Source organism: Oncorhynchus keta, chromosome 32 (genome assembly GCF_023373465.1).
Source record: "Oncorhynchus keta strain PuntledgeMale-10-30-2019 chromosome 32, Oket_V2, whole genome shotgun sequence".
NCBI lineage: Eukaryota > Metazoa > Chordata > Actinopteri > Salmoniformes > Salmonidae > Oncorhynchus > Oncorhynchus keta.
The window spans coordinates 32,755,340-32,899,518 of NC_068452.1; the positions used below are offsets into that span (position 1 = coordinate 32,755,340).

The following is a 144,179-nucleotide window of genomic DNA, read 5'->3' on the forward strand; positions in this document are numbered from 1 at the left end:
GTCACGGACACTGACGTCTTGCTCCCGGACAAACTAAACACCTATGTCGTCCGCTTTGAGGATAACACAGTGCCACCGACGTGGCCCGCTACCAAGGACTGTACTCTCTCGTTCTCCATGGCTGATGTGAGTAAGACATTTAAGCGTGGTAACCCTCGCAAAAATGTCAGCCCAGACGGCATCCCTAGAAGCGTCCTCAGAGCATGTGCAGACCAGCTGTCTGGAGTGTTTACAGACATATTCCATCTCTCCCTATCCCAGTCTGCTGACCCCACTTCCTTAAAGATGTCCACCATTGTTCCTGTACCCAAGAAAGCAAAGGTAACTGAACTAAATGACTATTTCCCCATAAAGCACCTCACTTCTGTCATCATGAAGAATGCTTTTGAGAGGCTAGTTAAGGATAATATCACCTCTACCTTACAAACCTAGACACACTTTAATGTGCATACCACCCCAATAGATCCCCAGATGTTGCAATCGCCATCGCACTGCCCTATCCCATGTGGACAAGAGGAATACCTACGGAAGAATGCTTTCAACACCATAGTACCCTCAAGTTCCTCGGCGTACACATCACTGACAATCTGAAATGATCCATCCACACAGTGTGGTGAAGAAGGAGCAACAACTACTCTTGGCCCCTAAGACACTCAAACTTTTACAGATGGACAATTGAGAGCATCCTGTCGGGCTGTTTCACCCCCCTGGTATTGGCAACTTCTCCGCCCGCAACCGCAGGGCTCTTCAGAGGGTGGTGCGGTCTGCACAACGCATCACAGGGGGCACACTGCCTGCCCTCCAGGACACCTACAGCACCCGATGTCACATGAAGGCCAAAAAGGACATCAACCACCCGAGCCACAGCCTGTTCACCCCGCTATCATCCAGAAGGCGAGGTCAGTACAGGTGCATCAAAGCTGGGACTGAGAGACTGAAAAACAGCTTCTAGCTCAAGACCATCAGACTTAAATAGCCATCACTAGCCAGCTACCACTCGGGTTACTCAACCCTGCACCTTAGAGGCTGCTGCCCTATATACATAGACATGGAATCACTGGCCACTTTAATAATGGAACACTAGTCACTTTAATAATGTTTACATACTGCTTTACTCATCTCATATGTATAATGTATTCTATGGTATTTTAGTCAATGCCACTCAGACATTACTCGTCCTAATATTGATATATTTCTTCATTCCCTTCTTTTACTTTTATATTTGTGTGTATTGTTGTGTATTGTTAGATACTACTTGCACTGTTGGATTATATATTAAGTATTCCACTACACCCGCAATAACATCTGATAAATATGTGTATTTGTACCAATAAAATTTGATTTGAAAAGGCTAAACTGATCCTAGATCTGCACCTACTCTTAGATGTTCTATGAATGCACATACAGGCCCTGGACTCTATGCTCACTGCATTACCGTTGAGATGAGCAGCTCAAGGTCTTTGGCCTCAAAGGTGTTCTGATTGTGTGATCCAGGTGTTCAAACTGCTTCAACAGAGAGGCATGGTCCATCTGTAAACCTTGGGGATAAACAGAGAGGGGTTTTAACAAGTGACTGAGAAAACATATATAATCTTGGTCTTCCAGGCCTTTAAAGAACCCTCACTCTGTGTGTTGGTGCTGTCCAGTTTGGCTTTGAGCAGCATCCTGAGGCGAGACACCTCCTGTCTCTTCAGCTCATCCAGACGAGTTCTAAATGGTGCCCTGCAAGGTCCAGCTCTTACTGAGACGACCATTCTGAAGAAGATGGCCAGTCAGTCAGACACATAGATTCACCTTTATTCGCCAGGACATTTACTTTACATGTACCAGGAACTTGACCCAGTGACTTGATGCTGCCACAATAAACAGAACATAGACAGAATACAGACAGAATGTATAGACAAAGAATTTACACATACTCGACATACAGTATATACACTATAGATTAGGGATGGGCATCTGAAATTATTGCACTATTCAAATATTATATTTTTTCAGATATCTGGATTGTCGAAGTACATGTTTTAAAGAAAACGGTACCCTACGCGTTTCAGCAGAAGGGTAAGTGAGGTGTGAGAGAGGAGCAGGGGCCAGTGTGTGTGGCACAGAGGGTGAGAGAAAAAGTAGACAAACCGACTCGTGCTAGTTAGAAAACCTATGGCAGCAACAAGTTATCTATCATACCATCTGGTAGTACCGGTCTTGACTGAACCAAATCATTGTAAAGAAGCTAGCTGGCTACAGTAGCCAGCTAAGTTAGTCAGCTAGCTAGCTAAAGTAGAAAGGCTAATTGAGGCTATTTTGCGGCACACCTCGTAATTGTCTACGACAACTCCATTCATATGAAACAACAGCCTACCTGTTGGTTGATCATTGTAGCCTACTCCTTCTCATTTAGCCAACTTATTTCCATAATTTTTATTCTAATTTGCATCGATTAGAAATCTCCCACTTCCTTTGCTACACATTGAGCCTCCGACTGTAACACCACTTTGATTGACCATCAATAACAACAAGCTACACGTGTGAAGGCTACCGGAGCATATTTTTTATGGGCATTAAAACGGTCATAAAACTGTTGTGTTATTAAAATGTTTAATGTAATGGTCTATCCTTGTAGGCTATGTAGCAATGTCACATAGATACTTTTGACATTTTAGACCAAGCATTTTCATTGTTAAAATAGACCATTAAGTAATCGAATACTAACGTCCATTCAGATATTCGAATAACCCGTGCCAATCCCTACTATAGATGACTTGTGTAACATCATAGGTACTACACAAGGAGGTGAGGGGGTACTTAGTGAGTTAATACTTTCAAAAACTAATAAAAAACTAAGGTCAGAAAATATAAGACAAGGGGAAAAACAACAGAGAGAGAGAGAGACCTTGATGTCCTCTGTATTGGCAGTCTGGAGTTTCTCTCTGAAGTGGGGATCTGTCTCCAGCACTTCAATCACCTCTCTCAGATACCGGTCATAGTATAGGCCTGTGTCCTGCAATGGACAGGCAACCACACACACACACAAACATCACACATGGATACAGATACCGGTCATAGTATAGGCCTGTGTCCTGCAATGGACAGGCAACCACACACACACATCACACATGGATGGATACAGACAGACAGGCAACCACACACACAAACATCACACATGGATGGATACAGACAGAAGGGCAACCACACACACAAACATCACACATGGATGGATACAGACGGACGGACGGACAGATAACCAAACAACCACACAAACGGATGGATGGACGACAGACAGAACAAAGGAGTACCACATTATCCTCCTGTTTGTCCTCCTGGGGAGAATGTGCTTCCTGGGGGGTTGCATTGCGGTCGAGGGGCACTGACCAAACCTCCAGAGACATGGATAGGAGCAGCAGCCAGCCAGGATCCAGGTTCATCCTCCTGCAAGAGAAGTATGAACATATAAGATCTGTCTATGTCAATTGTGTATTCAGACATTATTCAGCTGTCTGTCATTTGGTACTGAACACCAACGGAATGATGTTTGACGGCTGACATCTGACAGACAGAGGCACATCACAGGAGGCGGTATCCTGTTGCATGGACATTATGGGAACTGCAGACTGACCATCAGATACTGTGGGCTTGTGACGTGACTATGGGCTAACGCGAAACCTCACTGAATGAAAGGTCTACGTCTGGAGTTCGTGTGACAATATACAGCTTTTCAGTAGAAAGCGCAACAACACGCAACAGCAAAGACACTACCGCACTCTGAACAACAGGAAGCTAGCTAGCCAACTAGCTACGGACGAGAGAGAGAGGCTTACATCCATCTTGCATCCCCCATTCATATTAAAATGCGCGAAACCCACTAGAAAACATATGGCAACGCCAACAGGCCAAATTTAGTATTACGTACACTCGTTGTGACATGGGGGATTCTCGCTTACCGTTACTTGTTAATCGGTGGCTAATTCTTTGCCAGTTGTATTAGCCAGCTGACGTTACTTCCTTTACCGAAAGTCTTCCGAAATTTTTTTTTTTTTGCTTGGCAGCCGAAAATTACGTCAAAAGAAGCGACTGTGTTGACCGATCGTATGGGTCCCGTCCGTTTTTATAACGCGTTCAACTACTATTCGGAACTAGGAAATTACATTTCCGAGTTTGCTAGTTTCGAGTTTCATAGTTCCGACTATTACATGAACGCGGCATTATTATTCCTCAGCGTCTCCATCCCGTCGGTTCTTATTAATAAACTGTAGTTCAGTGGTCTCGTCAGAGAGGAAGAGGCGAAGCGAGAGGATTTACTGCGCCCAAAATATGTCCGCGTGAGATAAGCCCTTTTTTGCATGGAGGGCTATGAGAGGGTGTCGAAATCGAATAGAAGTTTTGTAATGTTTAGGCTGTTACAAATGTACTTATATAAGTGGATTCATGTGGCATTCCGGCAACTTTGAGAAAAACAACTTAGTTTTGCCTGTTGGTCACACGCTTATCTACCCTCTCATTGGCTAAAATGGTCTCACCTGATTTCTCCTGCCTTTCATCATTGATGACATGTTTCCGTTGTTAGAATGGTCAGTCTTGTCAATATAATAGATCATCTTTGGTCTCGTTCCAATACAAAAACCGTACATTTCCTTTTTACGTCTTCCTTATCGTATGAAAAACACCCACACATGCGAAGTACAGTTATTGTTTTGAAGTTAAATTTTGAAGTAATTGTATTTCATTTACATTGTAAAGGATGTTTTATTTCCATAAGGGTGTTTGTCCATCACACACATCACATATAAAGAGAAAATAAATAAAAGATCAAATTCCAACAGGTAAAAAGTATGTATTTATTTCATTAAAATAGATAGCTATGTATATTATTTCATCAATTACCTTGTCACTTCACATACAAACACAAACAATGGTGAATTTAAATAAATTAACATTACATAATTGCACATAATAAATAAATGGATAAATAATAGATTAAGGACATACTATCAACAACATAATGACAAAGAATCACAGATAATAAATATGGCACAAGAAACACAATGAATAAATAAACAATATTAAATTAAAGTAATTTCAAAATATGATAATAAATTGTAGCATTTGAGTTCATAAAGAGTTTATATCAGTTTCACTGATGAGCTACATGCAGGACTCTGATTGATTTGCACTTTGTCTCACACAATTTAGTGTTTAGAAATCAATCTCTCTCATATCAGTAGGAGTGCCTGCTCTTTCATCCTCTATTTCTCCATCCTTCTCCATGGCACTGTCTTGGAGTCCACCTCTGAGCCGTTGTTTGAGGGCAGCTTCTATCAATTCACTGTAACACTGCAACACCATCTGTGATCAAAGAAGAAAGATAAACACAGATTAGGATTAAAACCAGTACCTTCCAGTCACACTAAATCCACATCACAACCAATCTGTAACTCAAACACTTAGTTCTGGGTGGTCCTTTTTCTTTCCAGTCAAATTTTTTACCTCTAAATCAGTCTTTCATTCAGCATTGCTACTGAATAGAGTTGAACTGCAGCTCCTGGCTGTAATACAAACAATATGTTGAGATATTTTCTGTAGAGATATTAGAGATACTGCTAGGCACTCACCAGGTCAGTCTGACACAGTTCTGCCAGTGTAGCACTCATATGACCCAGATGACCTGACCCTTGTTGCCCAAACCCCCGAAGGGGCAGAGTTCTAGAGCTGCCGCAGCAACCAGGGATGGAGGGGGCTCCCAGGAAACGGTAGTCACAGACACACATGGCAACCAGGGTGTCACTATGCTGACGCAGTGTGAGAATAACTCCTCTGTGTCTGTCTTTCCATCCTTCCCTCTCCCTACAGGGGGAAGGAAATGTGGAATGAAGTCCTGAGCGGGTTACCACAGCAACGTCCCATCGAAGAGTTGCAAGGATGACACGTTCCATCTCCTTATGATGAAAGGGCAAGAACATCAATATACATGTGTTTCTGTGTAAAAACATTTTCATTTAGTGTATATATAGCCCACTGAATACAATGCATATAATAATACAGAGATGGTTTGCATTCACAAGGTCCCCATATTGTCACATACATAGTTTTGAAAGTGTCTCTCCTCTATATCAAAATGGTGACCTACCCGTATGTTGAGGGCAGGAAGCTGTACTCAGCTGCAGCACAAAGAGAGTCAGCAGAGATTGTGTCACACTCTGTTAGTTTGGAGGCGATGAGGATGCAGGCTGCAGCCAGGCAGTAGGGGTGAAACAGGAGAGACAGGGATGCAGACAGGAAGCAGTCCAACATAGAGACAGACAGGGGAAACACTGTTTCGTCACAGCCACGCTCACAGCATACCTAGTAGAAGACCAACAGGTGATAATCAATTAGTGCCTCATCACAGTACACCAAAGACATTAATGTGGGGGAAAAAAAGAGATGAAAATGGAATCCAGAGAATGAAAAGTTCATACTTCCATAACCCACTTGGCGAGCTCCCTCTCTGCGCTCCGGCTCTCTGAATGAGGGCGGCGACGTAGAGGGCGGAGGGCAGATATCTCTCCTCCACCTGTAGCAGCCTCTGGATGATCCGCTGCCCAGACACACTGGGGTCCCAGGGGCCCGGAGCTGTGAATGGCCCCCCTGGCCTGGCCCTGCTGGGCTCCCTGGCCTTGCTGGCCTCGGTTCTCCTCACACCACAGAGACACAGACACAGACATCCCTCAGCTCAGCCCACACACACAACTACCTAGGTGGGTTTGTGTTCCCTCTCGGTCCAGAAAGTGGGATACAACATGTCAATGTTACTCTGTCAGGGGTAAGGAGAGAAAATGTAGGACCAATATGTGTGCTGAAAATCTGCAACTAATCCAACTCAGTAAACCCTCTTGTCACTGCTATGTTGGATGTCCTTTTATTTCTCGCCCTTCTGTATGTGTGTGTTCCTGTGTGGCGCTGGTGTGAATCTTAGCCCGAACCTCCTCTGGCTGGGTTTATACCCCTCGGAGAAAGAAAATGACAGAGAGAGGTGTGGTGAAGAGGGAATGAAAGAGAAAGAGGGTGGTAACATAGTGACTGACATAAAATAATAAAAAGACAACAAATGCTGTCTGTACAACAATGGCATCAACAGGTGGAGAGAGGGGAGAAAATAGAGGAAGGAGAGAGAGAGGAGGGGAGGAGAGAGGGTGCAGACAAGAGGGAGGGGCCGCAGGGACAGGGGCAACAGCTTGCCCCAACAGTGAAAAAGAGAAGGGAGAAAGGAGGAGAGAAAAGGTCATCTCCAAACTTTCTGACAATGGGAATGGATAACATGAGTAGGTTGTTTGTTGACAATATTAAAGGGAAAAGAGAAAAGATGGAAATATATTTCCTCAAACTGAAAGTTCCAAATTCTTTCCCATTAAATAATAGAAACTGTATAGAGAAATTAGAGATTATAATTGCGGTTAATTGGAAAAGCAACGTGAGGGTTTATGCTTTGTTGAATGGTTGCATTTTTATTTTTGTAAATCTTTTTGCCCTGTCCTGTTTGTAGCTATACAGTACTTATTGTGCAAATAACTAATATATATGTACAAAGATTTCCTCCTAAATGTCTAACTTCTGGCATGAAACTCTCTCTAGTGCCCAGAACTCTCTGAGGAATCTCATTGTCAAAGCAACCTGTGTCCAGTCACTCTACTCCCATAACCCCCCCCAGCCTGTGGCAACTGCTCCCTGTTTAAAGAGCAGTGAATCCACTGGGGAGGACAGGGTGAGGTATGAGCAACAGACAGTAGAGCAGGCAGGTCAATGAGCTGTATTGTCTCCTTTACAAATCAGTGTCAGACACCAGCCCCTGGCCTTCTGCTGGGTCCTCTCTCTGACACACACACACACCCCCTTCACACATTCACTGGACAGCAGACACACTCTCGCATGCTCCTCGGGGACTCCCTGACGGTCACAATGGGGTCACACTTACGAGTAGTGAATTCAGATTCTATTTGACACAGTGAGTCAGTCACTACAGGTGGTTTAAGGGACACACGGGCGTATGTTTCACAGAGACATTTGGGAAGCACTGAAAATGGGAAACAATTACACACCTCTTGAATCAGCCTTAAAATATCATAAGACAAAAGCATAAATTAAAGTTAGCTTGCATTTTTACTGATTAAAGGGGAAATCTGCACATCAGGAACCAAAATACTAGCTTGTTTTATCCCAATGGTTGTTAACATACATGTTAAATGCAAACAAACATGGTTAAAACTATCACATATCATGGATGGTCAGTCCTTGCATACATAGCTCTCTTTAAATTTGAGAGTTGTTACATTTCTACAGCCCCATCCCTTAGCTTTTCCCAAAACAGGGGCGGGGAGTCATATTGTTTCAACTGCTGATTGCTGCTTTAAATCAATCACTAATCAGACCTTCAAATAGATATGTTGTAATACAGTTTTTTCCTTTAAAAATAGTATCTGTTTTATGCAAATGTTTAGATGGAATGTATTTTGTGTTTCTCACTAACATTCACTGTGGAAAGTTACAGCATCATTTCTGAGTCCTTTTGTTGAATCTCTTCAAAGTCAAGAGATTTCATTGCTGAAATATTCCTCTATTACCCTTAATCATTAGTCATCTGTGTGTGTGTGTTATTCATGGCTGCACATTTGCACAGAAAACCCCCAAGAAGAATGCAAAAGGCATTCTTCTTTAGTAAGAGCACACTTATCTGGGACTTGAGATTTAAACCACAGACTTTATCTCCTCTGAGGTCTCAACACTCTAGATAAACCCCTTCCAAGCAGTAACAATCACAACAAGAGAGATTATCACCCCAACACACTGGGACCATTGTAGAATTAGAGGGGATGTTGGCTGTTGAGAGAGACATCATCCATAAACAGGGATTGGATTAGCACTGAAAACAGATTGTTTGAATGAGAGCCAGAGTGAGTTTGGCTATGGGAGTCAGAAGAGGTCAGGTCAGAAGAGAGAGAGGGCAGAGAGGGGCGTGGGGAAGAGAAACAGAGTGACAGATCGCCCGCCTGTTTAAGTACCCTGCTAAATTCATACATTGCAGCTGTATTCAAACAGACAGGGAGGGAAGGAGGGAGAGAGGGGGACGGAGAGACATGGACGACCCAGTCGGTCTTGAGGGGAGTGCGTTTCTCCGCCCCTCATTTTCCACCTCATTGCCCGGGACAGTGGAGGACAGAGATCCCTTTTCACCTCACAGACACCTGCTGACAGGGAGGGGAAGGGGGTCTGCTCACTCAGTTAACACACTGCATAAACCATCCTACAGAACTGATAAACACTTTATCACTCAGAACTAAGTCAACCAACTAAGTGCTTTTGACACATTTCTGGCAAATGAGTGGTGTTTTACACTTAATTTGATTAGTTTACAACAATAACTATGGTGTAAACAGCAAGAGCATCAAAACTCACAGACCATCTGACAAGACAATATTTTAATGAACCTTTATTTCAACAGGAAGTCATTAAGATCCAGTCCTTTTTTTCCCAAATGAGCGCTGCAGAACATAAAACACCATTAGTAAAATACAAAATGCAATCAATAAATAGTAATACAAATCAAAGAGTTACCCCACTTCAAATACATACTTGTATTTTAGGTTTCCAGTAAATCGTTCATTGTTCGCAATTCGATCTCCCTCTTATACGTACTAGCATTTCCATGTCAAAAACTTCATATGGAACTGAGATGAGGGAGAGGGCATGGACGAGTCACACATTAAGATTCATGGGAGTGTTAGGATGAATAGTTTGGGAGGGTAGTGGAGGGTTAACAGAATTGGGGGGGGTCACACTGTCTGGTGGGAACATATGACTAGTAAACATCTGAAAAAGAGAGTCAATTTCACCAGTAATTGATTGTTTTTGTACCCTTTATTTGGTAAGATTCAGCAATTTCAGACAAGTGAAAATATTGTTATGACATAATACCAGTAGTTAAAAACCTTAAACATTATAGTACAACACTCTATAGGAAGGCATTTTATAGTACTTGTAATACTCTGTCAGTAAGATTATTCTTCATTTTATATTTAGTATTACTTAAGAGTGAGAAGGACAGCAATAGAGAGGAGAGCATGGATAGAAGGAACAACAGGGTGGAAATAATGCAGACCACAATGATACACCATTAAAAAAAAGGGACAAATGGGCTGAGATAGAGACAGGGATAAAACAATTTAACAGACTATTTTAAAATGGAAGCATTTCACAAAGAAGAATTTGGAAGAAAAAAAAAGAAAAAATTCTCACGAGACAGGTACACAAATGGAAATATAAATGACTGGACATGACTTGGATTCACACAAAATACTTAGGGGAAACAAAATAAATGTATTGCGGTATTTATATAAAGACAAAGCACTACATATGTAGGTAGACCACTTCAATATTTTGGGATAGTTACATTCATGAAAACAACCTATCACCGTTCACTCTAATGCCCCGTCTGTCAGAGATGGTAACAGTCTGCAACCCTCATCATGTACTACAGTACATTATCAAACACTCTCTCCTATGCCCCATATCATCCAATATACAATAAATGGCCAGTTTATTAGGTACACCACCCCATTCACAAAAATGGTTAGCTCCTACAGGCAGTGAGTGTCATGGCCTATATAAAAGCAGGCAGACAGGCATTCAGTTACTGTTCCATTGAATGTTAGAATGGGCAAAACAAGTGCCCTAAGCGACTTTGAGTGCGGTATGATCGTTGGTGCCAGGCGCCCAGAAACGACCACCCTCCTGGGCTTTTCGCACAGGACAGTGTCTAGGGTTTACAGAGAATGGTGTGACAAACAAAAAACATCCAGGCAGCAGCAGTCCTGTGGGTGAAAACAGCTCATTGATGAAAGGTCGAAGGAGAATGGCAAGAATCATGCAAGCTAACAGGCAAATAACGGCGCAATACAACAGTGGTGTGCAGAACGGCATCTTGAACCGCTGACCTCTGTCCTTTTCATGGATGGGCTATTGCAGCAGACGAACACACCGGGTTCCATTCCTATCAGCTAAAAACAAAGTGGCTCCAGTGGGCACGCAATCACCAACACTGGACAATTGAGAAGTGGAAAAACATTGCCTGGTCCGACAAATCACGATTCCTGTTGCATCATGCTGACGACAGAGTCAGGATTTGGTGTAAGCAGCGTGAGTCCATGGACCCATCCTGCCTGGTGTCAACGGTACAGACTGGTGGCTGGTAAAGTAATGGCATGGGGAATGTTTTCCTTCGGACATGTTGCTCAATTGATATCAAGGGACCTAACGTGTCCACGTCCCAAAGAATTCAAGCTGTTCTGGAGGCAAAAGGGTGTCCGACCCAGTACTAGATGGGTGTACCTAAAAAATAAAAACAAATAACTGGCCATTGAGCGTATATATTCCTATATGGAACACCTCATATCGGTTAATGGCTTTCTCTCCTCATGTCAATCACCCTGTCCTTCAGAGTTACGGGTAGGTAGGGCGAGGGCGTGCTGCTGCAGCAGCAGTGCTGTTACTTGACTGGCTCGTTTCAGTAGCTGCTGCCTGTGATCGGCTGAGAACCTACTGCGTCTCATGTGACTCTGATTCTGGGCTCGTCTCGTCATCAGGGCTGGGGGGAACGTACAGACCAATGACCTCCTGCACCTTCACCGGCAGCTCCTGAGAGACAGAAGGAATGGAGAGAGGAGAAGAGGTTAGATCAGTCAGATGACAATACACAATATGTTAAATATATCATGTCCAAGTGAATGTATCCTCCTCTAACATATTTCCTACTTTGCAGCAGGCCAGCTGCAGGTAGTTAGCTTCTGCTCCTCGTAGGACTGTCTGCAGATCCAGCTTCATGGTCAGTTCATTGATGTGCTGCACATAGACAAACAGTCCTTAGTACTGTACACATAAACAAAAAGACAACATCATTAAGGAAAATAACTTCCAACACATTTCCAACAAACCTTCAAAATAGTGTTGAAGTCGTGGTCAGAGCCGATGAACTCCCCCCTCTGTGATTCCAGAATGGAAGCGGCCATCAGCAGATGGAAGTTTTCACAGGGCAGACGAGTCCAAAGAACCTAGTACAGAACAGTGCGCTCACTGTGTTTACTTACATATATTGTAAAACTAAGGTTTTTTTTCCATATAGTGTGTAGAGCCTAAGCTACATGCGAGTGTTTCTAATGAGTAGTATCCACCCACTCACCTCCCAAAGGGACAGGATGTCCTCGAAGGAGAACTCTCTCTTAAACCAGATCAGTAACCAACGGAAACAGAAGCACAGAGAGCCACTGTCCTGGGAGTCTGAAAGAGAGACAACATAACAATGTGAAGAATTTACTATGTCAACAGATTACGCATCCAGGTAGTTACATAACACAACTTGAGTTAAGGTCAAATATAATCAATTGGCTGATTAGAGAATTGACTGCCTGATGAATGTCTACCTCACTGAGTAATAACACGTTTGAGTTATGGTGAAGTGTGAGAGAAACACAGTAACTGAGTGATAGTCATCGTTTACCCAGGTAGTCAAGGAGCTCAGGGTCCAGAGCCTTCATCAGCAGGCTGAGCTGAAGGAGCTGTTGCTTCATGGCCTCCTGAGACTCCTCAAAGTTCTGGTGCTGAGGGCCCGAGAGAGAGAGAACATTAAAATAGTGTGTAATGCTATGTTTTAACACTCTCATGTGGCAATATATGAGTATTTAACAAGAGAGTAAGGTGCTTACCACCATCTCCATAAAACCTGTCAGACACCAGAAGGACTCCACTTCGTTCTGAGTGACAAAAAGGAGAGGAGCCAAGAGGTCACTCATCCCCTGGACATAGCCTGCAGGGAGAGAAAGAGAGAGACAACAGGAACCACAAGGAGAGAGGAGAGTCAGGTGTGAGATATTGAAATGTGATACAATGGCTTTGAACTTTCAAGTGTAAGGAGAAGGGGAGTGGCTTACCCAGATCAAAGTTGAACATGCAGTATGTCATCAGCACGTCATTGAGAAGAGTCAGGCCTGGGTTGTCATTGCCAGAGAAGAAGGTGTTGTGTCTGTCCGTCCGACTCACGTCCCTTTCTGTCCAATCAAAACATGAACAGATAAGTAACAAATCATAAAATGTGTGTCAACCAATGAGGCGTGAGATCATGTTTAACAGACAGCAACACCAACCTATCAGACTGCGGTATCCTCTGAGGAGAGAGTTCCTCATCTCCTGCTCTTCACTGACTGACTTCCACTGAACCTTCATTCTGAAATACTCATCTCTGAAGACAGAAAAACACAGAGGGGTTGAGGAGATGAATTTACTCACTCCCGTTTAGACAACAGTCCCAGTCTGTGATAAGAGAGCCATAACAAGCGAGGGAGATAAGAGACTAACGTTTTCATCCTCAGAATGTCCTCCCTCTCTTTCAAGGTACTATTCCAGGGATAGAAACCCAGCAGAAACTTCCACACATCCTTCCTCAGGGATGGTGTGATACCCTAGGAGAGGGAAAGGAGGGATGGTTTGAATGACAAGGTGAAAACCCATTTGGATGGAAGATGGTGTCAGAGAGGAATTATACTGTAAGGTCTTACCCCCCTGAAGACCAGCTCTTTGATTTGCTGTGGGTCCTTCACACGCCCCTCTGGGTCCAGGAACTCCTCCCATTTGTCGAGAGGCTGTCCCCTGGTTACGTCTGGTTTAGGGCCAAGCTCCACCCCCTGGTACCACCAAAAAGAAAACTCTCACCATTGATATCGCCATCCGCATGTTACAGCCAACGCCTGGACGACGTCGCCATCCGCATGTTACAGCCAACGCCTGGACGACGTCGCCATCCGCATGTTACAGCCAACGCCTGGACGACGTCGCCATCCGCATGTTACAGCCAACGCCTGGACGACGTCGCCATCCGCATGTTACAGCCAACGCCTGGACGACGTCGCCATCCGCATGTTACAGCCAACGCCTGGACGACGTCGCCATCCGCATGTTACAGCCAACGCCTGGACGACGTCGCCATCCGCATGTTACAGCCAACGCCTGGACGACGTCGCCATCCGCATGTTACAGCCAACGCCTGGACGACGTCGCCATCCGCATGTTACAGCCAACGCCTGGACGACGTCGCCATCCGCATGTTACAGCCAACGCCTGGACGACGTCGCCATCCGCATGTTACAGCCAACGCCTGGACGACGTCGCCATCCGCATGTTACAGCCAACGCCTGGACAACGTCGCCATCCGCATGTTACAGCAAACGCCTGGACGACGTCGCCATCCGCATGTTACAGCAAACGCCTGGACGACATCGCCATCCGCATGTTACAGCCAACGCCTGGACGACATCACCATCCATATGTTACAGCCAACGCCTGGACGACATCGCCATCCATATGTTACAACCAACGCCTGGACGACATCACCATCCATATGTTACAGCCAACGCCTGGACGACATCGCCATCCGTATGTTACAGCCAACGCCTGGACGACGTCGCCATCCATATGTTACAGCCAACGCCTGGACGACGTCGCCATCCGTATGTTACAGCCAACATCTGGATGATATAAAGTGAGGTCCTCTTCTCCATCTACTCCACAGATGTCAGGGCTAGTGATGAGTTTACATCTCCAACCCCATCCCCCCACTTACACAGGTGATGAGCTCAAAGCCTGGTTCGTCATCAGCTGAGGGGGGCCCATGGTGGTCCTGAGTGCCACGAGAGTGGAAGGGGGAATCTGGTGGTCGTAGAGCCCCTCTGAAGAAATTGGTGACCTTGGAGAATCCCCCAAAGGTGGTGGCATAAGGGTCCTGGATAAACCTCTGGAAACAAAGAGATTCATATAATTATAAACACACACATTAAACCTTCTCAGAGAATAGCACACACAAAACACAAGACTTACAGAGACGAGGTCGGAGCTTCCATCGTCAAAGAGGTGCAGCTCATCAAAGGACTGAGAGAGAGCCCCAGAGTCATGGGGATACGCTAGGAAGAGACGACCATCTACAGGTGATCTAAAACAACAGAAAAACAGTCAGGCAGATAGTAAGAGACACAGACAGCGACAGAGAAGATATAGAAGCTCAGAATAGAAGAAAACGCTAGCAAGAAAGAGAGAGAAAGTATGAAAAAGACACTTCAGAATGTATGTAGAAAGGGGGTTGGGTACAACAGCTGCTAAACTCTACTGTTCAGAGTCAAGTTAAATGCCAGTGAAATGCCTTGAATTCCTCTGAGGCATTGATCGGAGAGAGAGAGGGGGAGAGCTGGCTGTCTGCTGCTACTCACGGAGCCAGGATGATGTAACGCTGCATGGCCCTCAACAGCTCCCTGGTGCCCCCCCTGTGGAAGTGCAGAGGAGGGAGGGGGTGGCCACCCCTGCTAGTAAAAACCATGAAGTTACGGCCCAGGGAGAAACGGGACCGTCGCAGAGAGTACAGCTCCGACAGAGGCAGGGAGAACGACCACTGGCCTGGGAACAGAGGGGGAGACATCAACATCAAGAATAGCACTATACACTTGCTGCAAACACACTTGTGAGTATAGCCTAGTATGAGAACTACAAACGCAGAAGGCAAGTTATAAAAGTCTACGTACTTGTCTCTTTGACAGGGGGGTGCTCTCTGACTCGGTCTCTCTTCACTGTGCTGATGACTGCCCAGTCTGGCTCGTAGCCAGGGTCAAAGTTGGTGTCCTCCACCCCTCCTTCTCCATCCTAACAGGAAGACAGGCCGTATATAAAGAACATGAAGAAAACAGAGTGATGTGTGTCACTAGTGTACTAAACAAGCGCTCACCTTTTTAGTGTAGAATACAGCAGCCGTATTGCGGCCCTCGTCCTCTAATGCGCTCCACTCCAAAGCTGGCTCCCCACCCTGTAAACATAGACAAACACCTTAGTCTAGTCCAGAATAACATGTGATAGCCTAACACTAAGAAGAAAGGACATACTGTATATGATCTATAGGCCTATGTGTTTGACTAAAGGAAGCAAAACAAAGTTACTGATGACAAAGACTTCCACCATAGGGATGAGTACACTTTGAATATGACCAGAATTGGTTTTCGATCAACCAATAATCATATTTTTATTTTATTTGTACTTTTTACCCCTTTTCGTGATTATACACTTGGTAGTTACAGTCTTGTCCTGTCGCTGTAACTCTCGTACGGACTTGGGAGAGGCGAAGGTCGAGAGCCATGTGTCCTCCGAAACATGACCCCGCCAAGCCGCACTGCTTCTTGACACACTGCTCGCTTAACCCAGAAGCCAGCCTCACCAACGTGTTGGAGGAAACATCATCCAGCTGGAGACAGATGTCAGCGTGCATGTGCCCGGCCGGTCACAAGGAGTCACTAGAACGCGATAGGACAAGGACATCCCAGCCAGCCAAACCCTCGCCTAACCCAGACGACGCTGGGCCAATTGTGCACCGCCTCATGGGTCTCCCGGTCACAGCTGGCTGCGACACAGCCTGGGATCGAACCCGGGTCTGCAGTGACGCCACTAGCACTGCAGTGCCTTAGATCACTGTGCCACTCGGGGAGGCAATATTTTCATATACCGTGAGCTCCAAAAGTATTGGGGCAGTGACAATTTGCTGTTGTTTTGGCTTTCTACTCCAGCACTTTGGACTTGAAATTATACAATGATGAGTTAGAAAGTTATCATACCCCCAAGACATGCTAACCTCTCACCATTACAGTAACAGGAGATGTTAGCATTTTTGAGGGGATATGACAGTTATGCCTCTAACTTTCTCACAACTCATTAAGGATTATCCTTGATCATAATAGCATCCACAATAATGTGAGGTGTTTAGAAACATATTGTATTCTTATTTTACAATAAAAGTGACTCCAAAATGACAAAATACATTATTTACCATTCATTTCTATTGGGCACAAAATCTGAATCTAATTTGAAACACAACCAAAACAAACAGCAAATGCATCCAATAAATGTGTAGGTTCACACGCTTAATTTAATGATTGCATGCTAAGAATATGGGACCAAATACTAAAATGTTGACTACTTTAATAAACATAAGTGAATTTGTCCCAATACTTTTGATCCCCTAATAAAAAGTGCTGTAACTCCTAAGCGGGTGAAAATACCCTAAAATTAAAGCTGACAGTCTGCACCTTAACCTCATATTCAATGTATCATTTCAAACCCAAAGAGCTGGAGTACAGAGCCAAAACAATAAATGTGTCACTGTCCCAATACTTTTGGATGGGTGGGTATAATTTGTGGAAGGTTCCAACAGGAATCTGTCCCAAAAACATTGTAAATAACAAAGTTGCCAACAAACAATGCATACAAAGTTGTATAGTGGCAGAATAAGATACCGGGTAGGGAGTGGGCTATTTCATTAAGTTTTTCACTTACCACGTTTTTTTACAAAAAATGTCTGCCCTCACTCTGGTAGTCTAGGGACAAGCATTAAGAATAAGCTATGTGGTGAGCTGATGCCTATTCGGCAGATAGTTAGCTAGGTGAATTGATCATGCTACTTTGTATGCATTGTTTGTTGGCAACCTCCTTGTACTTTACTTCGTTTTTGGACAGATTCCTTTTGGAATGTTCCACAAATTATACCCACCCCTTTTGGAGCTCACTGTAAATATGGTGTCTATGGGAGAAGCCCAACTTACCCGTTCCACTATACGGATGAATCCTGGGATTGTGGTGTCCTGGTTGCTCCTCTTGGCATTGGTGTGAAGGTAAACCCCCTCCTTCTCAAACACCAGCTGTGTGGCAAAACAACATATGCTATTAATAGAATATAATTTGCAGTGAAAACTAATGGCAAAATGTCATGTCATGGATTCCAGTGCAATGAATCAGAAAGTGTGATCGAGTGGGAATAGGGTGGTGAATGACAATCATATGACATCCCAAAGAGGATGAGTTAGCTGACTTTACTGTAGCCTACAAAATAGAGTCACATGAACTCTGAGTCACTCGCACAGTGATTCCACCTGTGTGCCTGCCAGGGGGTTCTCCCAGGTAGTGTCTGGTACTGGTACTCCCGGTCTATAGCTCCATTCCTGTGCATTTTATTCCACTTGCGGTACCATTTTTTATTTAACTCGGCATTGTTGGAAGGGCTCGTAAGCAAGCGTTTCACGGTAAAGTCTACACCAATTGTATTCGGCGCATGTGACAAATAACACTTGATTTGTGTCTTAAACTGACTAAACCCAATTGGATAGATTCCATACAAATACAATATACCATCATATCGATCCTGTATATTACCCGAAATGTATAATCAATAATAATATGCCAGCTGCGACATCAATTCAGGTGAAATATTACATAAGCCATCCTCAACCAACGAACTGCTCAAACGTTTAGTTAGTTAGTAGATACCGTAATCACATTCACAGGGAAGTTTACGATGCTAATTCTATGGAATGGGATCCTCGGCCTCGGGACCCTTTCTTCACTGTAAACAGGTCTAACTACTACTAGTAGCTGTTAGAGAACCAGCAGTGCTTATTGCTTTACATATTGAAGTCTGCCGTGGAAAATTGCACAGCTATGATGATATTTCTCGTGACCAATTTATTGAACAAGTAATATATCACAGCAGCAAATACCAATTGAATCTGGAAATAATTATGAAGCTAGCTTGTTTGTTTGTTGTTATAACGTTAGCTAACTGTTACTGTAGTTACGTCAGCGTCCCCAAATATCACACGACTTTGTTGTGAAGGTGATAGTCTAGCTACAATGGCGATAACAGAGTTTGTTTAGTTGGCGGCCTTTAATACAGACCGAATCAACCAGATGAACACGAAATCTAAACTTCAATGTCAATACATTGCGCTTACCTTGTGACTAGTCTCAGCCTTTGGCTCCATTTTTCTTCCACTCGCCTTCTTTTTTTTTTCAAAACAAATGTCGTCAGAAGACTTCCGCTTTCATAGACTGCACCGTCTACGTTATACGTCAGTCAGGAACATCAACCAATCATAGGGTGGTGGCACGTCTAAATTGGAATAGATGCCGCGTTCAAAACAACGTGGTACTCAGAACTGGGAAATCGGAAATCTCCGACTTCCGAGCGTTCAAATCAACAGGGAACTCGGAAAAAACGAGCTCCGACTCGGAAAAATCGATTAGAACAGTTATCCAACTCGGAATTCCAACTCGGGAAGTCGGGCCTCTTTCTAGAGCTCCGACTTTCCGACATGAAGATCACCGATGTCAGGATTTTACGTATTTTCCCAGTTGTTTTTAACGTGGCAAGAGTACCACCGTATGAATCATAATACCCATAAACCCTACTGTTCAAATCGGGAAATTGTTCCAATCTGTTTTTCCACCATTGATAAATCACCTTAAAACAAGGCCTGTATTTCATTTAGGATTACTCTGGTGTGACGTTTTGATAACTGTGTGAATATTTCTAGGACAAGGTGACTTATCAATATTTTCGCCTGTATTTACCCCCCAAAAATGAAACCCTAATGAGGCTATTATAAAGAACTACAAATGCCATGATGATCTGGACGAGACTGCTGAATTGAGGCAAAGGTAAGAATCTCTGGATCTCAATCTAAATGTAGTAATGAATAAATTGGTTAAATGTCTTTAAATTGACAATTCTGTGAACTGCCTTGTGCAAGTTTTAAATTGACACAATACCTGTTAACAAGGGTGTCAGCTAGCGATGATGTTCAGGAGCTTTCAGGGATTTGTAGTTTTGCATGATGTCCACCTTGATGGTAATTAGAATTTTCGAATCCGAGAGTAAATAGAGCCGAATATACTGATAAATCCTTGTCCGAGATTTACATTATTATCAAAACGTCACGCCAGGGTAAGGCTACACGAACAGTCCTTATGTGTTTCTGAAATCCCAAATGGGAAAAATGTATGGTGGAAAAACGATTGGAACCATTTCTCTGTTTGACAACTAGGTTTTATGGGTATTCAAATCAAATTGTATTGGTCACATACATATATTTAACGAGGCAAGTCAGTTCAAAACTAATTATTATTTACAATGTCGGCCAAACGCTTGGCCAATTGTGCACCGCCCTATGGGACTCCCAATCACAGCCGGTTGTGATACAGCCTGGATTTGAACCAGGTGTCTGTAGTGACGGAGATGCAGTGCCTTAAACCGCTGGAATACAGTATATACATATGAAATTAATAAAACAGCATGTAAAAATTATTAAAGTGACCAGGGTTCCATTATTAAAGTGACATGTGATTCCTTGTACATAGAGCAGCAGCCTCTAAAGTGCAGGGTACTGGGTGGAGGCAAGCTATTGATGGCTATTTAACAGTCTTATGGCCTTGAGATAAAAACTGTTTTTCAGTCTCACAGTCCCAGCTTTGATGAACCTGTACTGACCACGCCTTCTGGATGATAGCGGTTGAACAGGCCGTGGCTCGGGTGGTGGATGCCCCTGATGTCCTTTTTGGCCTTCCTGTGCCATCGTGTTCTGTAGGTTTTCTGGAGGGCAGGCAGCGTGCCACTGGTGATGTGTTGGGCAGACCGCAGCACCCACTGGAGAACCCTGTAGTTGCAGGCGGTGCCAGTTGCCATACCAGGCAGTTAGTTATACAGCCGACAAGATGCTCTCAAATGTGCTTCTGTAAAAGTTTGTGAGCGTCTTAGGAGCCTAGACAAATTTCTTCAGCCTCCTGAAGTTGAAGAGCTGCTGTTGCGTCTTCTTGGGTGGACCATTTCAGATTATCAGTGATGTGTACATCAAGTAACTTGAAGCTTTTCACCTTCTCCACTGCGGTCCCGTGTATGCGGGCGTGCTCCCTCTGCTTCTCATGAAGTCCATGATCAACTCCTTTGTTTTGTTGATGTTGAGGGAGAGGTTATTTTCTTGGCACCACTCTGCCAGGGCCCTCACCTCCTCCCTGTAGGCTGTCTCCTTATTGTGGGTAATCAGGCCTACTACTGTTACGACACCTCCACTGTGGGGCTCTATTCTTACAATATTTGTCAGTTTCATGTAATTATGAAAATGGCAGTTTATTAGGCATCAGTGGTGGTAATAAATCCCAATGTGAATAGTGAAACACTTCTAACAAATGTATGAGTGACAGTGAGTATCCTGGTGCTGCCACCAATGTAGCAAAGAACAGCAGGACAGAGACAATTTAGACAGGGAGGCTGATGAAGGCGGCTAGTGGTTGTTGTTGTCTGTCTTCTCAAAGTTGCATCCCAGTTTTAGGACTCCTTAGTGGCACAGGGGGTCTAAGGCACTGCATCTCAGGGCTAGAGGTGTCATTAGACTCTGCTTCGATTCCAGGCTGTATCACAACCGGTCGTGATTGGGAGTCCCATAGGGCGGTGCACAATTGGCCCAGCCTCGTTAGGGTTTGGCCGGGGTAGGCTGTCATTGTAAATAAGAATTTGTTCTTAACTGACTTGCCTAGTTAAATAAAAATGTAACGTTTTACTCTCCTCTCTTTTCCTTCATCTGCACTGCAAAATTAGAAGACCGTTTAGGTGGGAATAATATAGAGATTGAAAAGCCTACCAGAAGCATTTGCTTCCATCATGTCAGATCAGTGAGGATGAAGTAAATTATACCAGTAGAAGAAACCATGACAAGCTATTGAGATGCAGCCTCGTCCAAGTGCGCGTCCAAAACAAGACGAGTACGAGCCCGCCCACAGTCACGTGTAAAACGTGCGTCTCGTCTAGCGTCTCTAAACAGCAACGTCGGAGCCTAGGGAGACCATTCTTGAGAGATAAAGAAACTGTTAGAACTAGAAAAACGCTTGCAACAGACGAAATAAGGAACTGAATGTGTAAGCTGACTTCTGTTCTTGCTGTTTATTTGTGTCTGTGTGTGCTAGTGTCTCTGCAAAGGCGAGAAATGAAATGTGTTCATGTTGGGAGGAGAGTGCACAGGAGACCAGTTGGCTAGCATGTTAGCAAACAAACAAGCACAAACAATCCGCAGTCATGACATTTTCATTGAAGTGCTTTCCTGGTAGTAATAATCACAGGAATTACATTTAGAAACGAGCTGGGTAAGTCTAGAGCAGGCAGTCACCCCACAAAGTTTTGGCAGAGCCAGTTCGTATGCTAACGAATGCATGAGATTGTGGGGGGAGGAAGGGACGACGACCTGAACTGCGACAGTTCGCGAGACGTAACGACAGGTGGACAACGTCTTCCCACGGTTAGCATAGGTCTATTTTGGAACATCCTCAAACTGCCACTGAGATATTATTGACCACTGAGATATTGACCATGAACTCAGACTTCTACAAGGCAGTCTGACGTCAGAAAAGTTATATGGAATTGAAATGTATGTACAGTATTTGGATCATGTGAATTTTACAAATGCCATGCTTGAGTTGAGTGTAGTCTAATTTCATGAAGTTTCATCATGCATAATTTTATGAGATTATTATCTGAATTCTGGTTTAGTGATCATCTAAATAGTACCTAGCTAGTGACAAGCTAATATTGCTATAATGACTAACAATGCAAACTTTTTTTTTGAGCAACTCAAGCTTTCTCCATTTTGTTTTTTCCAGGTAACACCAGCAACATTTTCATTTTCTCTCCCCTAGTTCTCTCAGGCACACTGACATTAATAATATTAAACAATCACCTTGTGCCTCTGAAACCTGCTTTATAACAACTAAGGATAGTTTTATTCTTAGCTTAAACCAAACCAGCAATAGTAAAAGGATACTAACATTTCCTCAGATTAGCCAAAAGCAGATTCCAAAAACACATCAACACTCCAGCCTACAATCCAGTGAGAAAAAAGGTACATTTATCACAAGACTTGTTAACAAAAATATATAGTATTTAATATCAAACAGCTGGCTGAGTCCTACAGGTGCCTGATTACACTAACTTAAACCATTTTAGCTATTGATCAATAAAAACAGTTACAAAGCATCTATACATTCCATAAAAGCTAGCCCTAATAAATTAAACACATCCAACAGTCATTGGCAGTCCTGTTTACCCATCATGGCCTCCATCACCCAATCATCTGACCCCGAGATCCCAGACAACCACAGAGAGAGCTGGCTGGCACTACTTGCCGCGGCAGAGGGATATTGTCAGAAGTCAGGCTGCGACCTGGCTATTCTTACAGCCTGTAAGAAGTTCTGGCCATCTGTAGTGGAGGGAGATGAGAGGAAAAAGGAGAGTGGCTTGCCTGCCGGAGGCCGGAAGTGGGATTTCTCCTATCACGTGTGGGGTCAGGGGGCTTTGGCTGAGTCTTCGCAGCGCTACATGGACGACATTGCGGTGCTGCACTCCACATCTATGCTAACGGCACATAGATATACACGTCTGAGTGCAGGAGACGGAGGAGCTAAACTGGTAGTGGACATACCCTCTGACAGGGCGGTGAGTAGACTGACTGTCAGTCATTTTGTGCCATTCAATGTGGCTGTCATTCATAGTGCTGTGTGTGATCGTAAAGTCCTTAACTTCTCTTCCACAGGGCCTAACAGGTGAGTGTGGTGTGGGAACCATCAGCCCCAGCACCACACTCTATTCGCAAAGCTACCCATCAATCTACCACTCAGGGGCTGTCATTGGCCAAGCTGCTGGGCAGCATGGGAATGGAGAGAGGGAGCGAGAGATGGCTGTGATGATAGAGGAGGCTGGACGAGGGAGAGACATTCCTGGAATTGGGGACTTAGAGGAAGAGTGTGAGGAAGAGGAGGACATGGACGAAAGGAGCCGTAATCTGAATGAGACTGCAGGTGAACACAGCTCTGTGGGACTATTTTTATTTTTTTTATCTCCTGGTCTGAATGACATCGTAAATATTAATCTCTCTCTACTTCAGGGGTGTTTTCCATGGATGAGGACTCGCTGTCTCGTGACTGTGAACCATTCTTTGAGTCCGATGGAGAGGAGGAGAGCACTGATGGTGAGTGTATGTGTTTCGTAATATTAGTTAATGATGATCTAATGCTCTTAATATGTGCCTCCTCTCTGCTCCAGGCTCGTTAAGTGAGGACTGTCCTCCTCCCCCCCGCAGCATGGCCATGGGGCAGTCATTCTCATCCCGACACCCCAACCCCATGAACATGGCCCGCTCCCTCCCCGTGTCTGTTCCTGTGTGGGGCTTCAAGGGCAACAGACCCCACCAGGGAGAAGGCCACAGTGGGGAACGGGTCAGTCAACCTTCGTTTAAAAACATACAGCTCACTTCCTCTCTGTCATTCTGACACACATACCCACTAACTGTCTCTGTGTTGCAGGCTGGTGTAGCTGACCTGGATCATATTGCTGCCAGCATGAAGGCCCTGTTGGCCCCAGGAGCCAACGACGGAACAGAAATGTTTGGAGGACTACCTCGCCCTCGCCTCAACACGGGAGACTTCTCCCTCAAACACTGAGCCAAAGAAAGTGAGGGGATGAAGGAATGAGAGAGAGAGTGTGTGGATGAAAGATATCTAATTGATTGGCTGGCAGGTGGAAAAGTACCCCAGTGTATTAGCTAATCACTAACCCCAAATTTAGTAGTAACAACGGTGAACCCAGAGAGGATTAACTGACATAACATATGCTTGTATACACACTAAGCTCATTTTCAACACATTACATTACACCCATAAACACTTAAACACTACAAGACAACTCGCTACACACAACTTCACTTCAAATGTGCTCATAGTGACCCACTGTACTGACCAACATGGACACTAACATATTGAAATGTTTTTAACTGACACAGGTGTTGACTCTGTTGTGGGGCTTTGCCAAGTAGATTTGTGGAGGATGGGTCACCCTTCTAGAAATGGTTGGCTCTAGGGGGGGGTTTTAACAAGAAGCCTGTAGCTTTTCAAATTGTGAGGGAAGGGCACCATGTCTCCATGAAACATGCCTTTTTATACTTCTACCTTGCCAATGAATGACTGACTGGTAGAATGATAGTACGTGTACAATCTCTGATATTGACACTATTATAATAATTAATGTCCTCCAAATGTGTTGAGAGTGAGAGAAAGCGGAGGAGGCAAACAGACGTATCTATCATCTCCCAACTTTTCAAAAGCAGATAAATGTTTTAATTTGAGTACCTGTATGGTTTAAATTAAGGAGCAACATCTGTGAATCAGGCTGTTGGTTCTGACACTGAATATTATTTGGATGCAGTATAATGGCTGTCCTAGAGAGGGCAGTTCAGATTAAGAAATATCCTGAACAGAAATAAACACAACATGTAAAGTGTTGGTCCCATGTTAATGAGCTGAAATAAAAGGTCCCCAAATGTTCCATATGGCACAAAAAGCTTATTTCTCTCATTTTGTGTACACATTTCTTTACATCCCTGTTAGTGATAATTTCTCCTTTACCAAGATAATCCATCCACAGGTGTGACATAACAAGATAATTAAACAGCAATATCATTTAACAGGTGCACATTGTGCTGGGGACAGTGAAAGGCAACTCTAAAATGTTTAGTTTTGTCACACAACACAATGCCACAGATGTCTCAAGTTGAGGGAGCATGCAATTGGCATGCTGACTGCAGGAATGTCCACCAGAGCTGTTGCCAGAATCGTCATTTCCCTACCATAAGCCGCCGCCAACATAATTTTAGAGAATTTGATACTACGTCCAACCGGCCTCAACTGCAGACCACATGTAACCACGTCAGCCCATGACCTCCACATCTGGCTCCTTCACCTGCGGGATCGTCGGAGACCGGCTACCCAGACAACTGATGAAACTGTGGCTTGCACAGCCAAATAATTTATGTCAGAAACCGTCTCAGGGAAGCTCATCTGCGTGCTTGTCATTCTCACCCGGGTCTTGACCTGACTGACTAAAGTAGGTAAATGCTAACCTTCAACGGCCACTGGCACGCAGGAGAAGTATGCTCTTCACGGATGAATCCCGGTATCAAAGATGGCAGACTGTATGGCGTCGTGTGGATGAGCTGATGGCAACGTTGTGAACAGAGTGCCTCATGGTGGAGTTATTGTATGGGCAGGCATAAGCTATGGACAACGAACACAATTGCATTTTATCTAGGGCAATTTGAAAACATAGAGATACTGTGATGAAACCCTGAGGTCCATTGTCGTGCCATTCATCCACAGCCATGTTTCAGCATGATAATGCATGGCCCCATGTCGCAAGGATCTGTAAACAATTCCTGGAAGCTGAAAATGTCCCAGGTTTTCCATGGTCTGCATACTCACCAGACATGTCACCCATTGATTATGTTTGGGATGCTCTGGATCGTGTACGACAGCGTGTTCCAGTTCCTGCCAATATCCAGCAACTTTGCACAGACATTGGAGAGGATTGGTACAACATTCCACGGGACAACATTCCACAGGCCACAATCACAGCCTGATCAACTCTATGCGAAGGAGATGTGTCGCGATGCATGAGGCATGGTGGTCACACCAGACACCAGATACTGTCTGATACAATCCCCTAACTTTTTTTAATGGTATCTGACTGTTTTCCCAGTCATGTGAAATCCATAGATTAGGGCCTAATGAGTTTATTTTAATTTAATGATTTCCTTATATTAACTGTAACTCAGTAAAATTGTTGCATGTTGCATTTATATATATTTGTCAGTGTAAATAGTTGAACTCTATTGTTTACCCAGTTGTATTTATTCATCACATTCATACATGACCATGGTTCAATCAGATATAAAATGATACAAGCTATGAATTTAAATTACACACCCTACTTTAACACTAACAAACTAGTGCTAACAAAAACGACTGACGGTACAAATAAATAGTAATATTCAATATAATTGTCATTCTAAATATTATAATATAACCTAGCAATTCACCTGTATGTTGTCCTCATGCAACAGTGGGATAACAGCAACACTTAAAACCATAGACATGATGTGAACAGATTATTCTCTTCTTCAATTCTGCATTCTGACACCAGTGCTTGTGCTCCAAATATTAGAAACATATATCTTCTCATTCACTTTACCTCCCTCTCTTACAAATTCCCTGACCTGTTATTCCCTCTCGCCTTTCCTACACCCTTCTTGTTACTGTTCCTCTTTCTTCCGGATCCAACAGAAGGATTTACTGCCAACCCAGAAACAAGGCAGAATCTTCTCTTTGAGGTCAGTTTTGAACTTGTGTATCAGTCGCACTGCCTTCTCCGCCTCCTCTTCTCCTTCCACGATGAAGAACTTGATGATGCCAGCGGGCTGGTCCAGGTATATGCTCATGGTGTTGCACAAAGGGAGCCCGACCTCCACATTCTCCCCGTTGTGCCAGACTTGGTAGCAGGAGCCGGCCCAGCCCGCACCCCATGAGCTTTCGTTCTCCCCCAGCCCACATGGCCCATCCTTCCGGCCCATGCTCTCGTACACTGCCCCAATCACCACCCAGCCGCCATAGTCCACCTCCCAGTACCCTCTCTGCCCCAACAGACCCTCCTTACACAGCACCTGCACAGAGTAGAGAGTGGATAGTAGAAAGGGTAGATTAGAGATGTCTTAGAGCCAGGCATGCACTGATGGCATCTCCAAAACAGTGGGCACACTTTAGTTACACAATGGCACTATGATGTGTGCCCTGTAACTGAGGATGGCAGACCAACCTGTGGCGAATGCTCATATCTCTCCGGTCTCATGGGGTATGGACACACCTCCTCTGACATACGCGACACCTTGAGGTTGCTCTCGGATATCCACAGCAGCTTCTGGGCCGTTTTGTCATCCAGGGAGAGGGGGATCCAGTCTGAGGGGAGAAAAAGAAACAATGAGGTAAAGAGAGAGGAATTGAGTTGAGTGGTTGGATGAATATGGATGAGATGAAAGGGTCGGATAACAGATAAGGTCAGATGAGTACTGTGATATTATTGCGATATGTACAATCTCTTGTGTGTAGGCAGTAAAGTGGATGTACTGTAAGCCAGGTCCTAATTGTGCATTTCAACATTGTATAGGCTGTGGGCAAGCAGGATTTAGCATCACATGCATTACAGAGAGTGAGGCCGAAAGTGATAAAGAGCCAATTACATGGCCTTACATTTCATGAGGTCAGCCCTGGTGGTGGGATCATGAATATTGGGCTCGTACACCGGCGGCACCTCTGTTATGTGGAGAGAGAGAGATAAAGTGTGAAATCCATTAAAGGTATACTGATGAGATAATCCAGTTTGAATTACACCACCGGTCTAATGTAATTCCTGGGATGCCATTGTTAGTCAGGATTTACAAAGGCTTTTCAGTACTTATACATGCAGTATTACAGAAATCATACCTGCAGGAGCTGCCTGGGATTTTCTTCCTACAGAAAAAAAGGAAGAAATTAATTATCTTTCCCAGGTAGAACATTATCTTGTGTCAGATTGTTATGTATTTATTTACTGTGCATTTGCAGAGGTTGTGCTTGTTGCAGTTTGTAGAGGTTGTGCTTGTTGCAGTTTGTAGAGGTTGTGCTTGTTGCAGATTGTAGAGGTTGTGCTATGTGCAGTTTGTAGAGGTTGTGCTAGCTGCAGTTTGTAGAGGTTGTGCTAGCTGCAGTTTGTAGAGGTTGTGCTAGCTGCAGTTTACTGTCCATGATTCCTTCTCTCCCTTCCTTCTCTTCATCTCTCCTTCCCTTGCCTCTATCTCCCTGCTCCTGCCACTCTCTGCCTTCATCCCCCCTCCCTCCCACTATTTGCCTTTATGCCATATATCACTTTGGAGAGTGTGTGCTATTCTGAGTCTTTTTTCTTAGCACTGATTAATGTAGTTTACCCAACCAGCCCAGGTTTGGATTACGACTCTACATCCGCTAAGGACACACATCACAGCCACTGACACCAGGGGTCAGGCCGTTATAAGATTACAAGTTGTGTGTGATGGACGTTAATTTCACGCCACTGACAGCATGATTGTCTCTGCTGCTGAAGTACTCTAGATGTCGTTTCATCTCCAGTTCTCCCTCCTGTCCATTCATTTGTCATCCCACTTTCTCAGAAAACTGGGTGCTATTGCTGTTTCCACTCGGACTGTCACCGTCCGTCAGTCTTCTTTCGTCTATGGGCGACATTAGCTCAAATTACTTGATTTTTCACAGGGTCTTCCATCTCGTTTCAGATCACCCCTATTACTAGCCTGTTCAACCTCTCTTTCGTATCGTCTGAGATTCCCAAAGATTGGAAAGCTGCCGCGGTCATCCCCCTCTTCAAAGGGGGTGACACTCTAGACCCAAACTGCTACAGACCTATATCTATCCTACCCTGTCTTTCTAAGGTCTTCGAAAGCCAAGTTAACAAACAGATTACTGACCATTTTGAATCCCACCATACCTTCTCCGCTATGCAATCTGGTTTCAGAGCTGGTCATGGGTGCACCACTTGTGCACATTTTTTTTTCTAATTTTGTCTGTCATAGTTGAAGTGTACCTATGATGAAAATCACAGGCCTCTCTCATCTTTTTAAGTGGGAGAACTTGCACAATTGGTGGCTGACTAAATACTTTTTTGCCCCACTGTATATAGGGCCTGGATGTCAGGAAGCTTAGCCCCAGTGATGTACTGGGCCGTACGCACTACCTTCTGTAGCACCTTACGGTCAGATGCCGAGCAGTTGTCATACCAGGCGGTGATGCAACCCGTCAGGATGCTCTCGTTGGTGCAGCTGTAGAACCTTTTGAGGATCTGGGGACCCATGACAAATCTTTTCATTCTCCTGAGGGGGAAAAGGTGTTGTCATACCCTCTTCACAACTGCCTTGATGTTTTTAGACCATGACCAGGAACTTGAAACTCTCGACCTGCTCTACTTCAGCTCGTCGATGTTAATGGGGGCCTGTTCGGCCCTCCTTTTCCTATAGTCCATGATCAGCTCCTTTGTCTTGCTCACATTGAGGGAGAGGGTGTTGTCCTGACACCACACTGCCAGGTCTCTGACCTCTTCCCTATAGACTCTCTCATCGTTGGGGGCGGCCCGTCAGGAAGTCCAGGATCCAGTTGCAGTTTATTCCCAGGTTCCTTAGCTTAGTGGTGAGCTTTGTGGGCACTATGGTGTTGAATGCTGAGCTGTTGTCAATGAACAGCATTCTCACATAGGTGTTCCTTTTGTGCAGGTGAGAAAGGGCAGTGTGGAGTGCGATTGAGATTGCGTCATCTGTGAATCTGTTGGGGAGGTATGTGGATTGGAGTGGGTCTAGGGTTTCCGATGGTGTTGATGTGACCCATGACCAGCTTTTCAAAGCACTAGCTACCTACATGAGTGCTACGGGGCGGTAATCATTTAGGCAGGTTACCTTCGCTTTCTTGGGCACAGGGACTATAGTGGTCTGTTTGAAACATGTAGGTATTACAGACTCAGTCAGGGAGAGGTTGAAGATGTCAGTGAAGACACTTGCCAGTTGGTCCGCGCATGCCTTGAGTACATGTCCTGGTAATCCGTCTGGCCACCTGTTTAAAGGTCTTGCTCACATCGGCTACAGAGAGCGTGATCACAGTCGTCTGGAACAGCTGGTGCTCTCATGCATGCTTCAGTGTTGCTTGCCTCGAAGCGAGCATAAAAGTCCTGTATTGACGCTTTGCCTGTTTGATGGGTCGTCTGAGGGCATAGCGGGATTTGTTATGTGGCTTGATTGAACCATTGTTTGTGGTAAAAGTTTTGGGATTGGTAAGAATTTCGAGCCTTCTTTTTGTAGTGTGGTGATTGAACAGTTTTATGCAGTAATATTGCTGTGATTTGACTGTTTTATACAGTAATAGTGTGGTGATTGGTCAAATTTGCAACCCCTCGTATAATATGCAGAATCGCAGAATTCCAAAATCCTGGAGGAACTAATATGGGTATTTTCTCCTTTACATAACACACACATGCACACATAGGATACCGGTACGCACGTGTACGTCTACACACCCACCCACGTGAGAACTAGGTACAGAGTGAGCGTTTCCATTTCTTTTCTACATCCATTGCGATGCCAACATGCTCTCAAATGCCCTAAATGTGTTTTTGAGGATGTCGCTGGATAGCAAGCTTTCAGTGATGAAGGGGATAGCAGAGAGCGTGAGCGATATGTCTTAATGGTTCTTCCTGACAGTCTGCACCATTGCAGGAAGCCAGGGCCTTTGCTAACACTAATGGATTACTTTTTAGAGGACAGGTGATCAACTGCCAACACATTGCTGGAAGGATTGGCCAGTCTGTCCTTTTAGCCCAGCTCTTTTGCGCAGGACAGTCCATGCTGGCACCTGTCTGAGGGAAACCTAACTCTCCAGTTTTTGCGATGTGTCTGCCCATTGGCGGAGAGGGAGCCGACAGGATGATGACCATGAGGAAAAATGTGAGCTTGTTACAACATCAGCGGAGGCCAAGCGAAACTGGGAGGATGAGCAAAGGAAGAATAAGGCTGAGAACCTCACTGTCTTCCTTGCTTGAAGCATGTGTACCAAAGAAGCTGCCACATTACTGTATGCCCAGTTTAGAGGTTATGATGTATTTCAACAATTTCCCATCGTGGTTGGCTGAACTCTGATCCACTGGTCTTTCCAATAAAGCTTCCATGTTTGTGACTTACACTCCACTGTATGTGTCCTGAAGACTGAACAGCTGCACACTGCCCCAAAGAGATTAAAATGACTTTGACAGAAAGGCATGCATATAATGTATACTGTGCTGAACAACAAGTAGAAGTAATGATCAGGGAAGACAGAAAGAGAGAAGGACATCTGATCTCTGGAGTCGGGACGTGGGCAGTAGGAAGGAAAGGGGTTGATGACAGGTCACTTAATCCGTCATCCCTCCCCATACTCTCCCGGAATCCTCCCTTATAGGGACAGAGCGATGGGAGAGGGAGGGACACAGAGAAAGATAGCAAGACTCGGCTAATGGGATAATCAAGGATAGTTAGTAGATGGCAAAAGTAAGACATTGATGGAGGGTGTCACCAAGGGATTCAGGAGAATCATTGCGAGGGTAGAGAGATTTAAATATACATTTTAAAAGCGGGGATGGGCAATTGGCGGCTCCCCCCCAAAATGTAATAAGCCTTACTGTTGCAAGTTAGAATAGTAGAATACACAAGGTGTATTTGGTTGTGCATCAGCAGTTTTTCTCTTGTTATGTCAGACCCTGATAGTCACTCAATTAGCCCATGTCAGCAAAACATTTGTATATTGGCAAATTAGTCTAGCGGTCAGCTAGCTACTTAGTAATCACGGTCGAATTATCGGCTGGGGGGCCCCCATTGATTTTGTTAGTAAGTGATTTTGTTAGTCAGTCTCACTCAGATATCATAAAACCTGCAAACATTTCTCTCCACCCTATGGAAAAATGTATAGAATTGCAGGTAATTAGCTGTCAAACAGCCAATGGTTTCTCTCCGCCATCTTGGCAAAATGAGTAAAATTTGTTTTCCCCTCATCAATCTACACAGAATACCCCATAATGACAAAGCAAAAACAGGTTTTTTGATTTTGTTTTCAAAAAGGGAAAGGTTCTGAAAACTTAATGACATCCAGAAAACATCCAGAGTCACCATGGAGTGAGATATCACCCTGTCTGCTTATTATGAGCGGGGCCCGGCGGGGGTGGGGGGGATATGAGTGGGCTCTGGCTCCCCTGTGGAGGATAAGCCCAGCCAGATACCCTGCTGCTCTCAGTGGGGTCACCAGCAAAGCCCTGGACAGATTGACAGATGGATAAACAGATACTCAGAGAGATTGATGAGTTGACACAGAGAGACATTTAAAGAAAGAGAAAACGGGTGGATGAATGTTCAGGCACATAGAGACAGTGGCAGAAAATGACAAACAAGGGAGGTCAAACATATGGGTCAAATGCATTGGAATCCATTGAACCATACATCTAATTGTGAAATCATAGGATTTAATTGGCAGGGGAAGGATTGGAATGGAAGTCCAACAATATTGGGGACAGCATTTGATTTCTTCTGATCTTAGAAAAGTTTGTCCATTTAACCAACATTTGTCAATTTCTAGAGATGTTTTTGAAGATGAGTATGATTTCTATTCACAGTAACAACGATATTCAGGACATATGATAGGTGTGCTGCGGATGGACAGAAGCTAATCTGAGAATGAAATGCTTATGTTGGATGTGCTCGTCGGTGGTCTGCTCAACCCCCCTGGAAGAGATAGAGCTCTCTGCCCGGATCGGGTTCGGGAACAGCGGGATCTCCACTGATAGGGAGATCACGAGATGTGACGGAGAGAGGTGAAGGGAGCTGGCCAAAGCTCAGAACCATCCCTTTGCCCTCTGTTATGAAGTGTCTAAAAAACCCTTGCTGTGTTCCATGCCGATGATGAAATGGAGATGGATGGAAAAAGCATGGACTGAAAGATGTACAAACCAACAGGACAGCATTCTTGAAAAAGGAGAAAGTCATTGGGAGGTTCTCAACATGAGATGAAATGTGAGGTCTTCACTGGTCCATAAAGTTGGACCAGGACCAGAATGGACCCAAGGAAAACTCGACCTAGACCCAACCCGTATCCTAACTGGTCCGAGTGACAAAAAAAATCTGTTTGTCTGCCAAGTTGTTCTTCTGGTTAACAAATAGGTCTTTACAGTATATTTACATTTACATTTAAGTCATTTAGCAGACGCTCTATATGTTGACTAGGCCTTCTATAAGTCAATAAATTATCCTTATTAGCGTAAAATAAATATGCAAGAGGCTATGCAGAGCCGTGGCTGGGTCCGATCAAACAGGACCCAACCCGGACCTGAGGGACAAGTTAGAATTTCAGACCCGAACCCGATCAGGCTCTGGTGCGAAATCGAGTATATCGTGTCCACCTGGACCCGTGAAGACCTAGCTCCAATTGACTTTGTATTAATCAATGTTTCGCAGTACATTGTCATGAAAAGCAATGCAACTGTCTACATTTAAATCTGGTAATCTGAAGAAATATAATTCTTCATGAGTCAGAACTGAAGCAATCAGATATGTACCTCAGCGGTCAGATTTTCACAGAATCAAACAGCCATGAATAAAACTTTGTGTTTCACAGCCAGGTACTTGAGTTACTGTCCATGACTTCACACTTCATTACCATGGGAGCCAGAGGATGGCAGTGATAGGGAGTGATGGGACATTGAGGCCACACTGGGCTGGATACATGTGAAGGATCCATAGCAGGGTTGGATGGACAGAGGGATATATGGAGAAGCACAGAGTGGAAACTGGAGAGGGAGAAAGAGGATGAGAAATATAGAAAAAAGTGGACGGAATCCTTGGCAGTATTCAGAGAGGTTAGTTTCATGGAGCAAAGTGACAGACAGAGATGAGCAGTATTCAGAGAGGTTAGACCTTTCATGGAGCAATGGCCAACGTGACAGGGCCAGTGAGGCTGTGTGAGAGATGAGGGCCAGTGAGGCTGAGACCTGACATGGCCAACGGGCCAGTGAGGCTGTGTGAGAGCTGACATGGCCAACGGGCCAGTGAGGCTGTGTGAGAGCTGACATGGCCAACGGGCCAGTGAGGCTGTGTGAGAGCTGACATGGCCAACGGGCCAGTGAGGCTGTGTGAGAGCTGACATGGCCAACGGGCCAGTGAGGCTGTGTGAGAGCTGACATGGCCAACGGGCCAGTGAGGCTGTGTGAGAGCTGACATGGCCAACGGGCCAGTGAGGCTGTGTGAGGGCCAGTGAGGCTGACATGGCCAACGGGCCAGTGAGGCTGTGTGAGAGCTGACATGGCCAACGGGCCAGTGAGGCTGTGTGAGAGCTGACATGGCCAACGGGCCAGTGAGGCTGTGTGAGAGCTGACATGGCCAACGGGCCAGTGAGGCTGTGTGAGAGCTGACATGGCCAACGGGCCAGTGAGGCTGTGTGAGAGCTGACATGGCCAACGGGCCAGTGAGGCTGTGTGAGAGCTGACATGGCCAACGGGCCAGTGAGGCTGTGTGAGAGCTGACTGCTGAAAGAATGGATTTGATCCGGTGGAAACATTGTGGTCTGGAGAGGTGATGTCAGAAGAGGGGGAAACAGTTTGATGAGCTGATTGATGAGATGGGGGAGAGATTTGGAAGCAAGACAGGCGAAGAGAGGTACTTGGCAAAGTGGGCCTGTCAAAGGAACAAGATAGAGCTTGTAACTGGTGGTCAATAAACAACATGTTATCAACATCATACATTCATAATAAACACCCAGCGATGAGCACTGTCTGCCTGTCTGTCTGTCTCTCTCTCTCTCTCTGTCTGTCTGCCTGTCTGTCTGTCTCTCTCTCTCTCTGTCTGTAGTTTTTTTGTCTGTCTGTCTCTCTCCTTAGCTAGCCTTATAATAAAGTCCATATGCCAAAACAGTAGTTAACACTTAAGATTCCAAGTAGTTTAACCGTAACTGAACAACACTCTTATAAAAGTGAACCTGCACAGAAATGCTACTGTAAGAAGTAGGGTGTGAATATCAGAGTACACACAGTAGTCTACATATGGAGTCCACTATGCCCCATAGCCTACATATAGACTCCACCATGCCCCATAGCCTACATATAGACTCCACCGTGCCCCATAGCCTACATATAGACTCCACCATGCCCCATAGCCTACATATAGACTCCACCGTGCCCCATAGCCTACATATAGACTCCACCGCCCCATGCCCCTCCATAGCCTACATATAGACTCCACCGCCCCATGCCCCTCCACCGTGCCCCATAGCCTACATATAGACTCCACCGTGCCCCACCGTAGCCCACCATGCCCCACCTATATAGACTCCACCGTGCCCCATAGCCTACATACATAGACTCCACCATGCCCCATCCACCATAGACTCCACCATGCCCCATAGACCCACCGTGCCCCATAGCCTACATATAGACTCCACCGTGCCCCATAGCCTACATATAGAGTCCACCTGCCCCATAGACCCACCATGCCCCACCTATATAGACTCCACCATGCCCCATAGCCTACATATAGAGTCCACCTTGCCCCATAGCCTACATATAGACTCCACCATGCCCCATAGCCTACATATAGACTCCACCGTGCCCCATAGCCTAGCCATGTCCCATAGCCTACATATAGACTCCACCGTGCCCCCCCATAGCCTACATATAGACTCCACCTTGCCCCATAGCCTACATATAGACTCCACTGTGCCCCATAGCCTACATATAGACTCCACCATGCCCCCATAGCCTACATATAGAGTCCACCATGTCCCATAGCCTACATATAGACTCCACCATAGCCCCCACCAGCCTACATATAGACTCCACCATGCCCCATAGCCTACAGACTCCACCGTGCCCCATAGCCTACATATAGACTCCACCATGCCCACCATGCCCCATAGCCTAGCCTACATATAGACTCCACCGTGCCCCATAGCCTACACCATGTCCCATAGCCTACATAGACTCCACCATGCCCCCTACATATAGCCTACATATAGACTCCACCGTGCCCCATAGCCTACTACATGCCCCATAGACCCTCCACCGTGCCCCATAGCCTACATATAGACTCCACCATGCCCCATAGCCTACATATAGACTCCACCGTGCCCCATAGCCTACATATAGACTCCACCGTGCCCCATAGCCTACATATAGACTCCACCGTGCCCCATAGCCTACATATAGACTCCACCGTGCCCCATAGCCTACATATAGACTCCACCGTGCCCCATAGCCTACATATAGACTCCACCGTGCCCCATAGCCTACATATAGACTCCACCGTGCCCCATAGCCTACATATAGACTCCACCATGCCCCATAGCCTATAGCCTACATATAGACTCCACCATGACTCCACCATGCCCCATAGCCTACATATAGACCCACCATGCCCCATAGCCTAGCCTACATATAGACTCCACCATGACCCATAGCCTCCACCATGCCCCATGGCAGGAGGTGCCCAGGCCTACATATTGGGAGATGAGGGTGTCTGACTCCACCATGTAGCCTACATATAGAAGTTTAGCCTTGGATGTGAGGGGTTACCCCATAGCCTACATATAGACTCCAAGCCTACATATAGGTCCTGTCATGTGAAACTTCTGCAAACCTAGTGAACCTTTCTACTCCGCCTGGACTCCACCGTGCCCCATAGCCTACAAAAAATAGCACAAGCAAACACACACTGTACAGTATGTCACAAACACTATACACCTTTTACATACAGTACCAGTCAAAAGTTTGGACACACCTACTCATTGAACGGTTATTCTTAATTTGTACTATTTTCTACATTGTAGAATAATAGTGAAGACACCAAAACTATAAAATAACACATATGGAATCATGTAGTAACCAAAAAAATCTAAATACATTTTAGATTTTACTCTTCAAAGTAGCTAACCTTTGCCTTGATGACAGCTTTGCACACTCTTGGCATTCTCTCAACCAGCTTCACTTGGAATGCTTTCTAACAGTCTTTAAGGAGTTCCCACATATGCTGAGCACTTGTTGGCTGCTGTTCCTTCACTCTATGGTCCAACTCATCCCAAACCATCCCAATTGGGTGGAGTTCGGGTGATTGTGGAGGCCAGGTCATCTGATGCAGCCCTCCATCACTCTCCTTCTTGGTCAAATAGCCCTTACACAGCCTGGAGGTGTGTTTTGGGTAATTTTCCTATTGAAAAACAAATGATAGTCCCACTAAGACTAAACCAGATGTGATGGTGTATCGCTGCAGAATGCTGTGGTAGACATGTTGGTTAAGTGTGCCTTGAATTCTAAATAAATCACAGACAGTGTCAACATTAAAGCACCCCCACACTGTCACACCTCCTCCTCCATGCTTCACGGTGGGAACCACATGTGGAAATCATCTGTTCACATACTCTGCGTCTCACAAAGACACAGCGGTTGGAACCAAAAATATCCAATTTGGACTCATCAGACCAAAGGACAGATTTCCACTGGTCTAATGTCCATTGCTCATGTTTCTTGGGCCAAGCAAGTCTCTTGTTATTATTGGTGTCCTTTAGTCGTGGTTTCTTTGCAGCAATTCGACCATGAAGGCCTGATTCACATAGTCTCCTCTAAACAGTTGATGTTGAGATGTGTCTGTTACTTGAACTCTGTGAAGCATTTATTTGGGCTGCAATCTGTGGCTGGTAACTCTAATGAATTTATCCTCTGCAGCAGAGGTAACTTCCTTTCCTGTGGCGGTTCTCATGAGAGACAGTTTCATCATAGCGCTTGATGGTTTTTGTGATTGCACTTGAAGAAACTTTCAATGTTCTTGAGATTTTCTTGAGATTTTCCACATTGACTGACCTTCATGTCCTGAAGTAATGATGGACTGTCATTTCTCTTTGCTTATTTGAGCTGTTCTTGCCATAATATGGACTCTGTCTTTTACCAAATAGGGCTATCTTCTGTTTACGACCCCTACCTTGTCACAACACAACTGATTGGCTCAAATGCATTAAGAAAGAAAGAAATTCCACAAATTAACTTTTAACAAGGCACACCTGTGAATTGAAATGCATTCCAGGTGACTACCTCATGAAGCTGGTTGAGGGAATGCCAAGAGTGTGCAAAGCTGTCATCAAGGCAAATGGTGGCTACATTGAATAATTTCAAATCTCAAATATATTTAGATTTTTTTTTTAAACACATTTTTGGTTACTACATGATTATGTGTTATTTCATATATGTTATTTCATAGTTTTGATGTCTTCGCTATTATTCTACAATGTAGAAAATCTTTTTTTTTAACTAAAAAACAACATTGAATGAGTAGGTGTTCTAAACGTTTTGACCGGTAGTGTACATGTGTGAAATTTGTTTTGATTTAGAATGGACCAATATCATGGACCTCTCTCTCGAAACTGTGGTTCATTTTCATGCCAGCCAGGTAGGCTAATCTCCTGCTGTAAAGATAAGCAATGTGCTTAATATTAGGAAAGTTGAGAAATAAATATAGTAGGCCTAGCCTATAGAAAGGTGATGGAATATTGTGAGTCTGAGGTGTGGAGCAAAACGCGGAGCTATTGAATGACGATTGCATTGCCCTTGCAGATACTGTATGATTCTTGGGCTGTGGGCTTGTGTTGAAGTGTTCTAGCTTGTAATGTCAAAAGCCATGCTGTCGACATCCTCAGATACTGCCTGGGAAGGTGCACCTTACCTGCCTCCTATCTCCAAATCATTTCAAACAGCAGGATTTCTGTATTTCTGTAACAAAATTCAAACAAAAAACTTCATGACAGGACACAGTGTTTCATTGGGTCACTGTGTTCGGGGACATCTTGCTATTAGAAGAGGCATTTTAATGAAGTGAAAGAGCCTGCTTCGTGCTGGCCACTAGAAGACCAGATATGTTGAGTGTGTGGTATGCTAATAAACATCAGCATTCAACACCCACAGCGTAGTGCTGTCAGTGTGTGGACTTAAAGAGTATTACACTAAGATCTTTCAGCACCTCCAGGGTTGCTACACATCATTATTATATAGACTAATACCACCACGGTATATTCCATACAGGAACATGTCCACTCACTGAGTTATCTGATAGCTAGTGTTTTATTCCATTTGTTACGAGTTATGATAATGTTATAGTGGTATGGTGAAATGACTCAAATAATGGCACACTACGCATACTGTACCATATAGATTTACAAGAATAATTGAATGTGGGACTGTAATGCTTTATATGCCCTTGCGATCATTTCCCTTTTTTGACGCCCTGTTAGGAGCCTGTTACCAGCTGATAGAAAAGCCAGGTGCTTTCCTCCTCTCACGTTTCTCATGGTGGCTGTTTTTCTATGTGTGCTTTTGGGTCAGTACGAACTTCGCAACCTTTCCAGCAACTCTGCTTAAACTGGCAACCCAGGACCCACAAATGCAATGAAGCTCGTACGTGAACTTTACTAAGCTTGTTAATGCTGAATTTAAGCAATGGCTAATACACTTCTTGTAAAAATGATAACATAGTTTGCTACATGTACTAATGTAATGTATAATAATTGTTGTTCATGACTTATATATGATAACGTGTTCTCATAAATACACGGAGGCGGTTTTCACGGCATAGGTTAAGCCTAGTCCTGGACTAAAAAGCACTTTCAATGGAGATTCACTGTCTGGGAAACCGCCCCATGGTGTACCATGTATACACGAGTTACAAACAGTTTACTAAGTAGGCCCTCGAAGGAATAGAACTTGGTATCTTACATTGTACTTACAGAGCAGGGGTACAGACAAGGTAAACATTAACCAGCATTAAAGATGTTTGCACTAAATATGTTTTCCCTATAGCTGTGCCAGAGCAACATAAACCCCATAATAATCCTTAATCACAGGATATCCAAAGCCGGGGGTCCCTGCCCACGCACGATGTCATGGTGACATTGTTGGTTTCTTAGCGACAGGGAACCCAGAGATTTATGTGGCACCACCGGCATGCAGGCAGCAGCCCAATTGGTCTGTAAGATTTATCTGACTCTCTTCACCCTTCACTCACTCTATCCTCTCCCTTCTTTCTCATTCTTTAATTTCTTATCCTTCGATTAGTCTATTATGCCTCCTTTCATCTATCCCATGTGGCCATCCTCACTTTTCCAAATGTATTTTGTTTTCTCTTGCTTAGCTATCTGTGGCCTGTGATATATGCTCTGTCCTTGACACCATACATCACTCCATAATGCTATGCAGAGCCTTATATGTTGGTATATTGATATATATGGGTAGGCCGTCATTGTAAATAAGAATTTGTTCTTATCTGACTTGCCTGGTTAAATAAAGGTTAAATAAATACATAGAAAATATTGAGAGGCTTTGGTGCTATGAACATGGCTGTATGCTTATAATATACACACCTCCATGGGACCCTGTATTACCCACTACCCAACGTGTGAACTCCAACACATAAAACATCAATATACCGTTCACTTTTGCTGGTAGACATGTTCTGTAACAGAATTATTCAATTTGATCACACATCAAAACAGTGTTTCATCTAGAGTATGGACTTGTTTATGCATTTTCTTAAATCCCTTTTTAAAGCTAAACAACAAACTCATAGGATTCCATTCTTGAAGATTCCAACTCTCATGTGCACCAGTGTCATCTTCCCCCAGCTTCCTGGTAGACAGGCATTCATCAGGGTTGGTGCTGATAGGCTCCTCTGGATGCAACCTGGACTCATGGGTAGATGTAACATAGTAAATGTAAATCCTGACACTCCAATTAGTATATGTTACGTTTCCTATGGTATGTATTAATTTGTGGATGTCCATCATCCATTTCATATGATATGCTATGAATTACAATGTGTATGTTACAAATTGCAATTCGTAAAAATTTTACAAATTCATACAATATGTAAAGCATTTGTTAAACTTATGACATGTTATGAATTCCAATTTGTTATGGCTAATGTTAGCTAGGTGGCTAATGCTAACATTAGCTAGTCTAGAAGTTAGGGTTAGGAGTTAGGGTAAATTGTTAAGGTCAGGGGAAGGGTTAGCTAACATGCTAAGCAGTTGCAACGTTTCTAATTAGCTCAAATGCTAATGTTGCCCTTGATGAGAATCGAACACGAAACCTTTGGGTTGCTAGACGTTCACGGTATACGCCCGACCAACCACCCAACTTTCGTTTTTGCCTTAAGTAATCTTCTGTCTGATGTAACCATACCAAACATAACATATCATACTAATTTGAGTGTCCTGGATTTACATTTACTATGTTACATCTGGTCTATGAGACCAGGCTGCTGGATGAGAGCTATTTGTGGAGAAAGTAAAAGGTGACCAACTACCTAATGCTGATGGACAGGCTGGTGTTTACAAATATTTTATGAATAAGGATGATTTTTCATTCAACAAAACATCCGTGGTTATTTTGAGAGAGATTGGAGAGCTGCAATGGCGTAGATATAGGTCAGGTGTAACATTCAAAATCATATTGAGATATATTCATTCATATAAAATACAAATATAACAATGTACCTGTGGGCTTCCACTAGAAAGACAATCAGACATATCTTTCTGATATAACTTTCCCCACATTGTTTGAGTGTTTTCTATTGTCATATGCCTTCCCACCTGACACAGTGGCATATCTTTTAACGAACAAATTACTTTGTAGCTCTCTCCCTTCTTCCATTCAAGCTCTCCTTTTTCCTTCAGCTGTCCTCGTCACCTCATCCCTTCCTTTCTCAAGTTAACAGAGCGAGGTGGGAGGAACATGGGGATAAGGTTGAGGTTAAAGGTTTCAGGGCAGAGCCTAACATAATTCTGTGTTTGTAGGACCAAAGTGGTAGCTGGTAATGTGGGGTGGGGGGGCAGAGGACACTAAAGCGAGGGAGCTCAACACTGAGCCTCTGAAAATAAGGGGCTACACCTCACAGCTGTGTACATAGACTAAAAACAGACAAGTGAACGTTGAGGCTGACTGACGAGGGGTGGCCATGTTGACACAGGGGTTCCAGAACATTCTGTCTCTAAAACTATACTGCTGGCATTCTACAATCCCCCTAGCCTGACTCATTCTTATAAATATGAGGGAGAGGAGAAGTGTGATTGGAAGACAGAGAGAGTGAGAAGGGTAGAGACCAATTGGGAGATGGTAGAGACCGAGAGGGGGAAGAGTGGTAGAGACACAGGAGAAGGATATAATCAGAGGGAGAAGGGCAGTAGAGACACAGGCATAAGGGTGGTAGAGACAGACAGAAGGGTGGTAAAGTCACAGAAACTATGGCTTAGAATTCAGCAAGAAACAGATGGGAGTAAAAGGCAGTACCAGAGAGCCAGGCAGAGAATTGAATAGAAGATGGACAGCAGAAGGATTTTCACGAGGAGGGACAGAGTAACAGATCAGAGATGAAATTTGAGGAGAGGGGTTGGACTTAACCAGTGACTCAATAGTGTCCTGGCAACACTGTATTATTGGACTGTGAAGCATGACTGGTTTGATGTGGTTTTATGTGCCCGCTTGAATATGCGTGCCAGTCAAGCCGTGCAATAAAATAGAGATTAATGGCAGGACAGGGTATGAGATCTGAATGACAGTTCTCTGACACGGCAATAGCTAAACACATAATAAACACACCTTATTACACTACTGTCTACAGCTATTACACAATGTACTTTTAAGAATTACCACAAACAAAATGCTGCAAATATTGTCCATGGTGACATGTTCACGAAAGCAATCATTTCCCTTTGTCATCCTCCATTGAATTGCGTTAATGTTGAACGAATCTTCAATAAGGCATCGTTCTGGATGGGCAGAGAAAGAGGACATCTAGTGGAGTAGAGAAGACTGAAAACAACTCCCATTTCCCTCTTTACTCAGCGTCCACCCCACTCTTGAATATGTATCCAGCAGCATCATACTGGCTATCAATACCATAGTCAGACAGACACAGTTATCAGGTAGTAATAAATATTTTATTTTTCCCATCAGTTCAATATTAAAAATGAAGTTCATGACATACGTTCAAGGTTAGCTCATCTGTCCATATTAGTTTATGTGTAACAGTGTGTTGAATGGTGTGCATTTCTCTACATAATTATTTACAAGTAGAAGAAACTGCTCCACATAAATCATGTTGGCATGGCGATCATCGGCCTCCTCCATTAGCTGCTCCACCCCCGGACTGATCCTGAGCTCCTGACATCATCAGGAAGAGAACGAGGGGAACAATGTACATCCACTGGAGAGAGGGAGGCAGAAGTTCATGTTATTATCAAATGATACAAGATGTTAATCTAACTCAGGGTAAGACTACAAGCTGTGATTAGTGATGCTTCTCCTGCACAACAGTCCCACAGTTTCATCCCGTTCAATGTCCACCTCACTCAGCAAACGAGAAAAGGACAGTGGCTGAGAGAGTGAGGTGAACAGTGAAGTGAGACAACTCAGGGTCAATGCCAATGACAAGTGTGTAATAGAAGGAGGCACAAAATGACTGTGGTGACTTTGGCTACTTAAACTGTGATAATCTAATCCACTTTAGCAATGAAGGTGTGTATGTTGTCCAATCCTATTCTACCAGAGTGCTTCATCTTATTACTAATCAATGGGACACACCTGGATTAATTAAAGGTCTGCAGTGACAAAAAAAACCTGATCATTAGCACTGGATCATTAGCATTGACCTTGAATGACAAGGACAGGAAGGGAGGGACAAACAGGAAAAATGATTAGTGAAAAATGTTAGCGTTAATCAAATCAGTGAACAGTATAACACATATATACATAAGCTTGCAAGAAGCAGAAGAGACACGGAGCGCGGCACAGACATAGGCTGACAGCCCAGAGTGAGTTGCTGAATGAGCCAAAGTGAGAACAGTACTTGAGTGGGAATCAGCTCTGCTGCTCTTCGGCTCCCCCTGCTGAGGGTTGTGCCGAACTGCTGGCCATGAGGAAGATTGCACCTCCCAGAATCAAATACCACTGGAACACAGCACAGCATAGCACTAAGTCAACAAATGGCACAGCACAGCACTGAGTCAACAAATGACACAGTCACAATCAGCAACACAGACTCAGACAACAGCACTGATTAAATCAAACACAGCAATGGAAGCACAGCACATAAAACAGCACAGCACAGCACAGAGCCCTATACTATGTACGCAGTTTGAGCAGTTAGTGACGTAACGTTGGTCAACCGAGTCAAACTCGGTATAACTGATACCACGGAAGTGGCTCACCTTTTAGCCAGGTACATTTCTATGGCAACAAATCCTTCAGAACTACCCTGCTCTCATTCAAGGTTAACTCAGGGCTAACTCAATTTATCTTGAATGAAGTGTCTGAGCTGCGAGTCGAGGACCAACGCAATCAGATTCCCTCCCTCTTGCAAAGATTGCGTCACCATCCCCTTCATTTGAGGAAGACGACTTTGTGTGTTAAAATACGTAGAGTTAACGGCAGGCGGACAACCAATATCAACCGTTGTAGTACGGATAAAGCCTGAGCTGGAATGTGAAGCTAACTGAATCTGGCTAGCTAGAAAACCCTGAGTAGCTTCAAATCGTAGCATACCCCTCAGGACAGGACATATCCGGATTGGCTAGGGTTAGACAAAACAAAGACACCTAACAACATGCCGATATACACTGACTATACCAAACTTAAGAACACCTTCCTAATATTCAGTTGCACCCCCCTCTTTGCCCTCAGAACAGCCTCAATTCATCGGGACATGGACTCCACAAGTAGGGTTGTTACAGTGACCGCATTACTGCCACACCGGCGATCACGAGTCATGATTACAATCTTACAGGCTTCTCCAAGCTCTGATGATGCTGCTGCTGATCATTAGTAGCCTACAAAACTTGCTATCTGCCTGGTACTCAGCTCTCTATTGTCCCTCTAATCACTTTGACATCAATGCAAATGTAATTGAAAATCAAAACACTAAATGAGAGCCCATGCATGTGATGGCCTCTATTAAAAAGAGGAGGATCCCATCAGCTTTCTATGGGCTAGGCCTACTATATTTATTTCTCAACTTTCATAATATTAAGCACATTGCTTCTCTTTACAAAGGGAGTATAGCCGACCTGGCTGGCAAAAAATGAACCACGTGAAAATTGTCCTCTATTCGCTATTTAAGTGCATAGATGGCATGTATTTTCTCCCCCTGCCCGTTCCGACAGGTGAATGATAATGGTACATTCTAAATCAAAACTAATTTCATACATATATTATTTAGTATCTGAAAAGACTAGATTAAATCAAGAATAGTCTGATGGGTGATAATATTAGTCTATCACTTGTGAATGATGTGTTATCACTTGTGAATGATGTGTTATCACTTGTGAATGATGCCCAGCTTGTGTGCAGTAAGGTAAGAAACAGCGCATGCCTTTTTTTGGCGACTTTTTCAAATCATAGTCGCACACCTGGCCTATCTATTTAGTTGTGATACAAACCATGTCAAAAGTGGCCAAATAACTTCTTAAAATGAGGCATATTAAAATCAGCTTTACAACAGGTTCAGAGCCTAACTGGCATACATACGCAGCATGTGAGTCAAGTTTCGGGGAAGACCATTTACTAATGGACATCCGCACTTTTAGCCTACTGCCAGGTGCGCATTGCTGCGGTTATAATGTGAAGAAATGCCTAATAGTTTAGCAACATTTTAAACTAAACGTTCTGATCTGTTGTGTCAGCTTCATTGCTTAAAATATGATTTTTGATGCTGGTGGTGGTATTCATTTGGGATCTATCCAATCCCATAACTGTCCCAGACTATTTTTGGAATATTTATTTTTCACACAGAATAGTTGAATTAAAAAGTAAATGTAAATGTGGACAGTTCTTTCAATATCTTCAATATGCGCCTCGGAATTGAATAAGGACGCGCGCAGTGGCGTCCCTTGGAAGTGTCTGTCTTCACTTGTAGCCTGTGAGAAAGACATGATCACGTGACGGAGAGCCATTTGAGTGAGAGGTGCTTTATATTCAGCCCAAGGGCATAACGGCCACTGGTGGCAATGGCATGGATTTTTTTTATGAGCAATACGGCCACACAAAGGGTATGCCGCCAGGAAATTCAAGGCTTATCAAGTGCTTGTCAAATTGTGAATGAGAGCCGGATGTGTACAACCTGCGCAAGAAACAAAGCAGAGCTCATGCCTTTCATGCAACTTTTTTCAAATCATCATTAGTCGCATCATGCAGCCATAGAATGTATTACAAAACATATTACCCAACATTTGTATCACAACTAAAGTTACATAAATCTCCAAATTAAGCATATAGTAGCCGCATGTGCGCCCTCCCTCAAATCAAAATATAATTTCTATTTTATTCAACCATGTTCAATTCTATTCTTCATATTATAAAATAATATAAAATAATGCCACGGAATTCTAAGCAAATCTTGTCTGCTAAATGAACTAGTGCAGCCCACAGCCGTATGGCATAGCCAGATCAGGGCCTAACACAGAGTATGCTACCCTGTTCTGAAATAGACCACACTTTCCTCATATCATGTTTCTTTAGACCTGTCTAAAATAAATAATGGATTTATTGTGATGGTGTAGGCTATATTACATGAATTTATTGTGATGGTGTAGGCTACATTACATGGATTTATTGTGAAGGTGTAGGCTATATTACATGGATTTATTGTGATGGTGTAGGCTACATTACATGGATTTATTGTGATGGTGTAGGCTACATTACATGGATTTATTGTGATGGTGTAGGCTACATTACATGGATTTATTGTGATGGTGTAGGCTATATTACATGGATTTATTGTGAAGGTGTAGGCTACATTACATGGATTTATTGTGAAGGTGTAGGCTACATTACATGGATTTATTGTGATGGTGTAGGCTACATTACATGGATTTATTGTGATGGTGTAGGCTATATTACATGGATTTATTGTGAAGGTGTAGGCACATTTTACATGGATTTATTGTGAAGGTGTAGGCTATATTACATGGATTTATTGTGAAGGTGTAGGCTATATTACATGGATTTATTGTGAAGGTGTTTGGCTATATTACATGGATTTATTGTGAAGGTGTAGGCTATATTACATGGATTTATTGTGAAGGTGTAGGCTACATTACATGGATTTATTGTGAAGGTGTAGGCTACATTACATGGATTTATTGTGATGGTGTAGGCTACATTAAATGGATTTATTGTGATGGTGTAGGCTATATTACATGGATTTATTGTGAAGGTATATTACATGGATTTAGGCTATATTACATGGATTTATTGTGATGGTGTAGGCTACATTACATGGATTTATTGTGATGGTGTAGGCTACATTAAATGGATTTATTGTGAAGGTGTAGGCTATATTACATGGATTTATTGTGATGGTGTAGGCTCCATTACATGGATTTATTGTGATGGTGTAGGCTACATTACATGGATTTATTGTGAAGGTGTAGGCTATATTACATGGATTTATTGTGATGGTGTAGGCTACATTACATGGATTTATTGTGATGGTGTAGGCTATATTACATGGATTTATTGTGAAGGTGTAGGCTATATTACATGGATTTATTGTGAAGGTGTAGGCTATATTACATGGATTTATTGTGAAGGTGTAGGCTATATTACATGGATTTATTGTGAAGGTGTAGGCTATATTACATGGATTTATTGTGAAGGTGTAGGCTATATTAGATGGATTTATTGTGATGGTGTAGGCTATATTACATGGATTTATTGTGAAGGTGTAGGCTATATTACATGGATTTATTGTGAAGGTGTAGGCTATATTACATGGATTTATTGTGAAGGTGTAGGCTATATTACATGGATTTATTGTGAAGGTGTAGGCTATATTACATGGATTTATTGTGAAGGTGTAGGCTATATTACATGGATTTATTGTAAAGGTGTAGGCTATATTACATGGATTTATTGTGAAGGTGTAGGCTATATTACATGGATTTATTGTGATGGTGTAGACTATATTACATGGATTTATTAGACTTTTTAAAAATGTAGATGTTCCAAAGATCTCCATCAGTGGAGTTTCGCCGTTTCACTGTACCGGCCGTGTGGACTTAGACTTGCATGGCTTAATCTTTGAGACAAGCATATGCTACTGGCAGGATCAACCAGGTAGCCACTCACAACATAGAGGTTGTACCTAGGCACACTAAGCAAAGAACAACCAGGGACCGGTCCTATCCCGTAGGCTATGCGTGGAAGACAGGAGATGCTAAATGTGTTTATGTTAATTAACGGTAAATTACTGAGACCGGCAGTTATTTGCTTGACAATCACCAGCGTATGCAATGTCATTACCGCCACAGCCCCATCTACAAGGTGTCGAAAGTGTTGATGTCCTTTGGGTGGTGGACCATTCTTGATACACACGGGAAAGTGTTGAGAGCGGACAAATCCAGCAGTGTTGCATTTCTTGACACAAACCGGTGCGCCTGGCACCTACATACCATGTTCAAAAGGCACTTAAATCTTTTGTCTTGCCCATATACCCTCTGAACGGCACACATACACAATCCATGTCTCAATTGTCTCGAGGCTTAAAAATCCTTCTTTAACCTGTCTCCTCCCCTTCATCTACACTGATTGAAGTGGATTTAACAAGTGACAATAAGGGATCAAAGCTTTCACCTGGATTTCGCCTGGTCAATCTGTCATGGAAAGAGCAGGTGTTCCTAATGTTTCGTACACTTAGTGTATATATATATATAATGGAACAGAGCAGCTCAAGACTGAACAGCAGAGCAGAGTTTAAAAGACTTGAAGAGCCCAGGGATAGACCCAATAGACGGTCATAATGACACAGTGCAAGACACAAACCACAGATGTCTATGCACACTTACATATTTGGCAAAGAAGGATTTCTGCTCCTGTGGCTTGCCTCTCTTTTCATGTTCTATGTCCATGCGCTCAATAAACAGAGCAGTCTCCGGCCTGGGGGAGAGGATGATGAAGAATATTGTTAGACAGAGAAAGAGAAAGGTTGAAGTCGACCCAAAAGAGTTAGAAAATCAAATCAAATGAAGATTTGATAGAGCCAGAACCATATTTCTGTGACCAGAACATCAATATCAATAAGGACTGATGACTCACTGGGGTGCATTGGTAGGCGGTATGATGGTCAGCGTAGTATTAAAGGCCTCCAGATCAACTTCGTCCTCCACCTCTGTCCCCCGACACGCGCCTGGAATGGTCACTATGGAAACGCCGATGAGGTAGCCAGAGACATCAGTGTGGAGGGTGATGACATCGCTGAGGTGGGACTCAACTAAAGAGCACTGAGGGAGACAGAGAAGAAACAGATATGTTTACAAAAGAAAATGCCAATGAGGTGTGTTGTCTTTTTTATTTCAGCCTGCTATGAGGGTGAGACACACATACCGCTCTGACGAACGCCGTCAGGTAGCCATCCATCTGGCGCTCTGTCTGCCTGTCTGTCAAAGACACTCTGGGCACTCGGATTTTGTACAGACCATCCACAGCAGCCACTTCCTGTGTCAGAGGGACAGGAGGGATACAGATTCAGAACAAAATCCTGACTGCTGACAGTAAACTCCAAACCACATCTGCCTCTACCTTCCTCTCCCACCTTCAGAGTGTTCCTGTCCTCCTCTGATAGCTGGCTCTGGGAGAGGGACACACTCGTCTCCCTCCCACCTCTTAACTGCAGAGCTCCACGCATACGGAACCGAGACACATCATCTGAAAGAAAGAAATGGTATAACAACACATGATGAGCACCAAAATCGTGAGCTCAATATCTCCTTCATTCGGTAAATGGAACCTTGAAGAATAACGTATCACAGTTAGACAATACATACTCACCAACTTCAAAGGAATGCTCAAGAGGGACAGAGAATCCACTGAAGTCTGTGTCCAGCCCATCACCAGTCTGCAGAGAAGGAAATAGATGCAGTTTTACTAGAAAGAATAGATTCCGACTCTTGCTTACAGGTACACTGTGGTGAAACAAGCTTCCTGTTTAGATTAAGACACCGCGGAGCTGGAGCGAGATATGGCTTGGAAAACATACCTCAATCCACAGAATTGTGTTGTACTACAAATTGTCCAATTATCCCAAATGTTAGACCACCACAGAACATCAGTGTGTATAGCACCGTCTGTTTTGCTGAAGCGGCAACATAATTACAGCCATTTCTAACTGAAAAGTTCTGTTACCGAAATTCCTCATTTGTTTAGGAAAAACTATCCCTATTCCCTCAACCTGTGCTCTCTTTATGTGACACATGTATGCTTCACATGCACTTCACCAATAGGGCCTGACCTATAGCATATCATAATCACATCAATAAATTGGTTAGAACAAACTCTGTACACAACACGTGACAGCAAAATGAATGCAGAGGACGTGACAAATAATCTTGAAGCAGGGGAACGTTTACTGGTTGCGCAGGAGGTAAAGGGGAAGCCAGATGTGTGGAATAAATTTAGCTAGTTGTGGAAAATACTGGAGATCAAGAAAAAGATGGTATGGAGCAAGCGCTGTGTGCATATTAGTCCTGTGTGTGCCAAACAGGTGCTATTAGACTACAATATACTTTTCCTGACCGTTTCGAACAATGTAAACAATAAATAAATTAGACTCTGTTGTAATGTATTTTTGTAAAGCCTTTATTACAGCAAAGACTAAAATCATTTGTAAATGCAATTTCCGAATTGAAACGGTTTAGGCCTATTTATTGTTTACACTAATTATTAACTAAATCATTGCTTGTTATTTTATTTTAAAACTAAGATGCTCAATTCCATTGCTGTGTGATGACATGAACGGATAAATGATTGAGTGATGCAGTAGCCTATATAAGTATTGAAATATAGGCCTAAGTAAGTTATGGTATTAAGACTAGACTTTGGCCTACAACTTTATGGTGGTTATACAAGGTTGCTTTACTATGCCTACTAATGACATGATTTATTATTATAAGGATGATCACAAAAATAGTAATAATAACAATAAGAAGGAGATCAAGGATTTTTTTTCTTTATTATTATCATAAATATATTTTTTCGGTCAATCTGGAACAGTGCAAACACTAAATAAATTATAAATAATACCAGAGAGGATGGTCTAATTTCAAAAAAGTGTAAAGCCTTTATTACAGCATAGCAAAGATTAAAAACAGCAGAATTTGAAATTGTTGGTGCTCACAGAATCAGTAGGCTGTCAAACACTCAAATAGGCAACAGAAGCAGGATCTGTCTTACATTTAACAGGCTATTGATTATAGACCTAATTAATTTGGTGTTTCCTCTCTCCTCATTTTTCTTAGACAATTAAGGCAAGGGCTGTTTTCTGCTGCCTCAGCCGCATTGTTCTCAACACCAATATGATGGTTTACTTTGCATGGTCTAGGAAAAGATGCCAATTCAACAGGCACTGATGTGTTTCAGAACCGCAGACTGCGACCACTATCCAACGTGGGAGAAATCGCATTTGTTATAAAATAAGCATTATTTGTGTTGCACCATTGTTCTTCCATAATATAACGTTACATTTTTAGTAGCACATGTCTTACTTAGACTGATGAACTGTGCCATTTCAACGGCCTCCACAATGGATCAGTTCACTCAGACAGGTGCGAATCAGACAGGTGTCTTGTATACCATGATTTTTTTTTTTTTACTAAAGAAATCTCATTCGACCAACAACCTATCAACCAAACAATCGACCAATTGACTTAATGGGGTCAGCCCTATATTCAACACGACCTGTCATTCCATAATGGCTGCTGTGGCTACTGCTAGCTACCATTAGGACTAAAAACGGAAGTTTTCCCCAAAAAACTAGCAGTCCTTCATTCTTCTCAGTGTAACAGTTAGGATAATGGGATTTTTTTTAAGTGGAGCGCATTTTCTCACCCCCCGTGGTGTATTAACCTAAACAAGAATCGAAACTATCCGACCCCAACGCAGATGTAAAAAAAGCGTAGGATCGGAATCTATTCTGGCTAGTAGTTTTACTTACTGCATTGGCAGTTCCTAGGGCAGAACTAATTTGATTGGCTTTTGAAAGTTAGGGTAGAACATTTTTCAACAGAAGTGCTGCAGCAAGAAGGAGCAAAAAGTGCAGTTAGCTGGCTAGGGCCCCAATGGATGCTGTAATAGAGATACATACCCTGGGAACACTTTACAATGAGCAATTCAGATGTAAGATGACATTTCCACAAATTGGTCCTGCCATTCAAACATAGTGGTATTGATCCGAATTCTTCTTGGCTTGATTTACAATGCGTATGTGTTGAACACATCCGCGCAATATTACAAATGACTACCATAGCGTGACAAATTGAGCACCACCAACCAAGGCTGTCAAAGCCACCTACCTAGATAACGTTAGCTAGCTAACTAACTACGGCTAGCTAAACAACATAATATCAATCTAGCTAGCGTTACTATAACGCTAATTTCGCTGCCAACGTTACGTGTTTGATACACGTTGGTGAAAACATTATCTGCACAGTAAGTAACGCTGTATTGCATTCATGCGTTGTCTTCATTAACTCATTTGGCTAGTTAGCTAAGGTCGGACGGTTAGCAAGAGCTAACAGCAAGTACCCTAGTTATCTAAATTAATGGAATTAGATATTGGCAAATAAAAAGTGGTTTTGACATACCTTTCTGCCAGTGTTGCAACACGCAAAATCAGCACACAATATAAGTATTGTGGGAATAATTGACAGTAACAAACACAACCGTGGAACTGAAGCCATTTTGTCGGACCGTGCGTCAAAGTAAGCATGAAACTACAATGTTACGCGATGACGTAATACACTGGAGAACGAGCACCAACCTATAGTAAACTGCAGGTGGCGATAGAGTAGCGTTGATAGCAAACTTCATGCAGGACGGTTGAAATATCTAAAACAAGAGATTGAAAAACGATAGTTGGCGGAGTGGCGTGGAGGGGGGTTGGGCAGGGGGTGGAGCATTGGAAGTTAAGACCAGGTTTAGCCGTTGTTCTCTTTCTTATGTCTGGCCTTCACAAGAGAAGGTCACAGTTGTTTTATAGGTTGTTCTTCATTTATTTGGCGTGGGCTACGGACAAACAGTAGCCTGCGTGAAGTTATGTTAATGAACCGTAAACTTGTAAACTCAAACCTCTGTCTGGACAATTGTTCCTCTATGATCTAGTCAGGTCATTAAAAAAAACATTACAGTTCCTCAATGTAGGAAGCAAGCATTTTTGTAAACGTGTGGTTAGCATGTAATTGAATATATTTTTAATTTTGTTTAAAAAAGTCGAATAAGATAGTACTTTATTAATCTCCCAAAGGGGACATTTGATAAAACAATAAAACACAACAAAGGACGCACAAACGCTAAAAGCAGAACATCAAACGAATATAAAAACGAAGTGTTCGTGTGACTTATTGAAGAACACGTGATTAGTCTTGTTCAAAACACAATGCGTTGAGCTCCCGCTCCTTTCTCCCGTTCTTTGCGTTTTAATTTCACCGTCTTAATATATTACCCTTCTTTTACTAAACAATGTATAGGCCTAGAGTTAAAAGTGAGACTAATTATGTATATTATGGACTTCAAATATATTATAATATATTATTTACTGTGACATAGAGAGTGAGGGCGAGCATAATTATAGTAAATGGGCTACACAGATGCACTCACATTGTCACACATTCAATCCTGTTTCACTTGAAACCTGTATATTTTACCTTCCTTCCCAGGATTCCTGTTTCTGTCTGAATGTGTGAGCGTTGCTTATGGGACATGGCAACTCGCCTGCCATGTGATTCTCTCAAATTCTTGCTTTGAATCCATTCCCTCTCGCTGGGGCTGCCCATCACTCTCTGTCACCACTCTCAGACAATGGTACTGTCTCCCTGTACACCCCTCCATACTATTCTTAGGACAGTGAGCACCATGTACACAGCATGTCCCTTCATGTGAAACTGTAGAATGACCTTCAAAAACAATAATCTGGATAGATCACGAAACTTGAGCGAAATAAGATTTTCATGTAATTTAATCCACAGAGTGAAGACTGTTGACATATATTTGACATTTTTATCTTAAAGCGTAATTGAGAAATAATTAATTGAATATGGAACATTTTTGACATTTTGGCCTTGCCCAGGCCTCCTTTAAGACTCCACAATGTTTAATCTGTAGCTGCTACAAAGCAACAATTGCTGTCAATAATCCTTCCAAAAACCCTTTGATGGATTACATTTAGTGGAAATCTCTGAAATCACCTTCTTTTGTTATAGTTTGTGAGGAATCATCCATTAATATCTTATGAGCCCCTACTGAGAAGTTAAGAACCTTGGAAGATCAGAGTGGGCGTACCAGTTGGTGTTCTTAACATGTATCTCAAATTAGAATTTTAGTGTTAAAAGAATCAAGTGTCAACCTCTACTATGGATAACTCAGTCCTCTCGGGACAGATCTATAGTAGCAGTTCAGGTCCATTACATGAAATCCAAATTGTTGTAATTTGTAATTCAACAAAATAGGAAAAATGCCACGGGGGTGAATACTTTTGCAAGGCACTGTACGTTGTTATTCTGGCACCACCCGGCCAGGTCTCTGACCTCCTCCCTTTAGGCTGTCTCGTCTTGTCGGTGATCAGGCCTACCACTGTTGTGTTGTCTGCAAACTTGATGATGGTGTTTGAGTCGTGCCTGGCCACACAGTCGTGGGTGAACAGGGAGTACAGGAGGGGACTGAGCACACAGCCCTGAGGAACTCCAGTGTTCAGGATCAGCGTGGCGTACCCTCATCAGCGTGGGGGCGGCCCGTCAGGAAGTCCAGGATCCAGTTGCAGAGGGAGGTGTTTAGTCCTAGGATCCTTAGCTTAGTGATGAGCTTTGAGGGCACTATGGTGTTGAACGCTCAGCTGTAGTCCTGGTGGGAAAGGGCAGTGTGGAGTGGAATAGAGATTGCATCATCTGTGGATCTGTTTGGGCAGTATGCAAATTGGTGTGGGTCTAGGGTTTCTGAGATAATGGTGATAATATGAGCCATTGCCAGCCTTTCAAAGCACTTCATGGCTACGGACGTGAGTGCTACGGGTCTGTAGTCATTTAGGCAGGTTACCTTAGTGTTCTTGGGCATAGGGACTATGATGGTCTGCATGAAACATGTTGGTATTACAGACTCAATCAGGAACATGTTGAAAATGTCAGTGAAGAGACATGCCAGTTGGTTAGCAAATGCCCGGAGCACACGTCCTGGTAATCCGTCTGGCTCCACGGCCTTGTGAATGTTGACCTGTTTAAAAGTCTTACTCACGTCGGCTACGGAGAGCGTGATCATACAGTCTTCTGGAACAGCTGATGCTGTCATGCATGCCTCAGTGTTGCTTGCCTTGAAGCGAGCATAGAAGTGATTTAGCTCATCTGGTAGGCTCGTGTCACTGGGCAGCTCGTGTCTGGGCTTCCCTTTGTAGTCTGTAATAGTTTGCAGGCCCTGCCATATAAGACGAGCATCGGAGCCAGTGTAGTACGATTCGATCTTAGTCCTGTATTGGCGCTTTGCCTGTTTGATGGTTTGTCGGAGGGCATAGCAGGATTTCTTATAAGCTTTCCTGGTTAGAGTCCCGCACCTTGAAAGTGGCGGCTCTACCCTTTAGCTCAGTGCGAATGTTGCCTGTAATCAATGGCTTCTGGTTGGGGTATGTGCGTACAGTCACTGTGGGGACGACTTCCTCGATCCACTTATTGATAAAGGCAGTGACTGATGTGGTGTACTCCTCAATGCCATCAAAAGAATCCCGGAACATATTCCAGTCTGTTCTAGCAAAACAGTCCTATAGTTTAGCATCTGCTTCATCTGACCGCTTTTTTATTGACCAAGTCACTGGGGCTTCCTGCTTTAATTTTAGCTTATAAGCAGGATTCAGGAGGATATAATTGTGGTCAGATTTGCCAAATGGAGGGCAAGGGAGAGCTTTGTATGTGTCTCTGTGTGTGAAGTACAGATGATCTAGAATTTTCTTCCCTCTGGTAGTGCATTTAACATGCTGATAGAAATTAAGTTTCCCTGCATTAAAGTCCCCTGCCACTAGGAGCGCCCCCTCTGGGTGTGCGGTTTCCTGTTTTCTTAATTCCTTATAGAGCTGACTGAGTGCGGTCTTAGTGCCAGCATCCGTCTGTGGTGGTAAATAAACAGCCACAAAAAATATAGATGAAAACTCAGCTTATCATGAGATACTCTAATTCAGGCGAGCAAAATCTGGAGACTTCTTTATATTTTGGGCACCAGCCGCCCCCTCTCGTCTTACTGTGTGTACTGTTCTATCTAGCCGGTGCAGTGTATATCCCGCTAGCTGAATATCCATGTCGTCATTCAACCATGATTCGGTGAAACATAAGATGTTACAGTTTTTGATGTTCTGTTGATAGGATATTCGTGATCGTACCTCATCTAATTTATTGTCCAATGATTGCAAGTAATACTGACGGTAAAAGGCAGATTTCCCACTCTCCGTTGATGGATCCTTACGAGGCACCCTGCTCTGTGTCCTCTGTACCTACGTCTCTTTCTCTTGCCAATGACAGAGATTTTGGCTTTGTCGGGTGTCTGAAGTATATCCTGTGTGTTCTGCTTTTTGAAGAAAAAATCTTAGTCTAATCCGATGTGAGTGATCGCTGTCCTGATATCCAGAAGCTCTTTTTTTGCCGTAAGATATGGTGGCAGAAACATTATTTTCAAAATAAGTTACAAAATATTCCAAGGGCATTCTTGATTTGTACTATTTTACTATTTTGTAGAATAATAGTGAAGACATCAAAACTATGAAATAATACATATGGAATCATGTAGTAACCCAAAAAGTGCTAAACGAATCAAAATATATTTTACCTTTGAGATTCTTCAAAGTAGCCACTCATTTGCCTTGATGACAGCTTTGCACACTCTTGGCATTCTCTCAACCAGCTTCATGAGGTAGTCACCTGGAATGCATTTCAATTAACAAGTGTACGACAGACCATCATTACTTTAAGACATGAAGGTCAGTCAATCCAGAGCATTTCAAGAACTTTGAAAGTTTCTTCAAGTGCATTTGCAAAAACCATCAAGCGCTATGATGAAACTGGCTCTTATGAGGACCGCCACAGGAAAGGAAGAGCCAGAGTTACCTCTGCTGCAGAAGATACGTTTATTAGAGTTAACTGCACCTCAGATTGCAACCCAAATAAATGCTTCACAGAGTTCAAGTAACAGACATACCTCAACATCAACTGTTCAAAGGAGACTGTGTGAATCGGACCAAGAAACACGAGCAAAGGACATTAGACCGGTGGAAATCTGTCCTTTGGTCTGATGAGTCCAAATTTTAGATTTTTGGTTCCAACCGCCGTGTCTTTGTGAGACGCAGAGTAGCACCGTGAAGCATGGAGGAGAATGTGTGATGGTGTGGGGGAGCTTTGCTGGTGACACCGACAGTGATTTATTTAGAATTCAAGGCACACTTAACCAGCATGGCTACCACAGCATTCTATCTGGTTTGCGCTTAGTGGGCCTACCATTTCTTTTTCAACAGGACAATGACCCAAAACACCCCTGCAGGCTGTGTAAGGGCTATTTGAACAAGAAGGAGAGTGATGGAGTGCTGCATCAGATGACCTGGCCTCCACAATCACCCCACCTCAACCCAATTGAGATGGTTTGGGATGAGTTGGACTGCCGAGTGAAGGAAAAGCAGCCAACAAGTGCTCAGCATATGTGGGAACTCCTTCAAGACTGTTGGAAAAGCATCCCTCTTGAAGCTGGTTGAGAGAATGCCAAGACTGTGCAAAGCTGTCATCAATGCAAAGGGTGGCTACTTTGAAGGATCTAAAATATATTCCGATTTGATGAAAACAAAATTGGTTACAACAGGATTCCATATGTGTTATTTTATAGTTTTGATGTCTTCACTAAACAGTCGGGGCTCCACTGATTTTGTTGGATAAACCTGGGTCAATGGAAACTTGCCTAAGGTGTCTTGTGTTAGACAGTCAAAAGTGATATAGAGAACAGTCAGACAATCAACCTGTCAATCAATGCTAGTCGGAGTGTCAATCAATTAGGTAATGGGCTGGCTCCCGTCCTACTGTGTTAACCAATTAACAGTTTCCAGCCGGGTCGTCCTCTTCATTACTGCATCCAACCCCCATTCACCTCTATGCTGTCTTCCTTTCCTTCTCACCCTCTACCCCTTCCTTCTTTCCTCAGAGCTCCTGGATCCCCTCTAGGTGTCATCTGACAGCCTTTTCCTGGGGAGGGGGACTGAAGTGGAGAGGGAGGAGGGAATAAAAAGGAAAAGCAGACAGACTAACAGACAAGGAGGGAGGGAGACACAGTCAGAGGAAGAGATAGACACACTATCGCAGCTATGCCCGAAGCCAAGAAGCCAGGTAAGCAGGTCATACACATCATAAGCTTCAGTACTGCTGTATAGCTAGTGTCCTCTTTGGACTGGATACGTTGTTGTTTTTGCACTTTATACCCCCATAGCGTTCACAGTAGTAATATATGAAGTTTATTGTCATATCTGTTGGGAAATGTTACGATAAGCATGACAAAGTGATGAAATCCTCTGAATTAACATAGGTTGCATTCATTATGAAGGTAGAGTGAGGTAAAGAGAAAGTGAGAATCTGCATGTTTTTGTGATGGTGGAGAGTCCAGACAGTGGCATGGTAGAGGCCTATCTCGTCTCAATAGTTAGTTTGGAGCTTGTATTATTATATGCATTATGATAAGGGTTAAGGTTAGGTCTATGGTTAGAGTGGATAGTTAGTTAAAATGTTGTTGATAGATAATTGATCTACTGAACATCTACAAACCATCTATTTGACACTATCAAAAATAGCACATGTCTGTTAAAATGAGGTTATAGATTATAAAAGGTTCATGTTATTATTTGCACAGATCTGTGCTCTTTTACACCACAAAGTCTTCCCATGTCTGTAATAGACCCACACTGTTGATATGGGGGAAAAGTGGTTCAAGTGTGAGGACTTATACTTAGTTGGCCTATATTCAGACAGCATTAACACCAGCAATACGTAGGTCTTTTATGCATGGAATTAGTTGTTGTGAAGACCTAGACATTGCAGCTCCGGCATCTGTTGACAAAACATTGCCATAAGTGTCAGTGAAATGTATTGCCCGTATGTAGTAATGTTTGTCTATCTGAGGGGATCTAAAATATGTCATGGTCTCTTTTCAACAGTGACCTTAAGGCACTGTAAATCACATGGCAACATGACATTTGAGAAACTCAAACAGGGAGGGAGGGAGGGAAGGAGAAGAATCATTCCTAGAAAGAAAGGTGCTGTCTAGAACCTAAAAGGGTTCTTCGGCTTTCCCCATAGGAGAACCCTTTTGGGTTCCATCTATAACCCTTTCTACAGGGGGTTCTACATGGAACCCGAAAGGGTTCTCTTATGGGGAAAGCTGAAAAACCCTTTTGAAACTCTTTTTTCTAAGAGTGTAGTGTGGAAGAACAGAGTAGAGCAGTAGCATAGTAAAGCATACCGATAAGATGAGGGGAGAAAGATGAACGAGATGATGTGTCGGAGGAGGTTATGCCATGTCAGGTGTGACCTCTTCACATCACTTCTCTGCACCTCAGAGGCTCAATCTATCTGATTCTGATTGCCTGTCTACTTCACTTACACCTCTACTGAACTCTTTCATTGGGCTAACCGATTAATGTGGCCTGTTTGGATCCTTACCATAGACTATTAACTATATACAGTAAATGCATTCAAAGGACATACACTATCTTGTACTGTATTTACTATATGTTTCATAACTTTTTTAATGTACTCTGTCATCTTACCTTACACACCCTTCGTTTCACCACTGTTATTCCTGTTTATACTGCCTGCCTGGCTCAGAGTAATTACACACCAATTCCTTTATGTCTCAGCCATGTGTTGCCAATCTAGCATCATGACATCATGCAGATCGTGTTCCTGTCACCACATTAATTCCATCCTTTAGACTGCTCTCCCTTACTTTTCCACTAACCCCAAATCCTTGCCCCCCTCTGAACTTCAACTCAGCCCCAGAGCCTTCCCCTCCCTCATGGTGACTGTCTGGTACTCAAGAAGCCACTGGGACATGGAGAAAGCACGCTTGCCAATAAACAGCATTAAGAATAGTTCTGCAGCCTGTGTGCTTAGCCGGAGGAAGGGGATTGAGCATACCAGAGAGGGAATACCTAAGCTTGGTTAACCAAGTGTTGTGGAAAATATGAATATCTTATCAGAGATATGAATGATTAGCCATGAATGTCTTGTGTTTTGGACATACAGTATATGATTGTGAGACACATCATGGTATCAATTACACTCAGGCAATATGAGGGGTGATAACAGGTGAAGAGTTGTTTGTTGGTGCTGCTTCCCTTCATCAGGGGAGCGAAAATAACACAATTAATTATTCACTGTAATGCAGTGAAAGATCAGCATCTTTACACCCCCCTCCCTGGGGGTCTGGAGCAGTGGACCGGTGCAGGGAAATGTCCCTAATAGAGTGTTATGATATCCCACCAACGTGTTTTGCGGTGGGGCCATTTGATTAGTGAAAGTTTAGGGTTTCATGACCCCTTCAAGTGGAGGCTCTTCAGAGGAGGAAGGGGAGGACCATCCTACTCTGTGAATTTAAATAAATAAAAAATAGTGAAACATTTCAAAGTAATATTTTTTTAGATAAAACTGTACTAAATATATTCACGTCACCAAATAACTAATTTAATCACTATGTGAAGGTCTACAGTAGCCTTAACAGCACTCTGCACCATGGTGTAGCCAGAGGATAGCTATTTTCCATCCTCCTCTGGATACATTGACTTCAATACAAAACTTAGGAGGCTCATGGATCTCACCCCCTCCCATAGACTTATACAGTAATTATGACAACTTCCGGAGGACGTTCTCCCACCTATCAGAGCTCTTGCAACATGAACTGATATGTTGTCCATCCAATTAATGGATCAGAGAATTAATCTAGAACTGAAAGTATAACCTACAGCTAGCTAGCACTGCAATGCATAACATGTGGTGAGTAATTGACTCAAAGGGAAAGACAATAGTTGAACAGTTTTGAACAAATTAATTTCTTAAAACATTAAGGAACAGTGGAAACACATTGTCTGGAATAATGAATCACACTTCACCATCTGGCAGTCGAATGGACAAATCTGGGTTTGGTGGATGTCAGGAGAACGCTACCTGCCCGTATGCATAGTGCCAACTATAAAGTTTGTTGGAGGAGAAATAATGGTCTGGAGCTGTTTTCCATTGTTCGGGCTAGGTCCCTTCGTGAAGGGAAATCTTAATGCTACAGCATACAATGACATTCTAGATGATTATGTGCTTCCAACTTTGTGGCAACAGTTTGGGGAGGGCCTTTTCCTGTTTCAGCATGACCTAATCGCCCAACATCAGTGCCCAACCTCACTAATGCTCTTGTGGCTGAATGGAAGCAAGTCCCTGCAACAATGTTCCAACATCTAGGGGAAAGCCTTTCCAGAAGAGTGGAGTCTGTTATAGCAGCAAAGGGGGGACGAACTCCATATTAATGCCGATGATTTTGGAATAAGATGTTCGATGAGCAGGTGTCCACATACTTTTGGTAATGTCGTGTATGTTGACGTTACCTAATATGGTGACAACGATGCAGGCTGTGTGTAGCACTTATGGTATGAAGGTTTGGCTTGGAGAGTTTTTTTCGCCTGATCCAGACAGCTGTTGTGTTGTGCACTAAAGTCCTCAAGTGAAGGGAAAATGTGAGCGGAGGAGAGCGCGTAGATGTGATGATGCTGTTTGTATGGTTGCTATGAAAGTGAACTGTGTGATCAGGGGTGTATTCATTCCACCAATTCTGTTGCAAAATGTTTCTTAAACAGAAGCAAACGTTTTTTTTTTTAAATTTTTATTTATTTTATTATTATTTATTTTTTTGTGTGCGTATGTATGTATATATGTATATATGTGTGTGTGTGGGTATGTATGTATGTATATACAGTGGCTTGCGAAAGTATTCGGCCCTCTTGAACTTTGCGACCTTTTGCCACATTTCAGGCTTTAAACATAAAGATATAAAACTGTATTTTTTTGTGAAGAATCAACAACAAGTGGGACACAATCATGAAGTGGAACGACATTTATTGGATATTTCAAACTTTTTTAACAAATCAAAAACTGAAAAATTGGGCGTGCAAAATTATTCAGCCCCTTTACTTTCAGTGCAGCAAACTCTCTCCAGAAGTTCAGTGAGGATCTCTGAATGATCCAATGTTGACCTAAATGACTAATGATGATAAATACAATCCACCTGTGTGTAATCAAGTCTCCGTATAAATGCAGCTGCACTGTGATAGTCTCAGAGGTCTGTTAAAAGCGCAGAGAGCATCATGAAGAACAAGGAACACACCAGGCAGGTCCGAGATACTGTTGTGAAGAAGTTTAAAGCCGGATTTGGATAGAAAAATATTTCCCAAGCTTTAAACATCCCAAGGAGCACTGTGCAAGCGATAATATTGAAATGGAAGGAGTATCAGACCACTGCAAATCTACCAAGACCTGGCCGTCCCTCTAAACATTCAGCTCATACAAGGAGAAGACTGATCAGAGATGCAGCCAAGAGGCCCATGATCACTCTGGATGAACTGCAGAGATCTACAGCTGAGGTGGGACACTCTGTCCATAGGACAACAATCAGTCGTATATTGCACAAATCTGGCCTTTATGGAAGAGTGGCAAGAAGAAAGCCATTTCTTAAAGATATCCATAAAAAGTGTTGTTTAAAGTTTGCCACAAGCCACCTGGGAGACACACCAAACATGTGGAAGAAGGTGCTCTGGTCAGATGAAACCAAAATTTAACTTTTTGGCAACAATGCAAAACGTTATGTTTGGCGTAAAAGCAACACAGCTCATCACCCTGACCACACCATCCCCACTGTCAAACATGGTGGTGGCAGCATCATGGTTTGGGCCTGCTTTTCTTCAGCAGGGACAGGGAAGATGGTTCAAATTGATGGGAAGATGGATGGAGCCAAATACAGGACCATTCTGGAAGAAAACCTGATGGAGTCTGCAAAAGACCTGAGACTGGGACGGAGATTTGTCTTCCAACAAGACAATGATCCAAAACATAAAGCAAAATCTACAATGGAATGGTTCAAAAATAAACATATCCAGGTGTTATAATGGCCAAGTGAAAGTCCAGACCTGAATCCAATCGAGAATCTGTGGAAAGAACTGAAAACTGCTGTTCACAAATGCTCTCCATCCAACCTCACTGAGCTCGAGCTGTTTTGCAAGGAAGAATGGGAAAAAAATTCAGTCTCTCGATGTGCAAAACTGATAGAGACATACCCCATGCGACTTACAGCTGTAATCGTAGCAAAAGGTGGCGCTACAAAGTATTAATTTAAGGGGGCTGAATAATTTTGCACGCCCAATTTTTCAGTTTTTGATTTGTTAAAAAAGTTTGAAATATCCAATAAATGTCGTTCCACTTCATGATTGTGTCCCACTTGTTGTTGATTCTTCACAAAGAAATACAGTTTTATATCTTTGTTTGAAGCCTGAAATGTGGCAAAAGGTCGCAAAGTTCAAGGGGGCCGAATACTTTCGCAAGGCACTGTATATATGCACCAAGGAAAATAAATAAATAAAATAAAAACACTTATTATTTTTCTTAAATCTTTCATTTTAATTGTATTTTTTTTCAAATGTATTATTATTATATTTTTTTGACTTTTTTATTTTCTTTTTTTAAGCCTGTCACATCTGTGAATGTGGAATGTGTTTTGTTGGTTGATTGAAAAACAAGAAAACTTAATAAAACTTGAAATTGAAATAAACAACAAAAAAACAGACGCAAACGGAACTAAATGGGATGGACATACCTGTATTTGTCCAATAACTTGTTTTAGTTGCAAAACATACTGTTTGGACTGATTACACTCTAGATCAGCTAGGTGCAGGCAAGAGTGTGCAATGGGGTATTGAATGTGTCCCTGTCTGTCACGTTGATTACACCAATTTGTCTCTTGACCTGTTAAACTTTGTAGGCTAGGATGTAGCAACCTCTTGATAGGTATAGGACAAATTCAAGTATCATGCTGTAGTCTAAACCTATCGCTGTTACACGGAGCTTGGTGAAAGGAATATGAATGACAGTCATTCAATATACTGTAATAGAATTAAGGCCCTTAAAAAAATGAACCGTCCTCCCTAATCTTAAATGGCACTGACTGCCACTGACCCCCTCTACCCACACCCATTTCCACCCCTTCTTCTGGACTGGGCCCTGCTGCCTGGACAGAGTGGCAGGGAAAGACTGGCTTCTCCTGAGCCTCCTCTTCCACACCCTGCCCTCATGAAACCGAGGCAGTGAGTATAGCATTACCTCATACCAGGGCCGTCACCATACCCCCCCCCAGGTATGCAGCTCTGGCTTGATGGATTACAGACAGATGCAGAGTCAACAGAGAGCCAGAGGAGTTCACAATCAGAGTGTGAACCGTTAAGCCCCAATATGTCATTAACTAAGACTTTATAAACACTGTGGCCGATAGGAACACTGGCAGTAGTATTTGGTAATGTCCTCTAATGTAAAATGTTGTTTCTGCGCTTTGAGCCAGACCTATTTTAAGCACCCTCTGGTAAGGCATGGAGAGAGATGCGGAGGGAATGGTAATGAATGGAGATGAATGGAAAAGATAGAGGACAGTTTGGGATGATATTTATGGGGTCTCGTTTATTCCATTCTGCAGATTCTACTTCCCTAAAGAGGTGTCATTTTCCTCTGTGCCAAAGTGTTTTTTGTTGAAAGCTTTCTATTTACAAGATACTCGGTCATATACAAAATATAAAATACATATACAAAATACAAAATACTCGGTCATATTTACGACAATACCAAATAGTATTTGGTATTGTCCTCTCTCTCCGTTTACTTCTCTACCACTCCTATTACCATGTCTCATCCTCTCTCCTCCACTGTTCCACTATAGACCTTCACCCCAGACTCGTGCCTGCAGATGGGGGAGGGGTAGCGGAGAGAGACATCACTTGAGGAATGCATACAGGCTATAATTCTTATCATCATTACTGTCTGATAAAATACAGTGTGATATACTACCCTCCCAGGTTCTCTCCCCTCCCTTCCTATGTTCCCTTACAGGCTTACCTCAGTATTGTAGTACCCTAGTAAATGTCCTCCCACCTCTTCCTGTTGCCATGTTGGAAAACATGGTGAAACAGGTTAAACAGGTGAAGTTATAGTTGCCAGCCCAGTGACTTCTACAGCCCACACATGCTGTGTTAAAAGACAACTGCAGCGATTCCACAGCACAACTACTGCACAGTGGAAACAAATACACCTGGCTGGGACCCACCACAACCTCCGCCAAGTTACAACCACAAATAAATACTACATTAGAGTGGTATTAATGCTATTCATAGCAAGACCTGATGCCAGCAATATAGGCCTGCATATTTGTTATGTTATTCATTCAACTTACATTACTCTCCCTCCACCATGCCACCTTCCCTAGCCCCCTACTACTCCTTAGAATATGCTCCCCCCTTCTGCCTTTGTCCAGAAAACACTATGACATATACCTCTATAACTCATATCATCGGAACTGTCAAATATAACCGCCAAATGATGGAGCGATATAGAGAGCAGAGGCTTAAGTGTACTCCCATGCTGCCAAAAGCATCACTCTCTTCATCCTCATCATAAAACGATGAAACTCCATCAGTCACACTCTGCCCCCAGCATAGATGCCCGCCAAATGCCAATAATACCATTGATACTCCACCACACGCTCAGCGGTATAAATAGACCCTTTGAATATAAATCTCCCCTCGGAGTCCTAATGTGAATATGCCCGCTTGGTGCTACAGTTATATATATATTTATGAAATGTGAAAATGCCTGCATTATACGCAGGTTGACGTTGATTTTCATGAATCTTGCCCCGTATGCAGAACTGAGCTTTTTCCAGTAGATGGGCCAGCTGCAAAGTCAAAATCGTCTGTACCGTAAAAAAATTATGAAAATAAAAAATGATCTTTTCGGTCTTCATTTAAGGTTAGGGTTAGGCATTAGGGTTAGCAGTGTGGTTAAGGTTAGGGTTAGGCATTAGGGTTAGCAGTGTGGTTAAGGTTAGGGTTAGGCATTAGGGTTAGCTGTGTGGTTCGGGTCAGGTTTTGATGACTTTGTGACTGTGCCAGCTAGTGACCACACTTCAGAACTGCATCCAGGGTAAGATTCATGGCAATAAATTCCAGCCTGCGTATTATACCATGGTGACTTTTATAGATAAACAAGCACATGCTGATGTCTAGATAAACATGTTTATTTGTATCACATACTGTATGTACTGTAGGTTATGCACTTAGAAATATAATTACTAATTGAATTACAATACTAGATACAACTACGAACACTGAACATTTGGACTTTATTAGCCCACACAGGAGGTTAGGTTTAGGTTTATAATATAATAATATAATATATGCCATTTAGCTGACGCTTTTATCCAAAGCGATTACAGTCATGTGTGCATACATTCTACGTATGGGTGGTCCCGAATCGAACCCACTATCCTGCCGTTACAAGCGCCATGCTCTAGAGCCACAGAAGGACCATGGTCCTCATATTGAAGTTTATAGAGACCCCAGCTGATGTATAGAACAATCTTAAAATGATCTACTTTGGTTTAGAAACAAGCATCATGAAACCTCTTAACACAATAAATTAATTTGATTTGGTGAAAATTGCCTGTTTGGACCTAACTTGCTCACTTCTTTTTCCATGTGGTTTCTTCCATGAAATGATGGAAGAAACCCCTTTGGCTCAACTTAACCCACTCTCCCATACTGATATGCAGGATTTTTTGGGGTGTGCAGCATCACATGTGAGTAATGAGACGTGTACAGTGCATTCGGAAAGTATTCAGACCCTTTGACTTTTTCCACATTTTGTTACGTTACAGCTTTATTCTAAAATGTATTAAATTAATTGTTTTCCTAATCAATCGACACACAATAGCCCATAATGACAAAGCAAAAACTGTTTTTTAGAAATGTTGGCAAATGTATTACAAATAAAAAACAGATACCTTATTTACGTAAGTATTCAGACCCTTTTCTATGAGACTCGAAACTGAGCTCAGGCGCATCCTGTTTCTATTGATCATCCTTGAGATGTTTCTTCAACTTGATTGGAGTCCACCTGTGGTCAATTCAATTGATTGGACATGATTTTGAAAAGCCTGTCTATATAAGGTCCCACAATTGACAGTGCATGTCAGAGCAAAAACCAAGCTATGAGATCGAATGAATTGTCCGTAGAGCTCCGAGACAGGATTGTGTCGAGGCAAAGATCTGGGAAAGGGTACCAAAACATTTTTGCAGCATTGAAGTTCCCCAAGAACACAGTGTCCTCCATCATTCTTAAATGGAAGTAGTTTGGAACCACCAAGACTCTTCCTAGAGCTGGCCGCCCGGCCAAACTGAGCAATCAAGGGGGAAGGACCTTTGTCTGGGAGGTGACCAAGAACCCGATGGTCACTCTGACAGAGCTCCAGAGTTCCTCCGTGGAGATAGGAGAACCTTCCAGAAGGACACTAATCAGGCCTTTATGGTAGAGTGGCCAGGCGGAAGCCACTCCTCAGTAAAAGGCACGACAGCCTGCTTGGAGTTTGCCAAAAGGCACCTAAAGGACAGTCAAACCATGAGATACAAGATTGTCTGGTCTGATAAAACCAAGACTGAACTCTTTGGCCTGAATGCCAAGCTTCAGGTCTGGAGGAAACCTGGCACCTTCACTAAAGTGAAGCATGGCGGTGGCAGCATCATGCTGTGGAGATGTTTTTCAGCGGCAGGTACTAGGAGACTAGTCTGGATTGAGGGAAAGATGAATGGAGCAAAGTACAGAGAGATCCTTGATTAAAACCTGCTCCAGAGCACACAGGACCTCAGACTGGGGCAAAGGTTTACCTTCCAACAGGACAACGACCCTAACCACACAGCCAAGACAACGCAGGAGTGGCTTTGGGACAAGTCTCTGAATGTCCTTGAGTGGCCCAGCCATAGCCCGGACTTGAACCTGATCGAACATCTCTGGAGAGACCTGACAATAGCTGTGTAGCGATGCTCCCCATCCAACCTGACAGAACTTGAGAGGATCTGCAGAGAAGAATGGGAGAAACTCCCCAAATACAGGTGTGCCAAGCTTATAGCATCATACCCAAGAAGACTTGAGGCTGTAACCGCTGCCAAAGGTGCTTCAACAAAATACTGAGTAAAGGGTCCGAATACTTGATATACCTGATTTTGCTTTGTCATTATGGGTTATTGTGTATACATTGATTGGAGAAAATAACAATTGAAAACGTTTTAGAATAAGGCTGTAACCTAAACATCTTTGGAAAAAGGGAAGGGGTCTGAATACTTTCTGAATGCACTGTATGTCAGACGAATGTCACACGTCTATAGGTTGTAGATATCTCTGTGGTGTTGTGAGGGTCACCAAGCGGCATTAACACAACATGTTGCCTTTAACTCACGGTTCTAGACGTGTTAAAGTGTCATGCCTGCTCCCTCTCCCCCTCCCTGGTGCTCGAAGGCACCAGGCTCCCCAGCATCACACACACCTGCCTTCACCTGTCATGCGCATCAGCAATTATTGGACTCACCTGGACTCAATCACCTGTGTCATTACCTCCCTTCTATATGTCTGTCCCAAGCTCTGTTCCCTGGTTCAGGATTAATGTTTGTATGTCATTGTGTGCCCCTCCCCCCGTGTGCTGACGCTGTTCCCGTCTTGTTCCATGTCTGTTCCTCATTAAATGTTCAACTCCCCGTACCTGCTTCTCTACTCCAGCATCGGCCCCTACATTAAAGAGCCTATAGGCAGGTATTTCAGAAGCTCTCTAACATTGGCTTAGGAAAAAGAATCCTCACCAAGCATACTGTAGATGCATTACCGCAAGGCTAAAATATATAACTCTAATGGTAGTATAAAACAAACATATGTTCTTTTCAAGATATCACAGATTCAACTCTTTAAGACAACTCTTGCTAATGTATATATACATTGTGACCTGGGTCAGTGATGAAATTAGCGAACACTTCAAAGATTAAGCATTTGAAAGTGATGTATAAAATGAGGCCACATGTGGCAGTAGACTGTCTATGGCATACTACTACTGTATCTGAGGGAGGAGAAGCACACAGAGAGAAGGAAGAGGGGGAAATGTCAAGAGAGATTAAGAACATTCCACAGAGGTTACCCTTGAAAAAGAGAGAGAGAGCGAGAGAGAGGGGGAAGTAGAGGGGGAGAGAGCTGAGATATATATATATATATATAGAAAATAAATACTCAGGCTACCTGGCACGAATGTTGAAAGATTCTGTATATTTTGAGAAAGAATATGATACCCCCCCTTATTGAATGGTAAAGAACTTGCATTGTGATTTGTCCCTGATTTTAACCTGTAAACCTCAAATGATGATGATAATATGATGGATTTTTCCCAAAAAGATGAAGCACCACTTTTCAGAGCAGTGAGGCTGAGGCATGAATACATACCGAACAAAAATATTAACGCAACAGGCAACAATTTCAAAGATGTTACTGAGTTAAAGTTCATATAAGGTAATCATCAGTCAGTTGAAATACATTAATTTCTGCCCTAACCTATGGATTTCACATGACTGGGAAAACAGATATGCATCTGTTGGTCACAGCTACCTTAAAAAAAGGTAGGGGCGTAAGATCAGAAAACCAGTATCTGGTGTGACCACCATTTGCCTCATGCAGCGTGACACATCTCCTTCGCATAGAGTTAATCAGGCTGTTGATTGTGGCATGTGGAATGTTGTCCCACTCCTCTTCAATGGCTGTGTGTAGTTGCTGGATATTGGCAGGAACTGGAACACGCTGTCGTACACGTCGATCCAGAGCATCCCAAACGTGCTCAATGGGTGACATGTCTGGTGAGTATGCAGGCCATGGAAGGACTGGGACATTTTCAGCTTTCAGGAAGTGTGTACAGATCCTTGCGACATAATGACACGACAATGGGCCTCAGGATCTCGTCATGGTATCTATGTGCATTCAAATTGCCGTCGATAAAACGCAATTGTGTTCATTGTCCATAGCTTATGCCTGCCCATACCATAACCCCACCACCACCATGGGGCACTTTGTTCACAATATTGACATCAGCAAACTGCTCGCCCACACGACGCCATACACGTCTGTGGTTGTGAGGCTGGTTGGACCTACTGCCAAATTCTCTACAATGACGTTGGATGAGGCTTATGGTAGAGAAATTAAAATTCAATTCTCTAGCAACGGCTCTGGTGGACATTCCTGCAGTCAGCAAGCCAATTGCATGCTCCCTCAAAGCGAGATCTGTGGCATTGTGTTGTGTGACAACACTGCACATTTTAGAGGGGCTTTTTATTGTCCCCAGCACAAGGTGCCCCTGTGTAATGATCATGCCATTTAATCAGCTTCTTGATATGCCACACCTGTCAGGGAGATGGACCATCTTGGCTGATTTGTGCACAAAATTGGAGATATATAATATTTTTGTGCATATGGAACACATTTCTGGGATCTTTTATTCCAACTTGTGAAACATGGGACCAACACTTTATATGTTGCATTTATATTTTTGTTCAGTATATATTTAAAGGAAGGCTTAACAGTGATGGGGCAGCTTGGGTAGAGAAATTTAGGAAATCAAACACGGGTTCATCAACTATCTCACAGGATATTTGTTAAATATACATCATGGTATCCATCTCTCCCATGACCAAATCTGATGGAGCTGACCCTCAAGCCCTCAACTGAACACTTCTCACCATATCTGACCCCTGACGGCCTTTCTCATTTACCTCTCCCTCTAGCTCCTTCTCACTTTCTCTCATTTCTCACTCTCTTATTTTCTCTCGCTCATCTTTTCTCTCTGTCTATCATTCTGTCTGTCTCTCTCTCTCTCTCTCTCTCTCTGACTTAACGCTGTACTTAGAACTTTTGGTATGAGTACGGCAGATAGACAGACAGACACTGAGCTGGCCTGTGATAGAGAGAGTGCTGACAGGTCGTAACCAGAGAGAAGCCTTGGCCAAACTGGGCTGAAGGAGAGAAGGGGTTGTGTGTTGGTCTAACCAAAGACAATCACTTGTCAAATTCCGGCCTGTTTTTATAGTATCCTAAGGCATCTTATTTAGCAACGGAATCTAGGGATGGTCTCATCTATCAATTTCTGCTATCATACATTTTCATGGGAATCTGAACAGGGGATTTGACTGGTAACCACCGTCCTGGAACATACTGTAGTATAGGGACAGGATTTGTCATTTTGATTGCTGACTTCTACACTGTTGTCACAGAGGAGACCATGCAGTGATAGTCACTACATGTTCCATATTTCTCCCGTGCTTTACAACAGCCACTCATCCTGTGTCCTTTAACAATGTCATGATGGGTGGTTAAACAAATGCTTTGTGCCAGCTTAGTACACAAGGCCTTGTCATCGGGGCTTACCGTCTCATGCCATGTGCTCAATGGTGCATAACACCCATCCCAGTCAATAAATGGAGCATCAGAACTTCACTGACCCACTTACCCTCCATCTATGCACTGGGCCTGCTAAAAAAGGCTCAGAACCTGGGGTAAAGAAGGCTTTTAATGCCCTGTGTGTCAAAGACCCCCCGAGACCTAAGACAGTGGGTGTTGCCAGGGATAAAACTAGATGTGCTGAGAACGCTAACTTATTGCTGCCTGAAAAACAAACCTTTTCAAAAATAGACGTGTCAGCTGCTCAGTATGCCAACACTGAGAACACAGCCAGGGTCATTCAGCACAACCAGAGTGTCAAGGCCAAGGCTGAAATCTCAGAATCGCAGTTCGGTATACTCATGGGACAATAGTTCTGAAAAGTCAGTTGTGATTGATCAGATGGAGATGGTTCGGGAGACTTGGTTCATGTTCTACATTCTGTGGTTGGGTAGTTTAATGGATTTAGCTGACTACAAACCCCAAGGCACTGAGACTATTTATGTTATCACTTTAACAGGTGCTCTGAACAAGGACACTGTCTGTACAAATTTTAGCTTTGGATGGCAGATCCATGTGTCCGGCCAGAGTTTGAGCCAGACATCATTACCATTACTGTGTGGTTCAGTTCGTTTTTCAGTAACTAAGTCTTAAACTCTACATTCATTAGGCACCCTTGTGGAGGTATTGTTTATCTCAGATATCAGTACTTTGATGGTCTTAAACCCTATCAAGAGCATCTTAGTCTTGAGGCTGCGTTCTTTGAGAACCTTTTCAGAAACTGACTATCCTCACGATACTTGACTTTGGCGATGTCATTTACAAAATAGCCTCCAACACTCTAATCAGCAAATTGGATGCAGTCTATCACAGTGCCATCCGTTTTGTCACCAAAGCCCCATATACTACCCACCACTGCGACCTGTATGCTCTCGATGGCTGGCCCTCGCTTCATATTTATCGCCAAACCCATTGGCTCCAGGTCATCTATAAGTCTTTACTAGGTAAAGCCCCGCCTTATCTCAGCTCACTGGTCACCATAGCAGCACCCACCCATAGCACGCGCTCCAGCAGGTATATTTCACTGGTCATCCCCCAAAGCCAATTACTCCTTTGGCCGCCTTTCCTTCCATTTCTCTGCTGCCAATGACTGGAACGAACTGCAAAAATCACTGAAGCTGGAGACTAATATCTCCCTCACTAACTTTAAGCACCAGCTGTCAGAGCAGCTCACAGATCACTGCACCTGTACATAGCCCATCTGTAAATAGCCCATCCAACTACCGCATCCCCATACTGTTATTTATTTAATTTATTTTGCTCCTTTGCACCCCAGTGTCTCTACTTGCACACTCATCTTCTGCTCATCTATCACTCCGGTGTTTAATTGCAATATTGTAATTATTTCGCCACTATGGCCTATTTATTGCCTTGCCTCCCTTATCCTACCTCATTTGCACACACTGTATATAGACTTTTTCTATTGTATTATTGACTGTATGTTTGTTTATTCCATGTGTAACTCTGTGTTGTTGTTTGTGTCACACTGTTTTGCTTTATCTTGGCCAGGTCGCAGTTGTAAATGAGAACTTGTTCTCAACTAGCCTATCTGGTGAAATAAAAATAAAAATGATTTTCTCTTTAAAACTTCCCATCTCTATCAAGAACATACACACAGTAGCAACTGTTTCTATAACATGTTGATGATTATTGGGATGAATCTTGTCCTGGAGGCATAATTGAGTGATATCCACTAGATGGGCCAGCTGCAAAGTCAGAATTAGCTATATATTGTAAAAATACATTTAAGGTTAGGGTTAGGCGTAAGGTTAGCAGTGTGGTTAATGTTAGGGTTAATTATTTTATGATTTTGTGGCTGTGCCAGCTAGTGACTACACGGCAGAGCTGCCTCCAGGACATGAGTTATCCCAATGAACGCCAACCTTTTTTTCTATATACAGTGTACTTACATTGACTCCAATTCCAATACTCTTTCTTTGCCAGAGGCAGAGCCGGAAGGAATTGGTAAGAACTACACAAAGCAAGGTTGAGTGAATGTGCAACTCCTCTGTGGTTACATTAGAATATGTATTTGTTTATCGTATGAACTTATGTGTTATGTGTCTACGTACCGGTATAATATTGTGGGAATGCATTAATGTAACAACATTCTGAATTTACACTACAGTGCTGTGTGCATGCGTGGATTATGCATATCTAGACTTATACATAATACATGTGCATTCAAATAAATTGTGAATGTTTGTATGTATGCATGTTTGCACAGTGTGAAGTCAAATATTGGTAATTCACAGTGGTGATTATTTTATATTATCTTAACTATATTGTAAATTGGCCTCCCGGGTGGCGCAGTGGTTAAGGGCGCTGTACTGCAGCGCCAGCTGTGCCACCATAGACTCTGGGTTCGCGGCCAGGCTCTGTCGTAACCAGCCGCGACCGGGTTGCCAGTGTTTCCTCCGACACATTGGTGTGGCTGGCTTCTGGGTTGGATGCGCGCTGTGTTAAGAAGCAGTGCGGCTTGGTTGGGTTGTGTATCGGAGGATGCATGACTTTCGACCTTCGTCTCTCCCGAGCCTGTACTCGGAGTTGTAGCGATGAGACAAGATAGTAGCTACTAACAATTGGATACCACGAAATTAGGGGGTAAAATGAAAAATAAATAAAAACTTAATAAAAAAAAAACTATATTCTAAGTTTAATGGTTCATGATGTTTTCGAGATGGTATGGTTGGAATCTAACCTTTGCTCTCTAGTTATTCATTATTGTATATGTTTGTCTTTAATTGTAGCCGCCAAGACAGATAAGGCTGCAGCAGCACCTGCTGGTGAGTCCACTCATAACAAATGGATGACAAATACGTATACATGAAATACTTCAATGAATGGTTGGGCCTGTACTACAATCAATGTCTGATTCAATGTTTTTTTCTTCTTTTTTTTTTAACAGATAAGGGTGGGTGAGAACAGGGCATGTGTGTGTGTGTGTGTCCCTTTGTGTCCCTTTGTGTGTGTTTGTGTTAGTCAGTAGGGCATAACCATCCCCTCATCATTCCAATGTAATGTCGGTTAACTGTTTTCCCTTACTCAGCGAAGCCAGCGGAGGATCATGGTAAGGCTTCTAAGACCAATCACAGAAGTAGCTTTCTGTGGGGATGAGACAGAGAGTGGCCATGCATGATTCTCACCACGCACCATGACAGTGTTGATCAGATAGAACACCAATACACTTAACTTAGGCTTCACATGTTTATATTCACGCCTATCACAAAATCCTACTGGTTTATGCCTGACAGAGCAGACTATATTCATTTAAATGATATATTAGTCATGATTCTTCTGATTCTTACTGGGGTTTTTTATTACCTGAGATAACAGGTCACCAATCAGTTGGTAAGAACTACCTATGTTAATGCTCAGGTGATGTTTGTTTTGTGGGTTATTTTGACAAGCACTGGAGTGTGTGTTTCTGGGTGCGTGTGTATATCTGGGCGTGCGTGTGTGTATGGGGTGTGTGTGGTGTGGTCTGTGTGAGTGTGTCTATTATTTTTTATTTTGTGTGTGTGTACGCTGTAAAAAATAAAAAAAAGAATCTGTTGGATCAACGTACATTTGCAAAACAACCAGCTGCAATAGGATTGTGAGTTTGCTCAACAAACTCACAACAAAGAACAATTGTACGTTGAATCAACATCTTTTTGTTACAGTGTATACATACATGCATACGTGGAGGATTGTTCAGGAAACGTTTCGGATGTGTATTTCCTCGTACTCAGTGTGTGAGTTTGTGTGAGTGTCTGCTACTGCAGTATACCACCTTTATTACACACTTACTCCACACTGAAATCCTCTCGTTTTAGTGGCAGAGGCCCAGCCTGCTGAAGAGGGTTGGAGCTATTCTGTTGTGTCATTTGTGGATGTATTGCATGTGGATGTGTGCAGGTATAGGTTTTTGTCCGTGTTGTATGTTTGTATCTGTTTTTGTATGTCTGTGTGTGTGAGCGTGTGTGTGTGTGTGTGTGTGTGTGTGTGTGTGTGTGTGTGTGTGTGTGTGTGTGTGTGTGTGTGTGTGTGTGTGTCAGCGTGTGTATGTGTGTCAGCGTGTGTATGTGCGTGTGACTGTCTGTACATAATGTTATCTCCAATATGGACTTAAGTCCCGTACCTCCTACTGAAATCCATCTGTGTGTATTAACAGAGGCCCAGCCTGCTATAGAGGGGAAAAGTTTTTGTGGCTGAATGAATTACATAAATTAGTGTATGCAGCACGAGCACATGGGTTGTTGTGTGTGTACACGGTAAGTTTGCATATATTGTGAGAGTGCTGTATGTGTACTCCATGCATCATGTCAGTTCTATTCAACAATGAAGTCCAGTCGTCCTCCCTGATAGCCTTGTTTATCTGACAGAAGGTGAACCTCCTGTAGAGGGTAAGAGCTGTTCTGGCTTGATATGGTCCTTCAATGTATAACACACACAGCATTAAGTTGAAGTCAGTGTGTTATCTACGGTTCATCAGAGAGATGGTGGAGGCATTTGCTTGTGGGTATATGAGTACTTTATGTGAGAGTGTATATGTACATGTAGGATCTTAATTTGAGCCAGATTGCTACAGCAGGAAAATAATCCTGCAGTAACTGGAAATGTGAATTATTATGTTGATTATAATTAATGGATATATTTTGTAGGGATACACTTTACGTTAAGGCAAATCAAGTCTGACGTTTTAAAGTGGAAATTACAAACTTTGGAAGCCTTTTTAAACCTTGAGTGCACAACAAGTTTGCATTTCCTACTGTGCAGGAAAATTCTGATCAACAAAAGAGTGGTCAAATTAGGAACTTACATCTGTATGCATACTGCATTGATGCTAGCTTTGGTACAGACAGTCTAGTTCATATCACTGAAATTCTGTCATTGTATTGACAGTGGTCGAATCTGTTACTGAGGGTAAGAGCTTTTCTGGCTAAATGTGTTAGTTGCGTCTGTGTACACTATTTGTATGTGTGAGTTCATATTACATCATGTAAGGCAGCTCTACTCAACATTTAAGTCCAGTTCCTTAAACCCTCTTATTTATAACGGGTAAGAGCTTTTCTGGCTGAATGTGATACTTACGAGTGTATGCAATGTATGAAGATAGCATTCTGTATGAACAGGTGTGTGTGTGTAAATCATGCCATATTTACTAAGTAATTACTCAAGATCCTCTTCTAAAAGCCCTTCATTTTCTTGGCAGAAGACCGGTCTGCTATAGAGGGTAAGAGCTCTTCTGGCCTAACATGTCACTTGTACGGAATGTGTGTGCGCGTGTGTGTATGTGTGTGTGTGTATACGTGTGTGTACGTGTGTGTGTACGTGTGTGTGTGTGTGTGTGTGTGTGTGTGTGTGTGTGTGTGTGTGTGTGTGTGTGTGTGTGTGTGTGTGTGTGTGTGTGTGTGTGTGTGTGTGTGTGTGTGTGTGTGTGTGTGTGTGTGTGTGTGTGTGTATACGTGTGTGTGTGTGTGTATACGTGTGTGTGTGTGTATACATGTGTGTGTGTGTGTATACATGTGTGTGTGTGTATACATGTGTGTGTGTGTGTGTGTGTGTGTGTGTGAATGCTTACAAGGTGCAATACTACTTATTCAGTTCATCACCCAAAACCAGCCTGCTGCAGAGGGTAAGTGCTTCTCTAGCTGAATGTGTTACTTGTATGTGTGCGCATACTGTTATGTGGAAGTGTACCTGTATGTGTTTATGTATGTGTGGATAAGGTGCATCATGCTAGCTTTACAAATGGACAAAACTGTTTTTTAAATTCTATAATTTTCATTAGCAGATGGTGTTACAGATGGCAAAGAGCTTTTCTGGACTATTGTGTCACTTGTGAAATGTGTATGTGATGTTTGTGTGCAGGACCGGCTTTAGCCTGTTGGGGGCCCTGAGCGAGATTTGGTTGGTTAACAAAATCAATGGGGGTTGAGACCCCGACTGAGTTTTTAGGGTGGGGGTGGGGAGCCTAGCGGCCTGAGGTCGTAAGTGACCGCTTTTGACACTTATGCCTGGAGCCGGCCCTGTTTGTGTGTACAAGTTGCATCATGCTAACATTAAAATCATATTTTAATTAACAGAGGCCCAACTTGCTCCAAAGGATACGTTTTTCTGTCTGGATGTGTTACTTGTACAGTGTGGGTGTGCAATGTGCATCATGCCAGCATTACTAGTCATGTTAGTGAGTGTGTGTGTGCCTACTATTATGTGGAAGTGTACCTGTGTGATTGTATGTTGATGTATGTATGAGTGTCTGGCGCATCATGCTAGCATTACTAAGTTATTTCACCCCCTGCCTAATATGTTATCATTTTCTGTTATAGATGGCCTAACATGTCACTTGTACAGTGTGTGTGTGAGTGAGTGGTGTGTTTTGTCTTTTTAAAATGCGTGCCCCATGCTTAACAACTCATGTTAGTTAAATGTATCCCCTAAATCCTCATGATCTTTTATTAACAGAGGCCCAGCCTGCTACTGGCTAAGATGTTTTCTGGTCTAACATGTCACTTGTGCATAATGTATGTGGGAGAGTGTGTGCGTTTGTGCGTGTGTGTTTGTCTGTGTACGTACAAGGTGCAACATGATAGCATAATCACTGTGTTCGTTCAATCATCTGCTAAAATATTGTATTATCGGACGCCCAGCCTGCAACATTAACACAGGCCCAGTCTGCAACATTAACACAGGCCTAGCCTGCAACATTAACACAGGCCCAGCCTGCATCATTAACACAGGCCCAGCCTGCAACATTAACACAGGCCTAGCCTGCATCATTAACACAGGCCCAGCCTGCAACATTAACACAGGCCCAGCCTGCATCATTAACACAGGCCTAGCCTGCATCATTAACACAGGCCCAGTCTGCAACATTAACACAGGCCCAGTCTGCATCATTAACACAGGCCCAGCCTGCAACATTAACACAGGCCCAGCCTGCAACATTAACACAGGCCCAGCCTGCAACATTAACACAGGCCTAGCCTGCATCATTAACACAGGCCCAGCCTGCAACATTAACACAGGCCCAGCCTGCAACATTAACACAGGCCCAGCCTGCAACATTAACACAGGCCCAGCCTGCATCATTAACACAGGCCCAGTCTGCAACATTAACACAGGCCCAGCCTGCATCATTAACACAGGCCCAGCCTGCAACATTAACACAGGCCCAGCCTGCAACATTAACACAGGCCCAGCCTGCAACATTAACACAGGCCCAGCCTGCATCATTAACACAGGCCCAGCCTGCAACATTAACACAGGCCCAGCCTGCAACATTAACACAGGCCCAGTCTGCAACATTAACACAGGCCCAGTCTGCATCATTAACACAGGCCCAGCCTGCAACATTAACACAGGCCCAGCCTGCAACATTAACACAGGCCTAGCCTGCAACATTAACACAGGCCCAGCCTGCAACATTAACACAGGCCCAGTCTGCAACATTAACACAGGCCCAGTCTGCAACATTAACACAGGCCCAGCCTGCATCATTAACACAGGCCCAGCCTGCATCATTAACACAGGCCCAGCCTGCATCATTAACACAGGCCCAGCCTGCATCATTAACACAGGCCCAGCCTGCATCATTAACACAGGCCCAGCCTGCATCATTAACACAGGCCCAGCCTGCAACATTAAGACAGGCCCAGCCTGCAACATTAACACAGGCCCAGTCTGCAACATTAACACAGGCCCAGTCTGCAACATTAACACAGGCCCAGCCTGCAACATTAACACAGGCCCAGTCTGCAACATTAACACAGGCCCAGCCTGCAACATTAACACAGGCCCAGCCTGCATCATTAACACAGGCCCAGCCTGCAACATTAACACAGGCCCAGCCTGCAACATTAACACAGGCCCAGCCTGCAACATTAACACAGGCCCAGCCTGCAACATTAACACAGGCCCAGCCTGCAACATTAACACAGGCCCAGCCTGTAATATTAACACATGCCCAGCCACAACAGAGGGTAAGAGCTTTTCAGTCAATGTGTTAAGCCTTAATTTACACCCTACGCTGTATGCAACTACAATAAGCTAGGCAAAATGGCGATCCTCTATAGTTGCGATGCTAAAATATACAGACGTGTGCAGCCCCACAATTAGAAAGTTGATGCAAGTACGCAGGAGGATCGCCATTTTACGTAGCTAATTGCATTCGGAACTTTTTCAACATTTTGTTACGTTACAGTATTGTTCTAAAATTGATTAAATAAAAATCTACACACAATACCCCATAATGACAAAGCAAAACAGGTTTTTAGAAATTGTTGCAAATTTCTTAAAAATAAAAAACAGAAATTCCTTATTTACATAAGTATTAAGACCCTTTGTATGAGACTCGGTATTGAGCTCAGGTGCATCCTGTTTCCATTGAAAAAAATGTTTTTATCCATTTTACAATAAGGCTCTCACGTCAAAAAATATGGAAAAAGTGAAGTGGTCTGAATAGGTTCCGAATGCACTGTATATTAGCCTTGTTTGTTTGTATCTTGTATACATATTTGTGGAAGTGTCTTTTGGGTGGGTGTGTGGATGTGGGTATTTCAGTGTGTGCTTCTGCATATATAGTACCAGTGAAAGTTTAGACACACCTTCTCATGATTTATTTATAGGGGAATTGACACAAGCGCAAACCAGATATTTTCTACATTGTAGAATAATAGTGAATACATCAGAACTATAAAATAACACATATGGAATCATGTAGTAACCAAAAGAGTGTTAAGCAAATCAAAATAGATAGATTTTAGATTTTAGATTCTTCAAGGTAGCCACCATTTGCCTTGATGACAGCTTGCACACTCTTGGCATTTTCTCAACCAGCCTCATGAGGAATGATTTTCCAACAATCTGGAAGGAGTTCCCACATATGCTGAGCACTATTTGTCCGCTTTTCCTTCACTCTGTGGTCCAACTCATCCCAAAATATCCCAATTGGGTTGAGGTCGGGTGATTGTGGAGGCCAGGACATCTGATGCAGCACTCCATCACTCTCCTTCTTGGTAAAATAACCCTTCCACAGCCTGGAGGTGTGTTTTGGGTCATTGTCCTGTTGAAAAACAAATGATAGTCCCACGAAGCGCAAACCAGATGGGATGGCATATCGCTGCAGAATGCTGTGGTAGCCATGCTGGTTAAGTGTACCTTGAATTCTAAATAAATCACAGACAGTGTCACCATTAAAGCACTCCCACACCATCACACCACCTCCTCCATGCTTCACGGTGGGAACAACACATGTGGAGATCATCTGTTCACCTACTCTGCGTCTCACAAAGACATGGCGGTTGGAACCAAGAATCTCAAATTTGGTCTCATCAGACCAAAGGACAGATTTCCGCCAGTCTAATGTCCATTGCTCGTGTTTTTTGGCCCAAGCAAGTTTTTTCTTATTATTGTTCTCCTTTAGTAGTGGTTTCTTTGCAGCAATTCGACCACGAAGGCCTGATTCACGTAGTCTCCTCTGAACAGTTCTTGTTGAGGTGTGTCTGTTACTTGAATTTTTAATTTTTAATTTTTTTAAATTTCACCTTTATTTAACCAGGTAGGCTAGTTGAGAACAAGTTCTCATTTGCAACTGCGACCTGGCCAAGATAAAGCATAGCAGTGTGAGCAGACAACACAGAGTTACACATGGAGTAAACAATTAACAAGTCAATAACACAATAGGAAGAAAAAAAAGGGGAGTCTATATACATTGTGTGCAAAAGGCATAAGGTAGGCGAATAATTACAATTTTGCAGATTAACACTGGAGTGATAAATGATCAGATGGTCATGTACAGGTAGAGATATTGGTGTGCAAAAGAGCAGAAAAGTAAATAAATAAAAACAGTATGGGGATGAGGTAGGTAAAAATGGGTGGGCTATTTGCCGATAGACTATGTACAGCTGCAGCGATCGGTTAGCTGCTCAGATAGCAGATGTTTGAAGATGGTGAGGGAGATAAAAGTCTCCAACTTCAGCGATTTTTGCAATTCGTTCCAGTCACAGGCAGCAGAGAACTGGAACGAAAGGCGGCCAAATGAGGTGTTGGCTTTAGGGATGATCAGTGAGATACACCTGCTGGAGCGCGTGCTACGGATGGGTGTTGCCATCGTGACCAGTGAACTGAGGTAAGGCGGAGCTTTACCTAGCATGGACTTGTAGATGAACTGGAGCCAGTGGGTCTGGCGACGAATATGTAGCGAGGGCCAGCCGACTAGAGCGTACAAGTCGCAGTGGTGGGTGGTATAAGGTGCTTTAGTGACAAAACGGATGGCACTGTGATAAACTGCATCCAGTTTGCTGAGTAGAGTGTTGGAAGCCATTTTGTAGATGACATCGTCGAGGATCGGTAGGATAGTCAGTTTTACTAGGGTAAGTTTGGCGACGTGAGTGAAGGAGGCTTTGTTGCGGAATAGAAAGCCGACTCTTGATTTGATTTTCGATTGGAGATGTTTGATATGAGTCTGGAAGGAGAGTTTACAGTCTAGCCAGACACCTAGGTACTTATAGATGTCCACATATTCAAGGTTGGAACCATCCAGGGTGGTGATGCTGGTCAGGCGTGCGGGTGCAGGCAGCGAACGGTTGAAAAGCATGCATTTGGTTTTACTAGCGTTTAAGAGCAGTTGGAGTGTTGTATGGCATTGAAGCTTGTTTGGAGATTAGATAGCACAGTGTCCAAGGACGGGCCGGAAGTATATAGAATGGTGTCGTCTGCGTAGAGGTGGGGGAATCGGGGAATCGCCCGCAGCAAGAGCAACATCATTGATATATACAGAAAAAAGAGTCGGCCCGAGGATTGAACCCTGTGGCACCCCCATAGAGACTTCCAGAGGACCGGACAGCATTCCCTCCGATTTGACACACTGAACTCTGTCCGCAAAGTAATTGGTGAACCAGGCAAGGCAGTCATCCGAAAAACCGAGGCTACTGAGTCTGCCAATAAGAATATGGTGATTGACCGAGTCGAAAGCCTTGGCGAGGTCGATGAAGACGGCTGCACAGTACTGTCTTTTATCGATGGCGGTTATGATATCGTTTAGTACTTTGAGCGTGGCTGAGGTGCACCCATGACCGGCTCGGAAACCAGACTGTGAAGCATTTATTTGGGCTGTAATCTGAGGTGCATTTAACTCTAATGAACTTATCCTTTGCAGCAGAGGTAACTCCTTTCCTGTGGCAGTCCTCATGAGAGCCAATTTTATCATAGCGCTTGATGGTTTTTGCTACTGTTCTTGAAGTGTTCTGCATTGACTTACCTTCATGTCTTAAAATAATGACTGTCGTTTCTCTTTGCTTATTTGAGTTGTTCTTGCCATAATATGGAGTTGGTATTTTACCAAATAGGGCTATCTTCTGTATACCACCCTTACCTTGTCACAACACAACTGATTGGCTCAAACACATTAGGAAGGAAATAAATTCCACAAATGAACTTTTAACAAGACACACCTGTTAATTTAAATGCATTCCAGGTGAATATATCATGAAGCTGGTTGAGAGAATGCCAAGTGTCACGTTCGTCATAAGGAGTATACCAAGATGCAGCGTGGTATGTTTCCATCCTTTATTTTGGAAATGAAAACTTCAAAAAACAAAACGAACAAACGAAACATGACGCTAATAATAATGCTCACTGGCAACTATATCTAGACAAGATCCCACAAAGCACCTAAATATGATCCCCAGTCAGAGACAACGATAAACAGCTGCCTCTGATTGGGAACCATATCAGGCCACCATAGAAATACAATTCCCCTAGATAACCCACCCTAAATCACACCTCGACCCAACCAACATAGAGAATAAACAGCTCTCTATGTTCAGGGCGTGACACCAACAGTGTGCAAAGCTGTCATCAAGGTACGGGGGGGATACTTTGAAGAATCTAAAATATAATATATCACTTTTTTGGTTACTACATTATTCCATATGTGCTATTTCATAGTTTTGATGTCTTCACTATTATTCTGCAATTTAGAAAAAAAAGTCCAAATAAAGAAAAGCCCTTGAATGAGTAGGTGTGTCCAAATTTTTTGATGAGTACTGTATATATTAGCATTCTCCTCATACTTAACCATAAAACCTTTTACTTTCTTTTATCAGAGGTGAAGCACCCTGAGACAAGGAAGAGTACTGTAACAAAAAGGATTGTAGTGCAGTGACTGTATGAATGCACAAATGTATCAATGCATTCTGCGCTTGTGTGTGTTTGTATAAACCAGCATGTATGCCAGTGTTTGCCAGTGTTTGTATGTCTTGTTTTTATGATCTAGTATTTCATATATTCATATATCCACAACTTTTTTCTCCAGTCACAGACTCCGTACACAGGAACAGGACATTTGGTTGTTGTTTAACCCTTCGCTGTCCGCAGTACTAATGTCTATGTACCAATTGTTTCTTTTCATTCAGAGGGAAGTGAGTGCAGAGATGGTAAGGAAAGGAAAAAATACACAACTCCCCCTCTGTGTTTGTGTGTTCGTATGCTTCCCTGCTTCCTGTCAATCACCTGGTTAACGTGCATGTCTGTCAGTCTCAGTCACGGCACGGTGTGTCGGTGACCTGAGTGTCCGTCACGGTGGACTGACAAACGGAGACTACTGAATCCTGGGATTGCTCTGGCGATGGCCGTCAGTAATGGAAAAGATCTTGCAGGCCTATTGTATGGGTTTATGGATACTGTATCATTTATGTAGAGATCTTTAGGAATCATCTGTTGAGGAGTTAGACCCAGAGAATCAGTCTGACAGATAGTTGTTGTGATATCAGCGCCGACTGATACTAATTACTAGAGATCAGCGGTGAGTTTCCCAAAAACATAAAGATCATATTGGCAAAATGGCATAAAATCATAATTTTTCTATTACTTATGAATGGATATGATATTCATGTTTTTGGCAAAAAACATCTGTTGAGATTAGACATTACATGATACAGTATCATGGTTTCGCCAAAGCATCCAAGTGAAGGAATTGTATTAAACATCAAATGACCTTGACTTGAAATTGATGCAGAGTGAAAACGTAATCTAAATTACAAATGACAAAATGATATATACTGTATATATTTACTCTGGGTATATATCGTGACCTGTGTGTATGTGTGCACTTACTAAGGTAATGGTTTAATAGAAGGATAAGTTGATGATAAGTTTTGCTGTTTCGTTGCGTTAGTTCAAATACTGTTCCTGCACAATACCATATCCCCTATCATTGATCACTGTATTTCAAAAGATGTTGATATGAAATATCAAGGTATTATCTGTTCCTGAAGTGTTACAGTAATAATGAATTAAGTGATATTTACCTACAGTAATATTTCCCATAATACGCATTATCCCCCAAAATGATCTTACTGAAGAATTGTTATGGTTTTGATGGTTGCCGGTTCTGCTGTTCCATTTGAGGTGTTTATTGTTGCACTCCCAACCTCTCACAGTTTCAAACCGCAGCAACTTTCCAATGTGAGAGTGAAATGGTGTAAAGAGCTGAAGGAAAAGTGTCCCTTGGGTGCTGGTCCAGGATCAGCTTGACCTATTCACATTCTTACTGAAATGATTAAAATCACACAAGAGAACCGAGCCTGGATCTGTGCACAGGGGTCACTTGATTCCAATCAAATGAACTGAGCCCATAAAAGCAGAGAGAGGGGCATAGGCGTGTAACTCTGAGTTTATGGAGGTGCATGGCCTCACTTGATTCTTGACCCTTGTTCCATTCTCTCGACAACCTTTTCACCCAATCGATTGGTCAATCGATATGGCTTTTTACCTGCTTCTCTATGCTTAAACTCTCTTTTTCCATAGAGCTCTTGTCAGATTCAGAAGGTGAGAGAACAAATCAATTGTGTTCCGTTTGCACTGCTTATAATTCCCCTAAATTCTCAATAATAATAATAATAATAATAGTAACGATGAGTACAGTGTCACCAACTGGTTTGAATTTGACGAGTGAGGAAATAACTCATTAACCGTCTAGTTTTTACCTCCATTTTGAAAAGAAAGGAAATGTTCATCCAAGTCAGAGAGGGAAGAGAGAGACGTTAAGTATGTGTGAGAGAGAGCACCTGCAGGTCAGGTTTTCATAGCTGCTCAGTAAACGCTCATCCTTCAGATTACAGTAAAGATACTGCAGCTAATGTGTTCCCCCGCTGTGTTTCTCTCTCTCTCTTTCTCCCTGATACAGAATTGCCCGATGATGGTAAGACAAACAAATACTTAAGCTTGTATTTGTCTATCTGCTGACACAAAACAATGCAATCCTTTTTTTGAAAAGGAGGGAGCACGCAAAGGAACAGGAGCGAGCAGTCATGCTTTGATAATATCACAACATTAAAGAGCTATATTTACTTTTGTCACAGTGGGAGAAGACTAGTGGAAAGGGATGGATAAACACGTCTTCAGATGTGTTTTTAGTTCCTTGTTCATTCCCAGGTGGGCTTACCTTACTGCTGTTAGAGGCCCTCTTCTGGTGTTGACTAGAGGCTTGGATACTGACCCTCAGTTAAATACAAGACTGATGTCATTGTCATGATTTCTCATGATCATCCATTAGAATAATGGAGACATTTCAGGGAGTGGAAACACATGCCCGCAGCACTTTTCTCTGTCTTTGAGAAAAGCTGTTGCTAAATGTGGATGTAAGAAGTCTCAATAAGTCACAGGGTGAACAAAGACTAGCTTTACCTCTGACCTTTGATCTTGCTGCCTAGCAGACAAAATATCAATAAATTTATGGTATTTAGAAACAAAGGTTAGGTGCTATGGTCTAATGTTTTGTTTTCTGCCTCTACTTGTCTGTTCACTGATGTTGTTGTGTCTATGATGTCTGATGAGCAGTCATCAATGACCTTATTCTAACCCCTGACGTCTATGACCTCCCCCTACTTTTAGAGACTGTCCCAGGAGGGCAGTCCGAGCTGACCGGACTATTTGTAGAGAGGCCAGAGAGCACTACAGTAATCAAAGGTGAGACCCCTGCCCTCTTGCCCCTCTCTGAGACATACTGTAGCACTCTGAAGTTTGGATTGGAACTCACATACGGATCATGCATAACAACCCTAAAAACACCATGATCCAGAGGTCAGAATTTCTGATTGCTGATGTAAATTGTGGGTGTCAGGGAAGAACGTCACCTTTGTGGCTAAAGTGGACTCATCTGACCTGCTGAGGAAGCCCAACATGAAATGGCTGAAAGGGAAGTGGCTGGACCTGGGCAGCAAGGCTGGCAAGCACCTGCAGTTTAAAGAGGCCTATGACAGGAACTCCAAGGTGTGTGTGTGTGTCACTGTTTTCACATTCTCTCAAATCTGCACAAGTGAAAGTCTACTGTACATCTGTGTTACTCTTTTGTGTGCGTGTGTGTGTACTGTGTGTGCATGTATATATTGTAAGAGTATATGTCTTCCTCTCTCGCCGTCTCAACCAGGTCTACACATATGAGATGAGCATCATCAAAGTAGTTGAAGGAGACGCAGGTGGCTACCGTTGTGAGGTCACCTCCAAAGACAAGTGTGACAGCTGTACATTTGAAGTCACAGTGGAAGGTGGGTCCCTCCCAGGCCATCATCGTCAGCCATTTAGTCATGTATCTCACTTAACCTGTGGTCAGTGAGTTTGTCAGTAAGTCATTCAATATTTGATACAGAATGTATAATGATAAAGCAGGTAGTGTATATGTGTTTCAGTGTCAGTACTCAGTCCATTATTCATCCTGATTTTTCAACTGTTTGTCAGTTAGTCCAGTGTTCCTCTCACCGTTCCCTCCCTCTGTCATGTTTCAGCCGTACAAGAGGAGCAGCCCGCCAACATCCTGGATGCCTTCAAGCGATCGTGAGTGTGACTGTCAGGGTGGTTCCATTCAACATATCTTCTGTCTTTCTCTCCCACCTCACATATGTTGGTTATTCTCTCTATCTTTGCCTCCGGGCATCTGTCCCACTCTGTGAGTATATCTTCCCCTGACTGTCTTTCTGGCTCCCATATCTGTGTTTGTAGGTGTCTTTGGTATATCTGTGTCAGTCACGTTGTCTGTGTGCGTTTTGGCTTCACTGTATGTCTGTCATTGTACTATACAGCTGCCTTTTCCATGTCTTTATCTGTGCATTCATGTCTATTTGTGTCTCTGTGACTTACTGGTGTGTCTGTGACTTACTAATGTCTCTCTGTGACTTACTAATGTGTCTCTGTGACTTACTAATGTGTCTCTGTGACTTACTGGTGTGTCTCTGTGACTTACTAATGTGTCTCTGTGACTTACTAATGTGTCTCTGACTTACTGGTGTGTCTCTGTGACTTACTAATGTGTCTCTGTGACTTACTGGTGTGTCTCTGTGACTTACTAATGTGTCTCTGTGACTTACTGGTGTGTCTATGTGACTTACTGGTGTGTCTGTGACTTGCTGGTGTGTCTCTGTGACTTACTGGTGTGTCTATGTGACTTACTGGTGTGTCTCTGTGACTATGTTTGTGTGTTTTTATGTTTAAGTTGTACATTTTGTCCATATGTTTCTATTTCTGTGTCTGTTCACTATGTATATCCCTGTATGTCTGTATCTCTGTATTCATGTGTCTTCTCTTCCCTGTCTCCAAAGACTGGGAAGCTGTAGAAAATCCCTCTGTGTTTGTTGGCATAGTGCTGCCGCCAGTCAGTTCACTCTAGTTACTGTTTTAAATATGATTTCCTCTCCTGATCAGACAAAAAGACAAAAAAGCAACGGTAAGACAGGAAGCACAACTTGCAAAGGACCATTTCAGATTGTGTTTTTGTTTATTTTGTGAATTTTGGTATGAAGAAAAGAAAAAGAGAATGAAAAGATGTGAAAAAATAGCTGCGTTACAAGCCTGAATTAAAGTGTGAAAACTCAAGATGCCAAAAAACCTTCAATACCCCAAAGGTTGCTGGATGGGTTAGTGTTGACCTTGCCACAGTATGTGGCGGTCTTTGCATTCCCACTCCCACTGTCAGTAAGTATGGAGAATCCAGTCATTGCGATTCATCCGTGTGTACCCCCATCTACCTCCTCAGCGATTCTGTGTCTGGCCTTGCTGCCTCTCTGTTATAAGGCAGCCTTGTCCTAAGCTTCTTCCAGAACCTGAATCCATTGTGTGTGTTCAGAATATATTATTTGGGATTCCCTTCCGTGTGCTTCCATATTCCCACCTTTGTAATTCTTCATCTGTCCACTGTGTGTGTTCAGATGTGAAATAGCCTGTGCTTCCCCTCATGTGTTCTTTGTCATGTGAGGCTATTTCTGGTACTGTACGTCTGGTCCATTGACAAGGCCTCAAGTGGAACTAGTGTATATTTCCCATGGATTACATACATTAGAGATGCAATCATGAGGTGTCATATGTGTGGATCTTTATGTGAGTGTAAGAAAAGCTCTGTGTGGGTGTGTATCAGCAGTACCTGTGCGTGTACATTTACACAGTATTTACCTTGTATATATGTGTCAATGTACAGCCTTGTACATGTACAGTGTATCTGTGTTTGGGTTACATACAGTAACAAATAGAGGTCAATACTGAGTGTGTGTGTGTGTGTGTGTGTGTGTGTGTGTGTGTGTGTGTGTGTGTGTGTGTGTGTGTGTGTGTGTGTGTGTGTGTGTGTGTGTGTGTGTGTGTGTGTGTGTGTGTGTGTGTGTACACTAGTATGCTGTTTTTTATGTCCCATTGAATTTAGGCGGGCAAAGTGTCAGTATGCACCTTATTGATTCCCACAATGCTCTATATGCTCACTCATTACCATCCTGTTTTGTGTTATCAGAGGCATAAAAGGCGCCAAAAAAGGGTAAGACATGGCTACAGACACTGTGCGATACTGTGCAACCACAGTGTACTGTCTGTATATTTGTGTGTATATGGGAATTCCGGCCCTGTTGTTAGAACTTTTATATCACTACTGTATCGTTGATGTGTCTTTACGTCAGGGAAAGTGAATTTGGGTGTGGATGTGTGTGTGTGTTCGTCTTAGCAGAGTGCAGTGTAGTACCATCTACTGTATGTCCAGTACCATTCGTTCACTTCCATATTTTTTGTAAACAAACAATGATTCACTACTATAGCATTGAAATAGCACAGATATTCATTGTTGATTTATCTTATGTAAAACCTCAATAGACAACAAGTATATTTGTATGTACTGTATACTGTATGTCATGTTTGAAATGACCGACTCCTCTAACCTGACCTAACACTGTAGGAAACCTAATTCTCCCACTCGTACCCTTTCTTGTCCCCAGGGGAGATGCAGGAGAGGATGCAGGTGACCTGGACTTCAGTGCCCTCCTCAAAAAAAGGTAGGAGTGGAGTTAACTCCATTATGAGCAATCACACATACTCTCACACACACACAATCAATCTCCTCTCCCCCTCTCTTTCAGGGAAAAAAAGGCGAGGGACGAGCCCAAAGAGGATGTGGATGTGTGGGAGATCCTGAAGGATGCTAAGCCATGTGACTATGAGAAGATTGCCTTTGACTACGGCATCACAGACCTCAGGGGCCTGCTCAAGAGACTGAAGAAGATGAAGAAGGTGGAACCCAAGAAGAGTGACGGTGAGGGGAGAGAAAGGGGGGGGGATACTGGAGGAGGAAGTAGGCAAGCTGTGGGCATTTCTACTTGAGAGTGTTTGGTACAGGGAATGTACGGCAGGGTAGTCTAGTGGTTAGAGTGTTGGACTAGTAACCGAAAGGTTGCAAGTTCAAATCCCCGAGCTGACAAGGTACAAATCTGTCGTTCTGCCCCTGAACAGGCAGTTAACCCACTGTTCCTAGGCCGTCATTGAAAATAAGAATTTGTTCTTAACTGACTTGCCTAGTAAAATAAAGGTAAAAAATAAAAACATTTTTAAAAAATTATTATAGTGAATGCTTGAGGGGCTCTGAAAGGGAGGTAGTCTGGTGTAGTGTTGCTTGGGTTATTCTGGTTGTTTTGTCTGGTGTGTAAAGGCTGGAGACATAACAGTGGTTCTTTCCCTCCCTCAGCCTTCCTGAAGAAGCTAGAGCAATGTTACTCTGTGGACAAGGGCAAGAGGACCCAGATGCATGTTGAGCTCCATGACCCCAACGTTCAGGTCAAATGGCTGAAGAACGGAGTGGAGATCAAACCCTCTGCCAAGTGAGACTGACTGCTGTGTGTGTCTCTCTCTCTGTGTGTGTGTGTGTGTAATATGTGTGATTGTCAGTATATTTGACTATATGAGCGTGTGAGTCATTAATTTGTCGATGAGTTGAGTGAGCGACACTCGGTCACTAGTGTCTGTCTGTCCTCACTGTTTTCTGACAGTGTCTCTCTCTCTGCCCCTGTCTGTCTGTCATGTCAGGTATGTGTTTGAGTGCGTGGGCAACAAACGGACACTCACCATCAACAAGAGCAACCTGTCTGACGATGCAGCCTATGAGTGTGTGGTGGGAGAGGAGAAGAGCTTCACTGAAGTCTTTGTCAAAGGTAAACACTCACATCTTTACATAGGGTGTTTGAGGGGAGGGAGTTGTTCCCTGCTTAGTTCAGTGTCTTTGAGTGTGTAGGGTCTGTCAACATTTACTGTGTATGCAGTACATGTCTCAATGTTTATATGTATGTGTGTATTAATGTCTATGAACAGTAAGTTTGCACAACGTTGTCGTCCTATATTTGTTGTCCGGTTTGTAGTGTGTCTTATGCGTGTTCTGTGTGTCTTGTTGATTTTGGGTAGAGGGGCAAAGATGCATTTGCTCCTCAATCATCACGTGCTTTGCTCTCTCTCTGTGCCCATTCATTTCATCCTGTTTTTGCATTTATCAGACCGTACAGCAACGGGTAAGCTTCCCACACAGACGCCATTCCAGTGCGACAACCACAGTATGTTGTTGTGTGTATTTAGACGTCCCTATTGCTTCTGTCAGTGTTTATATCAATGCCGTACATGTTGATGTGTCTAACGTGAGAGAAGGTGTACGTGTGTTTAGCGGATGGTAGCTAGTGGAAGCTAGCTTAGCATCGATCGCACAATTCATTCACCTCCTGGAGAACTGAAGTACTGCCCCCCCCAAAAAAAAACATCCTGGGTTTTTGCGGTATAGCACTTTTGGCGGAAACTTCTGAGTACCTTGTTGTGTTGTTGTTGTGAGCATGTACTGTATGGGAGCCCGCGACGGACGGGTTCAGTGGTGCCGTGACTTAGATCCCAGAGTTGATGTCTATCATCTGCTGAGGTTGCTGCGGAAAAGGAGGAGGTCAGAGGGAGGTGGATGTGGAGGACGGCGGCTAACGGATGTTAGCTTAGCTTCACGCATTGACTCAGTGATGTTGATGTCACCTTCCCGGAGACCTGAGGTACTGTCTCCCCCGTACCACAACAGCTCAGTTTCTATAGCAGTATTAACGGAGACTATGGAGGACATTGTGTTGTTGTGAAACATGGTATCGAATCCTGGTTCGGACTGATACATGTTAGGTGTTCGTGTCTTTGTGTTAGCACAGTATACAGTGCTGTGCCATGAAATCTTCAGCTTCATCATTCTTCCACTTCTTCCTCCTTATTCTTCTGCTTACTTTGGTGTTGAGTGGTCAAGTCTTTGTTGGTGAGTTTTCCTGTAAGTGTGGTTGTGTATGTGTGTAACTTCCCCATAGTGTTTGTATGAGGTGTATGAGTTGTGTTGACGGCTGTGTCTATCCACAGAGCCCCCGGTCACCATCACCAAGCTGCTGGACGATGTGCATGTAGTGGTGGGAGAGAAGGTGGAGTTTGAGTGTGAGGTGTCAGAGGAAGGAGCCAACGTCAAATGGTGAGGGACTCATTCTAATACCCTTTTTAATCAAATGACAAAGTAACTAAATCAATCAATTTCTGTTACAGCTGTGGCATTTGTGTGTGTACAGTGGGGAGAACAAGTATTTGATACACTGCCGATTTTGCAGGTTTTCCTACTTACAAAGCATGTAGAGGTCTGTAATTTTTATCATAGGCACACTTCAACTGTGAGAGACGGAATCTAAAACAGAAATCCAGAAAATCACATTGTATGATTTTTAAATAATTAACTTGCATTTTATTGCATGACATATGTATTTGATACATCAGAAAAGCAGAACTTAATATTTGGTACAGAAACCTTTGTTTGCAATTACAGAGATTATACGTTTCCTGTAGTTCTTTACCAGGTGTGCACACACTGCAGCAGAGATTTTGGCCCACCTCTCCATACAGACCTTCTCCAGATCCTTCAGGTTTCGGGGCTGTCGCTGGGCAATACGGACTTTCAGCTCCCTCCGAAGATTTTCTATTGGGTTCAGGTCTGGAGACTGGCTAGGCCACTCCAGGACCTTGAGATGCTTCTTACGGAGCCACTTCTGAGTTGCCCTGGCTGTGTGTTTCGGGTCATTGTCATGTTGGAAGAACCAGCCACGACCGATCTTCAATGCTCTTACTGAGGGAAGCAAACTTCCGGCGCCGACAGAGATGGCCGCCTCGCTTCGCGTTCCTAGGAAACTATGCAGTTTTTTTTTTACGTGTTATTTCTTACATTGGTACCCCAGGTCATCTTATGTTTCATTACATACAGTTGAGAAGAACTACTGAACATAAGAGCAGCGTCAACTCACCATCAGTATGACCAAGAATATGACTTTCGCGAAGCGGATCCTGTGTTCTGCCTTTCACCCAGGACAACAGAATGGATCCCAGCCGGCGACCCAAACAAACGACTTCGTAAAAGGGGGAAACGGAGCGGTCTTCTGGTCAGACTCTGGAGACGGGCACATCGTCGTGCACCACTCCCTAGCATTCTTCTCGCCAATGTCCAGTCTCTCTCCTTCTGTAGCTCAGTTGGTAGAGCATGGCGCTTGTAACGCCAGGGTAGTGGGTTCGATCCCTGGGACCACCCATACGTAGAATGTATGCACACATGACTGTAAGTCGCTTTGGATAAAAGCGTCTGCTAAATGGCATATATTAATGTCCAGTCTCTTGACAACAAGGTTGATGAAATCCGAGCAAGGGTAGCATTCCAGAGGGACATCAGAGATTGTAACGTTCTTTGCTTCACGGAAACATGGCTCACTGGAGAGACGCTATCGGAGTCAAGTCCTTCTGTTCACCTGATTTAGAATTCCTCACAATCAAATGTCGACCGCATTATCTACCAAGGGAATTCTCTTCGATTATAATCACAGCCGTATATATTCCCCCCCAAGCAGACACATCGATGGCTCTGAACAAACTTTATTGGACTCTTTGCAAACGGGAATCCATATATCCGGAGGCTGCATTCATTGTAGCTGGGGATTTTAACAAGGCTAATCTGAAAACAAGACTCCCTAAATTTTATCAGCATATCGATTGCGCAACCAGGGCTGGAAAAACCTTGCATCATTGCTATTCTAACTTCCGCAACGCATATAAGGCCCTGCCCCGCTCTCCTTTCGGAAAAGCTGACCACGACTCCATTTTGTTGATCCCTGCCTACAGACAGAAACTAAAACAAGAAGCTCCCGCGCTGAGGTCTGTCCAACGCTGGTCCGACCAATCTGATTCCACACTCCAAGACTGCTTCCATCACGTGAACTGGGATATGTTTCGTATACAAACAGTGTAACTATTCCATCCGCAAGGCAATCAAACAAGCTAAGCGTCAGTATAGAGACAAAGTAGAATCTCAATTCAACGGCTCAGACACAAGAGGTATGTGGCAGGGTCTACAGTCAATCACGGACTACAAGAAGAAAACCAGCCCCATCACGGACCAGGATGTCTTGCTCCCAGGCAGACTAAATAACTTTTTTGCCCGCTTTGAGGACAACACAGTGCCACTGACACGGCCTGCAACTAAAACATGCGGACTCTCCTTCACTGCAGCCGACGTGAGGAAAACATTTAAACGTGTCAACCCTCGCAAGGCTGCAGGCCCAGGCTGCATCCCCAGCCGCGCCCTCAGAGCATGTGCAGACCAGCTGGCTGGTGTGTTTACGGACATATTCAATCAATCCCTATCCCAGTCTGTTGTTCCCACATGCTTCAAGAGGGCCACCGTTGTTCCTGTTCCCAAGAAAGCTAAGGTAACTGAGCCACTGACTGAGGTCAGTACAGGTGCACTCACTTCCGTCATCATGAAGTGCTTTGAGAGACTAGTCAAGGACCATATCACCTCCACCCTACCTGACACCCTAGACCCACTCCAATTGGCTTACCGCCCAAATAGGTCCACAGACAATGCAATCTCAACCACACTGCACACTGCCCTAACCCATCTGGACAAGAGGAATACCTATGTGAGAATGCTGTTCATCGACTACAGCTCGGCATTTAACACCATAGTGCCCTCCAAGCTCGTCATCAAGCTCTATACCCTGGGTCTCGACCCCGCCCTGTGCAACTGGGTACTGGACTTCCTGACGGGCCGCTCCCAGGTGGTGAGGGTAGGCAACAACATCTCCACCCCGCTGATCCTCAACACTGGGGCCCCACAAGGGTGTGTTCTGAGCCCTCTTCTGTACTCCCTGTTCACCCACGACTGCGTGGCCACGCACACCTACAACTCAATCATCAAGTTTGCGGACGACACAACAGTGGTAGGCTTGATTACCAACAACGACGAGACGGCCTACAGGGAGGAGGTGAGGGCCCTCGGAGTGTGGTGTCAGGAAAATAACCTCACACTCAACGTCAACAAAACTAAGGAGATGATTGTGGACTTCAGGAAACAGCAGAGGGAACACCCCCCTATCCACATCGATGGAACAGTAGTGGAGAGGGTAGTAAGTTTTAAGTTCCTCGGCATACACATCACAGACAAACTGAATTGGTCCACCCACACAGACAGCATCGTGAAGAAGGTGCAGCAGCGCCTCTTCAACCTCAGGAGGCTGAAGAAATTTGGCTTGTCACCAAAAGCACTCACAAACTTCTACAGATGCACAATCGAGAGCATCCTGTCGGGCTGTATCACCGCCTGGTACGGCAACTGCTCCGCCCATAACCGTAAGGCTCTCCAGAGGGTAGTGAGGTCTGCACAACGCATCACCGGGGGCAAACTACCTGCCCTCCAGGACACCTACACCACCCGATGTTACAGGAAGGCCATAAAGATCATCAAGGACATCAACCACCCGAGCCACTGCCTGTTCACCTCGCTATCATCCAGAAGGCGAGGTCAGTACAGGTGCATCAAAGCTGGGACCGAGAGACTGAAAAACAGCTTCTATCTCAAGGCCATCAGACTGTTAAGCAGCCACCACTAACATTGAGTGGCTGCTGCCAACACACTGACTCAACTCCAGCCACTTTAATAATGGGAATTGATGGGAAATGATGTAAAATATATCACTAGCCACTTTAAACAATGCTACCTAATATAATGTTTACATACCCTACATTATTCATCTCATATGTATATGTATATACTGTACTCTATATCATCTACTGCATCTTTATGTAATACATGTATCACTAGCCACTTTAACTATGCCACTTTGTTTACATACTCATCTCATATGTATATACTGCACTCAATACCATCTACTGTATCTTGCCTATGCCGCTCTGTACCATCACTCACTCATATATCTTTATGTACATATTCTTTATCCCCTTACACTTGTGTCTATAAGGTAGTCATTTTGGAATTGTTAGCTAGATTACTTGTTGGTTATTACTGCATTGTCGGAACTAGAGGCACAAGCATTTCACTACACTCGCATTAACATCTGCTAACCATGTGTATGTGACAAATAAAATTTGATTTGATTTGAGGTTGTTGGCCAAGATCTCGCGATACATGGCCCCATCCATCCTCCCCTCAATACGGTGCAGTCGTCCTGTCCCCTTTGCAGAAAAGCATCCCCCAAAGAATGATGTTTCCACCTCCATGCTTCATGGTTGGGATGGTGTTCTTGGGGTTGTACTCATCCTTCTTCTTCCTCCAAACACAGCGAGTGGAGTTTAGACCAAAAAAGCTCTATTTTTGTCTCATCAGACCACATGATCTTCTCCCATTCCTCCTCTGGATCATCCAGATGGTCATTGGCAAACTTCAGACGGGCCTGGACATGCGCTGGCTTGAGCAGGGGGACCTTACGTGCGCCATGACGGCGTAGTATGTTACTAATGGTTTTCTTTGAGACTGTGGCCCCAGCTCTCTTCAGGTCATTGACCAGGGACTGCCGTGTAGTTCTGGGCTGATCCCTTACCTTCCTCATGATCATTGATGCCCCACGAGGTGAGATCTTGAATGGAGCCCCAGACCGAGGGTGATTGACCTTCATCTTGAACTTCTTCCATTTTCTAATAATTGCGCCAACAGTTGTTGCCTTCTCACCAAGCTGCTTACCTATTGTCCTGTAGCCCATCCCAGCCTTGTGCAGATCTACAAATGTATCCCTGATGTCCTTACACAGCTCTCTGGTCTTGGCCATTGTGGAGAGGTTGGAGTCTGTTTGATTGAGTGTGTGGACAGGTGTCTTTTATACAGGAAACGAGTTCAGGTGCAGTTAATACAGGTAATGAGTGGAGAACAGGAGGTGTTGAACGCTATTTCTATGTCTGTGTGTGTCTCACCCGTGCTCAGGATGAAAGATGGAGTTGAGCTGACCAAGGATGGGAAGTACAGGATAAAGAAGGATGGGAAGAAACACACTCTGGTCATCAATGAAGCATCCATAGAGGACATCGGAATGTACTATGTTTACACTAACGGGGGAGAATCCAAAGGAGAACTGGAAGTGGAAGGTACTACTTCCAGATATCATACAGTACACTAAATAAGGAAATGTTTTATTAACTTCATTTTTAAAAGAGTCTGAAATGCTGTCTCTTTCTGTTTTCTCTTTCTCTCTCCTTCCCTTCATCTCTACCCCTGGTGCTCAGCCAAGGAGCTGGAGGTTCTGCAGAGTATAGCTGACCTGTCGGTGAAGGCGTGTGAACAGGCCATGTTCAAGTGTGAGGTGTCTGATGAGAAGGTGGTGGGCAAGTGGTTCAAGGACGGTGTGGAGGTCAAACCCGGCAACCGCATCAAGATGTCACACATCGGAAGGTATGGCATCACATTGCTGGGGGGTGGCCCCACCTATGGCAGGTGTTTTACCATGGCAACACTGGTCATGCAGGGAGAGAGGTTTCCCATGTGTTTTTTAACTTGATATTGCATAATGAAGCATGTTGCCAGGGTAACTGTGCTTTGCATAATTGTGGGTCACTGCGAGTGTCTGTTGTCTCCTTGGTAACATTGGTTCTCCAGGATCCACAAGCTGACGATTGATGACGTGAAGCCGCAGGACGAAGGAAACTACACCTTTGTCCCTGAAGGATACGCACTCTCCCTCTCCGCTAAACTCAACTTCATTGGTGAGTGAGAGAGTGAGTGACAGAGAGCAAGAAAGAGAGAGAGACTCCTCTAAGCTTTACTGAGTACAATGAAGCAGAGCCTGCATTTTAAATGATACTGATTCATGTGTTTTCCCTGTTAATCTCAGAAATCAAGATCGAATATGTTCCACGCCAAGGTAGGTGTGGCTATTGTCACCTACCATCCGTTGGCATTACCTATTTATTACAGTGTATTTAATACTGTGATAATTACCCAGGACCACCTGTCCCTCTCTGACATTCCTCCGCCCCTCACAGACCCTCCCAAAATCCACCTGGACACTAGTAGCACGGGCAGCAAGAACACCATTGTTGTGGTGGCTGGCAACAAGCTCCGCCTTGATGTGGAGATCACAGGAGAGCCTGTCCCCACTGTGTGCTGGATGAAAGGAGACACTGTGAGGATCTAGTCTTTCTGTTACATCCTCCTCACACACACATCAAACCCCTGCCCCAGCATGCCTCTCTAAGGAAGGCAAGGTGTCACTCACATTAACCAACCATTAGGCCATCCAGGTTACACCCAGTAGCTGAATCACCAGACAGTGTCAGTCCAGTTGTCTAAGTGCCCTCCCTGTTCCTGTCTCTAGGTGATATCGGAGGCGGAGGGCAGAGTGAGGGTGGAAACCAGGACCACTCTGAGCAGCTTTGTCATTGAGGGGGCGGAGAGGCCAGACGAAGGCCAGTACTCCATCATAGTGACCAACCCAGCCGGAGAGGACAGGGCTGAGCTCATCATCAAGATTGTTGGTCAGTGGTACTCTCTCTCTCCTTCTCTCACTCTCCTCTCTCTTTCCAGTCTTCTACTCTCTCTCTACACTCCTCTCTTCTTTCCCCCACATCTCCCTGCTCTCTCCCTTTTCTCTCTCTGTGTCTTGTTCTCCCGTCTTATGCAATATATATGTAAACAGAAATGTAAAAACAATTCACAAAGAGAGATTCAATAATAGATGTGACATTAAGTTAGAACCCATTCTGAGCTGGTGAGAACACCTCTATGTTCTGTCCTGACTGTTCCCCCTGTCCACTCCAGATGTGCCTAACCCTCCAGAGAACGTCAGATGTATGGGAGTTGGCGAGGACACAGCCACCATTACATGGGATCCCCCCAAATTTGACGGGGGAGCGCCCATCAAAGGTGCACCTTTCCTATTTTTATATCTATCTGTTGAGCTATCAGACTCTCTTTCCTCTGGGTTAACAGGCATCTGTTAACCTCTCTCATTACATTGGTAAGATCTAATGATGTCTCTCTGTGATGATGTCGCTTTGTGATGATGTAATGTCGCTCTGTGATGATGTCACTGTGATAATGTCGGTCTGTAATAATGCAATGTCGCTATGTGATGACATCACTCTCAGGCTACCTGATGGAGAGGAAGAAGCAGGGTTCCTCCAGGTGGACCAAGCTGAACTTTGAGGTGTTTGAGTCAACCACGTACGAGGCTAAGAAGATGATTGAGGGTGTTTTTTATGAGATGAGAGTGTTTGCTGTCAACGGGATCGGGATCTCCCAGCCCAGCGGCAACTCAAAGCCCTTCATGCCCATAGGTGGGTAGACACTTATTACTAGAGCAGTGGAGAGAAGCCTTTCAATCTCCTGATACTCTACTTATACAGCTTACCTCGGTCTTCCTCTCCTCTTAACTATTCTCTCTCTCTCTCTCAGCCCCTACCAGTGAGCCCACTCGTCTGACGGTGGAGGATGTAACAGACAGCACCTGTGCCCTGAAGTGGCGTCCTCCAGAGAGGGTTGGAGCAGGGGGCGTTGACGGGTACATAATCGAGTGGTGCAAAGAAGGAGGTGAAGGAGGATTTGGGGATTGTTCAATAACATTATTATTCCTTCTAATTCACTAATCGCTCCTATAGAATTCCTATATAGAATTCCTATAAAACCCTACAGATGAACCATCTCATTTCCAAGTGGATAACAATGAATACTCTTCTGCTATTGGTCCATCCCTCAGAGGATAACTGGGTGGAAGCCAATAAGGAGCCGGTGGACAAGAACACGTACCGTGTGAAGGGGCTGCCAACAGGAGAGAAGCTCTTGTTCAGAGTGGTGGCTATGAACATCGCTGGACGCAGCCCCCCCTGCACCATGAAACAGTCTGTCATCATCAGAGAGATCATGGGTCAGACTCACACGCATGCATGGACGCACGCACGCACACACACACACACACACACACACACACACACACACACACACACACACACACACACACACACACACACACACACACACACACACACACACACTTCTCCATAGACCTCTGACACACACGGTATACACAGCCACTTCCATTACTTCTGTGTTGACATTGCTCTCTGTCTCCCTCCATGTCTCAGAGTACCCAAAGATCCGCCTGCCTCGCCAGCTAAGGACCAAGTTCATCAGGAAAGTGGGCGAGAAGATCAACCTGGTCATCCCCTTCCAGGTCTGAGAACACCTAGCACCACACAGTAGTAATCTTCCCCAGGCTAGAGGCAGGGCTGACTTCATGTTAGCTGGGTCTCAGTGTGTGCAAAGAAGAGCAATCATTGTCCTGTAATGCAAAAATAAACCAATCAGAAAATGGGATATTCTTGACAGTCTACACCTTTCTCACTTTAGGGTGTTTCTCCAGCAACTTCTCCTGTAGCAGCATCTCACTCTTTAATTCAGTAAATGTCATTTTCATTCACTGACCATATCACCCCTCTGTTTCCCCAGGGGAAGCCTCGCCCCGTGGTCAACTGGCTGAAAGATGGTGAGCCCCTGGAGAATAAGTCGGTGGGCATCCGCACCAGTGACTTTGACACCATCCTGTTCATCCGCTCGGCAGAAAGGGACCACTCTGGGACGTACACCCTGTCTGTCCAGATAGACAACATGCAGGACAAGGCTGACATACACATCCAGATCGTAGGTCAGTCACGGGCACCAACATCAATAGGGGCTCTGGTGAAAAGTAGTGCACTATATAGGCAATAGGGTTTCCATTTGGGATGGAGGCCATATGTACAGTGGCAAGAAAAAGTATGTGAACCCTTCGGATGTATCTGGATTTCTGCATCAGTTGGTCATACAATTAGATCTGATCTTTATCCAAGTCACAACAATAGACAAACACAGTCTGCTTTAACTAATAACACACAAAGTATTGTATTTTTCTTGTCTATATTGAGTAGATAATTTAAACATTCGCCTTGTAGGTTGGGAAAGGTACGTGAACCCCTAGGCTAATGACTTCTCCAAAAGCTAATTGGAGTCAGGAGTCAGCTAACCTGGAGTACAATCATTGAGATGAGATTGGAGATGTTGGTAAGAGCTGGCCTGCCCTATAAAAGACACTCACAAAATTTGAGTTTGCTGTTCACAAGAAGCATTGCCTGATGTGAACCATGCCTTGAACAAAAGAGATCTCAGAAGACCCAAGATTAAGAATTGTTGACTTGCATAAAGCTGGAAAGAGTTACAAAAGTATCTCTAAAAGCCTTGATGTTCATCAGTCCACGGTAAGACAAATTGTCTATAAATGGACAAAGTTCATCACTGCTGATACTCTCCCTAGGAGTGGCCGTCCTGCAAAAATGACTGCAAGAGCACGGCGCAGAATGCTCAATGAGGTTAAGAAGAATCCTAGAGTGTCAGCTAAAGACTTACAGATATCTCTGGAACATGCTAACATCTCTGTTGACGAGTCTACGATATGTAAAACACTGTTCATGGGAGGACACCACAGAAGTAGCAACTGCTATCCAAAAAAAACATTGCTGCATGTCTGAAGTTCGCAACAGAGCATGTGGATGTTCCACATTGGTACTGGCAAAATATCCTGTGGACAGATTAAACTAAAGTTGAGTTGTTTGGAAGGAACACATGTGTGGAGAAAAAAGGCACAGCACATCAACATCAAAACCTCATCCCAACTGTAAAGTATGGTGAAGGGAGCATCATGGTTTGGAGCTGCTTTGCTGCCTCAGGGCCTGGACAGCTTGCTCTCATCAACGGAAAAATGAATTCCCAGGTTTATCAAGACATTTTGCAGGAGAATGTAAGGCTATCTATCCGCCAATTGAATCTCAACAGAAGTTGGGGGATGCCACAGGACGATGACCCAAAACACAGAAGTAAATACACCTTCTGGAGTGGCCCAGTCAGAGTCCTGACCTCAACCCGATTGGGATGCTGTGGCATGACCTCAAGTGAGCGGTTCACACCAGGCATCCCAAGAATATTGCTGAACTGAAACAGTTTTGTAAAGGGGAATGGTCCAAAATTCCTCCTGACCGTTGTGCAGGTCTGATCCGCAACTACAGAAAACGTTTGTTTGAGGTTATTGCTGCCAAAGGAGGGTCAACCAGTTATTAAATCCAAGGGTTCACATACTTTCCCCACCCTGCACTGTGAATGTTTACACGGTGTGTTCAATAAAAACGAAAACGTATAATTGTTTGTGTGTTATTAGTTTAAGCAGACTGTTTGTGTGTTGTTGTGACTTAGATGAAGATCAGATCAAATTGTATGACCAGTTTAAGCAGAAGTCCAGGTAATTCCAAAGGGTTCGCCTCCTTTTCCTTGCCACAGTAACTGTATGTCCCCACTCACCCTTCAGTCACTATACCGAGTATGTTTTATTACTTATTACAGTCAAATATGGAGCCACCATGTATGTCCCCACTCACCCTTCAGTCACTATACCGAGTATGTTTTATTACTTATTACAGTCAAATATGGAGCCACCATGTATGTCCCCACTCACCCTTCAGTCACTATACCGAGTATGTTTTATTACTTATTACAGTCAAATATGGAGCCACCATGTATGTCCCCACTCACCCTTCAGTCACTATACCGAGTATGTTTTATTACTTATTACAGTCAAATATGGAGCCACCATGATGCAATGACTTAAATCTAGGATGACACCCCAGAGTTTAATGTGATGATAATTCCTCATTTAATCCTCGGAGGGAATCATCAAAGAGGCTGATTCCAGTCTTCCTCTCCTCTCTTCTTAATCCTTCCCTCCTGCCCTGACTGCCACCGTACCACCGCTTGGCTCCCTCCCTCCCCTCTTTCCCTCCTTCCTGCTCCCTTTAGCACCCGTGTGAGGGTCAGGGTGCTGTATGGCTGGGTGGGTGGATTATGCAGTGGGGTTCCATTGGAATTATTGGTGTGTAGACTGGGATTAGGGTGGGATTAGGAGCCTTTGTCTCCTTTCCCCTGCTGGGAGGTGAGCTAATGAGAGGGCCCAGCCTCCTCAGATCAGCCCCCACACATGTTTAGTCACAGCAGCAGCAGCACGGCAGAGACCAGGATTAATGACAAACATACTGGAGTACTGACGTACATGAGACACACTCCACATGCTCCATTTCCGCTGTCTGTTTGTCTGTTCAAAGAGATCTCTTTCTCACTGACACACAATGTACCCCCCTCACAGACAAGCCAGGTCCTCCTATAAATGTGATGGTAACAGATGTGTGGGGCTTCAATGCTGCTCTGGAGTGGAAGCCCCCCAAAGACACAGGCAACACTGATATCACCGGCTACACCATCCAGAAGGCTGACAAGAAGACCCAGGTCTCCAACTCCCTCCTCATCTCTCTCTATAGCTCTCTCTTTCTTTACTGTGTATCCACCTCACCTCTCCTTCTCTGCCCTCTCTACCCTCATCCTCTGTTCTCAAACATCTGCCTCTATATATCCACATATCATCCCCTTTTCTTTCTACTTCTCTGTAAACATATTTCTCTCTCTCCCTCTCCTCCTCTCTCTCCTCCTCTCTCTGGTCAGGGTTGGTTCACAGTGTACGAGCACAACCGCCGGCCCAACTGCACAGCGTCTGACCTGGTCATGGGGAACGAGTACTCCTTCCGTGTGTTCAGTGAGAACATCTGTGGCTTGAGCGAGGAGGTGGCCTTCAGCAAGAACACTGCCATCATAGGCAAAACAGGTAACACACTACAATACTACACCCCTCTGCACACTCACGCAAACACGCACACACCATCGCTGTGCAAATGTAGCCTGTCATTACAGCCATAAACAGTGATGCACTTTCAAAAGGCAAGATCTAGATCTGTTTTACACCAGCATTTTGAGATTAAAGTCATTCATAGCTATTAGCAGCCAATATCAACTAGGGATATCATGTCACTTCTCTGGAGTCCAGAGCAAGCCGGTCATATGGTCTACCTGTATGTATCGGAGGATGGAAACCATGGTTAGGGTAAGCACTAGCCTACAGTATGTCAATCTACTATCCCCCATAGTACAAAAGTTGACCTATTCTGTGTGAAAAATAAATATTCCAAACATAGTCTGGGACAGTTGTGGGATGCGATAGATCCAAAATCAATACAACCACTAGCATCAACAAAAACCTTTAAAGGCATTGAGGCTGATGCAACAGATCAGAACGTTTAGCAGGTGATTTCTTAACATTATAAGCGCAGCAATGCGCACCAAAATGCAATCAATTAGTGGGAAAAAACACCATTCAAAAAAGTAACCACAAATGAGATTATGCATGTAATGCTTTATTATAAAGGTGCATTTTTTATGGTGAAAATTATCTTCCCCAAACTTGAAACTCACACGCCGCCTATGTATCCCAGTTAGGCTCTACACCGGTTGTAAAGAGGATTCATGTACTTCATTTTAAGAAGTTATTTGGCCACTTTAGTTGTGTGATACAAACATTTAGGGCTTTGGGCTAGGCTACATGAGGTGTGCGACTATGATTTGAAAAAGTCGCCAAAAAAAGGCACACGCTGTTTCTTACCTTACTGCACACAAGCTGGGCATCATTCACAAGTGATAACACATCATTCACAAGTGATAACACATCATTCACAGGTGATAACACATCATTCACAAGTGATAACACATCATTCACAAGTGATAACACATCATTCACAAGTGATAACACATCATTCACAAGTGATAACACATCATTCACAAGTGATAACACATCATTCACAGGTGATAACACATCATTCACAAGTGATAACACATCATTCACAAGTGATAACACATCATTCACAGGTGATAACACATCATTCACAAGTGATAACACATCATTCACAAGTGATAACACATCATTCACAGGTGATAACACATCATTCACAAGTGATAACACATCATTCACAGGTGATAACACATCATTCACAAGTGATAACACATCATTCACAAGTGATAACACATCATTCACAGGTGATAGACTAATATTATCACCCATCAGACTATTCTTGATTTAATCTTGTCTTTTCAGATACTAAATAATATATGTATGAAATTAGTTTTGATTTAGAATGTACCATTATCATTCACCTGTCGGAACGGGCAGGGGGAGAAAATACATGTCATCTATGCACTTAAATAGCGAATAGAGGACAATTTTCACGTGGTTCATTTTCTTGCCAGCCAGGTCGGCTAATCTCCTGTTGTAAAGAGAAGCAATGTGCTTAATATTATGAAAGTTGAGAAATAAATATAGTAGGCCTAGCCGGGATCCTCCTCTTTTTACATTTACATTACATTTAAGTCATTTAGCAGACGCTCTTATCCAGAGCGACTTACAAATTGGTGCATTCACCTTATGACATCCAGTGGAACAGCCACTCTTTTTAAAAGAGGCCGTGAAAACTCTGTTTTCTCATGCATGGGCTTTTCTCATGGGCTCTCATGAAGGGTTTTGATTTGATTTTTGATTACATTTCCATTGATGTCAGAGTGATTAGAGGGACAATAGAGTGCTGAGTACCAGGCAGTCAGCAAGTTTGGTTGACTACTAATTACCATCAGCAGCATCAGAGCTTGGAGAAGCCTAGTTACTGTGACTAAACTGTCACATGGAATTTGACTGTGGTCATGACTCGTGACCGCCGGCGTGGCCGTAATACAGTCACCGTAACAGCCTAACCATGGTCTGTCTGTAGTCTTTTTCTTCCTCACAAATCTCACAATAAATTCACCAGAATATGTTACATCTTCACCCCATAAGTCAAAAAAGACTGTTACAGTGTTACAGCTATCTTTAGAAATATAGCCAGTACGAGCCACCCAAACCTTCTAAAATGTGAATATAATCAATGAAATTGTTCTGGCAAAGATGTGTTCGTAGCAGATTGCTAAACTTTATGTAGCTGATTTAAAATGTGTGAAATATTTTTCACATTCCATTTCAAACTTGCAACCCCCCCCCCAAAAAAAACTTTCTTGCGAACCCCAGTTTGAGAACCACTACACTACACCATACTATACTAAACCAAATGTAGTATGTAGATATAGTAGACAACATGTGGTCCTTTGATAGCTCAGTTGGTAAAGCTAAAGCATGCCCCTTGTAATGCCAGGATAGTGGGTTTGATTCCCGGGACAGCCATATGTAAAATGTATGCACGCATGACTGTCAGTCCCTTTGGATAGAAGCACCTGCTAAATGGCATTTATTCATATTATTATATAGCTTAATAAAAACAGCTATCACAGTCCCCATCTTTATCCCTCCCTCAGATCTGGAGTACAACAAACCAGCCTTCAAAGAGAAGGACATGAGCAGCTCCCCCAAGTTTACAGCTCCCCTAGTGGACAGGGTTGTTGTTGCAGGCTACAGTACTGCCATCAGCTGTGCTGTCCGGGCCTACCCTAAGGTGAGGGTGTGTGTGTGGGGAGGGGGGGGCAGTACTGTAATTAAGTGTGAGTGTGTGTTGAGAGAGCGAGAACAAGAAGCTGTTTGAAGGTGTGTTTGTGTGCCACTGGGAAACTTGCACTCCTGTAGATCTGAAATAGTTGGATGGTGAAACTTGCATCCACCAGAAAAGCAAGGCGCAGCAATTCTTGATTTATTTATTTTATTTAACCTTTATTTAACTAGGAAAGTCAGTTAAGAACAAATTCTTATTTACAATGACGTCCTACCCCGGCCAAACCCTAACCCGGACGACGCTGTGCCATTTGTGTGCCGCCCTTTGGGACTTCCAATCACAGCCGGTTGTGATACAGCCTGGAATTGAACCAGGGTCTGTAGTGACGCCTCTAGCACTGCGATGCAGTGCCACTCGGGAGCCCAAATTCAGGCATTCCTGAAAGTCAGGACAATCCATGTACTGCAAAGAAACATTATTTTTGTACACTGAACAAAAATATAAAGTCAACATGCAACAATTTAAGATTTGACTGAGTTCGTTCATATAAGGAAATCAATCAAATTGAAATGAATTCATTAGGCCCTAATCTATGTATTTCACATGACTAGGAATACAGATATGCATCTGTTGGTCACATATACCTTTAAAAAAAGTTGGGGCGTGGATCAGAAAATCAGCCACTATCTGGTGTGACCACCATTTGCCTCATGCAGTTCGACACATCTCCTTCAGATAGAGTTTATCAGAATGTTTGTGGAATGTTGTCCCACTCCTCTTCAATGGCTGTGTGAAGTTACTGGTTATTGTTGGGAACTGGAACACACTGTCATACACGTCGATCCAGAGCATCTCAAATATGCTCAATGTGTGACATGTCATAACTTCCAGAAATTGTGTACAGATCCTTGTGACATGGGGCCGTGCATTATCATGCTGAAACATGAGGGGATGGCGGCGGATGAATGGCCAATCGATAAAATGCAGTTGTTTGTTGTCCATAGCTTATCCGTGTCCACAGGGGCGCAACTTTCATTGGGGCGCCTCTTTCCACAGGTACGCATTCATTCATTTTTGTCCCCCACAGTTTGATCATTGGAATGTGATACAAAACGAGGAAACTGCTTTAGGACCTTGCGGACATCTCCGAGCGGTCAGTTAGGCTGTCTGGAATATTATTCCAACTAGATAAAAACCAAAGTTGCTCCCCTGCCTGCCTGGCCATACCATAACCCAACCACCACCACGTGGCACTCTGTTCACAACGTTGACATCAGCAAACCGCTCTCCCACACGACACCATACACGCTGTCTGCCATCTGCCCGGTGTAGTTGAAACCGGAATTAATCCGTGAAGAGCACACTTATCCAGCGTGTCAGTGGACATCGAAGGTGAGCATTTGCCCACTGAAGTCGATTACGACGCCGAACTGCAGTCAAGTCAAGACCCTGGTGAAAACGGGGACGCAGGTGAGCTTCCCTGAGACGGTTTCTGACAGTTTGTGGAAAAATTATTTGATTGTGCAAACCCACAGTTTCATCAGCTGCCCGGGTGGCTGGTCTCAGACAATCCCACTGCAAAGACCTGATGCCAGAGATGAGAAGCAGGTACGGGGAGTCAAACATTTATTCAGGAACAGATATAGGACACGACAGGAACAGCATCAGCACACGGGTAAACAAGGACATATGACAAACACAATACGGAATAATGTGGACACAGGGAACACAACCAAGGAACAGACAGATATACAAGCGGTAATCAACAAAGTGAAGGAGTCCAGGTGAGTCCAATGAGCGCAGAATGTTGGTAACAGGTGTGTAGGACGACGGGTAGCCTGGCGCCCTCGAGAGCCAGGGAGGGGGAGCGGGAGCAGGCGTGACACCCACAGGTGAAGAAGCCGGATATGGAGGTCCTGGGCTGGTCTAAAATTACTTTGGAGGCGGCTTATGGTAGAGAAATGAACATTACATTCTCTGGCAACAGCTCTGGTGGACACTCCTGCAGTCAGCATGCTAATTGCACACACAACTTGAGACATCTGTGGCCATTGTGTTGTGACAAAACTGTACATTTTAGAGTGGCCTTTTATTGTCCTCAGCAAAAGTTGCACCTGTATAAGGATCATGCTGTTTTATCAGCTTATTGATATGCCACACCTGTCAGGTGGATGGATTATCTTGGCAAAGGAGAATTGCTCTCTAGCAGGGACATAAACAAATCTGTGCACAAAATTGGAGTGAAATAACCTTTTTGTGCACATGGAAGATTTCTGGGATATTTTATTTCAGATCATGAAACAGGGGATGAACACTTTACATGTTGCTTTTATATTTTTGTTCAGTGTAGTTGGAAAAATGTTTATTGTAAGCATAGAATTAAATGTGGAGTGGAGCTTTATAGTTACTCGGTGAAATCCCGTGCCCTGGGTGGCTTAAATGATTAGGCAATCATAATTTATTCTGAAAAACATCATTTCCATCTTTTTTTCACAAAAACAAAAATGACTAAAATCCAGCCCTGTTGAATGGATGTTATCGTTCTTCAGAAAATGTCTCCTATATCTGCCTTTCCATTACACATGTTACAATGATATTGCTTTTGTCGAATACACCGGGGTCAATGGAAAATTGCCTAGTGAGTTGGTGATTTATATTTCAAGGCCAAATGTTCCCCAATTAAAGTCCCCCCTCTCGCGTCCTCTCCTCACCTCAGGCTAAGATAGTGTGGATGAAGAACAAGATGATCATTGGGGAGGATCCTAAATTCTTGATGCAGAACAACCAGGGGGTGTTGACCCTGAACATCAGGAAGCCCGGCCAGTTTGACGGGGGCAAGTACTCCTGTAAGGCCATCAACGACCTGGGAGAGGACGAGGTGGAGTGCAGGCTGGAAGTCCGAGGTACTGGCACACACACACACACACACACACACACACACACACACACACACACACACACACACACACACACACACACACACACACACACACACACACACACACACACACACACACACACACACTACAACTCCTATCATACTCAGCATGAGACAGACTTTTATTGGCAGTCAATAGTTGTCTAACTAATCATCAGTTATCATCCGTTAAACCCATTATTACAAAGCTGGTCATGGATTCACAATCTATGACTTATGATTATCGCTTGTTGGGAACACTCTGATAGTATGTAATTTTCCCTAACAAGATTAAATGTAGAGATTGTGAGTGTATGATTCAGGCAGTTGTACAGAATACAAATCATCATATTATACTGAACAAAAATATAAACAACAATCTACGAAGTTATACTTCATAGAAGGAAATCAGTCAATTTAAATAAATTCATAAGGCCCTAATCTATGGATTTCACATGATTGGGCAGGGGCACAGCCATGGGTGGGACTGGAAGGGCATAGGCCAGGTGTTTCCCCACAAAAGGGCTTGTTACAGAAATGCTCACTAACAGGGATGTAAACAAATTTGTGCACAACATTTAAGAGTAATAACAGAAATGCTCACTAACAGGGATGTAAACAAGTGTGCACAACATTTAAGAGTAATAACAGAAATGCTCACTAACAGGGATGTAAACAAATTTGTGCACAACATTTAAGAGTAATAACAGAAAAATGGGACCAACACTTTGTTGCTTTTATATTTTTGTTCAGTATGTATGTATGAATGTGTGTATATATATATATATGGAGGGAGGGAGGGAGGTTAAAGTAGGATAATCCCCCTCTAGCCTCTCTTTCATGGTGAGTTTCTCTCTCTGCCCTCCCCAGTCTTAAAGGAGAAGAAAGAAGGAGACGAGGAGAAGAAATGAGTTACAGTGACCGATAGAAACCAGAGGATACAGTTCTGCAGGAATCATAATGGATTATGTATAACAGGATAGACGTGAATAAATATGATTAGAATGAAAATCTGGTGATGTTTTCTAAATATGCTCTCTCTATCTCCCCCTTTCTCTCTTTCTCCCTCTCTCTATCCCTCTCTCTCTCTTTCTTCCTCTCTATCTCCCCCTTTCTCTCTTTCTCCCTCTCTCTCTCCCTCCCTCTCTTTCTTCCTCCCTCTCTCTCTCTCTCTCTCTCTTTCTTCCTCTCTCTATCCCTCTCTCTTTCTCCCTCTCTCTCTCTTTCTTCCTCTCTCTATCCCTCTCTCTTTCTCTCTTTCTTCCTCCCTCTCTCTCTCTCTCTCTCTCTCTTCCTCTCTCTATCCCTCTCTCTCTCTTTCTTCCTCTCTCTATCCCCCTCTCTCTCTCGCTCTCTCTTTCTTCCTCTCTCTATCCCTATCTCTCTCTTTCTTCCTCTCTATCCCTATCTCTCTCTTTCTCCTTCTCTCTATCTCCCTCTCTCTCTTTCTTCCTCTCTCTATCCCTCTCTCTATCTTTCTTCCTCTCTCTATCCATATCTCTCTCTTTCTTCCTCTCTCTATCCCTATCTCTCTCTTTCTCCTTCTCTCTATCTCCCTCTCTCTTTCTTTATTCCTCTCTCTATCCCTCTCGTTCTCACATCCTCACCAGTGGCATGTCAAATACCATATCGGTAATAACTGAATGAATTATGATAATAACAGACCACTACATTGAGACAAGCTAATTGAGAGTAGTAATATAGTACCTTAATAATGGCTGAATATTACAGCTCAGAGATGGATTCTTCTTATCTGTGACATGAACCTGTCAGTGCAACACACATAAAACAGTCATTTACCAAAGCATTGTCAGTGTTGTGTATGAGGTCCCGGGCGGCTTTACACGGCTGGTGGAATGTATGATTGTAATTCTGTTAGTGAAAACATTGGTGTGTGTGTACACCTACCTACCATCATATTGGTTGCATTAGGTATGGGGAGTGGAGGGTAGGTAATAGGTGTGGTGAGTGGAGGTTAGATAATGGGTATGGGGAGTGGAGGGTTGGGTAGGTAATGGGTATGGGGAGTGGAGGGTAGGTGATAGGTGTGGTGAGTGGAGGTTAGATAATGGGTATGGGGAGTGGAGGGTTGGGTAGGTAATGGGTATGGGGAGTGGAGGGTAGGTAATGGGTATGGGGAGTGGAGGGTAGGTAATAGGTGTGCTGAGTGGAGGTTAGGTAATGGGTATGGGGAGTGGAGGGTAGGTAATAGGTGTGGTGAGTGGAGGTTAGATAATGGTTATGGGGAGTGGAGGGTAGGGTAGGTAATGGGTATGGGGAGTGTAGGGTTGGTAATAGTTGTGGTGAGTGGAGGTTAGATAATGGTTATGGGGAGTGGAGGGTAGGTAATGGGGAGTGGAGGGTAGGTAATAGGTGTGGTGAGTGGAGGTTAGGTAATGGGTATGGGGAGTGGAGGGTAGGTAATGGGTATGGGGAGTGGAGGGTAGGTAATGGGTATGGGGAGTGTAGGGTAGGTAATAGGTATGGGTAGTGTAGGGTAGGTAATAGGTAATAGGTATGGGGAGTGGAGTGGAGGGTAGGGTAGGGTAGGTAATGGGTATGGGGAGTGGACTGGAGGGTAGGGTAGGTAATGGGTATGGGGAGTGGAGTGGAGGGTAGGGTAGGGTAGGTAATGGGTATGGGGAGTGGACTGGAGGGTAGGGTAGGTAATGGGTATGGGGAGTGGAGTGGAGGGTAGTGTAGGTAATAGGTATGGGGAGGGTAGGTAATGTGTATGGGGAGTGGATGGTAGGGTGGAGTGGGTATGGGGAGTGGAGGGTAGGGTAGGGAATGGGGAGTGGAGGGTAGGGTAGGTAATAGGTGTGTGGAGGGTAGGGTAGGTAATAGGTGTGTGGAGGGTAGGGTAGGTAATAGGTGTGTGGAGGGTAGGGTAGGTAATAGGTGTGGGGACTGGAGGGTAGGCAGGTATGGAGAGTGGGAGTGGCGGGTAGGTAATAGGTATGGTGAGTGGAGGGTAGGTAATAGGTATGGGGAGGGTATGTGATAGGTATGGGGAGTGGAAGGTAGGGTAGGGTGAGGAATAGGTATGGGAGTGGAGGGTAGCTAATAGGTATGTTGAGTTGGAGTGTAATAGGTATGTGGAGGGGAGGGTAGGTAATGGGTATGTGGAGGGGAGGGTAGGGTAGGTAATGGGTATGTTGAGTTGGAGTGTAATAGGTATGTGGAGGGGAGGGTAGGTAATGGGTATGGGGAGTGTATGGTAGGTAATAGGTATGGGTAGTGTAGGGTAGGTAATAGGTAATAGGTATGGGGAGTGGAGTGGAGGGTAGGGTAGGTAATAGGTATGGGGAGGGTAGGTAATGTGTATGGGGAGTGGATGGTAGGGTAGAGTGGGTATGGGGAGTGGAGGGTAGGGTAGGTAATAGGTGTGTGGAGGGTAGGGTAGGTAATAGGTGTGTGGAGGGTAGGGTAGGTAATAGGTGTGGGGACTGGAGGGTAGGCAGGTATGGAGAGTGGGAGTGGCGGGTAGGTAATAGGTATGGTGAGTGGAGGGTAGGTAATAGGTATGTGGAGGGTAGGTGATAGGTATGGGGAGTGGAAGGTAGGGTAGGGTGAGGAATAGGTATGGGAGTGGAGGGTAGCTAATAGGTATGTTGAGTTGGAGTGTAGGTTAGGTAATAGGTATGGGGAGTGGAGGGTAGGTAATAGGTATGTGAACTGGGAGTGTAGGTTAGGTAATAGGTATGGGGAGTGGAGGGTAGGGTAGGTAATAGGTGTGGTGAGTGGAGGGTAGATAATAGGTATGGGGAGTGGAGGGTAGGTAATAGGTAATAGGTATGGGGAGTGGAGGGTAGGTAATAGGTGTGGGAGTGGAGGGTAGGTAATAGGTATGGGGAGTGGGAGTGGACGGTAGGGTAGGCATTGTGAGTGGAAGGTAGGGTAGGGTAGGTAATTGGTTTGGGGAGTGGGGGGTAGGATAGATATGGAGAGTGGGAGTGGAGGGTAGGGTAGGGTAGGTAATAGGTATGTGGAGGGTAGGATAGGATAGGTATGGGGATTGGGAGTGGAGGGTAGTGTAGGTGTGTGGAGTGGGAGTGGAGGGTAGGATAGGTATGGGGATTGGGAGTGGAGGGTAGTGTAGGTGTGTGGAGGGTAGGTAATAGGTATGGGGAGTGGAGGGAAGAGGCTCTCAGACCAAAGCCTCTTAGCACACAGGCTGCGTGAAGGAGATCACTCATCAGCCATGCGTGTCCAGCATCATATATCTTAAGAATTACTACTTACTTACAACCAAACTCACACTCACACATATACACACCCATGCATACACACACACACGAATTAGGGTCTCATTAGCATAACACACTGGAGACTAATTAAAGCACCCATCAACATTGCCCTAATTAGTTCTCCCAAGTCATTATGGGGAGTGGAGGGTAGGTAGTAGGTATGGGGAGTGGAGGGTAGGGTAGGTAATAGGTATGGGGAGTAGAGGGTAGGTAATAGGTATGGGGAGTGGAGGGTAGGGTAGGTAATAGGTATGGGGAGTAGAGGGTAGGTAATAGGTATGGGGAGTGGAGGGTAGGTCGTAGGTATGGGGAGTGGAGGGTAGGGTAGGTAATGGGTATGGGGAGTGGAGGGTAGGTCGTAGGTATGGGGAGTGGAGGGTAGGGTAGGTAATAGGTATGGGGAGTAGAGGGTAGGTAATAGGTATGGGGAGTGGAGGGTAGGTCGTAGGTATGGGGAGTGGAGGGTAGGGTAGGTAATAGGTATGTGGAGTGGGGGTGGAGGGTAGGTAATAGTTATGGGGAGTGGGAGTGGACGGTCGGGTAGGCATGGTGAGTGGAGGGTAGGGTAGGTAATAGGTATGGGGAGTGGAGTAGAGGGTAGGATAGGTGTGGGAGTGGAGGGTAGTGTAGGTGTGTGGAGTGGGAGTGGTGGGTAGGTAATAGGTATGGAGAGTGGGAGTGGAGGGTAGGGTAGGTAATAGGTATGTGGAGGGTAGGACAGGATAGGTATGGGGATTGGGAGTGGAGGGTAGTGTAGGTGTGTGGAGTGGGAGTGGAGGGTAGGATAGGTATGGGGATTGGGAGTGGAGGGTAGTGTAGGTGTGTGGAGGGTAGGTAATAGGTATGGGGAGTGGAGGGAAGAGGCTCTCAGACCAAAGCCTCTTAGCACTTAGCTGGATACACAGGCTGCGTGAAGGAGATCACTCCTCAGCCATGCGTGTCCAGCATCATATATCTTAAGAATTACTACTTACTTACAACCAAACTCACACTCACACATATACACACCCATGCATACACACACACGAATTAGGGTCTCATTGGCATAACACACTGGAGACTAATTAAAGCACCCATCAACACTGCCCTAATTAGTTCTCCCACGTCATTACTGAGCAAACGAATTACCGCTAATTTACACACCCGCAAAACAAACACAGCACCGTCTCCGTTGGGAAAGACCGCCGCGCGCCTTGCACACTAAATGAAAGCCTTGCACGGTGCGCTGCAGCCCCAACCAACCAGACTCCTGGTGGAGCCCGCTATTCATCGGTCTGACAACACAAGATTTACAAAAGATTAAAGTGGAGAGAGCACTGAGAGAGTTTTATCAAGTGGGCTGAGTTGTGAGGACTAGGACTATCCATGTCTCTGGGCCTCCTTATGTTTAATATGCTTTCGCTGCGACTTCAGGGCTTAGTTGGCCATTGGACTGACTGACTGTAGCCATGTGTTACCTCTAGAGGGAGTGAGAGTATAGTGGCTCAACCACTGAGGGACCCTAACACTGACCAGCCCATACAGGATCCTTAGATTGACAGGTCATTAACTACATTATCAACCATAGCATCAGGCCAAGCTTCCATAGACTCCTTATAGCAATGTATTTTTTCTAAAAAAGATACAGTACATTATTGACGGCCTACACTTTATATAGACCGCTGTACTTAGGTATGGCCGACATAAGGCCGACATAAGGCCGACATAAGGCCGACATAAGGCCGACATAAGGGTCCATATTGAAAGTGAAAGAACTCAAATGTTTTGCCATTGGTTTCATGTTGGTTACAAGTGAAAATAATGAAGTTTGCACACGTCATTAGTTGAACTTGTAAAGGCAGAGGGAAACCCTGTGGCTTTGTTAAGTAGGACATGGTTGTTTTGTAGTAGCTTGGCTTAACAGTTGAGCAAAAAACATTTAACTTTAGAACTAGCTCCACTGTATGCTCCATCGAAGTGTATGTGTGATTCTAAATAGCTGTCGTTTGTTTTTTTAAATGTTTGTATTTATGAAATCAGTGTTTTAAGTGTTTCTGAATTAAAGCACAGAGCAGCTATGATAATGTGATGTGAAAAGATTAGGGAAACAACTCCTTGTGAACACTACAAACAAAGGAGATGGAACCAATGTGCTCCATCTGAGCTTTCTCACCATTTCACACTCTCTGATGTCACTTTCTGTTGCTAAGCAATCAAACTAATTGTACCTGCTGGGACGACATTTGCTTTCACATATTTTCATTATTTAATTACTTTTTTTTTAATACATGGGGAACCCACACCCCCATCCCTCCTCTCGCTTTCTTTCTTTCTTTCTCTCTCTCACACACACACACACACACACACACACACACACACACACACACACACACACACACACACACACACACACACACACACACACACACACACACACACACACACACACACACACACACACACACACACACACACGTGGTTTTTTGGGAGTTCGGGAAGAAAAAGTGGCTTTGAAGAGAAATAATGCATTTTGTTTTGCTTCTCACAGTGACACACCTCAAGGCTTTTAAAGTTTGAGATTCCTGAATTAATAATTAATAATTAATGATGAAACCAGGCCACTGCAGCCCAGGAGTAGACCAGAATCTCTATCATCATCCCAATATTAGCACAGCTCCTTCTCACACAGCTAGAGACAGAGAGACATCTTCAGAGAGAGTGACAGACAGACTAACCCAGTGAGAGAGAGAGAGCGAGATGGGAGGGGGGTGAAACAGAGAGGTGTTCAGAAGAGACAGAGACAGAGCTCCTGAAACAGTGAGATGGAGAGAACTATAATTATGCCACTAATTATACAATGCAATCACAGAATGAGGGAGAGAGAGGGGGGAGGGGGAGAAGAAGCAGGGGAGGGAGCGAGTCTCCACCGTGTAATTACAGTATAAGAACCAAATGAGACACAGAGGAGGAAACACAGGAACATCATACACTACAGCTCATCCACTTATACATAGTCCACTCTCTCTTACCAACTCACTGCATAGATGTCTCATTACAGCATAGATACTCTAACACAATCCATGTTCAGTTACTAAAACATACACACACACACGTGTGCACATACAGTACCAGTCAAAAGTTTGGACACCTACTCATTCAAGGGTTTTTCTTTATTTTGACTATTTTCTACATTGTAGAATAATAGTGAAGACATCAACACTATGAAATAACACACATGGAATCATGTAGTAACCAAAAAAGTGTTAAACAAATCAAAATATATTTTATATTTGAGATTCTTCAAGGTAGCCACCCTTTGCCTTGATGACAGCTTTACACACTCTTGGCATTCTCTCAACTAGCTTCACCTGGAATGCTTTTCCAACAGTCTTCAAGGAGTTACCCCATATGCTGAGCACTTGTTGGCTCCTTTTTCTTCGCTCTGCGGTCCAACTCATCCCAAACTATCTCAATTGGGTTGAGGTCGGGAGATTGTGGAGGCCAGGTCATCTGATATAGCACTCCTTCACTCTCCTTCTTGGTCAAGTAGCCTGGAGGTGTGTTGGGTCATTGTCCTGTTGAAAAACAAATATTGTCCCACTGAGCGCAAACCAGATGGGATGGCATATCGCTGCAGAATGCTATGGTAGCCATGCTGGTTAAGTTTGCCTTGAATTCTAAATAAATCACAGACAGTGTCACCAGCAAAGCACCCCCACACCATCACACCTCCTCCTCCATGCTTCATGGTGGGAACCACACATGCAGAGATCATCTGTCCACCTACTCTGCATATCACAGACACAGTGGTTGGAACCACACATCTCAAATTTGGACTCATCAGATGAAAGGACAGATTTCCATCAGTCTAATGTCCATTGCTTGTGTTTCTTGGCCCAAGCAAGTCTCTTCTTATTGGTGTCCTTTAGTAGTGGTTTCTTTGCAGCAATTGCAACCATGAAGGCTTGATTCACCCAGTCTCCTCTGAACAGTTGATGTTGAGATGTGTCTGTTACTTGACCTCTGTGAAGCATTTATTTGAGCTCTAATTTCTGACGATGGTGACTTTAATTAACTTATCCTCTGCAGCAGAGGTACCTCTGGGTCTTCCTTTCCTGTGGCGCTCCTCATGAGAGCCAGTTTCATCACAGTGTTTGATGGTGTGACTGCACTTGAAGAAACTTTCAAAGTTCTTGAAATATTCCAGACTGACTGACCTTCATGTCTTAAAGTAATGATGGACTGTCATTTCTCTTTGCTTATTGAAACTGTTCTTGCTATAATATGGACTTGGTCTTTTACCAAATAGGGCTATATTCTGTATACCACCCCTACCTTGTCACAACACAACTGATTGGCTCAAATGCATTAAGAAGGAAATAAATTCCACAAATTAACAAGGCACACCTGTTAATTGAAATGCATTCCAGGTGACTACCTCATGAAGCTGGTTGAGAGAATGCCAAGTGTACGCAAAGCTGTCATCAAGGCAAAGGGTGGCTACTTTGAAGAAACTCAAATATAAAATATATTTTGATTTATTTAACACTTTTTTTGGTTAATACATTATTCCATATGTGTTATTTCATAGTGTTTATGTTTTCACTATTATTCTACAATGTAGAAAATAGTACAAATAAAGAAAAACCCTTGAATGAGTAGGTGTGTCCAAACTTTTGACTGGTACAGTACATGTGAGTTCCCACGAGCACACAAGCATACATTCATAACCAATAGCTCAAAACAAGATGCAAGACTGAAAAATAAACAGCCAGGTTGTAGCTCTATCTATGTCCTGAGGGCATCGGGAAATGCCGTCAAAACCGGGCCACTAGCGGTAACAGTGAGCGCTATTACCATCAAGTAATCTTGTGTCAGAAGGTTGCGTGTTCGATCCCAGTCGTGGACACTAGCTATTTATTTGACGTTTTAACCTATCCCAAATCTTAACCCTTACCTTAACAATTCGGGAATGAGTGTCTAAACTTAACTTCAAAATGAGATGTTTGGGAAAATGGAACATACAGTGAAGCAACAAAAACACTTTGAAATGTGATGTTTGGTGCAACTTCAAAGTATGTTGTTTGGAGACCATCTAATTCTGCAGTGAGACTGAGAGCTTTTTTTACCTTTATTTAACTAGGCAGGTCAGTTAAGAACAAATTCTTATTTTCAATGACGGCCTAGGAACAATGGGTTAACTGCCTTGTTCAGGGACAGAACCACAGATTTTCACCGTGTCATCTCAGGGGTTCGATCTTGCAACCTTTCGGTTACTAGGCCAACGCTCTTACCACTAGGCTACCTGCCTCCCCGTTGTTGAAATAGAATTTAAAACACACTCATCCTCCAATACAGTCTCATGTTTCTTTGCTGTTGTTACAGTATGATCCACTGAATATCAGTGTGACTTATTCCATTTCAGTGTGACTTATTCCCTGTGTCATTGTGTTCATTGGTTAAAGAGAGAGAGCAGAGAGAAGGATAGATCACAATAACTACATCACGCTGGTGTGACTGGAAAGGACAACTTTGTGTTTATACTTGGACAAGTTGGAGAATGTAGCATTTTTCAAACAATTGACACAGCAATCTAGAGCCATAGTCATTATGCCTAATTCTATGTAAAAAAAAAAAAGGTCTATTTTTCTGCATACGTTATCGAAACATTCCTCTTTCCCTATTCAATTGTAATTTTAATTAATGATGCACATTGATTCTTTTAAAACGTTCATGCCTTAGGAGTTGCCACACTGGTCCAGTGCCTTCAGAAGGCATTCATATCCCCTGACATATTCCACATTGTGTTGTGTTACAGGCTGAATTCAAAATTGATTTAAAAAAAAAAAATTCTCCCACAATGTACACATCATAATGACAAAGTGACAAATGTTAGAAATGTTTGCAAATGTATTGAAATACAGAAATATCTCAGTTCCGTAAGTATTTACACCCCTGAGCCAATACTTTGTAGAAGCACCTTTGGCAGTGATTACAGCTGTGAGTCTTTCTGGGTAAGTCTCGAAATGCTTTCCACATCTAGATTGTGTAACATTTTCCCATGATTCTTTTCACAATTCTTCAAGTGTGTCAAATTTGTTGTTGATCATTGCTAGACAACCATTTTCAGGTCTTGGCATAGATTTTCAAGAATATTTAAGTCAAAACTGAAACTCGTCCACTCAGGAACATTCCCTGTCTTCTTGATAAGCAACTCCAGTGTATATTTGTCCTTGTGTTTTAGGTTATTGTCCTGCTGACAGGTGAATTAATCTCTCAGTGTCTGATGGAAAGCAGACTGAACCAGGTTTTCTAGGATTTTCCGGTGCTTAGCTCCAATCCGTTTAATTTATCATGAAAAACTCCCCTGTCCTTAATGATTACAAGCATACCTATAACATGATGCAGCCAACACTATGCTTGAAATGATGATAAAATGTGGACTTACGTTTAGTAATGAATTTAGCGTTAACCAGTGATAGCAGACACCCACATAGAGGATGTTTGGCGGTGTCGGAACTACGTTGGAGCCGTCAAATCAGTGACCTTGAAGGGGTCCAGAGGAACTGCATTACGCATTAGAAGATCTGAATGAGAAAGTGTAGGCTATATAGAAATTTACCCTCAAATTGAAAAAAATTATACAAAATAATGAGGATTTCTATCTTAATCGAGGTGTAAATTACATCTCACATTTCAGTGTTCAAACGTGTAAACAGGGCTGCATGGGATTTCTGTTAATGCGACTCTGTGCGGCCAATGGCAATGTCCGTTTTAGGTACAATTCCAGGATTTGACAGTTCTAACGCAGTTCCACCTCTGACACTACCAGAACAACCACTGTGGATGTCGGCTAAAGCGGATCTGACTGAATAGAGCCCTTTAAACCTGAAAATCTGAGGGGGCACATGCCTTTGTGCCTCCTATGGGCATGAAGCCACTGCATGTGTGTGTCCCTGTCTGTCTGTGTGTATTTGTTGTGCATCTGTGTGTGTCTCTGTGAGCATGAGTTTCCTCATGATATCATCCCCTGTTCTTCTCTATCCCAAACGGCTCCTCCTCATAAAGTCCCTGCCTGACTTCCAGATCCTTGAATGTAAAACTCAGTCTCTTCATGGCCATGGTTGTGCTTCAGCCTGTATCAATCATCTCTCTCATTACTGCGGCCCAACCCACTCACTCCCCTCCACAGAGTCCAGGGAGCTGGTTGAACCACCTACTAATCTCTGCACTTTGGGAGATAGGGCTTGTTCTCATGGGCCCCACAGCACTAGAAAACCACTGTGTGCTCAATTCCATTTGCCTACTCTCTGCCCATCTTCAAAGACCCAGATAACTGAATATACCTTTTATTCATTTCAAGGCTTGGTAATTATTTTTCTCTCTCTCTCACCGTATAAATCCTGAGCAGGTCTTTGGAGAATTGACTTGTGAATAAAGTGCTTTCATCTGCAGTATGTTTATTACTGTGTTATGTTATATGTAGTATTACTGGGGTACTTTAATAATGATTCGTATTCTCACCACATTTCTATTCATGTTATTTGATGAACAGTAAAAACTGATGTGCATTCTATTCTGTTTCTGATTGGTGTTTTTTCTTGGGGACACTTGCGTTTTAGGTGAGTGAACTCATCTGCTATCACAGACTGGCAGAAGGAAAAGGCCTTTTCATTAAAACAATTACACTAATTACACTTTACTGGCTGTGGGGGAATGGCACAGGGATATTCCCCCTCTATTTCTCTCTCCCTTCTCTTTCTCCCCCCTTCCCTTCCTCTCAAATTATTACACGTTTTTTATCTGTACATTTTAGACTGTGAGTAAAGAGAGTGATGTCATTAGTAGTGTTATTAGGTTCCCCATGTGTGTATAATCAGGGTCTTACAATCAGATCCAGGAGATAAAATCACAGCCTGCTAAACCGTCTTAACAGCAGTAAGATATCCATTATATCCAACGAATCTGAAGTAGGCCAGATTAGATTTCACACTTTTGACAGCTGTTTTTTTTGGGGGGCTTTTGAAGTCAAGTCACAGAGAGCATTGTCTGTATCTGTGTTCTTCTTCTGTAGGAGACATCTTTTTACATTGCTAGTTTCACCGTCACAATCAAAGCCCTAATATGAAAGAAAGTCCTCTTACATCAACCAAACTGAGAAAAACAAACTCTTTGATGGTTGCTAGACGCTAACTCTGCAGTGGTAGTCATGGGATCAAGCTATGCAGAGACTTACTCAGGATTGCATGGTTTTAGAAACTCCAAAGTATTACTGTTGAAGAGCCTCTTCGAAGCAATTAGCCATATGTAACCATGATGTGCTGGCTGTATCCTGGCCCTGGCCAACCAATTCCCAGTGCTACACTATCCCACCTCCCATCTATTACGCCCAGTAAATGAGGTACTAAATATGTTTGACTGGATGATGTCCGTTGTGTGCTCTGTGCCAATCCCACCTGTAGCCAGGAGAGGGCTGCTCAGGCAGGCAGGTCTGGATGGATCCACGTTGCTCAGCTTCACATAGGAAGTGCAGAAGCAGCACTGTTCACGTGATCGAGAGAGAGACTGCATGCTATAAGCCAGGGTGAGAGGCAGGAGCCCAGGGGGAGGAGTTAGACAGACAGACAGACAGACAGACAGACAGACAGACAGACAGACAGACAGACAGACAGACAGACAGACAGACAGACAGACAGACAGACAGACAGACAGACAGACAGACAGACAGACAGACAGACAGACAGACAGACAGACAGACAGGTCAGTATGTTCTTGCGTAACACTTGAGAAGAGTCAAGGTGCAGGGAGAAAGGAGGGGAGGATTGGGAACACAAACATAATCATGCTTAGCTCACATGGCAGGTAGACAGCAGAAGGCATATACTCTCACACTTATGCAAACCGGCTTACATACTCACTCTAACACTCTGGAGACATTTGCACATGCTCACCAACACACAACCGTCACTTGACGATTTCTTGCACACGCTTACACAAACACACACACACACACACACACACTAGTTGACTGGATGAAATAGCAACACAGTGCCGATATGGAGGGAGCGAGAGAGAGGGGGAGAGAGGATGGGAGAAAAGGAGGTAGAGAGAGGCGGATGAATGCAGCAGTTTTGAAAGAGCGTTTGGCTCAATTCAAATAGTTGCCATGGTTTCAAGATGTTTCCATGGAAACACAAGCTTCCAATAAAATGAATTTGAACTGAATCTTTGCAGGGAGATGGCAGGAAGGTGAGAGACGGGTAGGGGAGAGGATGGCAACAAGGGGGAAAGAGAGAGGGGTACATCAGACCCTCAGACAGACTGAGCCCCTATGAATACAACAGTCACTTCACCGGGTTGAGGGTGTGGGCGTAGGGGAAAGGGCGGAGGTGGGGTGGGAGTTTCAGGTAACAAGGAGGAAGAGAAAAACAAAAACAAGGCAGGCTGTGGAAGCAAAGGGGGTTAGAGTGGACTATTTTAGGCCACAGGTTGTCATAGTAACAGTGGCTTCACAGCAGAGGTGTGTGTGAGATGTGAGGGTGTGTGTGTGTGATGTGAGGGTGTACAATCATGATGTTCCATGCTTTAACAGCTCCTCTAAGTACAGAACAAGGCCTTTAATGTCTACTCAGTCAGTCAGCACGTCTGCTTTCGTTCCCCATGCTCTTTGCATCTTCTTCCCTCACTCTCTCTCTTTTCTCTGTCTCACTATACCTCTCCCTGCTTCCACTTCTTTCTCTCTCTCACTGTCTCTCTACCTCTCCTTCTCTCTGAAGGACAGAGGTATTCCCACATATTCTCGGTCGCCATGGTAACGCTGCAGCAAGCAAGAACGAGAGGAAGGGGGAGGGGAGACGAGGCTGGGGATGTGTGAACAATGCTAATGCTACTTCACTGATCATTGATTGTGTACCCCCCTTCTTTCTCTCTCTCTCTCTCTCTCTTCTCTCCTTCCTCATTCCTTCTTTCCACCTCTTTGTATTCTCATTACTCTCTTCATCTCACTGTGTCCCTCTCCCTGTGGTTTTAAAAGCCAATCTTTAAATAGTGCTGTCATTGTTATTATTATCATTATTGGGTAATTTAGCAGACGTCTGTATCCAGGGCAATGTGGAGAAGTGACATTGGTTCCTTGGTTAATACAAATATAGACAGAATCCATCAACATCCCTAGGAGTCATTATCAGTCTGATGGTGAAACTGTCCCATCCCACTATACATAACGCCATCTCATTACACCAGCAGTCCAGGTATAAATAGGTGTGTGTGTGTGACCTCAGGGGGCGTAAACAGTGATGCTAATGCGCTAATGCTGGCAGGGCAAGCATAGCATATCACACACCAGTAGCAGTAGAGGCCCCTGGGCCTGCGGGAGCAGACAGTCAGGCAGGCAGACAGGCAGGCAGTCAGGTATACAGGCAACCAGCCAGGCAGGCAGGTATACAGGCAGCCAGGCAGGTAGGTATACAGGCAGCCAGCCAGGCAGTCACACAGGCAGGTATACAGGTAGGGAGCCAGCCAGACAGGTATACAGGCAGGCAGCCAGTCAAGCAGGCAAGTAAACAGGCAGGCAGGTATACAGGTAGGGAGCCAGACATGTATGTATGCAGGCAGCCAGGCAGGCAGGTATACAGACAGCCAGGTTTACAGGCAGGCAGGTTTACAGGCACCCAGGCAGGTTTACAGGCAGCCAGGCAGGCAGGTTTACAGGCACACAGCTAGGAAGGCAGGTATACAGGCAGCCAGCTGCAGCAGAGCCTGTCTAAGAGGGCTGAGGCTGAGTCAATACACCAGGTAGTGGAGTGAAGTAAATAAGAGCCAGTCTCTCAGGATGCTTCACACAGGTGTCCACCGCTGCAGGCTCCACTAGTGGCTTTACGTCCTGTAGTTAGTTAGCCTACCTGCTGTTCTCTCACACTCAGGCACACACACATGCACACACGTGCGGACGTATGGACACACACACACACACACACACAGTCTTCCAGGACCACATTGTCTGCTACCTGTCATTACTCTGCAGCTAATCGATGGATTGAAGGTATTGATTAGAGGTTCACCTCTCTCCCTCACCATGGCTCCACAGCCCCAAGTCACTCACTGGTGCCACTCTTTCAACCAGTTGACACTGAACCTTTTGATCTGCTGTGTACAGAGAGATTGCCTACCCTCAGTACATACAGTATATAATGCAGCCCAGCCACACTGTATACTGCAGCGGGTGGCAGTGTAACCTAGTGGTTAGAGTGTTGGACTAGTAACCGAAAGGTTGCATGATCATTTATTACCCCAGTGTTAATCTGCAAAATTGTAATTATTCGCCTACCTCATGCCTTTTGCACACAATGTATATAGACTTTTTTTCCTACTGTGTTATTGACTTGTTAATTGTTTACTCCATGTGTAACTCTGTGTTGTCTGTTCACACTGCTATGCTTTATCTTGGCCAGGTCGCAGTTGCAAATGAGAACTTGTTCTCAACTAGCCTACCTGGTTAAATAAAGGTGAAATATTTTTTTTATTTTTTTAAATGATCGAATCCCCGAGCTGACAAGGTACAAAATCTGTCATTCTGCCCCTGAATAAGGCAGTTAACCCACTGTTCCTTGGCTGTCATTGAAAATAAGAATTTGTTCTTAACTGACTTGCCAAGTTAAATAAAGGTCAAATAAAAAAAATAAAAAATACTGTACCTGCATGTTTATTTATTTATTTTTTATTTGACCTTTATTTTACTAGGCAAGTCAGTTAAGAACAAATTCTTATTTTCAATGACAGCCTAGGAACAGTGGGTTAACTGCCTGTTCAGGGGCAGAACGACAGATTTGTACCTTGTCAGCTCGGGGATTCGAACTTGCAACCTTTCAGTTACTAGTCCAAGTCCACTAGGCTACCCTGCCGCCCCAATCACCACAGTCAATCACCACAGTAAATTACACTGTGTGCAGTAATCCACTCACTGTCAATTCACCATTTGTGTGTTTGTTTGTGCTGTATCTACGTTGATCTAGCCAAGAAGTCGTCTCATCCATGTCAATCACTAATGTATAGGAAATCTGTGTGCGCCGGTACCCATAATTCTACAGGGTGTGCGACAAGCCGTTTGTCGATTGCCTGTCTAGTGTAGATATTAAAGTGTTCATAGCCGGGTGTGTGTGTTCGGATGTTTACCAGTTGTTCTCTGTTCTAGTCTGGAATGCTGAATATGAGAGATAATTATCCTATCACACAGATAACAACAGTGTCAAATCCTCTGTCTGCAACACTCCTCCGTGGTCTCCTCAGTCAGAGCCCTGCCTGTCACACGGCTTCAGGATTTGGGGAGCCATGGAAACAGACGTGTGGATGAGTAGCTGTCAGTGTCACTGGGGTCTGTGCTGAAGCTGTGTGTTCTGTCATACTGTGATGAAAGTCAACAGTCCGTACAACTCTTCCTGGCACCTACTTTCAAGGGCTCTTTACCACACAGTCACACACGCATTGGCTGGTAGTGTTGTGTTATGTTGACTCTGGCTGTGTGGCGTGGAGTGCAAACTGTGAACATATGTCTGCCATAGTTGTGAGTGAAATATGGTCCCTTGATAAACTCCTATAGATATTGCATGTCGTGTGTTCTCTTTTCTACATTTACTGGTATACGTTCTGTCACAATGATATTTATAATATATGAACCTGTCGGAGCTGCATGTGGGTAGAAAACATGCAGCTTGTTGAGATCTGAATATATGAATGTTTGTACACTCTTAAAAAAAGGGTTCTACATGTGAAAAGGGTTCTCCTTTTCTAGGAGTGTGTGTGTGGGGGGGGGGGGGGGGGGTGTTATATACTGTCCTGTATGGTCAGTCATCAGATATTGTGCTTGTACATTGTATGTGTCATGTGCTTGGTGTGTCATATTGTCACCTTTCTCTCTCCCTCTCACTCACTTTCTCCTCTCACTCTCTCCTGCTCCATGCTCTCTAATCAATAAGTCCTCTCTCGACGTCTATTACCCTCTTCCCCCACAGGAAAACAAACGTCCTTCCACAGGACAAACTGAGGAAAGTGAAAAGAGAGGGAGGAAAGGGAGAGAGGATAATTTTGCAAAAATACTGTAAACCTGATAAAATACCGAAACAGCTGTCCGTGCCACCTCGGAGGAAGGGAGGAGAGCAGGAGAGAGGTGAGAAAGAGGGGGACATTGAAAGGGTAGTTATGGGATGGATAATTACCTCCTGTCTCCAAGGTTACGCTTTACAACTGTATCACTGCAGAGCGAGCAGGGAGGGGAGGGAGGAGGGAGTGACATGGACAGTCCATCACAGGGGACTGAATTAAAGAAGGCAGAGGCACCTTCCTCTGATAGTGACCTTCACATTGAGGATTAACGCTGGTCCTGACCTCCAGACTAAAACACCATGATACCTGCGTCACATTCAACATGGCTAACCCTAACCATGACCAGCAGACCAGAAACCAAACAGAAACGATGGGAAGGAGAGGGATGGTGAGAAATGGGTGATATACGACAGACCTCAATAAGAGGAAGAGAAAACACTTAGATTCCAGCCAACTGCAAGAATTGACCTTTTAAAAAGCCCCCCCAAAAAATGAAACTTGTTTGCTTCTCTCTGTCCCCTCCTCCCTCTCAAACCACTATCCATCTCCTCTGTGTCCTTTCCTCCTCTCTCCTCATCCTTCCATCAGTTTCTATTTTCCTTTGCGGTCTGCTCGGTTAAAACTCCTTCAAACCCGACAGAAATTATTCTCACCGCAGAATGAATAAGGATCTAATGGTTGGAATGAGTTAAACACACACTGCAATGTTCAGTTCTATTACATACGAAAAGCCTGGATTTCACAGTCTGTTTTTCATCTGAAATAAGTAGTCGCTGCTGTACCCTTGAGTCATGCAGATCCCACCATCAGAGAGCTGAAAATGATCATTGTTAGGATTGTTTTGCATAATCTATTCAGTGTGACCGTGTACTGCACCATACAGTAGGTAAGATGTATGCTATGGGAGTGATGTATAGCATCAGTAATTCACACACAAGACTCCCATAATTAAAATGCTTGTTGATGTTTTTTACTTACCTGGATTACTGCACATCTACAGATCCAGAGATAGATACAAGGAATACATGCAGACTCACAAGGGCATACTGAAGACGCATGCACAAGAAGCAACCCGCAAACAAATGTAAAATTATATGTTTAAATACACACATATGGATATGCACAGCACATACGGTATGCAAAGCAGGCCACTGGTTTTTAGCTATTCGTCTTCTCACACAAACACGCACCCTTGGGTTAGCCATAGGTCCGTAGCATTCAGAAACTGATCCTTTGGCTAACCTTCAGTCCAGCTAGCACGAGAGCAGTGTATACCGCAGGCTAAAAACTGTGACACACACACAGACTCACATATACACACACGACTCGCACACACACAGACTCACATATACACACACACAGACAGATGTCAGGCGGGCGCAGGCGGTGGTCAGTCATTAGGGTCAAAATACACACCCCGAGTCCGCAGCCATACTGTAATGTCAAATCAGCTTTAACACACTGACATAACACCTTGCCTTTTAAACACACACACACACACACACACACACACACACACACACACACACACACACACACACACACACACAATGGTACACACACACTATGGTAGACACACATACACTATGGTAGACACACATACACTATGGTAGACACACACACTATGGTAGACACACACACACAATGGTAGACACACACACACACACAATGGTAGACACACACACACTATGGTACACACACACTATGGTAGACACACACAATGGTAGACACACACACAATGGTACACACACACAATGGTAGACACACACACACAATGGTAGACACACACAATGGTAGACACACACACACTATGGTAGACACACACACACACACTATGGTACACACACACTATGGTACACACACACTATGGTAGACACACACACAATGGTAGACACACACACAATGGTAGACAATACTATGGTAGACACACACACAATGGTAGACACACACACACTATGGTAGACACACACACAATGGTAGACACACACACACACACAATGGTAGACACACACACACTATGGTACACACACACTATGGTAGACACACATACACTATGGTAGACACACATACACTATGGTAGACACACACACTATGGTAGACACACACACACAATGGTAGACACACACACACACACAATGGTAGACACACACACACTATGGTACACACACACTATGGTAGACACACATACACTATGGTAGACACACATACACTATGGTAGACACACACACTATGGTAGACACACACACACAATGGTAGACACACACACACACAATGGTAGACACACACACACACTATGGTACACACACACTATGGTAGACACACACACAATGGTAGACACACACACAATGGTAGACACACACACACAATGGTAGACACACACACACTATGGTAGACACACACACAATGGTAGACACACACACACACAATGGTAGACACACACACACTATGGTACACACACACTATGGTAGACACACATATGGTAGACACACACACACACTATGGTAGACACACACACTATGGTAGACACACACACACTATGGTAGACACACACACACTATGGTAGACACACACACACACACACACAATGGTAGACACACACACAATGGTATGGTAGACACACACACATGGTAGACACACACTATGGTAGACACACACACTATGGTAGACACACACACACACACTATGGTAGACACACTATGGTAGACACACACATGGTAGACACACACACACACACACACACTAGACACACACACACTATGGTAGACACACACACTATGGTAGACACACACACATGGTAGACACACACACATGGTAGACACACACACACTATGGTAGACACACACACTATGGTACACACACACTATGGTAGACACACACACAATGGTAGACACACACACACACTATGGTAGACACACACACACACTATGGTAGACACACACACACTCTGGTACACACACACTATGGTAGACACACACACACAATGGTAGACACACACACACACACTATGGTAGACACACACACACTATGGTACACACACACACACTATGGTACACACACACTATGGTACACACACACTATGGTAGACACACACACACAATGGTAGACACACACACACAATGGTAGACACACACACACTATGGTACACACACACTATGGTACACACACACTATGGTACACACACACTATGGTAGACACACACTATGGTATGGTACACACACACACTATGGTACACACACACTATGGTAGACACACACACTATGGTAGACACACACACTATGGTAGACACACACACACTATGGTAGACACACACACTATGGTACACACACACTATGGTAGACACACACACTATGGTAGACACACACACTATGGTAGACACACACTATGGTACACACACACTATGGTACACACACACTATGGTAGACACACACACTATGGTAGACACACACACTATGGTAGACACACACACTATGGTAGACACACACACTATGGTACACACACACTATGGTACACACACACTATGGTACACACACACTATGGTACACACACACTATGGTAGACACACACACTATGGTAGACACACACACTATGGTACACACTAAAAAACAGATGCACTCAAAAGGAAAACAACAAATATTTGACATATACATTGAAGAATTACATAGTTCAAACAAAAAGCCCACACATATTTAAATCTTACATTTCTAATTTATATACACTGAGATTATACACACACAATCAGATACAGCTGAAGTTGGAAGTTTACATACACCTTAGCCAAGTACATTTAAACTCTGTTTTTCTACAATTCCTGACATTTAATCCTAGTAAAAATTCCCTGTCTTAGGTCAGTTAGGATCACCACTTTATTTTAAGAATGTGAAATGTCAGAATAATAATAATAATAGTATTTCAGCTTTTATTTCTTTCATCACATTCCCAGTGGGTCAGAAGTTTACATACACTCAATTAGTATTTGGTAGCTTTGCCTTTAAATGGTTTAACTTGGGTCAAACGTTTTGGGTAGCCTTCCACAAGCTTTCCACAATAGGTTGGTTGAATTTTGTCCCATTCCTCCTGACAGAGCTGGTGTAATATGAGTCAGGTTTGTAGACCTCCTTACTCGCACATGCTTTTTCAGCTCTGCCCACAAATTTTCTATAGGATTGAGATCAGGGCTTTGTGATGGCCACTCCAATACCTTGACTTTGTTGTCCTTAAGCCATTTTGCCACAACTTTGGAAGTATGCTTGTGGTCATTGTTCATTTGGAAGACACATTTGCGACCAAGCTTTAACTTGACTGATGTCTTGAGATGCTTCAATATATCCACATAATTTTCCTATCTCATGATGCCAACTATTTTGTGAAGTGCACCAGTCCCTCCTGCAGCAAAGCACCCCCACAACATGATGCTACCAACCCCGTGCTTCAAGGTTGGGATGGTGTTCTTCGGCTTGCAAACCTCCCCCTTTTTCCTCCAAACATAACAAAGGTCATTATGGCCAAACAGTTCTATTTTTGTTTCATCAGACCAGAGAACATTTCTCCAAAAAGTATGACCGTTGTCCCCATGTGCAGTTGCAAACCGTAGTCTGGCTTTTTTTATGGCTGTTTTGGAGCAGTGGCTTCTTCCTTGCTGAGCAGCCTTTCAGGTTATGTCGATATAGAACTTGTTTTACTATGGATATAGATACTTTTGTACCTGTATCTTCACAAGGTCCTTTGCTGTTGTTCTGGGATTGATTTGCACTTTTCGCAGCAAGGTACGTTCATCTCTAGGAGACAGAACACGTCTCCTTCCTAAGCGGTATGACGGCTGGGTGGTCCCATGGTGTTTATACTTGCGTACTAAGGACAAACCAGACTTGCAGGTCTTGGCTGTTTTATTTGGATTTTCCCATGTCAAGCAAAGAGGCACTGATTTTGAAGTTAGGCCTTGAAACACTTCCACATGTACACCTCCAATTGACTCAAATAATATCAATTAGCCTATCAGAAGCTTCTAAAGCCATGAGATCATTTTCTGGAATTTTCCAAGCTTTTTAAAGGCACAGTCAACTTAGTGTATGTAAACTTCTGACCCACTGGAATTGTAATACAGTGAAATAATCTGTCTGTCAACAATTGTTGGAAAAATTACTTGTGTCATGCACAAGGTAGATGTCCTAACCGACTTGCCAAAACTATAGTTTGTTAACAAGAAATTTGTGGAGTGGTTGAAAAACAAGTTTTAATGACTCCAACCTAAGTGTATGTAAACTTCGGACTTCAATTGTACTCTCTCTGAGACATTCAAACTTCACTTGTCACTCAAAATAACGACCAGCATCTCAATGGGGATTATGTGAAAAAACAATGTCTTTTTTATTCCATAAATGTCTCAGTATGGCACATGAACAGAGGTTGAATGGTCTGAAAAAAGATTTGGCACGGAACCTTTAAGCAGAACAAATGACCCCTCCTCCACACACACGTGACATGTTTCCAGTGTTAATACACACACTCATGGTTAGAACAGGCTAGAACAGAGTCATAAGAAACAATCACGAGAACAACCATAGTCAATATTGCAGAAGAAAAGAAGAAGCGAACCAAAAGAGCAGATGGAGTCTGTGTTTACTTAAACAGAGGGAAGGAAATATCTCAAGTGTTGGCTTGTTGTAGTGTTCATTTTCCCTTTTTTCCTGAGAGAGGGTTAGGGTTGAAGTAACGTGTGTGTGTGTGTGTGTGTGTGTGAGACTCAGAGCAAGGCAGGGACAGGCAGGGACTGATGCTTTATCTACATTTCTGAGGGACAGGGTGAGAAAAGGGAGACAAGGAGAAAGGGGGTAAGTCAGCCATGCGCCTTCACTTCCTGTGGGTGAGGATTGGAGTCATCGGCCCCTCCAGCACTGGTTGACATATAAGCACCGCAGCGTTCCCCCTCATGTCCCTCTCTCTTCTTCACACACACACACACACACACACACACACACACACACACACACACACACACACACACACACACACACACACACACACACACACACACACACACACACACACACACACACACACGCACACACACATCCTCTTATACCCAAGCACACCGCACACACTCATAAACACACAACTGTGCACAAGCACATGCATGCACACATATAGACAGGCACACACACTCGTACACACACAGATATACACAAATACAGTGTATATACACACAGATACAGTGTAGCATACCCAGGCCAGTACCCAGACAGGATAAGGAGTGACAGGAAGTCTCAGTGTCCTCTGACAACATTTCTCCTGCTTCTCTGTCTCTCTGTCTCTCTGTCTCTCTGTCTCTCTGTCTCTCTGTCTCTCTGTCTCTCTGTCTCTCTGTCTCTCTGTCTCTCTGTCTCTCTGTCTGTGAGAGGGAGTTGTCTGCCTGAGGGGAAAGGGTTGTTCTGTGGTGAGTGAGGTATACACTGTGGGTGACCATGTTGGATATATGAGGTAAAGCACAGGAAGTTGCTGAGGGGAGGACGACTCATATTATTGGCTGGAACGGAGCAAATGGAATGTCATCAAACACATGGAAACCACGTGTTTGATGTACTTGATACCAATTCCCTGATTCCGCTCCAGCCATTACCATGAGCCAGTCCTCCCCATTTAAGATGCCTCCAACCTCCTGTGAGGTAAATGTATGGTAAACACGAGGGAAACGTGTTAAGTAACACCAGGGTTTGAGCGCATTAGAAGCCACACTCTGCCAGCTGGTTGGTGGCTGATGGTGTGGAGTGGGGTAAAAAGAAAGTATCAAAGGGGGGGTGTCAGAGACGGAGGTTGAAGGAGACCCGCCTGAATAAATACATCAGCACCAATGAGGACAGCAGCACACCTCCAAAACTGACAGGGGGAGACAATAAGGTTTTAAAAAATGTTAAAGTTAAAAGACAAAATCAATATCTCCAGTTAAAGGGCCTTATAAATTCATGTTGAAAGACCCCAAACACCAAACGACCTCAGGTTGCATCACTGATGATGTGTCCATGAGCATCAATAGATGTATTCATTCAATATACGCATTGATTATTGAAGAATCTAACTTCTAAATGCCTCATGGGCTTAGTTCAACTATTAGCTTGTTTTACTCCAATGTTTGTAAACAAAGTAAATGTAAACAAACACTGTATTAAAACATAGTTAGAGCTAGAATGTTGATATCATGGATGCGAGGTCAGTACTTGCATCCATAGCTCTGTCAATGAACTTGAGAGTGGTTACATTGCTTATGAATTTGAGAGTGGTTACATTGCCTATGAATTTGAGAGTGGTTACATTGCCCAATCCCTCCGCCTTTTACCGAAACAATGGCGGGGAGGTGCTTTGTTAGAACTGAGGGTTGCCCCATTAAACTTGATTTCATATTGATGAATGTTTACTGCTACTCTGTTCTCCCTTTCAAGTTGGCTCATTGTATTGATTCTGGAGGTAATATAATAGAACTATTCTGTGCCATTTAGCAAACGCTTTTAAGCAACTTAGTCAGGTCAGCCCTCAGAGCCCTGACTCCTCCTCCAGCTCTACTCTGCTGCCTGGCTGACTAGGGAGGTTCTGACCACCAGTGTTGGCGTCTGGATTGAACTTGACCCTGCATCACACTGGGTTGCTGGCGCCGCTCTATCCCCACACAAGGAAACGACTATCAACACATGATCCCCTGGCTGCGTATTCCTCTCACACCGTGGTTATTCTACACTGGCCCTCCATAGGGTGCAGCGGAGCAGACCGCCATTTGCACTTCAAAGCTTTGTAATGTGCGCTATGGCCGCCGCCCAGCTTCAAACAAACATCAGACACAGTAGAGTGTGAATATGATGGCGAGCCAAGGCGCACATAAACTGTAAATCTGTGTGCTGTGTTGCTGTGGAGGAGAGGAGAGCAGAGTAGCAGAGGGGGGTGAATGTGTGTTGCTGTTGGGAGACTTGACTGGGAGCTTGTCCTCTGAGAGGAGAGGAGCACAGCTGCTGGCTCAGCACATCCTTTAATAGTCGCAGATGGTTCAGGACATTCCGATATGATTCCAAGAACTCCACAACACATCTCCGAACAACAGGGAAGGTTCCCGAGCATTGCAGGGGACGTCAGAGTGTTCTACAACATCTGTCATAAACGGTTCCAATTATCAAGTCTGGAACAATTTCTCTAATCTAGAACTTCCAAAAACAAGGATCTTAATGTTCTAGAACCTTCAGAATGAAGTGTTCCATAATGTTCCTTCTCAGAACAGGGTGTTCAAAGACATGAAGAACAGTGTCCCAGCTGAAAACCACAGCTACGGTGTGCTCAGGAAGGCCTAGCCTGATGACCAGATCCATTATGCTGGACCCCACAATTAGAGGCTTTTCAGCATGTCCCATTAGAGTGTTGGAGTAACAGTGATGGCTGCTCCCTGTTAAAGGAGAATTTAGCTTTTTTGCAACCAAATCTCTATTTTTTATGTAAATGGCAAGTTATAGAAGGGTCCAGTTTGCGGAAACGGATAAGCTCTCAAAATAGTGATGCGGGTCTTTAGATGTTATATACTGAGAGCTTTGCCGTTCCTAAAAGAACATATATGGGTGTTTTTGGAGAATTTTTTCATGCTTTTTCAGAGCTCCCTTACGGGGATGAGGAAGTAAATCACTGGTTGGGGTAAGTTTTCCAAAGACAAGTGAAATCTAAATAATAGTAGATTTAGTTAAAAATAAAACTTCCCCTCATATGAACCTGTCCACCTAAGGTTGCCTGACCTCTAGCACAGCACAGTCATCGACAGAAGATGAAGTCATCCACGATGAGACACCGCTAATCTCCCCGGGGTCACGGCACGCTACCACTCTCATGTCAGCCGCCCAAGTCAACCAAAACGGACATCTTGTGACAGAGGACATGGTTGCCAGGGAAACAATGAAATATGCCATATGTTAAAGTCTCTCTGTTCTCAAATGAAGGACACCTTCACAGAACAAAAAAGCCCCAGCCTCTGAACCGCAGCCCTGCTGGGAGCTGGCGAGAGGTTTGTGGTAAGCCCACCGCACAAAGACACACATCATTAAGAAAGCCCCTTTCAATCAATCATTCACAATCAATCAGTCAGTCAATGTCAGTCAGTCAGTCAATCCGCAAATGTGTGTGCGCTCATGCCTATATGTGCTTGTGCGTGTGTATGTGCGCTCCTACGTATGTGTGTAGGCAACAGGGAGGCCTGTTTGATAAGTGGCTGCAGGCTCTTGTACAAATCACACGGATGGCGCAGACTGACGTCCATGAGCATCTGATCTCAACCTCCACAAAACCTCACAGGGAGAATATGGACAGGAAATACTGAGCCAGCACCACACGCACAAGCAGAATAACCAAGAGAGCATCCAAACACCATCCTCGTAGAAGTAGACGTGCTTAAAACACATCTAAAGGCCGACTGGCGTCATAGTAATAAAATCACCCACTGACTACTAGTCTGACAATGACGTAAAGTTAAACAAGGAGTCTAGAGACTACAGACACACAGATCTGCATCTGAACGTACCGCAGTCTCAGTCGCCATCATCCTCATCATCATGATGTGTGACAATAGAAGCCGCACGGTTTCTCTGGGTCTGTATTCATAGGCCATCTGACGGCCGTTAAAAAATATGATAGCAATAATAATGCTTATAAAGTACAGCGGTTTGACACTTCTGGCCTTGACAACTGGGAGGAGCATTTGCATTTGGCGCTGGAGCGTATGCATCATTGACACTATGAGTATCAATAATGTAGCGGCTCCACTGTCGTTTCACAACTAGTTTTAAATGGTTGGGTGACAGAATTAAATGAACCTCTACGAGGGAAGATAACAACAACTTACTAATTCTATGGCTTACATCTGTTCACCACCCACATATGGGACCAGCTCCAATGGTGGACCTGGCTGGTTCCCTAAAGGTGTTGTCTCACCTGAACAAGGCTATGCTCACCTCAAGCACAAATAAGGCCCCTGAAACATGACTATCTAAAAACACAAAGATCCCCACCCAACTCTTTAGCTCTTTGTGTCGCACTGCTTTGCTTTATCTTGGCCAGGTCGCAGTTGTAAATGAGAACTTGTTCTCAACTGGCCTACCTGGTTAAATAAAGGTGACATAAAAAAGCTGCTCTGATCAGAACACAGCAGGTTCTACCAATTAAGATAATTAAGATCACATCCTAAATATATCAAAAGCCTGATTAATATTGTCTCATTAGACCAGGACCTGAGCTAGAACAGCCAAACATGTCAAGATAACCGAGGCCATCGGCCCCTGTCCAATTAGGAAACACTATAGCCTTGATTGGCTGGTTTAACAGTGAGGATAACTAGGGCAGTGTGACACGCGACTTGACCACAAGCTCGTAACCTCAGATTGACTACGAGTTGAGAGAGGCAGAGGCCAGTGGAATGCTGAAGAGACTGGCCGTGATAGAGCAGACCTTTGATCTCTTGGGCTTATCTCAATAGGCAGAGGGGAGAGGGGGGGGAAACCCTGCTTAACTAGAAATCCTGTTTTTACTTAAAGTGTCAGTGAGAGGATCATAAAACCAGCCTGGAGCAGAGGGAAACAGACAGAGAACTGCTTTAAACTGGGGATTTCAAATGGAGGTCTGACTGGCCCCCTCCCTCCCTCTCTCTGCATCCTCCTTACACAACCCACACATTACATACACTCACCTAGCAGGCGCATGCACACACACGGATATAGCTGCAATCTAAATAATGGAAACAATATCAAGTTGCCATAGTAATTGAAAATACTACTGTAGGTACCGTAACTGAACGCACACACATGACTTATTCCCTGAATGGTTGAGCGAGCGGGTCTCTTCCTGCACAGTAAACACAGCGTTTCCATTAGTGTTAAGTGTGTGATCAGTGCTGTGTGACTCAGTCACTGCAGTGATGTTACTGGGACTGTGGGGCACTGGCAAAACTGGTTCTGCCACTAAGCCTTTCTAGCTTGGCTCTTCTCTGTGACACTTCATAAGAGCTTCATAAGGCTTCATAGTGCTTTCTGAGGTGACAAGACAGGCAGGGAGTCACATCCAGAGTACTGGGGGAATAGTTGTTGTCAGAACCACTGAACACACACACACACACACACATATGTAAATAACTAGTGAGGGGATTAGAAATCCCTGGTGGGAAAAAAACCATGTTAATAACTGGTGCATGGGATATGAGTGTTAATAACTGGTGCATGGGATATGAGTGTTAATAACTGGTGCATGGGATATGAGTGTTAATAACTGGTGCATGGGATATGAGTGTTAATAACTGGTGCATGGGATATGAGTGTTAATAACTGGTGCATGGGATATGAGTGTTAATAACTGGTGCATGGGATATGAGTGTTAATAACTGGTGCATGGGATATGAGTGTTAATAACTGGTGCATGGGATATGAGTGTTAATAACTGGTGCATGGGATATGAGTGTTAATAACTGGTGCATGGGATATGAGTGTTAATAACTGGTGCATGGGATATGAGTGTTAATAACTGGTGCATGGGATATGAGTGTTAATAACTGGTGCAATAACTGGATATATGAGTGTTAATAACTGGTGCATGGGATATGAGTGTTAATAACTGGTGCATTAATAATAACTGGTGCATGGGATATGAGTGTTAATAACTGGTGCATGGGATATGAGTGTTAATAACTGGTGCATGGGATATGAGTGTTAATAACTGGTGCATGGGATATGAGTGTTAATAACTGGTGCATGGGATATGAGTGTTAATAACTGGTGCATGGGATATGAGTGTTAATAACTGGTGCATGGGATATGAGTGTTAATCACAAGTGCAAGGTACATGAATACGTTCAGCACTGGTGTAGGAATATGCAACTGACATGTAGAAGTGATATAGACAATGTAAATCACTGCATTAGTAAATCAAAAGTGTGTGTAGATGATATAGATACAGGATGTAAGTCACTGGAATAAGCCAATGGAATATGTTCATTATTTCCATGAGCAACATGAATGTGTAAATCACTGGTGCATGTAAGCGCATGGGATATGAGTGTTAATAACTGTGAAAAAAATATAAATATCTATTGTGAGGACCATGGATATGTTAATAGCCTTCTATACTGTCTGCTCCCTCCTATTTGCATCAGAAACCCAAATCAAGATGCTATGATGAGGACTGTCGCAGCTGCAACAGTTGCCAGGGAAACCTGGTGGCAGGAACCTGTAGGGACATTGTGTTAGGATATGGGCACACTGTGAAAGGTGATGTGCTACTGTTGGAAGAACACTGGCCGGCTTGTAGAGGGATATGTTGTCTTCAAGGAACATGATTAACAGGGGGCATCGGGCACCATATGAGGTGCAAGCTGTGACGCTGTTTGGCGCATTATTCTGAGGGTAGGTAGTCATGGAAACAGGGTGTTGACTTAGCGAAATCACACACGGAGCACTGATAGCTATGACATTCTAAAAATCACAGAGTGAGAGAGAGCGTGAGCAAGCTTGTAAATCAAAGCAGGATCTATCCTGTCCTCCTTGTGCAGGAAAAGACCCCTCGCCGGCCATTTCACATTCTGTGTGTATTTTCTTAAGCACAGCTGTATTAGCCAAAGGGATACACACAAACAGTGATATTTCAATTAAATGGAGAAAAAAAAACACAAAAAAACTAATGCCACCAAGTTTCACAGAGTTCAACCGCCATTTTGTGTGCCAGGTATTTTAATTTTTCAATGTGACTTCTGCTGACAGAACATCTTTCAGAATTATAACCAGTGTAATTAGCGAATTATAACAACAATAACAATATTACAATTGAGATAACACTTGATTTAAAAAAAGATAAAAAGGAAATAATCAAACTAGATAAAAAAACAAAATGAAAAAACACTTATAATAGCATTTTTTAAAGAGATCTATACGTTTCTATATTTTTCATTTATTTGTCCTTTTCCTTAAAAAACAAAATCACCCATCACCATATGATTCATCTAGGCTTTCTGTCTCTTTCATTGAATAGGTTTCTCTTACCTTTCAAACGATTCAAAATGCTGTCCTCCTTTAGTTCCCTGCTGCCATGAATTCCATTCACACAGGAGAACACTGAGTTCTGATATAATCCTCTGCAAACGAGCAGTCTTCGTCAAAGGTTCATGTCCTGTCTTTTACACAACAGAATAAAACGAGGGGTCCTGATCGGCTGAGACTGGTGTTGTTGTACAAAACAGAGGAGTTTCTGAGGAGGCATGGGCTGTGAGGATGCCATGTGGGAGCAGCCATTTTGAGTACCATGTATTTCCTGTTTCTGCAGGTTGGTGTTTGGTGGAACACAGACCATCCCCTGTTGTTGGAGTCAATATGGTGGTTGAAGGGATCATCATCGTTCCATGTGTAATCAAATCATTCCCCACTGAATCAATTATGAACATAACTTTCATAAGGATGTACTAGGCTGCTCTGCCACCTATACACTGACTGTACAAAACATTAGGAACACCTGCTTTTTCCATGACCAGGTATAGACTATGATCCCTTATTGATATCACCTGTTAAATCCACTTCAATCAGTGTAGATGAAGGGGAGGAGTCAGTTTAAAGACAGATTTTTAAGCCTCAAGACAATTGACACATGGATTGTGTATGTGTGCCATTCAGAGGGTGAATTTGAACAGGGTATGGTAGCAGGTGCCAGGCGCACCGGTTTGAGTGTGTCTATAGCTGCAACACTGCCGGGTTTTTCAAGCTCAACAGTTTCCCGTGTGTATCAAGAATAGTCCACCACCCAAAGGACATCCACCCAACCTGACAACTGTGGGATGCAATGTAGTCAACATGGCCCAGCATCCCTTTGGAACGCTTTTAACACCTTGTAGTCCATTCCCCGACCAATTGAGGCTGTTCTGAGGGCAAAATGGGGTTAAACTCAATATTAGGAAGGTGTTCCTAATGTTTTGTACACTCAGTGTATGATAATAACAATAATAATAGTAATAATGATGATAATTTTAATAATCATTTCTCAATATCATGATATATTGCATACAGATATACTGAATGCATGAAGTTGAAACCGATCACATTGCAATTTTAGATATTACCACTTGAATCAGAGCATGCTAAACCTATATCTGCTTTTAAGAGTTATCTATAGTATACGGTTGATAAGCATTTACTGAATTACTTTAATTATCATCATTATCATCATTACAATATCCATATTGTTTGTATCAAAGGGTGAAGTTTTGTAATTATATTTCATATGTTGTCATTAAATGGAGAATAAAGGTCCCCCTTCTCCAACGACCCTGTTTATGTGGCATGAGAGGGAACGCTTGGTGATGCTACAAAAATTGAAGCCAAAATAAATTCAATCACTGTGCCCGTTTCCAATTTTAGCTCTTGCTCATCCACAGCCTCCACTACAATATGCCCCTTTCCAGCACAGAATGTCGGCCATCTTGTTTCTAGCCAAACAAAGTTTTCATAGTGATGACCGCTATGACAGCAGTTCATATATTCTTCAGAAGCTGTGGCTATTTAGTCAGAAACTTGGTAAAGATTCTTCATAATTTATTTATTCGAATGAAAATATATTTATATATAATATGTACTTTCACAGTTTATTTGTATCTTTCGTAGTCCTTTTTGCTATTACATTATTTTTTTACGACGATTCACTCCATATACCTTCCTCTCCTTTAAAGAGAGTAGCCAGTCAGGTGTGAAAGAGGGGAGAAAGTGAGATTGAGCCCACTAAGTAAAACACAACCGTTGTTGATGTTGTTTCCTCTTACTACACATTGCTTGTTGTCCGACACTAAACTGTGTTCTGCTCAATGGTTTACTTTCTGTCCTGTTCCACAGAGTGCGTCTGGGAAGCCCTGTACTGCTCTGACACAGTCCCAAACACTTATCCGCCTACTTCAACATCGTGATGCAGATCTTATCTCTATATATACACATGGTGACTTGGATAGTATCTGATAATATACGAGGTCATCTGTATTTAGTTATAACCGTGGTGATTCTTATTGTGTCTGGGTATTGAACCTGGTCACCTGATTCAGTCTGGGAATGCTGCGGATGGATATATAGATTGCGAGGGCTTTTACTTTGGCACAGACATGCGCAAGTTTGGCACATCAATCTCATAATGCACTGTGTATGTGTTAGCTGATAGAATGTTCCTGTCCTTGTGTCGGGCTGTGTGTGTCTGTGTGTGTCTTGGAGTGTCTCAGAAGATGTTAATGCTTGGACGGGTGTTGAGCAGACACAGTAGAGGTGTGAGAACAATCTCTCCTCTCTCGCGCTCTCTCTCTCTATGCACTAACCATACAAAGCAGTGTCTATGTAATATTTCATATTCTGCCTGCCTACACTTTCTATCGAAATATGGCCATGGGGATAGTACAATCAGACTCCTCTCTCTCCCTCCATCTCCCTGTTTTCTGTCTCTTCATCTCTCTCTCTTTTTCCATCTCTCTCTCTCTCTTTCTCTCAGATCTGAGTCTCTTGCACATTCTCCTTGGAGCCACTCTTGAAGAGCAGAGGCTCGATCTGAGGGTTCTGGCCTTTCCCCATGAGCCCCTTCAGAGAGCTGTGGATGCCCAGCTGGGGCAGGGGCACAGGGGAGGGCAGCGAGCCACCCATGGGGGTGCTACCACTGGTGGAGGTGGGCCCCTGTGCGCAGGAGTTGGGGGTGCTCTGGTTCTGGGAACAGGGGGAGAGGGAGGGGTTGTTGTTGTTGTTGAGGCCCATGCCCAGGCCCATCATGTTGTTGTTGAAGTGATGGGCCTTGTAGTAGTGGTTGAGGTGCTCCTGTCTGGCCAGGTTGGGTAGGTTGACCATCTCCGGGTGATGCATCCTCAGGCTCTGCCCTCCTCCTACTCCTCCCCCTCCGCCTCCATCCCGAGAGACGGTGCCGCCCCCTGAGATGCCGCTCCCGCGTCCACCAGCACCTGCGCCAATCTCGTCCTCTACGTTGATGATCTCGATGGCGCGGGCAGGGCCGTGGTGCTTGTGCAGCTGGTGCTGCTTCCTCAGCTTGTAGAAGACCACCAGCATCACGGCTGCCATGAAGGTAATGGCCACGAAGCAGCCAATGATGATCTTGGTGGTCTTCATCACGTCATCAAGGCCAGAATAGCCCGTCTCGGCAGTGATGGGCACAGTAAAGGTGGGCCGGGTTGCCCGGGACGAGGACAAGGACCAGGCTGACAGGGAGGAGGCGGTAGTAGGGATCCCCCCCCTCCACTGGTGGCCAGACGGGGTAATGACGTATGACTCGTTGTGGCTGTTCATGACGCCCGCGTACACTGTCGGGCCCTCGTTGGGCTCCACCGTCTCCACGGTGACAGTAGTGAAGTAGCTGACGCCAACGTCGGCGGCAGTGACATTAAGCACGGCGGTTGCCGTGGTGTTGCCAGCCGAGTTGGTCACCATGCAGGTGTACTGACCCGTGTCCCTCAGTGTGACATTGGTAAAGTTGAGCGTACCGTCATGCAGCACGGAGATCCGGACCCGGTAGGAGCCGTGGGTCATCAGGGTGCCGTTGGGCGTGAGCCAGTTGACCGAGGTCATGGTGGTGCCCGTGCGACACTTCAGCTCTGCAGCCATGCCCTCGGTAACGTTGAGGTCGGTAGGCGGCTCCACGATGACGGGAGCGTAGCAGGTGAAGTGGCTCTGGTCCAGCTCCCCGATGTACCTGCCCTTCAGGCCAGGGGGAGCGTGGCAGCGGGCGCAGCACGTAGTGTTACTGGGCACCGTCTCCTTCAGCCACCAGCTGAGCCACAGCACGTCACAGTTGCACACCCAGGGGTTGTGGTTGAGGTGCACCCGCTCCAGCTGGTGCAGTGGGGTGAAGAGGTCATGGGGCAGCGAGTGCAGGGAGTTGTGTGAAAGGTTGAGCTCCTCCAGGTTCTTCAGGTCGTCGAAGGCATTGCGCTCAATGACCTTCACTTG

The 144,179-nt window shown here is 43.8% G+C and overlaps 6 protein-coding genes, 1 long non-coding RNA gene and 2 pseudogenes across 13 annotated transcripts in view; 3 read left to right on the forward strand and 6 right to left on the reverse strand.

Annotated features, from left to right (window-relative positions):
* LOC118377083 (nucleobindin-1-like) overlaps positions 1-3,461 on the reverse strand; it is a 10,414-nt pseudogene extending 6,953 nt beyond the window's left edge. The window contains exons 1-4 of the transcript XR_008088806.1: positions 3,294-3,461; positions 2,891-2,998; positions 1,625-1,755; positions 1,436-1,538 (exon numbers count right to left, since the gene is read on the reverse strand). The product of XR_008088806.1 is annotated as a nucleobindin-1-like (transcript). The remainder of the gene's footprint in view (positions 1-1,435; positions 1,539-1,624; positions 1,756-2,890; positions 2,999-3,293) is intronic.
* Positions 3,462-5,169: 1,708 nt separating this feature from the next.
* Positions 5,170-8,569, reverse strand: LOC118377082 (G1/S-specific cyclin-D2-like; annotated as a pseudogene).
* Positions 8,570-9,866: 1,297 nt separating this feature from the next.
* Positions 9,867-18,982, reverse strand: LOC118377080 (TBC1 domain family member 17-like). Its single transcript, XM_035763927.2, has 17 exons — positions 18,831-18,982; positions 17,646-17,741; positions 15,785-15,862; positions 15,585-15,702; positions 15,276-15,459; positions 14,890-15,001; positions 14,636-14,806; positions 13,575-13,700; positions 13,375-13,478; positions 13,164-13,258; positions 12,951-13,067; positions 12,726-12,826; positions 12,521-12,620; positions 12,203-12,300; positions 11,958-12,074; positions 11,779-11,865; positions 9,867-11,661 (listed from the first exon to the last, which is right to left on the reverse strand). The coding sequence occupies exons 1-17, from the start codon at positions 18,858-18,860 to the stop codon at positions 11,563-11,565; spliced, it is 1,833 nt and encodes a 610-aa protein (XP_035619820.2). The 5' UTR covers positions 18,861-18,982; the 3' UTR covers positions 9,867-11,562.
* A 335-nt stretch (positions 18,983-19,317) lies between these two features.
* On the forward strand, positions 19,318-25,240 carry LOC118377081 (uncharacterized). Of its 2 annotated transcripts, none has more exons than XM_052491444.1 (6): positions 19,318-19,536; positions 22,525-23,356; positions 23,454-23,718; positions 23,805-23,888; positions 23,963-24,135; positions 24,223-25,240. In XM_052491444.1, the coding sequence occupies exons 2-6, from the start codon at positions 22,973-22,975 to the stop codon at positions 24,358-24,360; spliced, it is 1,044 nt and encodes a 347-aa protein (XP_052347404.1). In that variant the 5' UTR covers positions 19,318-19,536; positions 22,525-22,972; the 3' UTR covers positions 24,361-25,240. The 2 variants fall into 2 exon arrangements, with proteins under 2 accessions (XP_052347404.1, XP_035619821.1); XM_035763928.2 differs by lacking the exon at positions 19,318-19,536 and adding an exon at positions 21,618-21,786.
* Positions 25,241-26,582: 1,342 nt separating this feature from the next.
* Positions 26,583-28,266, reverse strand: LOC118377078 (tripartite motif-containing protein 16-like). Its single transcript, XM_035763926.2, has 4 exons — positions 28,228-28,266; positions 27,994-28,056; positions 27,563-27,702; positions 26,583-27,410 (listed from the first exon to the last, which is right to left on the reverse strand). The coding sequence occupies exons 2-4, from the start codon at positions 27,998-28,000 to the stop codon at positions 27,003-27,005; spliced, it is 555 nt and encodes a 184-aa protein (XP_035619819.2). The 5' UTR covers positions 28,001-28,056; positions 28,228-28,266; the 3' UTR covers positions 26,583-27,002.
* A 15,014-nt stretch (positions 28,267-43,280) lies between these two features.
* Positions 43,281-53,155, reverse strand: LOC118377074 (ER membrane protein complex subunit 10-like). Of its 2 annotated transcripts, XM_052491445.1 has the most exons (8): positions 52,996-53,155; positions 50,186-50,252; positions 49,950-50,062; positions 49,742-49,852; positions 49,454-49,638; positions 49,204-49,294; positions 44,211-44,311; positions 43,520-43,568 (listed from the first exon to the last, which is right to left on the reverse strand). In XM_052491445.1, the coding sequence occupies exons 1-7, from the start codon at positions 53,089-53,091 to the stop codon at positions 44,222-44,224; spliced, it is 753 nt and encodes a 250-aa protein (XP_052347405.1). In that variant the 5' UTR covers positions 53,092-53,155; the 3' UTR covers positions 43,520-43,568; positions 44,211-44,221. The 2 variants fall into 2 exon arrangements, with proteins under 2 accessions (XP_035619802.2, XP_052347405.1); XM_035763909.2 differs by lacking the exon at positions 44,211-44,311 and having other exon boundaries at positions 43,281-43,568.
* On the forward strand, positions 46,918-49,197 carry LOC127914527 (uncharacterized). Its single transcript, XR_008088807.1, has 3 exons — positions 46,918-47,374; positions 47,409-47,573; positions 47,686-49,197. It is a non-coding gene; the product is annotated as an uncharacterized LOC127914527 (long non-coding RNA).
* A 5,551-nt stretch (positions 53,156-58,706) lies between the features above and the next one.
* Positions 58,707-111,692, forward strand: LOC118375362 (myosin-binding protein C, fast-type-like). Of its 2 annotated transcripts, XM_052491446.1 has the most exons (28): positions 58,707-58,743; positions 86,881-86,955; positions 87,110-87,258; positions 87,416-87,533; positions 87,771-87,819; positions 89,756-89,779; positions 90,231-90,287; positions 90,372-90,544; positions 90,974-91,106; positions 91,312-91,436; positions 92,650-92,755; positions 97,532-97,692; positions 97,831-97,996; positions 98,201-98,307; positions 98,436-98,465; positions 98,587-98,726; positions 98,919-99,078; positions 99,362-99,466; positions 99,691-99,879; positions 99,998-100,132; positions 100,299-100,466; positions 100,684-100,772; positions 101,048-101,243; positions 103,764-103,903; positions 104,117-104,276; positions 106,841-106,977; positions 109,688-109,874; positions 110,759-111,692. In XM_052491446.1, the coding sequence occupies exons 1-28, from the start codon at positions 58,722-58,724 to the stop codon at positions 110,797-110,799; spliced, it is 3,342 nt and encodes a 1,113-aa protein (XP_052347406.1). In that variant the 5' UTR covers positions 58,707-58,721; the 3' UTR covers positions 110,800-111,692. The 2 variants fall into 2 exon arrangements, with proteins under 2 accessions (XP_052347406.1, XP_052347407.1); XM_052491447.1 differs by lacking the exon at positions 89,756-89,779.
* Positions 111,693-139,901: 28,209 nt separating this feature from the next.
* LOC118375360 (leucine-rich repeat-containing protein 4B) overlaps positions 139,902-144,179 on the reverse strand; it is a 36,465-nt gene continuing 32,187 nt past the window's right edge. For all 3 annotated transcript variants that reach the window (XM_035761888.2, XM_035761887.2, XM_035761889.2), the window contains exon 4: positions 139,902-144,179. This exon is cut by the window's right edge and continues 492 nt beyond it. In XM_035761888.2, the coding sequence (XP_035617781.2) occupies positions 142,716-144,179 (1,464 nt within the window). In that variant the 3' untranslated portion in view covers positions 139,902-142,715.

Excerpts from the sequence above, each read along its gene's own strand:
- LOC118377074 (XM_035763909.2), bottom strand. The coding sequence starts at position 53,091 with ATGGCTTCAGTTCCACGGTTGTGTTTGTTACTGTCAATTATTCCCACA. Across the intron at positions 50,063-50,185 it reads TGAGCATTCCTTTGAAGTTG|ATGATGTGTCTCGGTTCCGT; the intron begins GTGAGTATGTAT and ends TCTTTCTTTCAG. Across the intron at positions 49,853-49,949 it reads AGGACAGGAACACTCTGAAG|GAAGTGGCTGCTGTGGATGG; the intron begins GTGGGAGAGGAA and ends CCTCTGACACAG.
- LOC118377080 (XM_035763927.2), bottom strand. The coding sequence starts at position 18,860 with ATGGAGCCAAAGGCTGAGACTAGTCACAAG. Across the intron at positions 15,703-15,784 it reads CTGTATTCTACACTAAAAAG|GATGGAGAAGGAGGGGTGGA; the intron begins GTGAGCGCTTGT and ends TCTTCCTGTTAG. Across the intron at positions 15,460-15,584 it reads CCCCCCTGTCAAAGAGACAA|GCCAGTGGTCGTTCTCCCTG; the intron begins GTACGTAGACTT and ends CTCTGTTCCCAG.
- LOC118375362 (XM_052491446.1), top strand. The coding sequence starts at position 58,722 with ATGCCCGAAGCCAAGAAGCCAG. Across the intron at positions 87,534-87,770 it reads ATTTGAAGTCACAGTGGAAG|CCGTACAAGAGGAGCAGCCC; the intron begins GTGGGTCCCTCC and ends GTCATGTTTCAG. Across the intron at positions 106,978-109,687 it reads CTGTCCGGGCCTACCCTAAG|GCTAAGATAGTGTGGATGAA; the intron begins GTGAGGGTGTGT and ends TCCTCACCTCAG.
- LOC118377078 (XM_035763926.2), bottom strand. Across the intron at positions 27,411-27,562 it reads GATATGAGCATTCGCCACAG|GTGCTGTGTAAGGAGGGTCT; the intron begins GTTGGTCTGCCA and ends TACTCTGTGCAG.
- LOC118377081 (XM_052491444.1), top strand. The coding sequence starts at position 22,973 with ATGGCCTCCATCACCCAATCATCTGACCCCGAGATCCCAGACAACCAC. Across the intron at positions 23,357-23,453 it reads ACATACCCTCTGACAGGGCG|GGCCTAACAGGTGAGTGTGG; the intron begins GTGAGTAGACTG and ends TCTCTTCCACAG. Across the intron at positions 23,889-23,962 it reads AGAGGAGGAGAGCACTGATG|GCTCGTTAAGTGAGGACTGT; the intron begins GTGAGTGTATGT and ends TCTCTGCTCCAG.